The sequence below is a fragment of the Marmota flaviventris genome, chromosome 1 (assembly GCF_047511675.1).
Source record: "Marmota flaviventris isolate mMarFla1 chromosome 1, mMarFla1.hap1, whole genome shotgun sequence".
NCBI classification, from domain to species: domain Eukaryota; kingdom Metazoa; phylum Chordata; class Mammalia; order Rodentia; family Sciuridae; genus Marmota; species Marmota flaviventris.
Genome location: NC_092498.1, coordinates 93798966 through 93943144, shown reverse-complemented (window position 1 = coordinate 93943144; position 144179 = coordinate 93798966). Strand labels below are relative to the sequence as shown.

Sequence of the window (144179 nt, the reverse complement as noted above, 5' to 3'; positions counted from 1 at the left end):
TACTGTGTAAAAACCACACAAAACAATAAGAACCAACCCACATCACCTTATTTTATTTTACATATGACCTTGAATTTCAGAAAATCCCAATACTGCATGATGCCAAAAGACAAATCACTGCATTTTTTAAATCTCTATTTGTCAATATTCCAATAAAAAAAAATCTGTGTTCCAAAGCAATATTCCAAAGGACCGAGACAAGTGAAAGCTTTATTCTCTATTCTTTTATTTAGAAAAGAGAATTTGGTGATTGATTACCAATACCTATCTGAAGCAGTGTGAGAAAAGTGACCTGGAGCCCTGAAATTTTAAGGATCTTACTTTAGCTTTTTGGTCTGCTCCTCCCATTGGAGGTCTGGTCTGTGTTGCTGAGGGGATGTTCCCACTCAGAGCCTGTGTAACCTCAAAGTCTACATTCGAAGTAACCAAGACAGAGGCATTCCCAGCTCACAGGGCCTGAGGTATTTTCCTGGCTTCTTTCTGCTCATCCTCTTTTCCATCCACTTTGTTTTCTCCACATCCCCTTGACAGATGGCCACTGCTATTAGGTATCTGCATGTACATGCAGGGTTTATTTAGGCAACTACAAGGTCTTATGCAACTGCTTTTCTTACTTAACAACCTTGAAGATCTTTTCTTATCAGTTCTAAAAGAGCTTCCTTATTCCGTCTTGAGCATTGCATAGAATTATTCCATGATATGGCTATACTATATTTATTTTTTTATTAATCACTTTAATTTTTAAGAACAGTATCTTTTAGAATTTTTTTTTGTAATTGTAGATAGGCAGCATACCTTTATTTTATTTGTTTATTTTTATGTGATGCTGAGGATCTAACCCAGTGCCTCATACATGCAAAGCAAGCGCTCTGCCACTGAGATACAGCCCCAGCCCTAAAAAACAGTTTTATATTTGCAAGGAAAGTGAAGGCAGAGAATTCCCATGCTTCTTGTATCAATTCCCCTATTATGAACATCTTAGTTTAGTATGCTGTGCTTATTATAATTATTGAGCCAATATTTTTAAATATTTATTTTTTAGTTGTAGTTGGACACAATGCCTTTATTTTATTTATTTTTACGTGGTGCTGAGGATCAAACCCAGGCCCTCCCATGTGCTAGGTGAGCGCTCTACCACTGACCCACAACCCCAGCCCCTGAGCCAATATTAATATAGTATTATTAACTAAAGCCTACACATTATTCCTATGCCCTCATTACCTTTTTCTGTTCCAGGACATCATGCTAAATTTATTTATGAATCCATCTCTGGGTTAATCCATTGATGAGATCAGAACCCTCTTATCCAATCACCTTGTAAAGGCCCCACCTCTGAACAGGCTGCACTGTGAAGAAAAACTTCAACACATGACCCTTTGTGGGATGTTTAAGATCCATACTATGACAGGTTTATTCTCATGATTCAGGTCTCACCTCAAGCAAATCTTTCCCTGACTACATTAATAGTCCCTATCTATTCTCTCTTTTGCTACACATCACTCTTTTGTCTCCTTCATAGCATTAATTTTCCTGGAAGAACTCTTGTTCATTTATTTATTGACTGATTTCTACTACTTGAATGTAAGCACCCTTTCTTTTCCACTGCTATATCTCTGGTATTTACCACAGTGCCTCATGCATAGGAAGCACTCAATACATATTTGTCGAGTGAACAAATTTATATTTATTCTGAATAACCAGAAAAATATTCTTTGACTTCTGTTTGTTAAGTAATATAACCTGGTATAAAAACTAATATTTTGTGCTTTCCAGGTGTCTCAGATTTTCCTTACCATTATCTTATCTTAGGATAATAAATCCAATTTGTATTTTGATGGTAGACCATGGAAATCAGCTCCTTTTCATTGTCTTTAATGTGGATTGTAAAATTATATATGATTTCATTAGTCTCTGTGCTTTCAGGTACTGTCACATGACCATTTTGAATTGTGTCATTCTATCTTCTTTCTCAAAGCACCAATACAGAAATGTCTAAACCATCATTTTCTTTCTAGAATATAAGAGTAATCTCAAGGGTATACTCTCACGTTTCTACTTGTCATAAGTAGAACTAAGAATAGTTATTGATATTATAAAATATTTTTTAAAACATAAATCCTTAGTGAGATCAACTTTGGACTTTTATAGACAATGGAGTTTCTTTTGTTAGGAATGTCCCCTTGATTAGGAATAATTTCTCTAAGGACCAGATCAGCCCTACTGAGGTTGCCCGAAATAACACAGGCTTGTGATACATAGCTAACTTAATGAATTTTCCTTTGGAAGTTATTTCAAATCTTTATTTTTCAAATAAAGACATTTTTTCACAATTGAATCTATGCCACACATTCTCGGCTTCATCACTTAACTCGATAGCAATTCAAAAAATCTTCTAAGATTTATAAGTTTGATCTTTAGGTTAAAGATAAATATATATGCTTTTCTTCTTTCTGGCTAGGCCTAGCTTGGCAGCTAAGCAACACAGCATATGTCTTACATTAGAGACCCTTATCAGGCTCAGAAGATGTACTCCCATTTCCTGTTCATACCACGCTTACATGCTAGGGAGCTAAATTATAATCATAGCTGCTAAGCTATTTTTAAAACACAGTTACAGTTCAAGTTTCTGGCTTCCTTTTAGAACTGTGACCATACTGCCACTTTCTCCTCAAAGGTGCTATATTACTGTATTGTATGGCTAAAAAAAAAAAAAAAGAGAGAGACATCTTTATGATAACATCATTCTGGAAACAAATAAACTTTGCTACCTTGCTGGGAAGTTTATTTGGTAAATGAGGTGTACAGGAAGATTTTTTGGAAGTTGAATAAAGCAATTGAATGGTACAAATTATATTATTTTATTTAATAGAGAGATGAGAGGGAGTTAATTTGAAAGCTAATAAAAAGAATCTTGTTTTAGAATGAAATGATATAGCATTTAATTCTATATTTACATATTTAAATCAAATAAGGCAGATATTTGTCAGATAGTTTGTTACCTATTTAATCTTAAATAAAGTAGCTTGCAAAGCAGAATTTGCTTATTTTTTATTGTTGGGAGTTAGTGTTTGTTGGTTTATTGGTGGGAGTTAGTGTTTGTTGGTTTTTGTTTGCTTACTTGCAATGTCTGGCTTGGTTGTTTTTTTTATTATTAAATTAGCTAGAAAATTATCTATTGTGTAGGTATATACATATGTAATATGTTGTATATAATAGTTATTATTACATATACATTTTCATATTGTAAAAATGTTCAGAAGGGTCCTTCTCCTGATTCATAATTCATTTAGAGATAGAGTTCTCAAAGAGGAGAGGAGATTGAAGTCAGACCTTGAAAAGAGACATGGTTTTATTTATTAATATGCCCATTTGACAGAAAATTTTTATCACTTTGAAAATAAATGGGCACAGATAAAAGGGTAGGTCAGCAAGCGGTGGAATAAATCTCTTTGAACTGTTTGCCTGCAGAAGAGTTACTGAAGTTATTCTTCATAAGTTATGTTCCTCTTCAGAGCCCTAATTTTGGCATCAAGAAGTTAGATCATTTGGGTTCAAACATCTGTTGTTTCTGGATGGCTTTAAAATTCCATTGCAAGCTCAAAAATGCTCAAATTGCAAAGCATGTCCTTATGCAAAGTATCAACTTGGTGTATACTTGCCCCTCTCTCACAAATCTTCCAAGAACACTCCATATGGGCCTACAATTTGTTTTGTTTCTCTCCATATATCAATAATGTAATGTATTTCTTCCACTCAGATCCCAGTTTAAAAGACAATTTTGGTCATGGAATGCCTTTCCCTGCTAAGTTTATTCTTTATGTGTTTGGAATGCTCTGGAATGTATGTAAATACTTTTCAAAGTCAGTACTTGTGTTTTCTTTCCCCTTTTGTACTTGCCATTGCTTGACTGCTCCATACCGATTTCTGTTAGAACTTTGCAAGTTCTAGCAAGATTTTTTTGGAAAAAGATAATTGCAATCAGATAACCATTAAAGGGCAAATGTAGTACAAGTGAATTTTTTTTTTCCTTTTGAGAACTCTCCACATTTTAGTGTACAATTCCATGCAGCACATGGCTAAGAGATAAAATATGTTCTTTAGTTTGAAGATATAATCTTTGATGAATAAATATTGAAGGGGGTCAAATTCTTAGAACTCTTCCACCAAGCTACTGAACTCCCTAGTTCAGCATTCTTCCAATTTTAAAAGTTTTTCCATTTTTAAAATAATTTAAAAGTAAAGATGAATAGGCATTTATGAAAAGTAGAATTTTGGTGGAGACCACTTCATTGCCAAATTGAAGTTGGAAGTCATTTAAAAGCTGGTGGTGTTTAGACAATGATATAGTGATTCCCACCCTTCAAAAATGAGTCTTGACATTGATTTTTCCTCACACAGTCACATATCAAAAGAAAATAGTTTGGGCGATTTTTTTTTTCTTTTTGTATATAAACTTTGTGCTTTCTTTCTTAGTCCAGTGATGATCATAAATTAAGACAGCGTATACTGTCCTAAAAACTGCAGTGTATTAAGTAAATTATTTACAGCAAAACAAAAGAAACCAAGAAAAGGTCTTGGCCTTCAAGAGCCCTCCAATGCTAGTGGTTAATTCTTGGATTCCCCATGTCTGTGCGATCCTGATAGTAATAGCCACCCATCTGGTATCAGGGGTTACTGCTGGAGGATTTCTAGTCCTGCAGGTCATTAGCTCTAATCTTGCTGCGGCCCTTCTGACCCCTTTATCACCAGATGCACATACAAGTTTTAAGCTCATCCCAGCCACTGACTTTCTGGACTTTCCCCCTCAGTCTTGGCTCTGCTTTTCCACAGAGGTAATTGTGATGTTTGGGAATCTGCCTGCCTCGGACGTGTTCTGTGGTTTCCTCTTTCTAAGTTCTTTAAAAAGCATCATACACAAATTAAATGTTTTCTTTTTTAAAGAAATAATCACTATTCCTTATCTGCTGGACAGAGATAGCAGTTGCATTCTGCCTTTTGTGATTACATTTGTGACCCTTTCAAAGCATCTGCGCTACTGAGTTTCACATTCCTTGAGGGAGCCATTTCCTCTTGTCCTCTACAGGGATGGCCCAGACTTGTCACTGAGAGTAGAAAGGCTGTTAGGCCGTGACCTAAGGCCTGCTTTTACAGGATAACTGGCTCTGCCAGTGACTAGTAAGTAACAATTGGGTTGGTGTCCAATCCCTATGAGCCCTGAATAAGACAATGAATGTGAACCATTGAGTGCTGTTTTATAGTTATCACTCAAGAATGTTACAGACAGGAAATATGCTTCTCTGTGTTAAATCAAAGGACAAAAGTATAATTGCAACCTGGGTCGTGTTTGGATCTTTTTAATGTCTGGAATGTGAAGAGCATTTCTACTGAAGAACCCAAGCAAATCTCTGATGCAAATTATTCATATCAATAGCACATGTTTATACCCAAATCTAAGGGCACCCATTTCTAAATACTGCTTTTATAATTAATGATTGCCATCATCATATCCAAGTGAAACATATGAAGGACCCCAGCCCAGGCAGAGTCTGTGAGTTTGGAATGTGCCCAACAGTTGGATAATAACCTAGAGTGAACTGGTGGCCAAGATATCGAATACCCTACTTGGTGTTTGAGTCTAGGATTGGCAAGGCTCTTTGACAGTGGAAGTTTGCTGGGTCATGGAAACCTTGGAGAATGCAAAGAAAGCTATGCATAGATCAGCATGGAGAGAGAAAGAGAGGAGAATAGCAGAGGGGAAGGCTGGGTGGGAGCAGAGAGGAGAGAGAAGAGAGAAGAAAGCATGGAGAGGAAGCAAGAAGTCAGAGTAAAGAGAGAGGCAGTTAGATGCTTCTTTCTGGATTCACACTGATTTGATTTTGAGTCTTCATTTTTGAGCTATATGCTTCTGGGAAAGTTACTCAACCAAAGTCTGTTTCTTTATCTATAAAAAAGAATAAAAAGAATACTTACCTAATAAGGTTCTTTGAAGATCAAAGGAGATAGTACACTTAAAATCACTTGGCCCAATGAATGAACCGTTTTGACTTTCTCTTTTCATTACATATGGTATTTCTCCTTTCCTCATACATGGTATTTTTTAATATTTACTTGCTTATTTATACTTCGGTCTTTATTTTATTAGGAAGGGGTGTTACTAGAACCCAATGTATGTGGTCCCTTGACAATTTGGAAGGATCCTTCCTGGCATTTTTGCAGGAGCAATGACAGGTAGCTAATGCTAGCGCATCTTTTCTCTTCTAAAGGGGCTGATGGAACCATTTTAGGAAACATTGATTTAATGGTTCAAACACCAAAATGGGAGCAATATGGCCTTCATTCATTTGTTCTTGTATTTGATCTGAATTCACTTATGTTGAACCAAGTGCTGAGTTGGGTAAGACCTGGGCATGTGGTTTAGAGGTATGTTGATAGTGATGAACAAAACAGAGTCTCTGCTCTTTGCTCTGCCCCTTCTGATGGAGAGGGGAGATTTTTCTTAGTATGCCAGAGTGCAATGCTAGGGGGTTCCTAGGTTGTCATATAGTCAAAGTGGCAAAGAGATAGAAAAGGGGCTCATGGTAGATTCTTGGCAGTAATTTTGTTCCCTCTCTTCTACCTCACATCATGCTATTCTGACTGACTCATCTTAAGTTACATCTGTAAAATGAGATGATAATAATTGTCATTTCCCTTTTGTCAGGGACTATTATACCTTGGAAACATTAATGAGTTATACTAGGAGAGCATTTTACTTTCATGATTGAAAAGCAGAGAAGTAGCTCAAGGCATAGTTTATGTATTTATTGCATTTCATAATTTCCTTTCACATAATTTTCTTCAAAATGAGCATAAATGTTTTCAATCTAATAATTCAAACCAACTATATTTGTGAGCACTTATTTTTTTTAAAAAATAGGCAAATAAATAAGACTCCATCTTTGTCCCTTTCTTGGTAGATTCAACTGTTACAGATTTTACCTGGGTACCCTGAAATAACCTGTTTATTTGATAGAATATATAAATTAACATTTATATCACGATTTGATCCTTACCTATTCTCTCATATATACCTACAGATAGGTCAGAAGGAAATTTGATTTTTATTATCTAGTTTCCTATTAAAGATTTCTGAATTCAAGGCATATCCAACAAGGACAGGGATCTTAATTTGTCCTATTTGTTAGTTTTTATCTATGTAAAATGGTAGAGGAAGAAAGGAGTGGGCAGGGAGAGCTGTCTGTTGACACATGGAAAGCTACTGTTATTAGCAGGAAGAACTCAGTAATTTCTCATGTGAGATCCTTCTTCTGTGCTACAGAAGAAAGCTTTGCTGAAATTTGAAATTTTTCCTATTACTTAAAGATTGAAATCAAGATATGAGGATGGACATCAGGTTTACTTTCAACCTCAGTCTCTGTATTGGTCAGTTTTCTGTCAGGCTGACAAAATAGCTGACATAAACAACTTAAATGAGGAAAAGTTCCAGAGGTTTCAGTCCATGGGCACTTGGACCTGCAGATTTAGGTCTGTGGTGAAGCAGAACATCACGGCAGGAGTGTGTGGAACAGGAAGTCTGCTTAACCTCATGGCATCTGGGAAGCAATCAGAAAGGAAGGAACCAGGGTCCCAAATGTACCCTGCAAGAGCACACCTCCAAGGTCCTAACTTCCTCCCACTAGGTCCCACCTACTAAAAGTTCCACCACTTCCCATTAGCTCCAAGCTGAGGACCAAACCATTAACACATTCTAGATTCAAATGGAAGCAGTCTGTACTAGGGTTTAAGCCATTTAACTAGAGATAGTCTTCAATGTGACACCCTCTCAGCATTTCACTAGTATATGCCAAATCACCATACTGGATTACAGACCTATTGTAGTTGGCCCCATTTTCCTCTGGGGCAGATCAAGCTGAGATTGCAACATTAGAAGCAGTCCAACCAATCATTATGTATAAACCCCAGCCCATTTGTATAATGCAGTCTTCTGATAGTAATGGCATGAAAGAAGCAAATAGGGAAGATCACATGCCTGTCAAAGTCCCAAGTCATCTGTGTCACCAGGAACAGAGAACATTTCTCCACTAGGAAATAAAATAGCTGCCCTTGTTCAGGACAGTATTTCAAGAAGGAGGAATATATACATATTATACAAACATCTAATTCCTTTACAAGATAATCATCAATATCATGCATGGAACACACACACGAAACTGAAGTTCTGTATAGATCATGCCAGGAATCTCAAGAAAAGCAGTGAGTGTCCAGGGCCTGGAATCCTTTATCCTTGGCCATGAGATTGCACAGCCCATGTGAAGAAAGGACTGGCTGGTTTTCCAGCATGACATGGTATTTTATTTCACCATAATAGACTGCTGGGAAATCTCTGGAGGCCCCGGCAGCTGCGTCTTGTCTTTAATATGAAGCCTGGGGGAAAAGAGAGGGAGACTCATAACTCACAAGAGGCACAGGCCTAACAAGGCCATTCTGAGTATCTGAATCAGACACTGAGGGGGAGCTGTTATTCCATTCCTAAGTCAAGAATGCTTTTTGTCTTTCTTTCTTTCCTTATCATCTGTGTCCTCAATGAAAAGATCACTTATGGATGGTGGAATGAGTGCATTAGAGCCAGCTTCTGTTTCTCTCTTTTCTTCCCCAACTGCTGCTGTCCTATAAAAAGATGCTTTGTTAAAGTCTGAAATAGCAGATGCTGCTCAGATAGTATCTTAAATAATTTTGGGGGAGGGTTATCTTGAATTGGTATTACATTATTTTTGTGTTGAAAGTAGCTCTACTGCTGATCTAAATAGTCTAGAATCTTGAGAGAACCATACAGAAAAGAAGTACTTTATACAATCTCTTTAAAGTCTTGCAGGGTGTAGGAAGAAATGATAATGTCTATTGAATGAAATGGACACAACTGGGCATCATAGGCTGAGTGAGTGAGGGGAGGCCTTATGGAAGAGGTAAGAGTTATTGAAAGTGCTTGGTAAAGTATGAGTAAAGCCACAAAACTAGGAATGAGCTTAGTGGACGTGAAGGTGACACATGTTTAATTTGGTACATAGAGTTAGAAGTAGGTCACATCCTATAGAAACTAAAAACCAGGCTTTAGATTTTAAACTGGTACCAATTAGTTGATACCCACTTTCATTGTGGAAAATGTTTGAAATATAGATAACAAAGAGGAAAATAATTTACAGCTCCATCAATTACAAAATAATGATAGTGAACATTCTGGTGCATATCCTTTCACAATATTTCTTTGCAAATTTATTGTCCTAGTTTAGGTTCCCTGGAGACAGATCCTGAGAAGAGGATTTGAGTGCAACTAGTTTACTCAGGAGGTAGTTCTAGGAAACACTGAAAAGGGAGTGGGGAAGATAAGAAAAGAAATGAAGCAGAAAAAAGAAGGGGCATTCTTAAACAAAGTCATCAATAAAGACTACAAGTATGCTGGGGAACTCTGGAAGAGGAAATAGAAGAGATCTAAAAGTCATTCTAGGGACAAGAAAGCTGGAATATCTATCCACTAATTCCTGTCCATATGTATCCACTAACTCCAAATAACTCCCTGTGCCAGAAAAAGAACACCAAGCAGTGAGAAGCAGTTATTTGCAGCAGATAGTCCTCAATGTGCAGTGGGGGAAATGGCTATTATATGAACGCACACAAATTTTTTAATTTAAAAAAAAAGCTTCCTGTGCATCAGGCTTTGTACCAAGTGTTCACTTGTATTAGCTTGTATAGTCCCCACAGAAGCCCAATGAGGTAGGTGCTGTTTTTATACTCTGAGGGTTAGAAGTTGGTAAAGAAGATATGAGACTGCATCCCAGTTGGAAAAGAAGCTAACACTATCTCTATTTATGGATGTCAAGATCTCCTATATAATCCTAAGAAATCCATTAAAAGTCATTAGTGGTGATAAACAAGTTTGCAGGATATAAGAAAAAAAATAAAAGATATGTGAGCCATACACACAGAGAGATGATGCACTCTCCAAGAGTTTTGATGACAACCCATTCACCCAGATCCTCTCTTTAGCACACTTTCTCTTCTATTAACAAGGAGCTTTTCCTTTATATGTTAAATCGTCTTTGTTTTCAAGAGACTTTTGTTGGAAACCTTGAGACATAAAAGAGATCTGTAATGAACACCTGTCAATTGTGTCTGTTCAATTCTGCCCTGTCTCTTTCTTCTGATCCAATACCTTATTTCACTGGAGGGAAATGACCCGCCTTTTCTCCTTGTGGTTTTAGAGGGTTGCCAAACAAGTCTTCTATCTACAGGTTGTGTGTGAGTCCATAATCATATTCACCTGGCTACATCAAACTGGGTCAATTAGAGCATTTTCCTGGAAATTTATGTGCACATTTTGAGGAGAAGAAAATTTCTCTTCTGGCATCACTGAATGAGATGATATAACCAGGGTTTACCTCAACCACGTTCCACTTCCCATCCACAGCAAGGTGAGTAAACTCAGCTGTAGTAGGAGAAAATGTAGCCCCTGCATAGACAGAAACACACACACACATACACACAAAAACACACACATACAGAGGGAGGGGGGAGAGAGAGAGAGAGAGAGAATGAATGAGAGAATTGCTAAGGCCCTGCAGTTTCTCCCAAGATTACCCATCACTTGAGCCAAATAAAAAAAAAAAGCCATAACCTTTCTTTCTTCCTTGTCCTTCTTTTTGTCATTCTTTCTTGTTTACTTGTTTGTTTTAGCTAGTTTGACTTAAATTTGTGTTTCTTGAAACCACAGACTTGATTAATTCAGGGCCATCAAGTTAATCTGTGGACCTTAAGTTATATATTGGCAAAAGACAGCAGGGAATAGTGAGGAAAAACATGAGGCAGGACAATAGTGACTCTTTTCTGTCCTTCACAAATTTATTTGCCTCTATGCTTCCTAGGTCGATTCGTAGGTCGATTCCAACTCTCTGAGGCATGAAGAACCATGAAGGAGGCATCTGCCTTCAGGAAATACTGTATTGCAATAGCAGCATGAAGCTTAATGTCCTATTGACCTCTATCTTTTGCCTGCAGCTATGATGACATATGTCAAGCAGAAGCCAACCAATTGGGACTTGGGTTTTGCACCCATATACTTACAAGGACCTGAAGAACTCTGGTTTTAGGGACTAGAAACTGATGGTTCTGTGAGTTCTAATCTCTAGCTTAACTGGACTTTGGCTTGTATGATTCTCCAAAGTTCAGTGGATCCAAATCAACATGATTATAGCAATAAGGCTATCAACTTAATCCTGAATTCCCAAGCAAAAATTTTGAGAAAAGCCCTTTATTATTTGTCCAGTCAGTGGTCCTTAAGCTAGGGTTGGAAACCACTCTTTGATGGATTTATGTGTCAGTTCAGCTAAGCTGAAACCATGTCTTCCAGAATTCCCTTCCCTGCCTGGCTCTAGGTTAATGTGGGCTTCAAGAGATATTTTGTGTGAAATCTAGAAAGCTAAAGTAAAGCAGTGGAACAGCACCAATATTCTTTTCTTACCCAGAAGCTTGGTGCAAGTCACATGTGTGGCTCATTCCTGTTGTCATCCACCCACCAGCTGGCACTGCTGGGTGGAATAGCAGCCAGGCTTGCTGCTTCTCCAGCCTCTCTGACTCTCAGAGCAGATGCATGTTCAGCATCTTGATAATGGACAACAGCTTCTTCTACAGAGCACATGATCATGAAGTTGGTGACTTAGGGGCTGAAAAATATCAATGCCAATTCAAATTCATCCTTGATGATTCTGGTTTGCTCTTGCTTCCCCCATTTCACAGCTATCTTTCTTTTCCAAATGACTTCTTTGAGCATTTCAAGCTTTCAGCACCAGGCATAGAAGAACGGGCTATGTAACCGGCTCTCCTGATTGAGTAGATCAAATCCCTAGAATATATTCAATATGGGTTTTATTATAGGGATTTGATCTTACTTATGTGTGGGTGTTTGCTAGCATTATGCTTGTCTAATTGAATTTGGACTGGTACCTTACACTTTGGGTAGGTGAAGATCTCAAGATTTAAGGGGGGGGGGGGCTCCACAGCTAAGACTTCTCTAAGAAGTTCTCATGTTGGTGGAAATAGCCAGGCCCAGGTATACCAGCCTTGTTCACTCATTGGCAGGACCACCCCAAGAAGGGCATGCCCTGGTTCTAATGCTGGGCAGATCGAGGAATCAAAGAGCTGGAGGGTGTCAGCTAGCCACACTCCTTGAAGTATAGTGTTATGAAAAATGAATTGTTTTAAACTTGTATTTTTCCATTTTCTTACATTATTGCACTGCCTACTGCCCAAAGGACCCTTTTTAGGCATTTTTTCCTAATTATCCCTACCATGAACATACCCCCAGGTATCCTGTGCAGATGTTTATGTAATGCATGTATATCTGAGCTTTGCAGATGAAAATGGTTATTTTTTTAAAATTTTCATTTCCCAAAAACTGATTTTTCCCTCAGGGAAAATATCACCCCCACTAAGAATGCCTGTTCTAGATTAAAAGAGATTTCAGGGATATAGCAACCAGACACAATATATGGTCCAGGATTGGATTCTGGATTAATAAAACCAGCCATAAAGGGTATTTGGGGACATATGAGATATTTTAATATGGACTGGATATTTTTTTAGGTGTGACAGTGTTGTTTTCACCATTTAGAAAACAGTTTTTTATTGTTTTATAGATGGGTATTGAAGTAAAAATCAAAAAAGAAATATTGACTTGGTGAAGACACCTTTATGTATTATTAATCAAGTTGATTTATACCCATGGGGCTTCCTTTATTTGTTTGTTTTATACATGATCTGTTGAAGGGTGAAGTTGGCATTGGAGGCAAAATAATTGGCCTTTGTGCGAGAAGCTCTGATTTTGCAGTAGCTGAACCATACAAGTGAGTGATGTCAATCCTCTTAAAGTGAACTGGAATGTCTTACAGGACAAGCAAAGATTTTGAGCAACATTGGATAAAACTGGCTTATAAAATGTTTACATGATCTCAGATTTGAGATGTTTTGTTCCTTGGGAAGTTAAAACCTGTTTTATCAAATAGTGTCATGAAATATTTATCCCAATTATAGTCTATCATCACCTTATTTTGTCCTATAATGAATAATTTTAGATGTCAACTTAAAATATTGGAGGAGTTAAATGACTTTAGAAAATTATTTTGGGGGTTATGTAAGCAAAATATTTAAAGAAAGAAGGACTTTTTTTTTTTTTTTTTTTGTAGTGTTCAGGATTGAACCCTCTGGGCCTTGTGCATACTGGACAAGACCTCTATCACAGAGCTACTCTATTTTTGCCTTTCTTTAGTCTCTTTCCTTCCCAGGAGCCAACAGCTAACTATAGGTATATGATACACCTGGTTGGAATTCCAGGCAAAATGGAAGCCTTTGCTTTTTTTTTGTGTGGGATCGGCGATCAAACTGAGGGATTCATGCTAGGCAAGTGTGCTACCACTGTGCTACATTCCCCAAGGCCCAGCCCTTTGTTTTTGTCAGTAAGAACCACGTTTATACCAATAACATTTTCTTTTCTCTTTTTTCAGTGGTAGATTTTCACTGTTACAAAGCCACCAGCACATCAGTAAGGCTGAAGAATCTTACATAAAGATGCAGCTGCTTCCTGCATCTTTTCTCTCTTCAGTTTACAAATCCCACTCCTTGGTTTTGTAGCACTCCAAGATACCCCTTTGTGCTTGTAGAGGGTAAATGAGAAATCATTACAAAGTGCAAAAAGAGAATTTTGTTTCTATTTGATATATCCAATCAGTATTAGATTGAAAAGTCAAATGTGAGGGGTTGTATGTTTTTTTAGAAAGGATGAATCATTGGCATGTGGTATTTTGAAAGATGTCTAAATCATTTCATGTAGCACACTTTTAAACAAAAGCCCTCCCTTATGGCTGAAGCATCTGGCATGATATATGTTCTCATAGATTTCTCCTGAGTCCAAGCTTCCCAAGGCACGTTGTGCCCCACTTTTCAGGGTCTCTTAGCTACACAGGACTTAATTTGCTGGCGCGTCTCCCTGTCAGGTCCTGCATGCATATCATTCTCATTACTGCTGACTGTGGTTGTCTTGTTTTGGCTTAAGCTTGGAAAATTCCGAAGAGGAATGTTCTACTAGTTCTTAGGCCAGAAGTAAAATTCTAACAAGATCTCTGTTGCTTCACAGAGTCTGCAGCTTTTGGAAAAAGATTACAATCAACTGTCAGGATTCAGATGAACTATACTCTCAAATCTCAAGCCCTCTTCTCTCTTAAACTGCAGGTCTGTGTTTCCAACTGTTTGTCAAGCAGGGTATTTTTTGTTAACCTACCATGATGTCAAACTCAAGATTTCTCAAATAGAATTGCTATCCTTTCCCTTTAATACTCCCTGCATGAGCTGCTCTATCACATTAAGTTTTTTGTCACCCTGTCTTGCCCAAAAACCTTCAATGGTTCACTGTGGTTCGTAAGGTAAAATGCAGATTCTTTTCCTGAGTCCCAGCACTCCAGATAGACTAGTCCATTTAATATTGCTCATGCAAGGCTTCTTGCAAGGCTTCTACTTAATTCCATTGGGAATTTGGTAAAATGTTCTCAACACATGAGTGAGGTTTTTATTTAACATCCAAATTATTGCAAAAAGTCACCCCTGTTCTTCCCTTTATACTTTTTATACCTATTCCCTACTTTTTTTCCTTTGTAGCACTTTTTACCATATTTTTTTTTCTGTGCTAGGGATTGAACCCAGGGACTTGAGCATGCTAGGTACACACTGAGTATTTATGGATTCAATAAGGGAATAAATGTACTCTGAAAATATTTAAGGGCATTTAAAATGTGTTAAGCACTCTCCTGAGCTCTGGAGGGGTGGATATGAACAGAGTTTTTTTTTAGAAAGTTGCCATCTCTTTGGGGAAAAATCTGAAGTGTGAAAATGAAATGTTTGCCAAGTTCAAGTGGAGCATGGCAGAGGGAAGAGGAAAGAACCAATGTTATTCCTACTATGTGCCAGTTTCATTTCACCATAGTTAATATTCTTGATTTTGCAGATAAGAAAATTTTGGTGTAGGTAAGTAGTATACTCTCTTTTATGCCAGCAGTTGGTTAAAGTCAGAAAGGATGTAAGCTCAGTTCTGATGCAAAAACTAGTATGCTTTGTACCATACTAGATTATACCCCTGAAGTCGCATAATTGGAAGAAGGCATCATGGAGTGAATGATATTTGAGTGACTTATGAGAAATTCATCAAAACAAAGAAAAGATGGCAGAATAGTTACTCCCTGTATAAACTTAGCAGCCCACTACAATCCACATGGTTCTCTCCCTTTTGACCTCCTGTTTACTTCTATAGTATAAGATATTCATTTCTTCAATAAATATTTATCAAATATCTACTATATGCCAAGCAATTTCAATGCTCTGGTGCTACAGGAGTGACTAAAGCCAAGTCCTTGTTTCCATGGAGTTTTTATCCTATAAATATTTTGTGTAACACTGAGACAAAATGGTGTATTTAGAGTTAGGGCCTCATCATATTCTAGCTAAGGACATCAGAGAGGTCACTTAACCTCTCTGAATTTCAATTCTTATATTTGGAATAGGAATAACTACTAATCTCACCTGAATATGATGTTGTGGGGCTCAAACAAAATGGAAATACTTTAAACTGTGAGGCACTAGATATTGTGTTTTAGTAAATATAAGATGCCCTTGATTATAAGAAACAATAATTTTATGTTCCATTAAGAAAAAAGGTTACCAGTTATGATATACCATTGATTGTAAGTCTTATCCAAATTTCAGACATGTCAAAATGTGAAAAAAAAACCATTATGCATCTTAGAATTGTTGAAACGTGGCATAAGAAAGCTATTATTATCATTGCCTGTGGTACCCAACATATGGTACATGTTCAGAGAAGAATGAATTTAGCAGTATACCTTGGAGTAAGTAGATGAATGAGATAAGTGATAAAATCTATTTCTTAAAGATTTTCAAGGTTTTTTTCTAGCTTCTGATGTATTTTTTTTCTGGCTAAATGATTGCTGTCGTTTTATATTTTGTAGAACTTTGGAACTCCCTTCATGTTTTCTGTCATAATCTCTTGAATTGAGGCACATACTATCCAAGAGCATATCTGTTGTTCATTATGTAAGAGAAAAATAAATTTTTTGCTTGTTTAGTATACAAGGTCTCTATGTCAAACCTATACCCTAAGAAAACCACATCACAGCCTCCTCTTCATGCTTTAATTTAACATGAGATGCAAAGGGTTGGGATTGTGGCTCCTGCGAGGCCCTGGGTTTGATCCTCAGCACCACATATAAATAAATAAAGGCATTGTGTCCAACTACACCTAAAAAATAAATATTTTTTAAAATGAGGTACAAAACTGGGTGTGGAGACTGCTGCCTGTAGGCCCAGCTAATTGGGAGGTTAAAGCAAAATAATTATCTGAATTCAGGAGTTCAAGGCCAGCCTGGGCAACAGAGCAAGACCCTGTCTTTGCTGGGCACAGTGGTGCATGCCTGTAATCCCAGCAACTTGGGAGGCTGAGGCAGGAGGTCTATAAGTTCAAGGCCCAGCCTCAGCAATTTAGCAAGGCCCTAACCAATTCAGTGAGACCCTGTCTCTAAATAAAATATTTTAAAAGAACTGGGGATATAGTTCAGTGGTTAAGTGCCCCTGGGTTCAATCCCCAGTATAAAATATATATAACTTTTTTTTATAGTTAACACCCATATACTTACCATCTGGAGTCTACAATTAACTTTTTACTGTACTTGTTTTATTATATATCTATTCATATTTCTGTCACTCTATTCAGTCATGAATTCAACTTTCCTATTTTTTAAATATATTTCAATGGAAGTTGCAAACATCTCACACTTTACACATAAACACCTTGGTATGCATATAATTAACTAGAGTTGGATATTTGCTTATATACAGTTCTTTTTATTTGCTTTACTGAGGACAAACTGAAATACAGTGAAATATGTACACATTAAGTGAATTCAATGATTTTTGCCAGATAGAAATATTTGTGTAACACAAATCCTTTCCGGGATACAGAATATTCTCATCATTCTAGAAAGTTCCTTTTTGTCCCCAAAACCTCAGAAGCAACTATTATTACCATTTTTCCCTACCATATATTTATTTTGCATTTAAATGTTTTATACAAATACAATCACACAGTAGGGTTTTTTAAATATCTTCTTTCATGTTTTAAGAATTCATCCATGCTCTTATGTATATGAGATTTTGTTTTTCCCATATTGCTGAGTAGTATCCCATTGTATGAATAGTCATTAGTTTTGTTTGGCAATTAAAGCTGCTTTGAATGTTTTTGTATAAGTCTTTGTGGAAATACTTTCATAACTCTTGGCTACATACTCAGGAATGGAATTGCTGGGTTATAAGGTAGGTGTATGTTTAGTTTCTTAAGAAATTGTCAGATTTTTTTCCGAAGTGGTTGTACCACCAACTGTGTATGAGAAGTCAGGTTGTTCCATGTTCTCTCAACATTTAGTGTTGTCAGTTTTCTTTTACTTTAGTCAGTACTCCACACTCATGTGTGTTGTAGTATCACATTGTGGCTTTAATTTGCATTTCCCCCCATGATTTAATGATGCTGGGTATCTTTTAAAGGGCTTATGTTCCATTTATGTATTTTCCTTCGTGAAGTGTCTCAGTTAATCCATTTTTTTTAAAGATATAGGAACACTTTACATATTCTAGATACTAATTCTTTGTCAGATGTATATCTTTATCTCAGTCTATGGACTGTTCAAATAGTACCTATATTTTGATCTGTGTTCCCTTTGGTTTTGACCTCATTATGCATTTTCCTGCCTTACCAGGAATGGTGAAAGGCTGCCATGCATTCACTTGCCCATGATGATGATCTGTTTGTTCCTGCCTGGTCTTTTGGAAATGTAGGATGAGATGGGAAGATACTTAAGAAAATTATGTGTGGGTCCAGAGTGGTTTCAGAGAGCTTCACAGACCTCTGCAGCTGCTCTTCAGGTCATTTATGCTAGAAACTTTGAAGGTGCAGATGGTACACTGTGATGAGATCTAGAGAGCATGGAGCTGTGATGTATCTTTTGGTAAATTTAATTCTGGTTTCTCACTTCTGAACGGGTGCCAATTGCTAAAAGGAGCTTTTCCTTTATCCCCTCTAAAAAGAATAGACTTGGGAATCAGACTTTGTATGTATATAGTATTTATTTATATATTTACTTATAAATATATAAATATTTTTCAGGTTGTAAAAGTAATATAAGCTAAAAATAAAAATTAAAAATTAAAGTCATGTAAGCTAATTGCTGAAACTTTGATAATATAAAAAATTAGAGAAGAAAATGCAAGTCAGCCATATTCTAATACCCAGAAATAAGCCAAAGCCATAATAACCTTGATTTTAAACTCTGCTTGGCATCTTACCATCTTGATGGCTCTTTTAGTCTCATCTCTCATCTGGGAAATGGAGAAAATACATGGCTCATGGACAAGTTGTAAGAAGAAAAATAATATATACAAAATCTTTGACAAATGATAGATCCTTAATAAATATAAGGTCACTAAATGATGCTACTAAATGATGTCAGAAGTGAGTAGGTAGCAAGGATGGGGAGAGAATCTCAGCCCTCTGCCCATTTTAAGTTCTGTTATTTCTATGATTAAATCCACCCCCCACCCCCAGTGCTGGGGATTGAACCCAGGGCCTTGCACATGTCAGGGAACTACTCTACCAATGAGTTACCCCACAGTCCCTTAAATTCCTTTAAAACAGGCAAGACTGGAGGGACAGAAAACAGATCAGGGTTGATAGGAGCTAAGGGCAAGGGAGGGCTTGGTTACGAAGGGGCAAGAGAAAATTTTGAGATGATGAAACAGTTCTGATTTTTGGCTGTGATTGTTAAAACACAACTGTATGTTATGATGAAAACTCACAGAACTATGGGATGAAAGGGTAAATTGATTGCAATAGATTACACTTTAACAAACCTGACTTTTAAACATAGACCTTTAAAACAAAATATTGAATTTCTTCACTGGTTTTAAAATGATCCTTCCAGCTCTCTCAATTTCTCCCTCCAGTTTAATCTCTTAGATTCTTGAGGCTTTTCACCTTCTTGATGCTATTTTGAGTGCTTGTTTAGCTCTCCTGTAAATTGTCATACTAGATTCTTTGTTCCCAGTCTCCCAACTTTGCTGCATATATTATTTCCCTTTTGAATTGACACTCTGTTGAGCTAGGCTCAGCTGTGCTTAAAAAACAAAATGTATGGCTGTTCCGCGTTTGCCTTTTTGTGCCAGTAGAGGTTTGATCAAGGCAACTAATTATAGTGAATGAGATAAAAGAAAAGCTAATCCTGAGTCCTTGTGTCAGTGTTAGACAGAAGTCCTTTAAAATCTTCTAGATTGTTCCTTCTCTAGGAGGAACAAAGGAATTGGAACAATTTTTATGCACAAAAATAAGTGTAATACAAGCCCACAGTGGAACTTGTTATAGCTACTTGTTGTAGTTCCTTTTAAAAGATGTTCATTTTTTGAGAATATGTGCTGATTGTATATCCTTAACTTTCCAAGGCAGTCTGTATTTCCATACCAAGTTCTAAGACACTTATATTCTGCAGAACAGACAATATGTATTGATTTTAGTTCATAAAATATAGTTGCTAGACTCCTAAGTTAAATTCATTCATTCATTCTTTATTTATTTTTTCTATTCTCTAAGTATTTTTGAGCACCCACCATTGAGATCCAGGCTCCTCAGTAGCAGCCAAATCGAGAGCCAGGCTCCCAGTCTCCCTAGTAGCCCCTGGAGAAGCTCATAAATAAAAATTTTCTTGAGAATCTAATACCATTCAGTCTGAAGGATGGACAGGCTAACAAATGAGTTCAGTTTCTCTGGGGAATAATTATACACAGGAAAAGGCCAAATATAAGGCAACTCATGTATAATATAACTTACTGAGAAAACTTATTAACTTTATATATATATAAATAACAGAAATAATATAACCTTGTTTTCTAACACTAGTGTTAGGAAGATATCCTTAGATGGCTACGTATAAAAATATGTGGTATTTATGTATAATGCATACATATTAGAAATCTTTCTCTGACTAGCTTGACAACTTGCAATTACTTCCAATAACAGCTGGCAGGTACTAAGCTCTGCCAAATGCCAGGTAATTTACACACACCCTTTCTATTACTCATACAACTCAGTGGAGGAGGCTTTGTTCTCCCTATTTTATAGACCATAAGGAAGGTGGATGTTAGAGAGGAAAAATGACCTGCCAGGAGCCACCAGCCAACTAGAGATGGAGGGAGAACTAGTCTGTCAAGCAGTGTGCACTTCTTCAAGTCACACAGCCCCTCATTGTTGGCAAGCTTTTAGCTGTTTATCTGGCACGCATTTATTCAAATCTCTGAGGCCACCGGAAAGGAAAGTGAGAAAGGGGAAAGTAATTAGGATGCAGTTCCTGCCAAAGCAACCCTTGTAATTTAATATTTTTGCTTTAGCCAGAGTGATCAGTTTAAACGCAAGTAGGGTCCTTTTCTTTCCACTGCTCCCAACCTTTGTAGGGCTCCATCAGTTTTAGGCCACAGTAGCCCATTCCTATTGATCTGACCCCCCTGTAGCTGTATTCCTTCCTGGATCCATTCCAGCCAAACAGGTATCTTTTTATCTTTTTCTCCTTCCCATGTGCATTCTCCCCCTCCTGGGCCTTTGCTCCAGCAATTCCTTTTGCCTGGAAAACTCCAAGAAACCCTCCTGTCTCTTACCTATTCGGTTGGGTCTGTCTCTGGCGCTCAGTGCACTGTCACCCTCTTCAAATGCACCCGCATCACCCCTTAAGGAGGCCATCATCAAGTTGAAATTTATGGAAGGTTGATCTGATTCTGCCACAACATCTCCTGACTTCTCAAGACAGTTCTAGGAGCGTGGTGGTGGTGCGGGTGTGGGTGATGGACGGACACCACTCTGCAGCTCTTGCTTACCATTTTCCTGGTCCTTAGTGCCACAGTCTGGCTGGGCACAAATGCCGCAGTCTGGCTGGGCACACAATCACGAGCCACCACACAGCTTGTAGATTCAAACAGCAACTCTTTATTCCCGAACTCACACAAACACGTTCTGGGGAAATCCACGTTCTCTGCCCAAATTCACCTCCACTGGGCTTCTATCTCCCAAAAATATACTGAATCCCGTGAGAACTCAAGGGGAACTCAGGCAGCAGGATACGCCCTATTCCCAGCAGGAATAATCTTAAACCTTAAACCTGGAACCTAAACCGGGAACGCCCTAATCCGCCTTGGTCCTTGAACAAGGTCACCTACATTCAATGTCACTGCAACATGGGGTACGCTGGCAAGGAAATTGTCATACCTACTTGGCTAATGGCTCCCAGCACTTAGCACTGTGCAGACAAAGAGTAGGCATTCAAAAATAATTATTGAAGGTTGGGGGTGTAGCTCAGTGGTAGAGCACCTGCTTAGTAAGCACAAGACCCTTTATTTGATCCCTAGTACCATAAAAAGTATTGTTGAAAGAATGAATCCTTCAGAGCTCAGACTCTTTGTCATGCACGCTAGATTAGAATCTCCTGTCCTACTCTCTGTAGGACCCTGAACTTTTCCTCTCTAGTCCTATAATATTCTTGACTATTTGATTCTTTGTCTTGTTCCTCGAGAGGCCCCATGAAGACAGAGTCTGCACTGAGTTTCTTCCCCATGTGAGCTTAGCACAGTGCCCACAAAGAGTATGTCCTCAATAAATTTTTGTTGAATGATTTTGTTGAATGTTTGAGAATGAGACCTACTGATTTAAAGGGGAATGATTCAGAAGTCAGAGTGTAAAATCTACCAAAAGTGGCTTATTATGTACAAATTCAAATTTGCATTAATGTAATAAACAATCTAGTAGTGTTATTAGCAATTCTCTACTGGATAAAATATTATCACTGTGAACAATACCCAAGGAAACCCTTCACACTTGTCTGCCTCTTCTTCCTGTGATGGAATTAGTTCTCTGGCCACGAAGGTGAACTATTTCTGTCCTAGGCAGAGACTGATTTTGCATGAGAAGGTTAGGTTACAAGAGTCCTCCCTTGTAATAACCTTTACAAGCTTTTTGCAATGTGTGTACAGGGTCAAATATTTTTGTAAAATGGCAAAAAGAAGATATTTTAAATTACAATTGATTTAAATTCATTCTCTCATTCTTCTCTGACTTCCCCTTTGTTCCCTGGTTAGAATTAGAGTGGCCTTTGGTATCTTGTGTCTTGGCTAAGGGGAAATGAAACTGGGCCACACATTTAGTTTGGCTCTAGTGGGTTATATTTATGTGATTTGGACACACTTCTGTATATTCTCAAGTCATTGTTTGTAGTTCTAATGTCAGAATTGTTTCTGGGAATACCCCTCCTGTTCACTGTGACAGATCATCTGGTATTGTGACACCCAGGTGGTGGTCAGTATTAATAAGGATCCTTCTGAATCATGAGCTTTGGTGGTGTAGGAGTGGAATTCTGGGTGATGACTTCTCTGTTATCCCTGTACTTCCTGATTTCCTGAAAATGACCTTTTGATCTTTACTCTCTCAGTCCATCTGATGGTCGTGTTAGCCCATAGTCCCCTTCATTATCACCCTTCTAGGTATTACCTGAAATATAGTTATGTACCACATAATGATGTCTCCATCAGTGATGGATACGATGGTGATCCCATAAGCTTATAATGTAGCTGAAAATTGTTAGCGCCTAGTGACATCATAGCCTTCATAACATCATCTGTAGTGCAATATGTTACTCCCAGGTTTGTGATGATGCAGGTATAAGCAGAGCTACTGTTCTGTCAGTCATATAAAAACACAGTACATATAATTGTGTATAGCACATAATACTTGATAATGATAATAAACAAGTATGTTACTGGTCTACATGTATACCATACCGTTTCATTGTTTTGGTGTACTCCAACTTAAAAAAAAAAAAAAAAAGAGTTAACTGCAAACCAGCCTCAGGCAGGTCCTTCAGGAGGGATCCCAGAAGAAGGCATAGTTATAGGAGATGACAGCTGCATGTGTGTTGCTGCCCTTGAAGACCTTCTAGTGGGATAAAATGTGAGAGTGGAACACAGAGATACCGATGATCCTGACCCTGTGTAGGATTAGGCTAATGTATATATTTGTACCTTAGATTTGTTTTTGTTTTTGGTATCAGGGATTGAACTCAGGGACACTTAACCACTGAGCCACATCCTCAGCCCTATTTTGTATTTTATTTAGAGATAGGGTCTCACTGAGTTGCTCAGTGCCTTGCCTTTGCTGAGGCTGGTTTTGAACTCACGATTCTCCTGCTTCAGACTCAGAAGGTGCTGGGATTATAGACATGCACCACCGTGCCTGGCTGTACTTTAGTTTTTGACAAAAATGTTTAAAAAGTAAAAAAAAAAAAAGCAAAAAGTTAAAAAAATAGTCTATACCACATGGCCTAGGTGTGTGTGTAGTAGGCTATGCCATCTAAGTTTGTGTAAGAACACTCTATGGTGTTTGCACAATGATGAAATTGCCTCACAAAACACTTCTCAGAACCTGTCTCTGTTGTTAAGCAATGCACACTGTACGTGGAGGGGCTTCTCCTATCCTGGATAAACTCTGATAGGGAACATAGGCTCTGCCCATGGCATAAGTATGATCTCCATGGAAAGGTCTTCCCTCTGGGCACCTTCTGTGCCAGTCACCCCCCTCTGTTTCCTCATCCTTCTGATGTGCCCTGTGGAATATGACTTTTAGAGCCAATAGGCCAATAGTCTTGCTGCTCTTTCCCCCAGATAAAAGATAAATCCCTAAAGCCATTCCCTGATAAAACAGATTGTTCTTATTGTAATAAATGAAAGCCACAAAAGGAGAGAGGAAAGAGAACAAATCTGAGCTCTCCCTTTGCACGAGATGCAAAGTGAGGATGGTAAGGATGGACCAATAAGGACACCATTATCCAGAGTTGGTTGCATGTCAGGCTCTGGGGTAAGGACATTACATGCGTCATCTCTCACCCAGATCATTGCAGGCATTTCCTAACCGGTTTCCCTGCCTCCACCCTCAGCCTCCTAAGTCTCTTCTCAACCTAGCAGCCAGAGCAGGTCCTATTAAAATACAAGTTAGGTCATGCCACTCCTCTGCTCAAAATCTTCTAATCTCATACTCTCTGACCTCATTTCCCTCTGCTCACCTCCACCCTCAGTTGGTTTCAGCCAGATTTACTGTTCTTCAAACATAGTAGGCTTGCTTCTATCCCAGGCTCTATGCAGGCTGTTCCCTTTGCCTGGAAGACTGATGCCCACCTGCTGTTGACACATCATAGAGTCTCCCCACTTGGGCACTTCTTGTTCACTCCATCTACCTCACCAACTCTATCTAGCTCCTTTGCCTTCTAACATATTAATCTATTTACTTAGTTGTCTATCTTCTTCCCCTAGGACATAAACACTAGGGCAGGGTCTTTGTTAGCTCACTGCTGAATTTCCTTCTTCAAGGACAGTGACTAGCACCAAGTAGGAGTGCATTAAATATTTGTTCAGCACATGACCACTTGAGGTAGGTGCAACTGTTAAGCACATTCTATGATGATGATGAAATTTGAACTCTCAGCTATGAAGTACCTTGCTTAAGATTGTCTGTTAAAAAAAGTGAAAAAGCATATGTTGAACTGAGCCACGTGTGTGTTATAAACCTGTGCTCAGAAGCACCCACTGCAGCACGATCTTCTTCTTGCTACAAGGTGTAACATAAGAACAGTATTTTGCACATTTTCATTTCTCTATGGTTAACCAGAAGAGCTAGACCTTCAGATGGTCCTTCCTGCATGTTTGTTGGCAGAAACAGATAAAGAACAAAGCCATAATGCATGCAGTCTTTGAGGAAGTGAAAGAACAACTAAGTACATTTGGTTAAGAATAGGAATATGACTTATTGAGGTCAAACTCATCTACAGCTTTGGGTGTGGAAAAGGGTTGCTCCTTAGAGCAGGACCACCCACAGCAGCAAGGCAGGGCGACAAAAACACTCGGAATGACATTTGAGGAATAAGAGTTGGCTATTTGATATTTACAAAAACATCCAAGGCATCATTGTAGGACAAATCAGAATTTTGCTGGGCTTTCTTACAGCTATTTGATTGACATTGTTTAATATTAAATTACGTGTGGGAGCACCTTCAACTTTTTAGAGCTCAGAACCTCTGAGTTCTTAATCCATCTCTTAATCCATCCCTGCAGGTTGTGGTTGATGGGGCAGTGAACTATTTTTCTTCATCAAGAGCTGTGTATATGTGTGGCTTCTGTTAGGTAATGAGAGGTAAATTAGACAACAGTTGCTGTGCAAATCCTTGAGGAATAATAGTGGTGTTTGGGGGAGAGTTGGTCTAATCTTATTTTAATATCAGAACTGAAGATCAAAAAAGCTCCTATTCTTTTTTTAATACCTTCTCCGATGTCATCTTTGGAAGCCTTCCTCTGTCTGCCTCCTTATGCTTGCCTCTCCCAGCAACAATTCACGCCCTTTACTGTGCTACAGACACCATCATGTTTATCACATTGCATCATAATCATTTGTATTCACTTCTGATTCCCTGTGAGGCTTAAATCTCCTGGAGTATCTTATTCATCTTCGTGCCTAGCACAGTGCCTGGGAATTACTGAAGCCTCCAGAATGGTGCCAGTGGCAGTGAAAGCCAGACTCTGGAGGTTAGGGAGGTTACTAAGAAAAATATGGTCTTCAGTGAATTCCTTCATAAGACATGTCAGGTACCTAGCACTGTCTCTAAAACAGGACATTTTGAGCAACTGCTTTTAGAAATTCTCATTCCTCATGACGTCTTCTCTGCTAAGTTGCTTAGTGACTCACAACAGGAAGAGGAGGCATTGGTGATAAACTGCCCCCTAACACCTCCCCCACTACATCTCCAAAAGGCAAAAAAATAGAGGCCCTTTGGGCTACCATCATGACTCTGTGCTTTTGTTCCTCATTTTGTAGCAGTCATAAATTGAAATGGGAGACCCAAGTTTTCTTGTTTCTAAAATCTCTGAATCTTTGGTCCTATCAGCTCACCCCTGACCACTTCTTACTCTCTGAAGATCAGGTCAGGACTGGTCCCTGAGGAGCAAGTCCAGCACCCACACAGTCCCCTGAGCTGCTGTTCTGTGACATGACTTTCCTTTCACTAGGAGTGTATTTTTTCCACAAAAGCCTGCCTTCTGCTGCTTACCTCTGTGCTCTCCTGCTGTACCCTTGATTCTGTGGATCAAGCCTTCTGTCGGGGTTCTTTTAAACAGAACTTTATCTCTATAGAATGGTAAGTGATAAATTTAGAACACTGCATATGACATGATGCTATTTATGAATTTTATTTTAAACTACATATGCCAGCCTTTTGTCTGTTTCCTCTCAGATCTGTTCCAGACCATCCTCTATCCTGGGTTTTGCATCCTCAGGAACTACATTTTCCAGGCTTATTTGCAGACTTGACCAAAGAGAGCAAGAAATGGACACTAAAGATTGGGAGGAGGGCAGAAGGCAGGTTATGTCTTTTCTTCTCTCTCTTTCAGATGGTATCTGACAAGCATCTTGTTCCTGTCTCCAGCTCCTGCCAGATAGCTCTTTCTTCCCTGCTTCTCACTGTAATCTGGAAGGGCTGCTAGGTTCTAGATGTTTCCAGGTGGTCCCAGCTCCTGAGCTCTAGTAGCACTGCTTCCTCCTTCAATTCTTCCAGTCCCAGGGTGAAGTGACTTCCTGCTATTCTCTGTTTGGCCTCTCAATTCTTTAATTACCTGTGTTAAATTTCCTCTGCAGAATCTAGCATCGCTTCTGCCTCCTGATTGCATGGAGATTAAAACACTGTGAGTATATATGTTTTCAGTCCAGATATGTGCCATATATGTGAATATTTATCTGTGAATTCACATATTCATAAATATGTGAATATTTATATTTATTTATCTGCGTGAAAAACACAGAGAATAAAAATCTGGAAGCTTACATGTAAAACTGTTAAGAGTGGTTTCCTGACCAGGAAAAGGAGTGGAACATATGCTGTATGGATTTGTGATGGGGCACCATAGCTTTCTTCAAAAATAGCTTTATTGGGTCTGGGGCTGGGGCTCAGTGGCAGAGCGCTTGCCTTGCATGTGTGAGACACTGGGTTTGATTCTCAGTACCACATATAAATAAATAAAATAAAGGTCCATTAACAACCAAAAAATATTTTAAAAAATAGCTTTATTGCTAGGCACAGTGATGCATACCTGTGATCCTATCCACTAGGGAGGCTGAGGCAGGAAGACTGCAAATTCAAGGCCAGCCTTAGCAGTTTAGCGAGGCCCTAAGCAACTTAGCAAGACCCTGTCTCAAAACAAAACAAAAACAAACAACAATAACAATAACAACAAAAAAAATCACAATGGCTTGGGATCTATGGTAAAGTGCTCCTGGATTCACTCCCTAATACCACCCACAAAGAATTTTATTGCGGCAGGCATAATTTACATATACAAAACCATAACTTTGATATGTGCACACATGTGTTTGAATTTTTTTACAGTGAGCATATATTTATGTATTGCTCATATAATACTAAAAAGCAGTTAAAAAATTTAATGGCAGGAGTGGTTAACACATCAAGTGCTTTAGCCTAAACCGTAAGCTGCAGAGGGAAAGCTCTTCAAAAATGCTAATATTCATTCATTCAGTAAATTTTATAACTTACCATGTGCCAGAAACTGTGTTAGGTCCTCAGGGTACATCAGTGAACAACACAGGCATAATCCCTGCCCATATTTTTTGGAATAATTAAATGCACAATTATGTTAATATTTATTCATCATATATAAATAATTCATACTAATAATAATATGAGGAAGTAAAGAGGACAATGAAAGGCGTAGCTTAGTTAGGGAAGCCTTTTCTGAGGAAGTGGCTTACCAGCTGGAGACCCAAAGGATGAGCCAATGAATTTTTATTAGTGGAGGGAAATGGAAAGACAGAAAGGATTGTCAAGGTCACTGATTGCTTCCATGGTTCCTGGTCTCAGAGAAGCTGCTTTAACAAGAGAGAGTTTGCTAGAAAATGTTTTTCACTGGAATCCATAGTGGCATACCAGCCAGAGCTGTGAGGCATATGTCCCATGGTGCTGGACCCACTGTCTGCCTGCCAGGTGACCCTCACCAGAGGACAGCAACCCATTTTTGTTTTGTGGTACTAAGAATCAACCCCAGAGCTTCATGTATGGTAAGCCTGTTTTCTATCACTGAGCTACATCCTCAGCCCTAGTGCTGCATGTCTTATAGTCAGTCATTCACAAGGCTGATTTACAGGTGTCTCAAAAGTTAAGGATACTCTGGGATTAAAGATAGTGCCTGGGCTGGAGATATAACTCAGAGGTAAATCATTTGCCTGCCATGCACAAGGCCCTGAGTTTGATCCCTAGTATCACACACATGTCCAAAAACCCAGTGGTACCAAAGGGCTAATGTCTGTCAACCCTTCATCCTTTGATAAGGACAATTAACATTTTCTTAGTCTTGAGTAATATGCAAATGTACAAGACATTTGGTCCATCTTCCACCCTTATTTCTTTTTTTAATTAATTTATTTTTTAGTTGTAGTTGGACACAATACCTTTATTTTTATGTGGTGCTGAGGGTGGAACCCAGGGCCTCACACATGCTAGGCAAGTGCTCTACCGCTGAGCCACAAACCCAGCCCACCCTTATTTCTCTTCCTAAGCAATTCTTGAAAGAAATGCTGGAACTTGCAGTAATGAGCTACCCATGGGCAAGTTTCAGTCTTCCCAAGCTTTGTGTTTTTCTCTTTTTGCCTAACCTAATTCAAATTGTTTTTGTCTTTCAGTTTCTCCAATTCATAGACAGTTTGTCAGTGGCTACACTCTTATTTTATTGCAAATCACCAATTTCTCCATGAAATTAGGTTACTTATAAAGTAGCCTATTAATTGCAATTACAGTTTAGTTACAGCATGTCTAGGTCTCTCCAGACTACACAAAAGCAGGTTATATTTCCTTTTGATGTCCAAATTACAAAGGTAACAGCTTGCTCTTAGCTTGACCTCAGTGTCCTCCAGCTATTTCTGAGCATCCCCAACAAGGTGTGTCATTCATGTTTTCAAACCAGCAACCATAACTACAGGATCCACCTAGTCCTTTCTCTTCTGCTCTGGCTACCCCAGGTCTGCCTCCTGCAGGGCCACTTGGAAATCCTCAGTGCTCCCACTGCCTATAATGAAAGCAAGGCTGCTTGCGCCAAGGACCTGGTCCCTTCCACTGCTGCCAACCCCAACAAGCCTGCCAACCCTTGGATTGTCAGAACAGAATGGGGTTTTATGTGTAAGCAGTGGAAATGACCTCTTCTTCCCAGCTCTGATCAAGGCCTTGTCACCAGGGATCTGAAGCAAGGATGCTTAGAACTGAGTATCAAAAAGTTTTCTTGTAGATAGTTTCATCACTTTCTGGTCTTCACTTGTCTAACCACTGGGGTTTAAAATCAGGTCCAAAGATCTAGGTGGGAAGAGAATCCATACCCTTCTTCAAACCTCTCCCTTGTGGATCTTAGCCACCCTAGTAACTGCACTTGGCTCTACTTCCTAAGTCACAAACTTCCTAAGGATATCACTACAGGCACAGGCGGTCTTGTGTTGGTGGGAGTAGTAGTTGTGTTGATGAGTGTCTAAGCTAACAGTCTATAATTAGGCTCAGACAGCCAAATTATATTTTCTGTAGTACTTAATAGTTTTAATTCATTCCATTAACTGAAATGCCTAGTTTAAAATAGATTATGGGGAGAAATTCCCTACATCACAATGTCTTCTTCTAAAAAGACGGAACCTACAAACACATTTATCGTAATTCACAAGAACTGCACAGGTGAAAACGTGTTTGTTGTGGGACTCAAGCAAGAGTTCCTCCCCAGGTCCTATGTCAGGCTGGGGTATGTAGTTGTGGTTTAAAGTCAGGGCCTGCGGTCTAGCAGTGTTCTTGCCTGTGTGAGGCCCAGTGGTTTTGCCTCATAAGAGAACTTCAACTGTTTCCCAGTGATGCCAGTAATAACTGAGAATGGGTTGGGGTGTGAAACTGACTCCCTTGACACTTACCATTTTTTCTTTTGGCACTCACTGTGCCCTGTTCTGTTAGGGACTTTGGGGAATAATAATACTTTTTATTTTTTAGTATTAAAAATCTCTCTTCTGAAGTTTTCAGTATAAGGTTAGATTGAGCTCATAGCCAGGGACTATTTAATTTACACTTTATAAGAATTCTCTCACTCAATTCTCACATAAAGTATATGTTTTTAGTAACTTTATTTTACTAATGAAGAAGATGAAACTTAGGTTGAACAACTTGCTCAAGGACACAGCAGATTCAGGATTCAGACCCAGATAGCCAGATTCTAGAATCTTTGTTCTTATCCAATGCACTGTTTCCCTCGGCTCCTCCCAGTAAGAATCCTGGGACTGTTGTCAATCAATCAGATTCTCCTCTGTGCATATTTACTTTGAACATAGCCAAGTCTTCATTCACAAGCAACAGTTGTAAGAATAATATCACCAAATTACAATGCTCTCATTTACTGAGAAAAAGTTGGGTTAAAAAGCTTTAAATCATTCAAAAGTAATAGAGCCTTTAGAAAATCTATCAGTGGTTATATTTATAACCACTAGAGGTAAATATAGAAACTTGTTTTGTAAGAAACCACCAGTCTTTCAAAGTGACTATATCATCTTGTATTCCCACCATCAATGAACCAATGCAGGACCTTGTTCATGCTAAATGCTTTACCACTGAGCTACATCCCTAGTCATTATTATTATTACTTTAAATTTAAAATAGGTTTTAGGTTTTTTATTTTCTTTTGTTGAGTTATAGGAGATCATAGAAACTTAGAAATAGATGGGGTTTTATTAGCATTTTAAAAGTTAGATTGTAGTAACTACAATTTTTTTTTAATTAATAAAATAAAAATCTATTTCTAATAAAATGATAATGGTGGGGGATCATTTTCTTGTAGAAAACCTTTTAAAAATGCATGACAAATCTCTAATAATTCTATTACAGGTTTAAAGTTTGGCTAAGCATTGTAGTTGTTGGATTGCTAATATTGATGTGTTGTTAAATGATAGATCAACCTTTGTGCTAGGTAAGGAGAGAGAATACACCATAGTGGTTAAGAATATGGGTATTCAAGTTCAGATCTATTGTTGCCATTTATTAGCTAGATGACCTTGAGCAGATTACTCAACCTGTTTAGGTCTCAGTTTCTTTATCTGAAAAATAGGGGTGACAATATTACTTATTATTAAGGACTAAATCCATCCTCCAAAATTCAGAATTTGAAGCCTAACTCCCAGTGTGGCTTCATTTGGATGTGGTCTTCTCAGGAAATAATTAAGGTTAAATGAGGAACTAAGAGAAGGGCCATCACCCAATAGGATTAGTTTCCTTATGGGAAGAGAATGCACTCTCAGTTTCTCTCTGAGGAGCACAGAGGACAGGCCACCTGAGCACACAGTGAGAAGGCAGCCATCACCCACACCCTTACCAACCTCACAAGCACCTTGATCTTAACTTCCAGTGTTCAGACTGTGAGAAAACAAATGTCTGCTGTGTAAGCCTCCCAGTCTGTGGTGTTTTGTAAGGGTAGCCTGAGCTGAATAAAGCACCTACTTTGTAGGACTGTTAAATGAATCCACCCTCTTTGGTTTGTATCTTAAATATCCTCTAAAAGATCACATGTTGAAGGCTTGTTTCCCAACCCATGGTGCTTTGGGGAGGTAGTGAAACCTATAGGAGTCAGGGCCTGGTGGAAGAAATTTAGGTGACTGGAAGTGTGCCCTTGAGGGGGATATCAGGACATTGGCAACTTTCTTTCTTATTTTTTGTTTCCTGGCCACCATGAGGTAAACAACTTTACCCCATCATCTGCTCCTCACCATGATGTTCTTCCTTGCCACAGGTCCCAAAACAATAGGACCAGTCCATCATAGAGTAAAACCTCTGAAACCATGAGCCAAAATAAACCTTTCCTCTTTTTAAATTGATTTTCTCAGAGCAATGGAAATTTGATTAACACACATAAATGTACACATACTCCTGTGTGCACGCACACACACACACACACACACACATACACACAAAGTGATTCGTGCAACGCCTGGCACATGGGAAGTTCTATAAGGATTAACTAGTGGTGTTGAACTCAGATCTGGACTTAGGATATTGTACAGTGTGTCATGAATAATTTTATATGGACACACTGAGTTTTGATAAACTTTGAGAAACTATTTTAAAATTAATTAAGGGGGTATATATTTTGTTATAAAGTCAATTTGGTCAGACAAAAGCAAACATACCAACCTAGATTAGGGCCAACATCTCATGACTTCTGCCCTTTCCCTACCTCTCTTCAAATGTCTGGATTCATATTTATTTTTAAAAAGGCACCCTGTTCCCCCTGCCAAATAAAATCTTACACCAACAATAAGTTGTCATGAGTCTCAGGGGAAATAGGAGACAGAGCAGGAAATATCTGTACAGAAAAAGGAAGCCTGTAAAACATAGATGGTAGTTGTAATTTTAGTGATTCCAATATGAATGGCATCAAGTTGAACTCTAATTTTAAAATAGTGGAGGCCAGAATGAGTAAATGTTAGTTTGAAATAACTGTTTTTCCTATTAATGTATTAAACTTATACATATTTGGATTCTTGTGTCTTCTGATAATTATTATGAAAGTCAATTTAAGATGGAAGAATAGTTTTCTGAGGAGGGTCAAGAACCATGAGAAAAGAAATAATAAATATTAAATGTAAAATATATTTTTGCTTTAATACTTAAAAAATATTAAAATATATTTTTGCTTCCAAAGTATCATGTTTAGGAGGAAGAGTTGAAGAAGTAGGGAAGAAAGGAAGAAACCCAAAGAAACAGAGAAATTAGAGAAAAAGAAAGAAATAGAAATAAGTGTGGGGTGGGGGTGTAACTCAGTAGTAGAACATTTTTTCTGGTGTGAAATCCTTAGTTTGATCTCCAGTATCAAAACAAACAAACAAACAAACAGCAGAGTTGTTTAAATTTTTTTTTTTAAAAATTAGTTCTAAAGATTTTGAAGGATTTTTTTGACAAGGTCATTAATAAGATTCTTCCAAGGGAGAGGAACAATTTTCTCCACACTTTTGAAACTTAAATTGGGCTATTAATCAGTGCTTAAACCCCTTTCACTGCCCACACCCTGGAAAGAACAACCTTTGGCCTGTGACACTGATGGACCTCCAGGTTTGGAGATTTACCACTTGGTCCAGTTCTATAGTAGGACTTAACTGGTGAATAATAGTGCAGTGCCCTCTTTCCTCAAGGATAGGGAAGGCCATGTCTGAGTTGGGTGATTCCATCTTGCTCACCATTTGCAATCCACCCCTGGATTGCAGCTCTGTAAGCTACTGTCTCCACAGGGATTGATTAGGTCCTGATAGAGGCCACCCATGAGGCTGTGGCATTTAGGATCACATATGTGGGGCATGTGTCAGATAGGAATGACAGATATCTTCACCTTCTCTCCTTTGTCTTTAGGCTATCCTCCAGTAAGAGGATAGTTTTTATAGTTTGGTAGTAGAGAAGGAAAGTTTAAATTCTTCCAGCCAGTATTTTTTGAGCATGTACTATGTGACAGGCACTGGGGATACAGATAGGCACTGGGGAAGGTATTAGAGTCTCTGCCTCCTTGAGTCTGCAGTCAGGGAAGCAGTAAATATCCCACATGATACCATATTTTGTACCCCTCCGCCCTTTACCAAATTAGTCACATCTTCCAATACACAGATTGAATCTTGTCCCCTCTGGACCCTTCCACTGGGCACCAAGCTTGTATGTCAGAAAGCTGAAGCAAATAAAAAAGAAATCTTTGATAACTAGAGAATAAATTATTTGAAAGGCAGCTGTTGCGTTTTCTCATTTTAAAAAGATTTTTATTTTAGATAATTCCTAAACATTATTTCACCCTATCTTGACCCTTATTCAAGTAAAGAAAAGCAAAACAAAACCTTTGCAAATTTTCTAACCCAGAACAGAATTCTTTACAACAAGGACAACCTCTGCAGCCTCCTGGTAGAAAGTTCATTCTTTGGGTTTCCATGATGACAGCCTCTCTTCCTTGCACCCTACCTACTTCTTATTCCCCAGGCCTAATTGGAAGGCTGGTCCCATCATCTTCAATAGGGTGGAATTAGGAACAGGCTGTAAGAGTGCATTCCTTCCAGTTGTTCTGGTTATTCTAGTGTCTACTCCCTCTTTATCATCTGAGCTGGCCTGAAACCTTACTATGATCCCTTAGCAATGGAATGCCTACCCATCTTTAGATCCCCACTCTTACTCAGCAACAGAACACTATTTTTTTTCCAGGTATTACCATCCCACCTTCCCAGCTTCTAGGTCATAAGGATAGTGGCAATCCCATCCCCCTAGCTAGGAATCCTGCCGGGTTTCTGTTCTCGCGACTAAAAGACTCAGGGGTCACTCCAGTAAAACTGGGCTGACTGGGCTGCGCAAAATAACCACACAAGAGACACAAATACCTTTTTGTTTGGGGTCGCTCCTCTGACCTTAAGGGTCCGCAGGAAGAGAGAGAGGAGAAGCTATTCAAATGAGGCAAGGAGTCAGTTTCAGGGGGCTGAGTCTATCTTCATGATGTCCACTGTCAGCAGGTTGACTGACACCTGGGTAGGCCACACCCAAGGGCACAGTAAGAGAAGGGGACACACACAAGGCACTTCCATGGAAGATTCTATCCTAAACAGGGCAAGGAGTTATATTACAAAGGAACAGGTGAGCATAGCTTTACCCATGGGGCTGTAGCAAGACACACCCATGCACGAGACATGGACCCTCGGACCAAGAAGGGTGGGGAAAGCTCTGCCACATTTCTGTGACTGAGCGCCTCAGCACCCAGCCGGAGAGTGTGACTCAGTCAAGTGCAAGATTGGTCTCCCACAGAATCCATTTAGGGAGCTACTTGTGACTTGATCCTGGTCAATAAAATAAATAGGCAAAGAGAAGAGTAGAAAGACCTGTAAACATTTTCTTGCTCACAAAAGGAGACTTGTGAGAAGAGATATCGTTTGCAGCTACATGTGGAAAATGGCATGATAGCAGTCATCTACCAACTATAACCAGGCTAGCTTGAGAGCAAAACTGACTTGATGAAAAGGGTAGGCTAGAAAGTTGGAAAGAATGTTGGTCTTCAATTATGAATCTGAAGCTGCTGACTCACCTGACCCCAGGACTACCCTACCCAAGACTTCTCACTATACAATACATCACATTCTCCTTATTACTTACATCGGTTGAGTCAGCATCTTCTGTTAAACCTGAAGGGCTCCTGATACACTTCCATAAGCATGGAAGTCAAAGAATCACAACTGGGGATCCTGGGCTGGTTTTCATTCTTTCTTTCTTTTTTATTCTGTTTGGTTTTGTTACTCTGTAATTCCAGGAGGAAAAAAAAATGACAAGATAAGAAATTCATGCTGTAGATTTATTTGCTTATTTGTTTTTAGTTAGATTTTAAAATTTTGAGATAATTGTAGATTCACACATAGTTGTGAGAAATAAGATAGATCCCGTGTATCTTCACCCAGCTCTCCTCAGTGGTACCATTTAGCAAAGTTATAGTAGGCTACCCTTCATGCTCATCATCTATCATACAACAAGGTTTGTGATTTGGGATGAATTCCATGAAGTATCATGGGTTACATTAGGGGGCAATTTACAAAGCAAGAATCAACAAGAAAAGAGAAGAGATGGGCCAAGTTTCTCTGCTGGGAAGATGGTGGATGGGCATTCCAGGGGAGGAATGATTCCCCCTGATGTTCTCCTTATAGGGCATGAACGAGAACAGCCCAGTTGGAGGGAAGCTCTTTAGACTTTTTGAATAACATCCAGACTGGGGTTAGATACCAACTTTTTATAGGAGTCGTCTAGAGAAGTCAGCTGTCTAGCACATGATGACTTGGTCTTGGGAATAGTTTGGGTGCAACCTCTCCTGTGGGGAAGACAGTGGGGGCAAACCAGATAAGCCACCTAGGTCAGTTGTTGACAATCCTGATTGTGGCACTGTGAGTCTTATTCACCTTTATATTCCCAGTGCTTGGCACAGATCCTGGCATATGATTGGTATATGAGCAATGTCTGATAACTTAATGAACAAATATACTTTGTGCCAATCAAAAACAAGAGATTTTGTTATTGCTGCTGGAACAAGAGGAAGGCTAATCATGTACACTGTTGCCCACATTTCTTGAATCCATGGAAGTCCAGGCACGTTCTGCTTTTACTTTGGTGAAACCTCTCAGAAGAATCTACAATTCTATGAAAAGGCTCCCCTGTCTCAAGCGAGATCTCCTTCTATTGAATTTCAGCCATTTCCTTGCAGTTCTGGCAAATCAAGCCAGCCTCTGGGATTTGTTACAGCAGTCCTGAGGCTCTCCATAAAGTAAAGCTCTGCAGGCAACAGCAACTCTGGAATTTCCCACAGCCGCTCCTAGAACAATCTTCTAAAAGTTTCAGGAGGTTAAAATAGATAAGGAGTTTAATGGGAAGTTAGCCACTGTTTGTAAAAACATTTTTTTTTAAATGAAAACAGTTTGAAAAATAACATCCTTTACACAATTTTCTTAGGACAGATTTCTAATCTCATCACTCCTAAAAATTCCTTTCAGAAATTTTCCCCAATGGAGTCCCTGTCTTGAAAGATTTTTTTTTAAATAAACAAACAACTCTGTAAAATAATAATGAATTGATTTTCCCAAGAGGAAATCAAGGAATCAAGATACTTTTTTCCCCCTAACTAAAATTCATTCTTGATGCTGTATTTTGAGTAAGCTAACAACTACTTTTAAGTTTCCTGAGAAACTGAAAATAACTGGAGGAATTCTCATCCTCTGTCTACCCCGCCCCCTCAGACACTGGTCATTACTCTCCTCAACTGCTAGGTATTCTAGCTTTGAAACTAGTGTTCCAGGGGGTGCCAGGCAGAAACAGAATGAACTCTGCTAGGTCTTTTGCTATCTATTTGCTCTCCTTAATGGAAATGGGTGTTCCCCTGTGGCAATTATTCCTGACTTAAGTTCTCCCCACCTAGGGGCTACTAGTCCCAGCTCTGTTAAGATGACATAGAAAGATGTAACAAGTGATCCAGCATAGCCAACACCTCTCACCTAAGAAACATTCCTTTAAGGTGTGCACTAAAAGTACTTGTTTCCTGTAAATGAATATCACCACCATGGTTTTGCTTTCTTCGTGGTATAAAGTTGTCAATTTAGGATGGGGGAAAAAAATTCCCAAGCAAGAGCACAGCAAAACAATAACTTTTGATATTTTCTAAAAGAAAAAAGAATATTTTTATGACTCTTACCATTGCCACAATACTTTTTGGGGGGTAAAGATTCAAATACATGGGAGCTTGGAAATCTGACCTTGGCCAGCACAAGAATAGAGAGAATCTGGTACTTCTTAATTTCCCATTCAGGTTCTCAGTGTTCCAGGAAGCAGTTTGCTCAAGTTTCTTTTCTCCATTTAGCTCTCCTGAATGCCCAGCTTCAGTGCCCAGACATCACTGCCAAGGATCCTGCTGGCTCATTCAGCTGCCATTCAAAGAAATAGCCCTCCACATCGCCTCGCACTTGGAAGGCTGTCTTACAGCATAAAACAGGTGGAAGGACATTCTGCCTTTAGAGTTCTGCTGGCATGTCTCACTACTTCTATTTCCCAATGCCAAGAATGACAAAAATCTTTTGTGTATGTTCGGGGGTGGGAAAGACCAGATATTACTGTGAACAGCAGTTAACTTGGCTGTTCAGACAAGATTCCCAGGGCAGCTGTTATAACTCAGACAGCAATAGCTCTAACACTTGGCTCTGTTGCTAGGATAGATTGATAGAAACTTTGGAAAAATCATTTAAAAACGTAGGCTCTCATGATACTGTTGGATATGGTATGGATCAACTTATAGATAACTGAATATTTGCTAGTATTGTAACATAGAAGTACATAAGCAAAGTACTCAACTAGGATAGTGTTTACACTTCCATTTTAAACATCTGTTTTCAGTAAAGTCATTAGTTATCTGTTGGCAAAAATTTGAACTGACATATGATTTGCAATCTGTAGCTACATTTGAGACTGGGTTATCTTTTTATGTGTTGTCACAATTCTACTTAAAATAACAAATCAGTTAACTTCACAATGGAATTATACATTCCAGTTTGTGAACTTGCCAGTTGTTTGTTAGCCAAAGACTAACTCATGCTTAATTTTTAGTCTTGACACGTACATGTACACACACATAACCTTTTTTATTTTTTTTTGTTTGAAGAAAATATTATCTTAGTGTTCAAGAAGTAGTTATTTATACGAAAATAAGTTTGTACTTCAGTGGAAGATAAAAGTGCTGACTGAAATAAATTATTCCTGGAAAGTGAATTCTCAACAGTTCTATGAATCTCATGGCTTCCTAGATTTTACTAATGTTTATTAGTTTAAAAAAACAAAGTTTTATGATTTTGCTTTGAACATATCTGGACCAAATTGAAGATATGCAATTGTCCCCATTCTAGAATGAGCTTAGCACGGTCATTATTGACACAGTTAATGATTCTGTATCATTAGCAAAGCATAGAATTAAAGTTGACATTGGCTTCTGTTGACTTACATATTCATTTGGTTATTTGATTGCTGCTAGAAAATTAGACACACCAACACAGCCATCTGGCTTTCCCTGTCTGACCATTTCCTTGGCTTACTTACTGTGTCGCTTCCAGTTTCTAATAATTGCCTCCACCTTCCTGGGTCAAAGTACAACATGGCCTCTGCTGCTGTACTGCCCAATCTAGTCTACCCTGCCCAGCAGCTGCCTCTCACCTGTGCAAGTCTTTTCTGTCATTTTTGTGCCCAGATAGGCTCAGTAGTCTCTGCCAGTTCTGCCATCTACTTCCTAGCCGATTCCTCAACTCCTGTGGTATCTTCTTCCTTCACATTTTTCCTCTTCTGGGGCCCACATCTCTAATACACCTGCTTTCTGCATCTCCTGACATCTTTCAGCTTGTCTGTTGGCACTTTTCATTTGCCCACATATTGATAAAGCCAAACCACAAGTTAAACTCTTGGCCTTATCATACTAATCTTGATTTCCTTTTTCTGACCTTTTGTATATGGCACTGATACTTGATCTTACTGTGATTCCACTCTAAGCTTTCTTATCTGCATTGTTTCTGGGAGAATTTTCCCCCCTTGCCGCTTTAAGGTGGGGAGCAACCTCCCCATTCCTGCTTTTGAACCTACAGCAATAGCCATGCTTCCTGCCCACTGTTGCCTTCTTTTTACTGCCTCTGAGCCAGGCCTGCTCAGCAGGTTCCCAGGCTGGCCCAGATTCGCTTGGATGCTCTTGTTACCACCTGCTTATCTACCCTCCACAATTGCAGCACTTTTTGGACAGGTTGACAATGTTGCCTCTGCTCATTTTGCTTAGGGCTCAATGAAAAAAATGCCTACAGATCAGAATAGATGAAAGTCAACATAAGTGGAGGAAATGAAACCAACTGTGAGGAAAGAGAAATAGGAAAGGAGATGGAATTAAAGAATCTAAGTAGAATTATTAGTAGCAGTAAGAATGAATAGAACGGAAGACCGGTGGGTATGATAGGTAAGAGATTGTGTTAGGAGTCTGTACTTGACCATGAAATCCTACCAACTTATAGCCTTGATGTTTGCTGGTCACATGCCCTTCACAGTTAAAAGACACAGTTTAGTGATCCATTCTATTTAATGAATAAATGCCCTAGAAGAACTAATGAGAGAAAAAAAAAACTAATGAGAATGAATTTAAGAAAGGAAGTTCTCTAATCCCTTAAATATGATTTGTGAAGTCCATGGGGGTAAGGCTGATACATAGAACAGCAAAGGAAACCTGTAACTTTAATATGAGTTTTAAACAATTTTATCATATCTGCAAGAGAGGAATATAAAAATGTGGAGAGGCAATGTGCTAAAAGGTTACATTGTAAGGATGGTTTCCACTCTTCTGAAATAAGGCAATATAGGGCAACCCCACCTAGTAATAAATTAGGGTTGCTCTCCATGAAAAAGGAGGGGGAAAGGTTGTTAAAAGGCAAGTCATCATCACAATCTACTTTTCCATGTAAATTATTATATATTTTTTCAAATAATATTGGTGAAAAAGATAACAGATGCTCAGACAATCACCAAGATTTATTTTTGCAGCATTAGTGTCTGTGTTGTCTATATCTCCGATCACACTTTAAAATTTACTTCAAGGTAAATGAGAGTTTAGGAAGGATTCTCTGTAGTCTCTTTTGAATTTGTGGACAACAGTTGGGACTTCGGTGGGAGGATGGGGGAGGCATATCACTGTAAAGCTTCTAATGTTATAAGGAAGACTATATTTTTAATTACACTCATTAGTCTGGAAATTAGTATTTCAAGACTGCTAGTAGTTTATATCTATGATTAGCTATCCACTAAATGACTAATTTTAAATAAGTCCCCTATATGACTGATTTTTATTTTCTGAGAAAGGATTGAGGGATGCAGCTTTAATAATAGAGTCATATCCTTGCAATTGAGGGATCCAGGAATAGTAAGGGAAATGGCCAAATAATCTGCAGGTGATTCCACCATAACACTCCTACAGTGGTATTCTTTATAATTCACCTACATACAAAGTACCTACAAATGTGACAATGAACCTGTATGAAAAAGTGGATCCTAGAAGTGAATCCTTTTCCTCCACAAGAGCAATGTTATAACGAGGGAAAGGATTACCACCAAGAACTCAGAAATAAATAGATTATAGATGTGAACAAAATGTACGATAAAAGCAAAGTTACAACTATATGCCTATATAGCAATTTAAATATTTAAATATGCTTTGTACTAAAAAAAATGAGTATTCATACACTGTGCACTTTCCTTATCAAAGTATTATAATAAAAATTTATTTCACACACAAAAAATGAATTTCTGCTAAAGTACATGATGTAAAATAAATTTTTAACCTTTAAATATTTTATTCATTTCATAGATCATTGAAAATGAGCACTAAGAGGTTCAACAAATTCATTTTAGAGATAAGAAAAAAAGATCAGTTAAATTAAATAAATTGCCAAAGGTAGGAAAGTCAGGACTAGACTACGGGACCACTGAATCCTAGTGTAAGATCTGGCACTCTTATCTCACAGCCTAGCAGTTTAGTAATTCATTCATTGATCTTCATGACATGTGGAAGAAACTTTGGGGGAATTATTTCAATAGCTCAGATCATCTTTAAAAAGTGTACAACAGCTGGGTGCAATGGCTCACACCTGTAATCCCAAAGACTCTGAGGGTTGAGACAGGAGGACTGCAAGTTTGAGAGCAGCCTCAGCAACTATACAAGGCCCTAAGCAACTCAGTGAGGCCCTGCCTCAAAATAAAAAATAAAAAGGGCTGGGGATGTTGGGATGTGGCTTAGTGATAAACTGCCTCTGGGTTCAATCCCCAGTACCAAAAAAAAAAAAAAAAAAGAAGAAGAAATTTAAAAAAATAAAAAATAAAAACCATACAATAATGTCTAAAATATGTCTTTTTTTTTTCTTAACCAGTTTCTTCTTGTAGACAGATGGAATTAAAATCATAGTTGTTTCAAATAATTGTCTATAATTCTTCATTCTCTCCACTAGATGGTAGATTTTTATGTGGTCAAACTGTCCAGTGATGAACTAAAAGTAGGGAAAATTGAGCTTAAGTCAAAACAAATGAATACAGCAGATTACTTTAGTAAAATGGATGAATTTTAAAAATATTAAGTTAAAAAAGCAAATTGCAGAGTATGGTGCTGTTTTTACAAAAAACTGAACAGTGGGTTGGTATGTAGTTCAGTGGTAAAGCATGTGCTTAGCATGTGCAAGATGCTGGGTTCAATTCCAGCAAACACCTCTCAATGTTAAAATATTCATGTGCATATATTTTGTTTAGGAATGCATATATGCATTGGATGATAAACACTGAATTCGTGGAGTGGTACTTCTAGGGAAGGATATTGGAGACAGGAGCTGGGAGAGAAGATACAAGAGGTTTCATCTAAATCTGAAATATTTAAAAAGTTTTAAAAATACCCCAATAAAGAGCTTTGGGAAATATAAAAAAAAATATTGATTAGACTTGGCCTCATGATGAGTACCCAGAAGTTCATTATATTATTCTTGATGCTTTTTGGTATTTTGGAAACATTTTGTGATTAAAATAAAAAGAAATAAAGAATGGTACAATCACATTGTAACGGGAGGGAACTGCATATTTGCAGGAAAAAAATTAGATCTTTAGGAACATTTTGTGTGTGTGTGTGTGTGTGTGTGTGTGTGTGTGTGTGGTGCTGGGAGTTGAACCCAAGTCCTCAAAATGCTAAGCAAGCACTCTGCTGCTGAACAGCCTCAATTACATATTTTATTTAAAATTTTATTGACATAATTCTATTTATGGATGAAGAACATTATACATTAAGACCCATTCAAGACTTAAGTAACCCAAATGCAAGCTGATGTCCTGACATTTTTGAGGTGTAGCCACTTCACAAAACTTCATTCCAAAAAACAAATCTGATTACAGAAGCTTTTGGAGATAATGAAGCTCTGAGGTGAGTGTGGCTGTGGCCATTTGGCTCTCACACTCTGGAAATATCCTTGTTACTAGTACTGTTGACATATGTGATAGGAAAGAAATCTGATCTACCCCAAGGCTATATGACAGGGTTATGTTGGATTTATCTTTTCTTGGTAGAATGGTAGTGGAGATTCACAGTCTCTCTTTCTCCCTCTCTCTCTCTCCTTCTCTCTCTTTCTCTCTCTGATCAGCCTGACAGATTTTAAAAATCCTTATCCCTTGTCCAGAGAACTCCGTAAATTACAGAATATTAAATTATGCCCAAACCTGGTATCCAAAATTCTGTATTACTTCCTCCTCCTCATCTATTTGAATGTATTTAAAACTATGTATTCTCCAACTTGTAACTCTATCTTTCCCAACAGGGTGAACTTGATATTTAAATTCCAGTTTCTTACTTAGAGTTCTGTCATCTACACCAAATTCTGTGTTTAGTTACTCTATTTATAGTTCACAGAATCAGAAATATGTTCTCTAATTTCACTGCTGTTTGAATTCAAAGTCCTTTCATCTGATTCCACTATTCATTAGTTTCTCTGAACAGATAAGTAAACTGTTCTTAGCCTACATTAAAGTAAGTGAATATTAAACTCAAGTTTTTCATTATATTCATATTTTGAGGCCCATCAAACATTTATGTTAAATTTCTAGAATTCCTTTTTTCTGATGGAATGATTTTGGGTTAAAGTAGAAGGTTTTTTTTTTTTTTTAAACAATGACTTTCATTCAAAAATTATCAACCTAGCAAATGAGAGGGAGCAGCAAAATAAATTAATAAATAAAAATAGGGCTGGGAGATTATGAAAGAAATCAAGAACACAGATGAAAGTGATGGGTTTGGAGCATGGAAATCAAATTAAAAGAAGGTAGGATGGAGAAAAATTCATCCTAACAAATTGCAGATTTAATGGCATCCAGAAATGCAAATTGAAGCCAAATTTCTAAATTATGGTTTGTTCCAAGGTTTGATCTGTGATCCTAGAGAGAGTTAGCTTTAAATGTCCCTACCCAGGGGCCAGTTCTACATCTTTGTGGGAGATACTTTTTTTTTTTTTCTCTTACCAGACACAATGACATTCATTACTTGCTATCTGCAATGCAGTTTTCTACTTTTCTAAAGGGAGAACATACTATGTCCCTGTCTCACAGTGACTTTTTTTTCTTGAGTTATTTTATCATAGCCCTCTGAAATTGGTAGCTATGAAAATAGCCAACGTGTACGAATGAAAAAAAAAATTCTGATTTAAAATTGGCATAGGAAATGATGGGATGGTAAAGAATGGTAAAGAAACAAAGATTTCCTCTCCTCTCCTTGTCAAATCAAATGTCTTATTATCGAAGAATGCAAGACAATATTGCATACATGGGCAGAACTGTTTCTAAATAAAATGTCCGGCATGAAAAAGCTGCATCTGTTCCTAATTAAGCATTCTGTAAATAAAGCTTTGCTCTTCATGTCTTGTTTTCCTTGAAAACTTCCATCAGAGATAGTAAATGGTGTGAAGCAGTGGAGACACCCAGCGGCTAGTGCGGTTAACCACAGCAACAGCTTATTTCTTGGTGCACTGTTTCCTGTTTTGTATGTGTCCATTTCCTCTTGAAAAGATGACACCGAGTATCTCTAAACAGAAATTTAATAATTTAGTAATAAATATGAAATCCATGACTTGAATCTCACTCACAAATTAGGTCTTAGTCTAAAAGATGAAAGAATGTGTGAAAAAGCAATATTTTAAATTAGTATAAAGGAAAAACAACTTTCAATCCCGCCTAATTTATTTTTTAAAAATATAGTTTTTGTAAGACATGAAGGTAAGTTTCTTTTTTTAAGTACTAATTTCAATTTAGGAAAAATTGTATATAAAGACTGACACTTGAAACTTGAAATTAAAACTTAAAATTTGAAAATGTCTGACACCACTGAAATTTTCAACAAATAAAATACATTAACATTTTAAAATATAGGACTGTGGGACTGGGGTTGTGGCTCAGTGATAGAGTGCTTGTCTAGCATGCGTGAGGCACTGGGTTCAATTCTCAGCACCACATAAAAATTTAAAAAAGGTTATTGTTATTGTGTCCACCTACAACTAAAACAAATATTAAAAAATATATAGGACTGTGAAAAGAACTGGTATATTTTATTTAAAAAATAAAAAGAAAATAATGTTGAGAAATAATGACAAGACTTGATGCTGGGTGAAGGAATAAATGAATGTTAAACATTTTTTTGAGTCTGGTAGGGTGGCTCATGACTGTAATCCCAGTGGCTCAGGACTGAGACAGGAGGATTGTGAGTTCAAAGCCAGCCTCGGCAATTTAGCAAGGCCCTAAGCAACTTAGTGAGATCCTGACGCAAAATTTAAAAATAGAAAGGAAAGAAAAAAAATAATAAGGCCTGGGGATGTGGGTGGCTCAATAGTAAAGCACCCCAGTATCAACCCCCCCATTTTTTTTTGAAGAGCGCTTTTCTCCTTATCAAAACAGTGAAACAAGTTAATTTAAAAAATTAGACAACATAGATCAACAAAAAGAAGTAAAGGCCAGGCACAGTGGCTCAGGAGACTGAAGCATGAGGATTGCAAGTTCAAAACCAGCCTCAGCATCTTAGCAACTCAGCAAGACCATGTCTCTAAATAAAATACAAAAAAAGGCAGGGGATGTGCCTCAGTGGTAAAGTGCCCCTGGGTTCAGTCCCTGGTACAAAAAAAAAAAAAAAAAGTCAAATGCTTACTACAATTTCATTCTTAATACTTTGGTTCATATATTTCCAGAAAATTTCCTTATACATAGATAATTTTTCAAGTAAAAAGGATTTACCTGAATGGTGTTGAAAACCTTTAAGAGATGGAGGTTAGTGGGAGATTTTAGGTCATTATGGGCATGCCTATGAAGAGTATTATTCGAACCAGGGTGTGTGTGTGTGTGTGTGTGTGTGTGTGTCTGTCTTTTTTGTACATCAGGTAAATGGTCTTCCTCTATCACATCCTCCAGCTATAATATATTGCGCTGCCACAGGCCCAAAGGAATAAGGCCAATCAGTTATGGAGTGAAATCTTTAAAACTGTAAGCTGAAGCAAACCTTTTTTCTTTTCAAGTCCATTATCTCAAGTATTTTATTGTAGTAATGCAGAACTGACAAATGTAACAGTTTTTTGGCATTGCCTTTTTCTCCTTATGTTATGAACAACCTCTATATCAATATCTATTCATCTATACATAATTTAAGAATACATATAGTATTTCATTATATGGCTGTACTATACTTAATTTAACAAAATCTTTACTGTCAAATACTTCCTCTCTTCCTCACTGTCCCTTCCTTTTTTTTTTTTTTTTTTGCAGTACTGGTATTGAATCCAAGGATACTTTACTGCTGAGCAAAATCCTCAGCCCTTTTTATTTCCTTGTTTTTAAAATTTTGAGACTAGGTCTTTACTAAGGTGTTAAGTCTGTGCTCCTCCTGCCTCAGCCTTTCAAGTAGCTGGGATTATAGATATATGCCATCTTGTTTAGCACATGCCTTTTAAAGATAGCATGTGCCTTTTAAGAATAGTTTAATAATTATTAATTATGACATAACATAGAGAAAAGTACATATAATTTTACATACACTTTATTTGGGGGGAGGGAGGAATTTAGGGTAATTTATTTCCAGCTTAGCTAACTCCACATAATGCAGATCCAGTACATTGTACTCGTTACATGAAAACATCCTCTTCTCAATGAGAAACCAGCAATGTCCAAACCTTAACTTTAGCGATTTAACAAGTTATTTGTGGATTGAAACCAGAAAAACTATACAAAACCAAGGTTTCAAATTTAGTTTCCATTTTTTTCCTCATCCAGGAACACAGTGCTTTGCACACCAGATAGGTTCATCAATATTGCCAAGTTTAATTTAATTGAATAGTTGACAACCAATAATCAAGTACTTGACCTACATATATATTTTAACAAACAGTATAAAACAGTGTAACCACCATCCAGGTCATGAAATAGAACATTATAATCCCCTAGGATACATATAGCCCTTTCCTGATTGTAGTCCTCTTTTGGGGAATTTGATATCTATTACCAAATTACTTCCCAGAAATGCATTTGTTAGCACTCCTGCAAGACTATATCAGGTGTCTATCTTAGAGAATGGCTGTGAAATAACTTGCAATCAATAGTCAATACGAACAAACAACCCAACAAGTTATATGGAGTGTCACATTGGCATTGGTACAATTGTACTTTTATTTCTAAACAATATTTGAAAATATAATTCATTTTTGAATTTTAGTTTACTGTGGCTGCCTATGATATTTAGCACAGTACCAGGCATTTTTGGCTTATAATGACCTGAATAGGAAGCTCCCCCTACCAAGTCATAATCTAACGTAAGAGGGTCAAACCTAAAGGCACCCTATGGGTCTTATTAGAAAAGGAATGGAATGCATTTCACAAAGCATTCTCACAGTTACCTTGCTTTTTTCCTTAGGTTGTTCACCTCTAGGGGTCAGATTGAGGCAATGCTGGTATTTGATGTAGGTTTAAGAGGAAAAGTATCCTAGAGTCAAAGAGCAGAGCTTTTACTGGTGTGGGTCTCCAAACTGTATGCCTATAAATATCTGATGTATGTATTATGCATGTTTGAATGTATATTTAGATATATGATGTATGTGGGTCTGTACATATTTATGTCTTACACAGTTAGAATTAATTTTCCTTCCTCAAACCATATATATCAATTAAAAAAGAAGTTAGTGGGGATGTGACTCAGTGGTAGAGGGCTTGCCTAGCATGCATGAAGCCCTTAGTTCAATCACCATCACTGCAAAAGAAAAAAATGTTAGTCATATTTCTTAGAAAAAATTAGTCTGACTTATGAGCTTGGCTTGACTAACAAGGACAGTCAGAATCCTTCAATGAGATCTGATACATGAAAGCCATAAGTCTTAAAGATATAAGTTTGAGGTTAACAGTAGTTATTTTTCCCTGCTTTGGAGAAGCCCTTCAAGGAACAGTACCAGTATATCATTTGGAGATAAGCAGGTTGGGGAAAAGGAACTCCTGGATCTAGTCATGTCTTTTTGATAGTTAGCTTACTGTTTCTTGCAATGCAATGAACTAAATGATACATAATCAGCAAATTTTAAAGTTTTGGATGACCACATGTTTTATATTAACAGCTTGACTAAAGCAAGTTAAAGTAAATAATACCCATTCTTATGGTTATTTCAAGATAAATTTCAATTGATTAAAAAAATGCAATGACTAATGTATAATGAGTGATAAATGTTCATATACTTTGACTTACTAATTTTTCCTGGTAATATATTTCAAGAATAAGGGATTAAACATACCAAGATGTCTATAGGAACATTATTTTTATAATAACAGTTGTGAACCCACAAATCTAATATTTGAGAAAAAGATAAAAAATTATGGCATGTTTATTATTTTTTGAAACTCTATTTCTAACAAATATGGCTATACATAAATACAATGGAAAAAAAGAGTTTACAAATTCACTTTTAAGTGAAAAAGGAATTTCTAAAATTGTGTATGTATACTATTATTACAACATTATAAAACTATATGCATTAATTGATTACATATACACATATAATGGAAATTGGAAGACAGGAGGAAATAAGAATAGTGGTTGCCTTAGGTCAACGAGTATACAATTAGACTGAAAGTTCTACAAATTTTAAAATGTTTTAATTTAAAAGAAAATCATAGCTGATAAACAATCCCCTGAAATAATCTAAAAATGGTTTCTGTTGATCAGTCAAAATGAGATCATATCTTCATAATGGAGGTTTCTAAAGGAATTTTGAAAAAACTGGAGAACCAATATATAAATGGTGAGGATCAAAAAATATTGTATCTCACAGAAATTTGAGAAAAAAACCAATGTAAACTTAAAATTTTTCTTTCCTTTCTTTAAGCTTACTTACTGCTTTAGGTTCCTTGGGATCTTCACAAATATTATTAGGAGGAAGCTTCAAAGTTTCCCCTTCCTGAAGTAGTATGATCTGAGCTGCAATTTGGGGCAAGAGTGAAGGAAAGATGGTTATGTCAACTAAAGAATGACTTTAATAGGTACAAAAGAAGAGATATGAGCATATTATAAGAGTTTCCAGTCACATGGGTAATAACAATAACTATATTAAAATTCTGAGTTTGTCAGAGAAGGAACTGGCAGGAAAATGGCCTGTGTTATTGCCAATCACAAAATGAAAAAGTGGTTAAGAGATAAGAATTAGGTACAATACTGAATCTTATGGCTGTTTATTTTGCTGGGTGAATAACAAGCAAGTTTACAGTCAATCCGGATGTTGCTTTCAGCTTTGTGAATTTCCTAGCAGATGTCTGAAGAGTGACGTCTCTCCATTGCTTTTGAACTTTGTCCCTGTGGAATTCTGTGGTTTCATTGCTTAGCTCTTTTTTGCTAAGTCTCTTCAATATGACCCAGACTCTCCCAGACACTCTGGTATCATACCCAAGATAGAGGACATGAAATAGTTATTCAAAGCCCCTACAAAACTGTAGCTGGAAGTGAGGTTAAATAGAAATACATAGGAAAATACCATAAAATTGTAAGATTTTTATGTCAATAGCTCTACTAATTACTAACAGGGTGACCATGAGCAAATTATTTCTCTACAGCTCATTTTTCCTCTCTGTAAAGTAAGTACTGTCATTCAATCAATAATATTTGTTGTTATTATCCAAAAAAGGATTGTATGGAGGCAATAATGGTGTAAAAATAACTAAGACATAGTATTTAACCTAAGGGACCTCATGGTGTAGTGAGACGGACTTTTTTTTTTTAATATTTTTTTAGTTGTTGCTGGACCTTTATTTTATTTATTTATATGTGGTGCTGAGAATTGAACCCAGTGCCTCACACATGCTATGCAAGCGCTCTACCACTGAGCTACAACTCCAGCCAGTGAAACAGACTTAATGAAGACTTTATTAAAGAAGTAATTATCATATGTTCAATGCAATATTTGATTTTACATGAAAGCACACAGAAAGCATTTAAGGAGGGGGCAGAAGTTTTAAAGTGGCCTTCAGGATTTATCCTGAAGTGAATCAAAGAGATCATCATATAACAACACCTAATGAACTCCAAATTTGAAATAGGCATTCCACCAATGTTAAGTTGCTTTGTCTTCATTCTGGAGTGATCTTAGTTACATGTTCTTGCAACAGAATTGAGCATTTTTGCACTGGGCAATATCAAAGTTGTGAAACCTAAATCTCTTCAGGGAGATAACGTCTGCGTTCTTTAGGAATGATTGTTCCAAAGACTATGCTTGGGAGAGAAAGCTCTCCTATTACTTTGTAAACCCTGGAATGTAGCAAGTTTTCTTAGTCAAAGCTAGCTGGCTTTTTAAGAAATTTAACCTAGTTTACAAACCCTAGGGAGTCATGAAGAGCAGTATTCAGAGAAAGACCCAAGAAGGGGAAAAATTGTGAACTCAGCCAAGATTTTTTTCTCCAAGAACTTTGGCCCTTTTCTTTGACCAGTTATGTAAATTTTTAAAAAGCGTTATGTGTGTTTTTGAAAAACAATTTTTCAAGATAATAAAGAAATATAAAAATCTGTATGTGTAGATTGTTGAATGCTTGGCATGAATGGATGAAGTAGGTTTCTGGTGTATAGTCTTTGAAGCAATTTACCTGTCATTTCCCCCTTTCTCACCCACATCAGTCTCTTTCCCTACTGGATGACCTGAGTCTCAACTGGGCCTCCAGAAAGGCAGTATAGAAGGTGTTAATGAAGATATAATCTGGGGGAAATGTGAGGAAAAGTTGGAAAAGACTACGGGAAGGAAGAATCACGTCAAATTACTGTTTATCTTTTGCAAATGGGCTGAGATATCAACTTACATCATTTCTCTTATTTTCTTCTGCTTTTGGATGAGACATAAGGTAGCTGGGCATGCAGAAGGGTCTGTGACACCCCTGTTACCCTATTTTGTGTTTATAGTCACTGTGTGCTTGTCTTAATATCTCCAAAACTTCTTGAAGTCAAGTATATTTTACTATTCCTATGTCCTCTATTGTAGTTACTGGCACAACTATTAATATAAATTGGATATAATCGGATATAATTGTAGCTTATACTACATCCTATGAAACAGATCACCATCTTTTTGGGTGCTGTCTCCCAATTCTAGACATAATTAGGAGGTCTATCATAATGGCAGCATTCCTTAAGACATATCTGGTCTATAAAGGAAAGCAACCACTGAGATTTATAAGGATGTATGTGCTCCACTCGCTAATGTCCTCTTCAATGCCTTAGAGATGGGATTATCTTCTGGGCCTTCTCATGGAATAGTGGAGGGGGTGGGTGTCTATGTAGTTAACATGTGCTATAGTTTAACATTCCTGTCTCCTTAAGCCCTTGGATTCCTTTCTCCACATCATGCCAGTAAAGCTCTGGCATCTCAGATGTGGGCTACCACTGAGTCCAAACTTCAGTCAACCAATCAATAAATTGTGAGAGCCATTCTTAGCCACATGAGCAAACACATTAGACCTATAATCTCTAGCAAGTGTACCCATAAGCACAATATGGTGTTATATTTCACCCTTTTCTCTTTTTCTAATACTCTTAGAGTAGACTTCCATGCACATTCCCCAGATTTCTGACATATATTTGTTAAGTCTTGTGATTCTTTTGGTGTATGAGCTAGTTTTTCCTGGATTGTAGTGTATACCTGTCTCTGTGGAATACACTGAGATTTAACCCCAGTATTGATACAGTGGCAATAGCAGGTAGTTATGATGGGTCTTGAGAGTAAGGAACATCCCCTTTTAAAATTTTGCTCTGACGCTAGGTGTAGTGATGCATGCCTATAATCCCAGAGGCTTGGGAGACTGAAGCAGAAGTATTGCAAGTTCAAAGCCAGTCTTAGCAACATAGCAAAGCCCTGTCTTAAAATAAAAAATAAAAACAGGCTGGAGATATGGATTAGTGGTTAAGTGCAACTGGGTTAAATCCCTTGATATAGGGAGAAAAAAAAAGAATACTGAATGAGGTTATCACTGAGTTTTTGAAGAAAAGAGGCTTATTTCCAGAGGGTAAGCTACATTCATCAATAGGGAATGCTTAAGGTGATGTAGAGTTTAAAGATTTTTATTTTCATTGGGTCCAAGTAGATGTCCCTATTCTAATTTTCAGAATCCTGCCCTAACTGTCACATGAAAACTTTTATAGGATTATGAATTCAATTGTTTCTATAATTCAGCAATATTTAAAATAAAATTTTGCAGCTCGCGCATTGCGAATGCTTATAGTCCCAGCATTTGTCGGGCTGAGGCAGTAGAATCACTTGAGCCTAGAAGTTTGAAACTAGCCTGGGCAACATAGTTAGAACTCATCTCAACACAAACAAAAAAACGACACACAAAATAAAATTTTATGTTTGATTTTCAATGAAAACACCCTGATGTCTTTAAGTACTAAAAGATCCTTTTACACTTATCATGGAAGCCTTCTGTTCTTAGATTGTGACTTGAGCTGAGAGCTGAAAGATGCGAGTTTGGCATCTTATTTTTATAAAGGCTCGAGATCATTCACAAGAATCTATCCCATGCCACTGTCCCTGTAGTCATATTGATTGACATTATGATAAAGTGCAGCAAACATTTGCTTTAGTTGGTACATAATCATAATCAGAAAGTAACACCCCCATAAGCCATCATTTTCTAGCATCTCATTTGTTACTGGTTGGGGTTAGGGAAGGAAGCTTAGTTGAAACCAATTTTCAAATTCTATCTTTGTGTGTCTATTTCCTGGGACCACTCTTGATACCAATTCTGTATCAGTTGAGGTCCAGTCAAGAGACAGAAACCACACAATGTTTTAAACATGCAAGGTTAAGTATAAAGAATCATTACTTAGAATTAGAGTAATAAGGGGATAACTAGAAAGGAACAAAGAATATTCTAAAGAATTAAAGAATAACAGAGAGATCAGCCACAACCCTTAGGGTTAAGATAGGCAGTTACTGCTGAAGTCCAGTGAGTGTGGCTCACTGGATGTCAGAGAAATTGTGTTAGGGTTCAAAGCCACCTAAAGAGTGTGAAGAGATGCTGTTTATGGAGGTTGTATTCAGGGTATTCTGCTGCAAAGCCATTTGAGGGGGTTTTAGAGGAAACTGTTCATAGGCTTTGCTTGCAAATTTGCACAAGAGGGTTGCTGGTTAAGTTGTTCATGAAGTGGTGCTACACACAACTGGTCATTGGGCACTGGTGGAACTGGGTTCTGCAGAAGCAAGGAATGCTATTAGAACTGAATTCACATTCATTGTAGGGGCCTGCCTAAATTATCCAGGTAATATCCCAGTCTCCTCTTCTTCCAGTGTCTCTCTACTGCCCTCTACTGATGAAGCTTAATGTCACACCAGCTGGAAAATGTCACACTCATGCTGCAGTGAAAACTTTATAGGACTTAACTCTACAAAGCAAGCAAATAAGGGTATATTTGGAACATTGAAAAAATAATTTTATAATTGGCTCAATGAAAGGCCCATTACCTTTAACTGGAAAAAAATCTCAAAATGATTACTGATTTTCATTGTGGGCTCTGAAAGTCCTTTTAAAAAATATTTTTTAGTTGTAGTTGGACACAATATCTTTACTTTACTTATTTATTTTTATGTGGTGCTGAGAATCAAACCCAGGGTCTCGCATGTGCAAGGTGAGTGCTCTACTGCTGAGCAGCAACCCCAGCCCCTGGACACAATATCTTTATTTTATTTATTTTTATGTGGTGCTAGGCAAGCACTCTACCACTGAGCCACAATCCCAGCCCTACAAATAGCCTTTTTGAAGAGCTGATAAAAGCCATGGACACTTCCTCTGGATAAATACATTTAGATCAGTGAGATTATAGAAATTGATGGCACACAGGGGTGTTATGATTATGATTATGGGCCAACTAAAGCAAATATTTGCTGCACTTGACCATACATACACACACAGTCCTATAGACAATTCAGGGGTATGCATATTCTGGATGTCTGTCTCTGAAGCTAGATTAAGAATTCCCTGGATTAGGGCAGCAACTCTTCCTAAAATTTGTTTCAATTTAGTGACATATTCTTAACTGTATTTGAAAGTAGGGTAGGAAATGTAAGATCTACAAATTCTACTAAACTGTGTTTGCTTTTTAGCAACAAAGACAGCAAACATTTGAAAAATATAGCCAATATTTCTAAATTTGGAGGTAGAAAATTGATGAAAAGTCTTTGGGAGAAGAGAGGCTGAATGCCAGTGGAAGGGCAGGCAGTTGTGAAATAATTGCAATATTGGCATTGGGATTAGGACAAGGATAGTCATAAACAGAAGGCAAGAGTTACCTATTATCACCTGCCATGCTTTGGTAAGATATATGGTAGCTTGCTTCCAATATGGGACCAGTGGCCCTTAATTCCTGTTATTCATACATATTTTCTTCCCACATTGACTCAGGGCTGATCTGTGTGACCCAAAGAGCACATTATAGATGACAATATGTGATTTATGAAATTATATTAAGGTCTCTTAGATCTCTTGTCCTGGGTGAATCTAGATGCTATGTTGTGAGGACCCTCAAGCAGTCCCATAAAGAGGCCATGTGGGGAGGAACTGAGGCATCACATCAAAAATTAGCACTAATTTGCCATTGTTATGAGTGAGCCACCTGGAGGGTAGATTTCTAGTACTAATTCAGTCTTGAAGATGACCCAATATTAGCTGGAATTTTGATTGCATGCCATGAGAGATTCAAACTAGAACTACAGTTCAGCTGCTTCCCAAGTTTCTGACCCACAATTTTTTTGAGGTAATTTATTTTGCAACCAATACATTCTTTTAGGTCAAAATTCTCAAAAGGTGAAAAATAGAAAGGATTTGTGTGTTTTATTGCACACACATACACACACACTTGCCTCCAGCCACATTTCTGGTCAGTGAGATGCTATTTTGCTACAATATTCTCTAAGCATTATAAATCACTGGATTGAAATCGCCAGAGAAATTAGAAGCTTCTGTCTTAATCAAATGATCACTGTAAATACTGACTAGAAATACAGTTCCTGAGAAGCAGTAAATCCAACTGTCAAACCAGCTTATTCATGTTTCTATTAATATAGAAACTGATTGAAATGTAGATGCATCATTATGGAAGCTATTCTAGGGAAATCACAAAATGTCTGAACTACTATATGTACCAAAATTTATGAGTTATTATAAACTAGTGTGTCCAAAGGTGTCACTATTCTGAGAGATCTGGAAATCATTCTCAAGGCTGGTTGAAGGATTCAGGGCTGTTTTGTCTGAAAAAGGCATGCAAGGCACTTAATGTTTATTTGAAGGGAATAAGGGGAGACATATTTTGGACTGGTCAAGAGAGGAAGGGTAGACCTAAATACAAATGATTGGAATACAGATTTCAACTCATAATGATTATGGCTGTTTAACAATTGATCATGCTGCAGTGAAAACTAGGGTGCTTCTTCTTCCTGGAAAGGTTTAAACAAAGATTGGCTCATGGTCCTTCAGATAAATGGGAAGAGAGATTCTGGTAGTATTTGAAAGAGTGATCTAGATGGCCTCTAAGGTTATTCTTGAAAGTCTTTTCATCTTGAATGTTTCATATTATCCATGAATATTTTTAAATGAGAAAGTTCAGTGTAATGGAAAGACTGAGTATTACAATAGAATCAAAACTATATTTAAAAATTAATAGTTGTGTGACTTTGTGTAACAGACACCCTTTCTGAGCTTCAGTATCCTAACTACTGTTTTGAAACAGGGTTGTTTTGAAAATTCATTAAATGACATATCACTCAAAACACATATTTGGCATTTAAGGCATGCACAGTATGCTTCTTCTCCCTTCTTCTTTTTTTTAAGGAGATGTGGTCTTTCTATGTTGCTCGGGCTGGTCTTAAGTTTCTGAGTTCAAGTGATTCCCTGGTTTTAGCCTCATGAATAGCTAAAACTCCAGGCATAGCCACTCCATGTGGCTCTTCCTTCCATTTTCTATAAGATGGTTTAAATCAAACATCTGGGACCAATTAAGATTTTTAAAGTACAGTGTTGAAATAAACTAGTTTTCATAGGGTTCCACTGTTGGTTTTCATTTTTTAAAAACAATACACTTGATTGAGATTTGATTAGATGCTTCGTGGCACAGCATCTTAAGAAATGAAAAGAAGGGAGAAAGTGGAAATGGAAGGAATCAGAAGCCAGATGGCCAACATCACCTCTGAAATCTGCAACTGCAAGATCATCACTTGATTAAAGCCTTTTATCCCAAGACAGCAGTCAAACAAACAAATGAAGAAACTCAAATATATCAACACCAAAAGAGCATTTAGCTTCCTGGAAGGTACTCCAAATTTTAGTAAGAAAATTTCACTAACAAACACTTGATTTTCTTTGAATTTTTAAAAGAATCTGGAATCTCATAGAATGAATCACTACGTGCTTTTCTAGCCATTGTCTTTCTTACCTTGATGATTAAAAGAATTAGAAATAAACACTCCACAAACACTGGAAATCACGTTTTATTATTTATAAGTAATTTTCTTCAAATTTCTCATTTACCTTGTTAACGAAGACAGCTACCCAAATGGGCAGAAATTACCCTGAGTTAATAAAATAGTTTCCATGAATTGCATAGTTAATACTATTTAGGTACATTTATTACTATCACAATTTTTTTTTTGTTGTTGTTCTTAACATTCAAAAACACAGTTGCACAAAAGTATTAATCTCAAAGTTTAAGGAGAGATTCTTAAAGAACTTAACGCACTATATACATACTGCAATACAAAAAGCATTAAAATAGGACCCCAAACTTCTACAAAATATAACCCCTCCCTTACTTATTTGCATGAAAATACCACCCACAAAGCTAAATAAGTTCTTAAAAGTTATCTGGAGGTTCATGTGTTGTTTTCAAACCAAAGAACTCTAATTTTGATCACACAATAAGATGATTGATAAGAAAGTCAATATATAGATTCCATTTTAAAAAAGTATTTTATAATCTGGGCATAGTATGTAATGAAAATTCTTAGAAAAGCAGGGCATATCAATTGCTAAAAATTAGGAGAAAAAAAGTTAATCTTTTGTACTTTCTGATTCCCCTACTAAATTTATTCCAAGCGTTTTATTTCAGTCAGTTGTGCAACTGTTTTAGTTTCTCCACAAATAACCTTTAAAACGCCAAGTCATACATTTTAAACTAAAAAAAACAAGCAGCAGCAGTACTATACTCATAATTTAGATGTGTCCCAACAGAGAAGAATAGCTTCAATTAGTTTCCTGAAACCAACTTTTAAAAACTTTACAAATATTCAAAACAAAGAAAAAATGTTTAGATAGTCAAGAAGAACAAAGCAATTACCATGAACATGGAAGCTCCATGACAAAAATAGAGATGTACTTGTCTATTCACTATATTTTATTTAGTAACCATGTAAGTAAGCACATACTCATACTTATCCCAAATATTCTTCTATTTTAATGGACATTCACTTGAAAATAAGTCTTAATTTTAATATTTAATCCCAAATATTTTTCCAACTGCCTACAATATTCCAATTAAATGCTAAATCTGGTAATGCTTTAAAACTATAGGAAAACTAAAAGGCCTACCCAGAAAAATTTTAAAAACTGTGCAGGGGTGGTATCCAAATAATTTGGGATGCTAACTTAAAAATTGACTTAAATGTCTCATTAATTATCAACAGGCAATGAACACTGATGCTAATTCAAAAACCCTACCCTGTCCTTTACTTTCTTCATCCTACTTATATGGTCTTAAGTGTTATCAGTCAAGAAAGATTTACAATAAGCAGAACTTGCTGCCTAAAATTGTATCAATAACAATATTTGTATCTCATAAAATTCTCAGTTTCTTCCACTCTGTTTAAAACCCAGAGAGATCTGAAAAGGTGGTTGAAGTATAAGGCTTTTATAAGGTTTTCTGGGTATACAGAAGTTCCCAGCTTTCTTCTGGGATATAGAGAGGGGAGTCAACAAGAAGGGAAGGTGATCATAAAGAAATCGAAGAGAGGAAAAAAATGCACATCTAAAACAAAACAAAATAAACAACCATTGGCATGTCATGATCTGCAGCCTAAAGAGCGGGCTCACCTGTGTGTCTCACTTAGGATAGGCAATTTTTCCTTCAGAAATAAAATCTTATCAATCACCACAAAATCCATGAATTATATTACTGATTAGAACCTCCCCCAAATCCACAAACTACATTGCTGAATAGAACCTTTATTATTCTGCTTCTACTTTCCAACTTAATTCATGTGACAAAAAAAAACCACCCGAATATCCTTAGCTATTTAAAAAAAAAAAAAAAAAGTCAATGCCTTCAAAATAAAGATCCCTGGATCATCTCTAAAAAAAATAATCAACTTATTCAAGAGACTACTGTCATTTCATATTACAGATGACTATAATTTCAGTTAATTTATAAATAACTTTAAAATCTTATGAATGAAATGCACCAAACTTCACCTGTGTAAAAGCAATCATGTTTTAATCATGGATTAAAAATTACTAATACAATGAACTTGAACTTGAATTAGAAAAATTAAGCTTCTAAATATAATTGCTAGAGAATATCTTAATGGGGGAGTGTCAATGAAATTTTTTCTCTACATACAATGATCATTAATAGACTAGTAAATCTTAACTGGAATGATAAGGCAAAACTATTAAGAGCACACTTTTCTATAAAAAGTTACACATTATCTTATGTTGGGATAGCTATTGTACATGAAAAAATAAAGATGTAATCACTCTATTGCACACCCAGAAATGCTGGGGAACCTGGTCTTAGAATGATCTAGTCATCTTCTTCTTCTCCCATCATCTTCAGCATGTTGTTTGCTCCCCCTACCCTGCAGACCTTCTTCTTCCTCTTCCTCCTCCTCTTCCCCATCTTCAACATCATCATCATTATCTTCTTCATCCTGAATTTCTTCTTTCATCAAGTAAGAAAGGCCCACTTCTTCTTCTCCCTCTCCCAATTCTGATCCTGCTTCATCTTCATCCTCCTCCTCCTCCTCCTCCTCTTCCTCATATACTTCAGGTGGACCAGCTTCATCTCCATCATCTTCATCTCCATCCTCCTCCTCCTCCTCTTCGGAGTCAGGTGCTTCATTATCCTCCTAATCAAATCCATCTAAGTGGACATTTGTGATCTCACATTTAAACAAGTCAATAAAATAAGTCTTAATTTTAATAGCAATCGTTCTTTCACATTTCACATTTCCAATCTGCAACATGTACATGATTTTTCTTTTTTGGTCTGGTTACTAGGGACTGAACCCAGGGGTTCTCTGCCAATGAGCTACATCACCAGCCCTTTTTTATGTTTTATTTTGAGACTGATTATCCTTGATAAGTTGTTAAAGCAGGCCTCAAACTTTTGATCCTCCTGCCTCAACCCTCAAGTCGTTGGGATTATAGCTGTATGCCACCATACCTAGCATATTAATTAGTTTATAGCAGTCTCTCATCAACTGTTACTATCTTGTATCCCCTCAATAGTGATTATTTCTATCCCAAATTCCAAGTCAAACACTATCAATATTCTGGTGACCACCCTTTCATACATTGTTATAAACACATATATACATATTTTGACAAAAATGGTACATTTATTTTTTATTGTGGCCCATTTCAACAGCATCAGAACATTTTTTAGGTACTTACTCAAGTAGTTATAAAGTTAAAATCATTTTTGTCTGATACTACATGTTCATATATTTCAAATTATTCCACTTTTTTTTTTTTGTATTAGGGATTGAACCCAGAGGCACTTTACCACTGAGCCATATCCCCAGCCCTTTTTATTTTTTATTTTGCGTCAGGGCCTCACTGAATTGCTTAGGGCCTTGTTTAATTGCTGAGGCTGACTTTGAACTTGTGATCCTCCTGCTTTAGTCTCCTGAGTTGCCAGGATTATAGGTTTGTACCATAGAGCCTGGCATTCATTATAATTTTAGTTTTTGTTCACACTAATGAATCTTTGATGGACTCTGCTTTAAATTGTGCCTAACATTGTGAAATGCACTTTCTGTCTTAATAATTGTTTTTATTTATTCATTCATTTATTTATACCACCATATTCTTTGTTATTACTGGAGCAAAGAATTCCTTTTTAAATAATTGCTAGTATACATTTCAATAGCAATGTACATTTTCTCGTGCCAAGTTAAGATGGTCACATCATGTTTAAAGGATTCCTGGAAGTCTGAGTCACAAGCATAAGTGACAGGAGCTGTAGGGATGGAAGAATGATGGTGGTTGAGACTTCTTGGCTTAATAGGAATTTGAGATAAAAAGTTTTAGAAAGGACAGTCAAGGGTTTATATGATGACATGATGTTGCCACTAAGGACCTAGCTTCTGCCATGCTTGGCATGCAGACTTTCTATTCTTCTGCTTGTTATTTCATGCATGGTTGCTGCACCTCTAGCATAACATACCTTCAAAAGACAAATGTAGGATAAGGATGAGTTCTGCTCTATGGAGCTTATCCTAAAAACTTTCCTGGGAACCCCGGTAGTAACTTCAAATTTCATTTCCTTTGCTTGACCTGTGTCATATGGTTGCTCCTAGCTGCAAGGAAATGTGAAAAAGTTAAAAAAAAATTTTTTTTTATTAACCTAGAATGTTAAAGTTCTGTTTGGGTGACAGAGTAAACAAAGAGCAGAGTTTGCTATAGAAAACCCGATCACAGAAAGCTGTGGTCATTCCATGATTGGCAACAAAGGGGATTTCACTTTTATTTCAGAACAGCACTTGGGAGGGTACCGCTAAGATAGGTAAAATGTCCTACCATAAAAAGGTGGTGTGTAATGGGGGAGGAGGATGGAAGGGATCCTGCTGCATTAGCTGCTGACTGGAAATTCTTCCACTTGGTCACTAATCCAGTGGTAGTTTGAAGTCCTTTTTGTATTGAGAAAGAAAAAGACCAACTTCCCCAAATTCCCTGTATTATCAGTTTGCATTCTCCTGTAAGTTGAAGTCTGAAGTAGTGAAAATGCACATTAAACAAACTTAAATTTACTGACTCCTAAACCCATGCAAACAATGCAGAATAAACCAGCAATAAATTGTGGACTCAATCTCTGTTCCTATATCAAACCTATCCTAGTTGCAAGGAATGTGAAAAAGTTTAAATCAACCTCTGTTCCTATATCAAACCTGTAAAACGGAAAAATAATACTATTATCCCTCTTCAAGCCCCATTGTACTGAACACACAGTAGTGGGTATTTGATAAGCACTTGTCAACGTTTGTTAAGAGAACCAAGACGAATTGACGTTTGAGAGACGGCCATACTCCCTAATTATACCTCGCTTTACATGGATAGTTCATTTCCTTTATCAGCATGCAGTTGGGTAGGCAGGACTGTTCCCTAAATGGAGACTCAGAAAGGTTAGCTAGGTTCCCACAAAGCAGAGTGCTCCTTACACGATGTACCCATGGCCTCCCCTCCTGGCACCGTGCTTTGCAGATAGACGACATTTAAAAAATTTTGAGCAGTTTGAGTCAGCATTAGGGAGGGTATTAACTTTAGCAGAGACAACCCATGGGATGAAGAAGCACTTCCTGCACCTCCAGGGTGTGGTCAACAAGATATGCTAACGTCACCTAAATTGGTGTTGGGGGCCAGGGTTGCACCAAGAGCCACCGCATTCAGGCCTCAGCCTACCGCGATGCGCAGCTAGGTTCAGGACGTCCAGTTACCCGCAGTGCAAACACCGCGGGAGGCGGCGGGGCTGACCCGGCCTCGCGCAGGGGCGTTCCGCGCGTGACGCACTTCCGTTCTGCGCCTTCCGGCTTAAAGAGGAGCTGGACCCCGTACACAACAACAACAAAATCTGCGCGCTCGGGGCTGGCGCCGCGGCCGTCGTCCCGCCCTCCTGCCACCTGCCGCCGCCTCCGCCCGAGGGGTCAGTTGGAGAGCCGGGCCGCGCCCTTCGGCCAACTTCTCTGACTGCTACCCGCTCCGCCTCGCGAGACCCGGGGTGGGCCGTGCCGGCCGCCGCGGAGCAGCAAGAAGGGAGCGGCCGCCGCCGAGAACGCCCGCCCAGACTGTGCTGCTGGCCGCCCTGTTGGGCGCGGAGGGCGGCGGTGGCGGGCCCCGCTGCCGTGTCTCAGGTACCCCATTCCCGACTAGCCGCCCTGCGCAGCCCAGCTACTTCCCCAGCCTGCGCGGCGGGGCAGTCGCGTAGGGGCCTTATTGCGTTTCAGGTTGGGGGTCGCTGTAGGGGCGGGGCGGTGACCCTGGTGGTCGCGCCCCCACCCTTCCCATCCTGCTTTCTCATCGCTTTCTCTTTCCCCCCCGCCTCCCTCCACAGTCCGGAGCCAGGCGGAGCCCGGACCTGGCGGGGAGAGCTGCACCCACGGCCGGGCACCCAGACCCCGCCGCCACCACCGCCACCACCGTCTCTGTCCATCCTTGGTACTGGCAATGGCCTTCGTATCGCCCGATGCACTTGTGACTGAATTGAACACAGAATACTAAGAACTCACTTCCGTCCCCATCCTAGCCGCGCCGGCGGTAAACACTTCGGCTCATTAGGGCTCATTGCTGCTCCTCTTTGACCGTCCGACTTTGGGGCACCATGGACCAAAGTGGGATGGAGATTCCTGTGACCCTCATCATTAAAGCACCGAATCAGAAATACAGTGACCAGACTATTAGCTGCTTCTTGAACTGGACCGTGGGGAAACTAAAAACGCATCTATCTAACGTGTACCCTAGCAAACCAGTAAGTGTGCAAAGCCGGGCACAACTGCTCTGACCTGCTATGTTTTTGCCATGTACCTTCCTTCTCCTGGTTCATCCCGTCTCTTCTTGAATAGGTCTCTTTAGTTTTGAGGCTGTGGTTGTCTCCTGAGTGTTCAACCATTATTAATATCTTCCTGATGAAGACCAGTTAATTAGTAAGAGGGTGCAGAAATATCAAGAGACATAAAATTGGCAGATATGGAAAGGGACCGTTTTCCGTAGTCATCAGCCCAAAAGGAGAATGACATGCATTCTTTTTTTTTTTTTAAAGATAAAGAAGTGCTACAGCCCTTCTACACTAGAATTCCATTTTACTCTAAGTACCTCATCCAGAAATTCGTTCATTGTGAAGATAATTTTTTTTTCTTGGAAATAAGTATATGATTCCAAAATTATACTTTAAAGCCTGGGTTTCAAGGAGCAAGTTGTATATTAATTTTCTTCCACCAGCACTCCTTTCTCGTTTTTCTCCTGAAGAGGAAGGACACAGAAATCTCTTTAATTTAGAATAGTCCTTCCAACCCTCTGTCCACCTCCCAACCATTTAGTATCTTTTTATTCCTTTCATAGGGAGTTCATATCACCTGTTTCCCCAAGATCAGTGTGACTTTATTTCCCATTCTGAAGCATATGTGGAGATTGCAAAGATAAATACAGATGGACAGTGTAGATCCATTTGTTTCTAAAGTCGGATTTGAAAGAACCTAATTGGTAGTTAAGAAGTCCTGAAATAGTTAATGAAAGAAGGTTAGTCTCATGTAGAGTGAGGTTTCCATATTCTTTGTTGTATAAAATTTTCATTATTGAACAGTGTTCATTTACTTAAACTTTTGTTTAAATATGGAAAAGGTGTGTATTTTAGGGTGGGAACTATTTTTGCATCAGACAGATATACACATGGGTTTACTAAATGCCTTCTAGTCTTGTTTTACAGCCTAAGTTAGGAAGACACTTAAGATATTTATGAATTAGGACTCTTTCAATGTTACAGTATTAAGTTTGGTTAGGCTTTTAGATTTCTAGAATAATCAGGGAATTAGGACAATTATTGTGAAAACAGGAGGGTTAGAAAAATAACTCATTGGCATTAGCTGTGTGTGTCAGTATTTTATGATATAAATAATTTTAGTAGAGGGCAAAAACCCCCCTGAGGTATGTAAGTACTTGGAACAGAATAGCTGGAACTCTGGTTTATTCAGAACTTTTGTTTAAAAGTTTCACATGGTAGCAATTTGTTAAAAAATTTCTGCTTTACAAAAAATTTTCTATTGCATATGATTAATTTTACACAATTTTGAAATGAAAAGTAGCTTTTCAGAGTAGTCAGAATTGAAAGTCATAGTGCTGTTCACAACAGCCAAAATATCATTTAATATCATAATATTAATATAGCCCAAGTACATTCTTGATCATATATGTACTTATGTGAGATCTTCATGTTGTACTGTTAAAGCAAAAGGGACTTGGTCTGCAGTCTGATAGAACGAATTATTACTGTTCTGTAACTTTTTTTTTTTTTTTAGAGAAGGGAATATGAAACCTTTTTACCTTATCTGCCTTGGAGAAACCTGTTTTTGGCAGTTTTCCCCATGTAGTGCTAATCACTAGTGGAGGACTGTAAGTGCCGTCGTTTATTAGCTGCTTGAGGATATCAGTTGCAAAACTTCTTTCTCAACCCTTCTGCCTTTTGTAGACACACAGAGATGCTTTTTGAGGCTTTACCAAATAATATGCATCCTATTCATGACTCAGCCTTGTGGTAAACCTAACTTTTTTATCCTCCAGCAAGTTTTCTCCAAGTAGATTGTAATATCAAGTAATAGACTGTCATTTCCAGGTTAATGAGATTTGGACAGGGATGCATGTGTTTACTATTACAAATTTCACTAAAAACTGTATGGTTATTATTAGATTTGGCAGGTTTATGTTATGATCATTAGAGATTAATTTGAAGTATCACAGTCATTGAGCAGATCAACTGTTCAGTGGTATCCCATAGCTATGGTAGTCATCAACGTGGAACCTGGGGTCCTAAAAATTTATTTTTTGATGTTATTTTCACAATTAAGCAATAATATAGCAGAAATTATGTTTTTTATGTCCACCCACAATGACAGCTTTTCAAGTGCTCTTTGGTGGTTTTTAAATTTTATTTATTTATTTATTTAGATAGGGTCTTGCTGTGTTGCCCAGGCTGTTATGCAATTTGTGGGCTCAAGAAGTCCTCCCACTTCAGCCCCCAAGAAGCTGGGACTACAGGCATGTGCCACCACTCTTGGCTGCTTTTTTTTTTTTTTTTTTTTTTTTTAATATTTTTTATATCTATGGACCTTTATTTTATTCATTTGTTTATATGTGGTGCTGAGAATCGAACCAAGTGCCTCACCCATGCTAGGCAAGCGCTCTACCACACAGCCACAGCCTCAGCCCTGCTGTTTGGTTTTTAAGAGATCATTTGTTGTGCCTCTTCCTTAATATCTGCCTGGTGGAGGTAGGTGGACTTGGAAGCAGGGGTTCCAGTGCCTTGTAGGAGTAGGAGTTCCCCCAGTAAGAAGGAGAAAAGTTGATGGCTTTGGATGATACCATTCTATTTGGATCTGATGGGCCTTGGTTCCTGTGGCAGTGGCTTCTGGGAAAGTAAATGGGATCTGCTGGGGGAGGAGGAAGAATAGAGATTTGAAGTTGTCTTTTTTAGGATTCCTGTAAGGACAGGTCACATGTTTACATGCTGTTAATGGAATTCTTGCTAAACTCTAAAAGTGTAATCCTGAAGTCTTAAGATCTCAGCTTTATGGTCAGATATTGATTTGACTTAATCATAGGTGAATATTTAATCTCCATATGAATATTTAAAATTCAACTCCCCCTCCCCCTGTAAACTTACCATACATGTACCCCGCTCCTCAAAAAGCACATTTCTTGAGCTTCATCTATTTATTTAACTAGGATTTTATTGACTTGGCATTCAAATATCTATGCAGTGTGAAGATGATGATGACTGTCCTTTGCTCTTATGAAGCTCAGGTCTAGTGGGGGATACAGACATATAAATAAGTAACTATACCACTATGGTGACTAGTGTTATACAGGAGGGGTGTAGTATGTTGTAGGAGCACAAGGGAATGGTTAGCTTTTGTGTTGGGGGTGTTAAGGGAATGTAGCTATTCACAGGGTTCACAGGGACATTTACATTTTTCTTAAAGAGTTGATAACAGTTTTAAGGAAGGAGAGAAGTCAGAGTCTAATAATTTCCTTTTTTAAGTATTCTTTCATAGTTAATGTTGAATTGATGACTAGATGCTTTCTATTACTTTATCACATAGTAATACAGTCCTTAGTAAAAAGATGATAGATCTTTAGTAGGCTATGGAGGGGAAGGTACTTTCTAGGTAAGAATTCAGGAAGTTGCCATATTTATGAAAATATTTCCAAATCATTAAAATCTTCAGATGTGGAATTGAGCTCTTTTGCAGTTTAGTTAACTTTGAATGGTATTGATAATTGGTTTAAGCTTTAGTTTAGGAACTGGAAAGTGTACCAGTTCATATTGATGAGAGTATGAATAGTTAGTTGTGGATCCTATTCTAATATGACTTTTTTTTTTTTTTAACTTGATGACTTTAGTTTTTTAGGTCCTGAAATTGGACTGTAGTGTGAAATCTGAAATTTAGGTAATTGCTACTAGATGGTGAAGATACTTGTCAAGAAAGGCCACTTTCACTTGAGTTTGGGACCTTGATCTGAGTTTAGACTTAATTATCAGAGAAATAGATACCTAAATGGTTGAACTTAATGTTGTTCAGTTAGAATGGACTAAGAAAACTTAAAAAATACAAATTTCTAAGTTCAATTATTTACTTTTTTCTTTATCTCTTTTTACTATCTGTTTTTATAGGCAAACTGTAACTAAGATGGACCTGACTCACCTTGAATTCAGTGTTAAAGGCAAAACTTTTTTTGCGCTTGCATTCCCTGTTTCCCATTTTCCAGTTCTGGGATCAAAGTGCTTCTTGATTGTCTCCTCTCTGGGTACATTCCCTCTGTCTTTGCTGTTCTTGCTGTTACACTAAAGCAGTGACTTTGAATATTTAGGTCTTTTAGCTTTGCTGATGAGCCGATCTGGTCTGTGCTACTTTTTCAAATTTTTCTTTTATTCTGAGATTGTGTTAGAATTAAAGCAAGAATAGAACCAGGCATATAGGTTCTATTCTGAGAATATATTCTGAGTCTTTAATAACATTCCATAACCAAAGTGCCTACAATCCAGAAGGAAGTCTTCCATTCATTTTTCAGAGGAAGTAGCTTGTATTATATCATTTGAAATTTGTATCTGTTATTTTTGTAATTCCCTGTTACCTTACATAGGTAATTTTAAAAATCGGTCAGCGTAACCACTTCAGAACTCTTGATTTCAAGGGGCTATGATAATCCATACACATAGATATAAGACTGTTGTCTTATAAGTCACCGCAGTATAGTTCAAATTTTTAAAACCATTTGTGAACAAAAGTACTATCAAATTGAATGTGAAGGATGATGAGAAATAGACTTAAGTTGAAAACTTTAATGACTGCTGACTAAAATTTCAGTCATTTAAAGCCTTTTTCTAATATCTTTTTGGAAAAATAGAAGTACTCTGAAGGTAATGTTTGTTTTAATCGTGCATTAATGCTTTTTTAAAAAAGATTTTTTAAGAATTTGTAGTTTAAGTTTCCCTTCTTTACAGCCTACTGATTTGATTGTCTATAATCCTTTTATTGTCTATTATCCTTTTATTCAGCTGCTCTGATTTTTAGGCTACCATTTGCTAAATAGTTACTATTGTGTAATTCTACTTGCTATGCTTTATCACATTTATTTCTTATAGACACCTTATGGCATAAGGTTTATAGATGAGAAAACTTAAGTTTGGTGATTTTTTTCCCAAGGTCATAGAACTCTCAATAGAATTGGAATTTGAGTCCAGTTTGGTTTGACCTAGGCCCTTAACCATTTTATTCACATTAGATATGAGGACTGTAGAGTAGATGAAGAAAGGCATTTAGGGTCTTGGCTATGTCAGTTATATCTATAAACTATAAAGAACCAATTCAACTATAAAAAGAGGCAGGTTTGGATGGTTTGTTGTCTAATGGCTGTGATGAATGAGTAACGTAGCCTTGCTATTATGCTAACACTTAGCAGTCTAGTATGTAGTTATTTATGTTTATCCTGATAAATTTATAGGGAAGCTATGGGCATATAATCTTAACTCTGCAAACTACATTGTTGTGGCCTATATTTTCATAGTTTCTATGTTTGGGTATTCTCTATTGTACATACATCTGATATGTGAATGGCCAGTGAATGGAAACTGCTAAGCAGGAAATATCCCTTTGGAACTCTAGAATATTACTCTTTTTTGTGGGGTGGGGGTGGGTACTGGGGATTGAACTCAGGGGCACTAGACCACTGAGCCACATCCCCAGCCCTATTTTGTATTTTATTTAGAGTCAGGGTCTCACTGAGTTGCTTAGCCGCTCACCATTGTTGAGGCTGGCTTTGAACTCATGATCTTCCTGCCTCAGCCTCCTGAGCTTCTGGGATTATAGATGTGTGCCACTGCACCTGGCTCAGAATATTTGTGTTTAGTCTTTGTACCATTTGTTGCTGCAACGACTGGACAAGGCTGTTTGGGTAACCATGCTTGCATTCATAGTGTTTCTGAATTTCCTGGGGCTTTAGATTGGGTGAATTTAATTGTAAATGGAAGGGAGATGTATTCCAGTACAAATTCACACAATTTATTTTCCACAGAAATTTTGTGCATTTCCTTGTACTTAGTGCTTTAAAGCTGTTTGACACTTTTGACTGAACTATATGTAAATACTGAAATGTTAAAAGTTATTACTTTCAAAGGATTTGAATTATAGTTATTTAAATTATTTTGTTAGGTAGAGATTACTCTTACTGATCCAGTACAGACTAGATATTTTACATTTTAAAAATTAAGATTTTAAAATTTCCAGGTGGATGGGCTGGGGATGTGGCTCAAGTGGTAGCGCACTCCACTAGCATGCGTGAGGCACTGGGTTTGATTCTCAGCACCACATAAAAAAAATAAAGATATTGTGTCCACCTAAAACTAAAAAAAAAAAAAATATTAAAAAAAAATTTCCAGGTGGAATTTGATTATACTAAAGTCAAATGTAGTAGGAATGTGATTTTTAAGGCATACATAATTATGACATACATTTAATCTTTCACATAAAAAATTTAATCTTCTAATACTGTGAATTTTTTGAAATATAAAAATATTGTTTGTTTTTTAAACTCAGTTCTCAGATTTTTGTATTAAGTGTATTTGAGTTGGATAATATTTTAAAATTTGAAAATATTTTGTATTGATGCATTATAATTATAAATAATAGTGGGATTCATTATTTTCATTTTTTTAAAAATATTTTTTAATTGTTGATGTACTTTATTTTTATTTATTTATATGTGGTGCTGAGGATCAAACCCAGTGCCTCACATATGTGAGGCAGGTGCTCGGCCACTGAGCCACAACCCCAGCTCCTTCATTTGTTTTTGATGTCTAGTTAGACATTAAAGTATATATATTAATATGTAAGTATATATATTAATGGTATATATGTAAATGTTTTAAAAAGAAAAAATATTCATATTTGGACTTATTTTTGAATAATATACGAGTAGGTGAGCTTTCCTTGCTTTGTTATTTTGCAACATCTGTTAAGTGAGTACCAGAACTTTTTTGACCCACTGTTTATTAAGGTTAAGCAGTCATTTATTTTGAATGGAACATTTCTGTGTCTGGGCTACTCAGAGTACCATTAGGATGTTTCCATCTTGATCTTGATCTTGTTTGGCTGAACTCTGCTGTACCATATATGACCAGGTTTTTCTAAGGTAGGATAGTGGAAGTGATAAAAGGTGTGTATCTGATAAGAGTTGCTATTTGTTATAGGAGTGAGTGCTGGGAAGAATAGTGGTGGTGTTAACAGAAATAGTTTTAATTATGTTACTCTGTGGAGCCAGTAGTTTTATCAGTAGAATCTTTTAATTGAAAATTTAGTTAGTACTTTTTGATTTGCTAATCCTGAGTTTCCTGGATTCTTATAAAAGGGATACCTGTATTTTTTTTTTTAATTCAGAGAAAAATGATCTTTATCATGTTAAGCTACTGAGATCTTGGGGTTTGTTATAACAGCCAGCATCACTTATGCAAACTAATAAAGAAAGGGATTTTTTTTTTTTTCGTGAGTGGTTCATTAAATTTATGGATAGCATTTTCTTTATTTCTTTTTATTTATTTATTTTTAAAATACACAACAGCAGTGGAGAGCATTACAATTCTTATTACACATATAGGGCACAATTTTTCATATTTCTCTATATAAAGTATTTTCACCTCAATTTATGCCTTTATACATGTACTTTGTTGCTATTTTTTTTTTTTGCATTACAATTCTTAATACTCATACATACCACAATTTTTCGTATCTCTGTATATAAAATATGTTGATACTCAATTCAGGTCTTCATACATGTACTTTGTATAATGATGTCCATCACATTCCACCATTCTTGCTAATCTCCTGCCCCCTCTCTTTCCCTCCCACCCCTCTTCCCTATCTAGAATTCATATTCCTCCCATGCTCTCCCTCCCTATCCCACTATGAGTCAACCTCCTTATATCAGAGAAAACATTCAGCATTTGTTTTTTGGGGATTGGCTGACTTCACTTAGCATTATCTTCTCCAAGGCCATCCATTTACCTGCAAATGCCATGATTTTGTTCTTTTTTAATGCTGAGTAAAATTCTGATGTGTATATATGCCACATTTTTTCATCCATTCAAAGGACATCTAGGTTGGCCCCACAGTTTAGCTATTGTGAATTCTGCGATAAACATTGATGTGTCTGTGTCCCTGTAGTATGCTGTTTTTGGGTATAGTCCCAGGAGAGGAATAGCTGGGTCAAATGGTGGTTCCATTCCCATATTTCCAAGGAATCTCCATATTGCTTTTCAAATTGGCTGCACCAATTTGCAGTCCCACCAGCAATGTATGAGTGTATCTTTTCCCCCATATCCTTGCCAACACTTATTGTTGTTTGTCTTCATAATAGCTGCCATTCTGACTGGAGTGAGATGATATATCTTAGAGTAGTTTTGATTTGCATTTCTCTGATTGCTAGAGATAATGAGTATTTTTTCATATATTTGTTGATTGATTGTATATCCTCTTCTGAGAAGTGTCTGTTCAGGTCCTTGGCCCATTTGTTAATTGGGTTATTTGTTTTTCAGTGCTTAGCTTTTTGAGTTCTTTATTTACCCTAGAGATTAGTGCTTTATCTGATGTGTGAGGGGTAAAAGTTTGCTCCCACGATGTAGGCTCACAGATTGTTTCTTTTGCTGAGAAGAAATTTTTTAATTGATTCCATCCCATTTATTGATTCTTGGTTTTAATTCTTGCATTGTAAGAGTCTTATTAAGGAAGTTGGGGCCTAATCCCACATGTTGAAGATTAGGGCCTACTTTTTCTTCTATTAGACGAAGAGTCACTGGTTTAATTCCTAGGTCCTTGATCCATTTTGAGTTAAGTTCTGTGCATGGTGAGAGATAGGGGTTTAATTTCATTTTGTTGCATGTGGATTTCCAGTTTTCCCAGCACCATTTGTTGAAGATGCTGTCTTTTCTCCAGTGCATGTTTTTGGCACCTTTGTCTAATATAAGATAATTGTAATTTTGTGAGTTAGTCTCTGTGTCCTCTATTCTGTACCATTGGTAAGAAAGAGATTTTTCAATCAAGGAAAAAGTGTTACAAGAAAGTTTGTAGAAATAAAGTCATATCAGTTTTGCAAGTTGAATTGAAAAATTTTTCCACATTTTTATTGGTGGGTGCATTAGTTATACATTTTGATGTGATTTGTTGTTACATATTTGTACATGCACACGATATAACAGTATAATTTAAAGTTAGATTTAATTTTGATTGAGATCTCAAAATCTGTACCTTGCTTAATGCTATAGCTTATAATAACAAAATAACTGGTTGAAAATTCAGTTAACTGTCATCTGTTATGTCTGACAAGTATTTTACCTGATATTTACATTTAATTAAACTGAAGAGGCAATATTTTTAGTGACAGAAAAATTTTCAAGTCTAATTTTTTTGCCTAATTTAGGCACATAAAGAACTTATTTTTCTGTTTTCAGTCATAGTAAAATGAAAGATTTTCTTTTCCTTTTATAACTTCAGATAATCTGAAGGCATTTGAATATGCAGATGAGATTAACAATATTTTTCTTACTGAGTTATAATTTACATACTATAAAATTTGCTCTCTCAAGGTACAAACATAATGGTTTTTACTATTTTCAGTAAAAGGGATATAGACCTTTTTGTTCTTGACATTTACGTTCCACTTAGTACGGGTACACATGTGAACGCGATCACAGAATGTGATTTGTTTCAAAGGAAATAAGCAGAGTGTGCGAAAGGGAATAAGTACTGTACTAAGTTTGTAAGTCAGGGAGACCTGGTTGAGGACATTGTTAAAGCTAACATCCAAAAGATGATTAAGAGCCAGTTATATAGGAGCTGGAAGAGAGTAGTGCAGGAAAGGTGTGTGAGTTGGGAAAGAACTTGGGGATCTAAGTGAATTCCAGTTCTCTTCTCTAGTAAGGAGGAAAGAATACTATCATAAGAGGTTGGAGAGAGACAGAAGCCAGGTCTGGCCATAGTTAGGAAATTAGAATTAAATTCAGTATAGTGGTGATCCATCAGAGAGTGACAGGAGTGATTTTTGTTCTTAAAAGATCACACCAACTACTGACTTTAGAATGGAAGCAAGGAAATCAATTAAGAAGCTATTGCAGAAGCCCAGGGTAAGTAAGTAATAACGTTTTAGATTAGGAGATGGTGATGGAAGAATGTAGATATATCTGTGAAGGACTTGTAGAAATGATCTGTAGGATTTACTTCCAGCCAGATATGGGAGGCAAGATAAAAGAAAGAAGAATGGAGAATTATGCTTAGGTATTCTGCTTAAACAACTAATGGCAAGTTGTTTTAGGATAGGGAAGAAACAAGGAAAGTTTTGAGAATTGAGATCCATTGTAGATGTTTTGGCTTTGAGTTGCCTGTTAAGACATCTGAAAGTGTCATGTGTTGTTGCAGTTGGATATGAGTCTGGGTCTGAGAGGGAGAGAGAGGACTTGGATAGAGAGACAAATTTGTAAAACATATGAAGAAATCTAGCTTTTAGAATTGGAGAGACTTTAGCGAAGGACTCTGTAAGGGCAAAGAAGAGTCATTTGAAGAAGTGTATAAATGCTTCATAATGTTTTTTTCTGTGCCTTGATCCTTCTTCCAGAGGTGCCAGTGGGGAAAGCTGGGGTGTCTTTTCTTCTTGCAAATGTCAGGATCTTTTGCCGGGTGCTATTGAGTCTTTCCCTTGTCCTGGGACTTAGCCATTGCCCAGTCTTTCTGTTCAGTAGGTATAGGCTTTAAGAAGAATTTGGGGATAAGGGATTACCACTCTTTCTCTGGGTACTAGTAATACTAATTCAGTCAACTATATTTTGGGTCAAATAAGATTTGTGTTAGGTCTTAAAATTTAATTGTTTGTATATGTTTTCAAACTGGGACCCACAGTTTTCAAACTAGGAGTACTCAAAATCTTTGATAGTCTGGATGATCACTTTATAGCTATCAAGAGATTCTATGTTTTTAGCTAAATAATCTTCCTAAGTATGTTTGACTGGATTGTAGATTTTTTTTTTTTTGTACCAGGGATTGAACTCAGGTGTGCTTAACCACTGAGCAACATCCACAGCTCTTTAATTGCTGAGACTGGCCTTGAACTTGTGATCCTCTTGCTTCAGCCTCCCAAGCTGTTCATATTATAGACCTGTGGTACTGTGTCCAGCAATTGTAGATTTTTCAAGCTTGGGCTTTTGGTGTCTGTAAAGTCTCTTGAGTTTTTGTTTCTGGAACCAATTGGTCTAAAACCTATCTACTTGTGAATTATGAAAGTAAACTTTTAAAATTAGATAGTCAATATACTTAATATATGTATTTTTATCCAGTGATTACAAATATAAATTTTTCTAGCATTTTTGTTTCTTATTTGGAAATGACACTTTTGATAAAGCATCTAATTAATGATAGCTTAATAGGAAAATGGAGATTATCCATATAGAAAGCAGATAATATATAGATCATTTACATTTACAAGTAGTTGGTAAACTGCATTTTTCAATAAAAATCTGAAGCAAACTGACTCATGTTTTGGACATGAACTTCTTTTAATAAATTTTAAATTTTTTCTCTGTGTAGAGAAGATAAAATGAATTAAGACTTCCTTTTGTTATTTACAAATGTCATTTTATTTTATTTTTTTAAAGAGAGAGAGAAGAGAGAGAATTTTTTAATATTTATTTTTCAGTTTTCGGTGGACACAACATCTTTATTTTATTTTTATGTGGTGCTGAGGATCGAACCCAGCGCCCCGTGCATGCCAGGTGAGCTCGTTACCTCTTGAGCCACATCCCCAGCCCACAAATGTCATTTTAATATGAGACTTGGAAGTTGTTCTAATATTGATTGGAACTGTCCTTTTTAATTAATAAAAGATAATCGTTGTAGTTTTAAACCTATTTTTGTGGTGTCTTAATCATGTTCTTAGGCATAATGAACATATGCAGTCTGATGTTACACATAACTTTTCAATACTTTCACATAATCACATTGGATATTGATGAAACTGCAAAATGCATATACTAGAATTTAGTACCTAATGTTCATTGAATGCTTACTAGGCATTGTGCTCAAAGAGATTGATGTGCATTTTATTGTTAATGAAAATTTAATTCTGTGAGTTAGATATTATTATTGTCCTCATTTTATAGATGAGGAGAAAAGGAGAGGAGGATAGTAAGAAATAGTAAATATATACAACTAAATATATATAATATATACAAGGAGTTTTGCATGAAAGGAAAGGAAAGAAATAGAACAATAGCTGGAAGGAAAGTGGCATCAAGAGAGGGTCTGGAATTCTGTTTTATTCTTCTTTGGTGTTGAGAGTATTTTTAACATGGAAGTTAAGTATAGTGTACAACCCTTTATGTAAGAAAGGAGGAGAAATAGAAGAATGTGTGTCCAGGTTTGTTATATCGTTAAAAAGAAATGATGGAAAGTAATCTAAAATTATAAGGGGTATAGGGGACAAATTAAATTTCTCTGTACCTTTTTCTAAAGTTTTAACGTTATTCCCATGTATGTCATATACAATTTTTTAAAAAACCCCAATTAAATAGAAAATCCTTCCTAAAAAGTAATTTAAGAACTTAACAGTATGATGATGGTCAAAGCAGTGAGAAGAATTATTTCAACTTACTTTGAAATGCAGTATTTTGGTTGCATATTTCTAGTGGCATATATCTGAAGGATAGAAAAATTCTACAAGAAATCTTTGATTTCATATAATACTGATAGTAACAGTTTCTTTATTGTGGGCTTATATATGGTAGGAGAAAACAAGTACACTTGCTAATGGCACATTTTTTAATGTCATTAGCAAGCAAGATTTTCAAGAAGATAAAATAAGAAAAAATGTTTAATTTAAATGGAAAATAAAAATATGAACTCAGGATTTAAGTTTATCTTTCTAAAAAATACTTTTTTAGCTTTGCTCATTGAAGAATCCCAGAAGTGATGACAAGTAAAAATAAGCACTTGTTATCTCTCAGATTTTGGTCTTCAGATATCATTTCCTGTTAAAAGGAATCAAAGCTCCTGGAGCAATGACTGATTCCAGGTCTATAAGTACAGAGGATGAACCTAGGATTTTGTATCTGAAAAAAGGAAGCTATTAGAGTAGACACAGGTCATGCCATACTAGAACCAACTTAAAGGATCTTCTGGCCAAAGATGGAACAAGTTGAGTATAAAAAAGGGGGGGGGGGGAAAGAAGATATCTTTATACTGAAAAACATAAAATTCTGCAAGCTTATAATGATACTAAAAAAAAAAAAAGCTCGTTGGTCACTGTAGAGGTGGTTTGCACAATCACCTTGAAAAGTGATAAAGGGAAAGAGTTATTTGTACATCTTTGCTGCTTATATGGACTGGGTAACTGAATAGTTTATAGATAAAGTTCTTTCAGAAGAATTGTATCTAATAAATACAGAAGGACTCATAGGATTTAAAAAAAATAACAGTTCTCTACCCTAATGAAATAATAGAAATAATAGGCAAGTGAATGTAAGTAATCAGTAAGGTTAATGGGATCTTTATAAGGGATGGATTAGGCTGACAGTATCTGAACTAATTGATTGATCACAGCTTTATTAAAAGTAGATCATCTAATCCAAATGTGCTGATAATGATGTAATGCAGGAAGCACATAGCACTGTTATATATAAGTACTCTTGTCCAAGAAAAAGGAATCTGAATATAATCAACCCTGTACAGCTAACCACCACAGTGTATAGTATCAGGAGGATATAGTCAGCCAGAACAGATTGGGAAATTCTCTAAGACAGATTTCATGATTCCTTCAACAAATAACATGGGAAAAATGAAAAGGAAGTGGAACTGTTAAAAGATTAAAAGAAATTATAACAACCCAAACCTGTGTGTGAACCTCGTTTGAATTCTGATTCAGATAAACCATCTCTAAAAAATATTTTTGAGTAGGTGGGAAAGATTGAGCTGTATTGTATTACATAATAAGGATTTTTTTGTTGTTGTTGAATGTGGTAACATTGGTTATTTTAAGAAAATGGGTTACAGATACACTAAATCTTTACAGGTAGAAAGAGATGATATGTGTTGTTTGCTTTAAAATACTTTGGGTGGAGGAGAGAGAAAGGGGAAATGGAATAGATAAAATAAGAATAGAAGAATGTTTGTAGTGGTTGAAGCTGAGTAGTCTGTGAGTTCTTGAAGATGGTACCTGGGGGTTCATTTTATTTCCTCCACTTTGTGTATGTTTGAGAATTTTTATAGTAAGGTACAAAAACTCATAAAAAAAGACAGGTGTCCTTTATGCAGAATAATGATATGACATAGAAGTATCTGTTGATAACTTCTTGAAGTTCCAGTGTAATTTCTGGAGTTCTAGGGTGCAGGCCCTGGCTCTGGGGATCTCAGTAGACCAAACGTGGCTACCTGTCCCAATATGCCAATCAAAGAGATGAACAATGGTAAAGGGCACTAACAGAGCTTTAATCAGTGTGACCACACAGGGAAGATTAGATTAGGAATTCATTGATCAACAATCTTTCAACAATTCTTTCAGGGTCTGACAGAAAATGTGAGGTTTTATAATAAAAGAAAAAGTTGGGGACTTAGGTGGGTGGGGTGTTTGCATAGCTGGCAGGCCATCTTGGTAAGGCCGTGGTCTGGTTGATCATTATTTCAGAACTGGTTCTGTGAAACTGTGGGAAGGCTATCATCACCTGAGGGGGGACAATTTAATTCCTAGGTGAGATGATTCCTTCTGTGTAGGTGGGAAGCCTTCCTTCAGTCATGGGGTGCTTCTGTCATGGGGATGAAATGCCTCATAGGAATACGGTGTTTCTGTCATGGGATAATTGTTCCTGCTTAGTGGGGCAGTCTTATCATGGGATGATCTGTTCTGGGAGGCTTGCCATTGCTTGGGGACAATTTTATTTCCCTATCGTAAAGATGCTTATCAATCAGACCTCTGGTCCTGGAATCTAAGATATCTGCAGAAGAAAGTGGCTCTGGGGGCTGGAGTTGTAGCTCAGTGGTAGAGTGCTTACCTAGCACATGTGAGGCACTGGGTTCGATCCTCAGCACCATATATAAAAATAAATAAAGTTATTGTGTCCATTTACAACTAAAATTTTTTTAATAAAACATGTGGCTCAGAAGGAAAACAAATTAAAAGAGGTAAATGGAATTAGAAAGGGATAAAATGAAGTTGGTTAAGTCTGTGACTTGACTGTCCTTCAATAATCATGTTATAGAAATTTATAAAGAATTAGATAATTCATTTTTGCCAGGGGTTTACATCATTCATTATCTACTTAGCTTTTAACTTATATGTAATTTACACTTCACTGATGGTAAGGGTATGGGGGAAAAACAAAAAAATAAATTCAGTTTCTCCTACCATCCACAATACAGATACTTCTGTGACCTCGGCTGAAAAAAATGTGAGAATTTCTCCCTACCAGCAAGCAAGCAACTCTGCAGATAATTCTCCAGGAGACAGTAGCCGGGTGTCCTCTAATTCAGTTGAGTTCTGACACTATCTGGAGATGGGCTCAGTCCTTCTCCCCACTATAGATTCTTAGTATGAGAACAATTTGTATTTCTGACCAACCTGCTATAAATGAGGTTTCTTTAGACTCCCTTTTTGGTTTGGTTAATTTTCTAGAGCAGGTCACAGAACCCAAGAGAAACATTGACTTATGTTTACTTATATACTCTAAAGGATATTACAAAGGATCAGATGAACGACCAGATGGAAGAGATACATATGGGAAGATATGGAGAAGCGGTGTTGGAGAGCTTCTGTGTCCTTTCTGACATACCACCTTCTAGTGGAACTACTGCTACTACTAACATATTCTGCTGAGGAATTTCTCAGAACTTAGTCTTTTATGGGTGCTTTATTACATAGGCATGATTGATTAAATCATTGGCCATTGATTTGTTATTTCAAAATTTGGCCTCTTTTTTTGGAATTTGGAGGGTGAGACTGAAAGTTTTAACTCTTTAATTACATGAGCTCTTTAGGGACCCCTAGCCACCAGTCATTCCTTAGCATGCAAGAGATACACTTATCATTGCAGAGTCTAGGGATTTCAGGAGCGGTATTGGAAGGAAATAGAATGAAGACCAAATACATATTTCACAACATTGTGGTACCCCACTCAGACTTTATATGAATTAATAAGAACTTTGGAGACTTGTGATATTTATCCAAAAAACCTCTTATGTTGTATTTGGTTGTTTTCATATGGAGTGTCTATTTACCTATTTTAGAAATGGCTACTTAAAGGAGAAACTGTACTTAACAGTTAAGTATCTTGGCAAACAGTGCCTTTCCCTTCATCTTTGGAGTATAAGGATACCTGAACCTCAGACCTTAGTCAGTAGGATAATTTCTGTTATGACTGTTTATAGTATATATAACTATATATATAGTAACTACTCATATAGTCTTTTATAATAGCCATGTTGAACATATAGTCTGTTTAAAAATTGTTATAGATTTTTATTTTTGGATTTAACAGTTGATATAGCTGATATTGTCTTAATAGGCTTATTTGCAGGTGAATGTTCAAGGCAAGTAAATCTAATGAAGATGCTTTAATGTTAAGTATGCAAGCAGTATAGACATTAGCAGATTTATCATTAAGAATAAAATATGACAGAACTAACCAGTATATATTTTGTATCCTGGTTGCATATACAGATGACAACTGAATCTCCAAGTATTTGTGTTAAAGTTTTTCAAGTCTTGTGATTCTGAAAATGTATAAAGCTATTTGTGCACAGTGTCAGAGATAATAAAAACTAGAATAGTTACCCAAATTGTAATTAAATTCAAGTGGCTCTTGAATTAAAACCAATAAATTGTTCTGCATTATGTTAGTAAAGAAGAAAATAAGTCTTATGTATATATTTTAGATTAAAAGCACTGATAAAACAATGCAAAATAATTCTGGTGACCTTGAAATTTTATCCTGCTATTGACTACTTAAATATTCTTGTGTATGTGCTGGGAATTGCACCCACAAAGCCACATTCCAGCCCTTTTAATTTTTTGAGACAGTGTCTTACTAAGTTGTCCAGGCTGACCATGAACTTGTGATCCTCTGCCTCATCTCCTAGAGTCTCTGAGATTATAGGTGTGCATCACCATACCTGGCCTACTGTTAATAGGCCAACCATTTTTCTCATTTATGTAATATTGGAGGTTTTTAATGATAGTCATGCATGCATTATAGTTGAAAAGACAGATTCCCAATTTTTCCTTTCTTTGGCCACAATTTAAAAATATGATAATTATTTGTATTATTATAGGTTTGCTGCCAGTTGCTGAGTACTTTAATTATCTTAAGTAGAAATTAGAAAAACAAATTATTAATTATGTCAGTTTTTTTGCTGAATTATCCCTAAAGGGGGTTTTATATTACCTATATTTAGTCATATTTTTCCCAACTTAAAATTTGTATAATTAGTAAAGTGATTTCTTTTCTTTATCCTATAGTTGACGAAGGATCAGAGATTGGTTTATTCTGGCAGACTGCTTCCTGATCATCTGCAGCTGAAAGACATTCTCAGAAAAGTAAGCTTTTCTTCCACTTTTTGAAACCAAATATATTCATTTTGTGAGAGATGTTTCTGCAGTTTTATCCAACTAGTTCAATTTTTATTTAAATTAACCCCTATGGTTTAGCCTAACTGGTAAAATAAATTAGAAAGTAAACAGTGTGATAGGTTCAGATTAGTTTGAGTAACAGTGTTATATTTTCATCTGATAGCTAAATTTGAGGAAGGATTATATATTTGTGTTGTTATTTGTCATCTTTTGGAAGAAAACACTAATGACTTATATAAGTGGTATAGGAATAGAGTGCTCAGTAGGTAGTGAAAGACTAGTACCAGTTTTTCCTCTAATACCCTTTACTGCATGACAGTTTAATAGATTGTTTGGGTTGGAAGTTTCATTTCAGGATAGGAAGTAGAATGAAGTTCTACTTTTGTTCCCATCATCAAGCTCTGAATGCTAATCCTCATCACTAAAATATGTTTATTTCAGTGTATCTTTTTGACAATGAGCTTGGATACTAGTTATTTTAATGGCAGCTTTTAGCTCATACTTATTTGTAGGATTTATACTTTGAAATTTTACTTTTTTGTGATTATAGCAGAGTTGAATAGCTTTATATTTTGTTTTTGATCTTTGAATAATAATTAATATTGTTGTGGATAGACCTGATCTGATTTAGAAGATCTGCATTTTATTCTGATATTTATTGTGATGTTTATGTATACGGTTGTTTTTTCTGCTTAGTTGACATTTTAGCTTTGCCAGTGTGATTTGGTACAGTCATTTTCATTATGTAGTTTCAAATAGCTAAAGTGGTTTAATATTTGCCCCCTCAAAAATAGTGGAATTTTGTGGCAGATTCCCTTTTCTCTTTTTACAGTAGACTTTATTTTGGCGGGGTGGGGGGGGGCAAAATAGGTTTATAGCAAAATTGAATGGAAGGTACAGAGATTTCCTTTCACATGCTGAACCCATCTCAGTGCCAACATCCTGCACAAGAGTAGTACACTTGTTATTATCAATGCACCTATATTGACACATTATCACTTAAAGTCCATAGTTTACATTCGAATTCACTCTTGTTGGTGTACATTCATTCTGTGGGTTTTGGCAAATGAATAATGACATGACTCCATTATAGCATCATGCTGAATAGTCCAGAAAACCTCTGTGTCTGCATGGTTGTTTTTTTTTTTTTTTCCCTGTTTATAGGCATTTCTGCTGTCTGCTTTGAAATGCAGATATCTTTACTATTTTATCTAAAGGATAGCTTGGACCTACACATGAATACTCTTTAAAAGGCTTTTGCTGGGCTGGGGTTGTGGCTCAGCGGTAGAGCACTCGCCTAGCACATGCGAAGCCCTGGGTTCGATCCTCAGCACCACATAAAAATAAATAAATAAAATAAAGATATTGTGTCACCTACAACTAAAGAAATACTTAAAAAAATTTTTTTTTAAAAAAGGCTTTTGCTGCCAGAAATAGTTTTAGAGAAGAAGATTTAAAAATTAAACTGCTTTAGTGAAAAAACTGTTAGATCAAGCATTTTGAGCAGTATGTTTACATTTTGAGTAGACCATTGAACTGGTTTTGTTAAAGGCATTGTTAAATTTTGCCATTAGCTTTACTTGTTTAGTTATAAAATATTTTATAGAAATGTTCCCCAAAAGTGAATGAACACTGAGTTATGATTAGTATGAAAAATTTGAACCTAGGTTTCTAAGGGTAAACATTCTATACTTGAATACTTTTTTTTTTTTTTTTTGGTACCGAGGATTGAACTCGGGGGCATTGAACCACTGACTATGTTCCCAGCCCTGTTTTGTATTTTATTTAGAGACAGGGTCTCACTGAGTTGCTTAGCTCCTCGCTTTTGCTGAGGCTGGCTTTGAACTCAAAATCCTCCTGCCTTAGCCTTCTGAGCTATTGGGATTAATAGGCATGTACCACAGCGCCCAAACTATACTTAAATACTTTTTGATATTCATACTCAGAAGCTGAGAGAACATTGTAAATTAGTAGCACCTTCAAGCATATTTTATGTCACACACTGTCTGTGATGTCTTTTCTTAGCATTTTAATTCCATTAACTTCTTCCCCTGAATTCCTAAATCAGTTAGAGTTTGTGCTTCTCAAGTTTTATGCAAGAGACTCTTTTATATGTTTTTCTAACTATGCTCTAATGTACTTGTTGTCTGATCTCTTAACAAATGTCTTGAGACTTTTTAAGGGGCTGAGCTTATCTTTCTTGGGTTCATCTCATCATTAAGCATGATTCTAGGTTCATGGTAGGCAGTTGATAATCAGTTCTTAGTTTCTAGTAGTTTTGCTTCCCTTTCTCACCACTAAAAATCTCTTGTTTTCTTTCTGCCTCTTTTTATCATTCTGTTGTTGTTGTTCTTCATCTTCTTCTTTTTAAATTGCTAATGCATCATTCTTCTTTGACCTTTATTTTTTCCTCATCTTGTACTAGCTTTGTCTGAGTGTAAAATATGCATGAACTAAGCTTAAATGCCATGCTTAATCATTGTTTAGCATATTTTCCTTCAGTTGTAGGTTTGTGGAAACACATGGAATGTTTATAGAACAGAGTTTAAACATACGTATAATTGTTCCAGATAAAAAATGTTTGACTTAAAAATTGGGCACATTTCAACAACAGCTAAAATTAAGACAAATGAAACTACGATGAAGTTATTTGAGTTTCTTTTATGGGTGCTAACTCTAAGTAGTTGAAATAATTTCACTATTGAAAGTTGGTAGGTCTAAGCTTCATGGTGACTCTTAACAGTTCTGATATTAAGGTGCTATTTCTTTTATATATTGAAATAATAGATTCCGCTCTCCCAACTTTACAGCATTGTTTGCTTCAAGACTGCTTGGAATGCAAAATAATAATTTTTTAATATAGCACATACTTAGATTATTTTTCAAACATGGAGGGAAAATATTGAATTCAATATTTGAATTATATAATTAATTCAAATATTAAAATGGCAAAGTTACCTTCAAATGACAACAGTTTATTACTAATAACTGGCTAGACTAGAAAGGAATGTAAGTTTTAAGTATTTTAGGTTAGGTACTAACATTTTTGAATTATATTTTCTAGGACTCCCTTTTAAATATGTAATCTTCTTTAATTTTAGCAAGATGAGTATCATATGGTTCATCTAGTTTGTACTTCTCGGACTCCTCCCAGTTCTCCAAAATCCAGTACCAATAGAGAAAGTCGGGAAGCGTTGGCATCCAGCAGCAATTCTGTGAGTTGTTTTAGGAGGAGTAAACATTGAAGTTTTCTGATTCTTCTTCTTCTTTGCCTCTCAAAATCTAAATGGAAAACAGAAGAGTTGTAACCTGTGGGTTTTGAGATTGTTTTTTGAATGATTGGAATATGGCATTTAAAATTTGTTTTTAGAATCCTATTTACTATGGGTTATAATTTACTGAATGGCAGGCATTAATAGAGCCTATCTTCACAGTTTAATTAATGACTGAAATACTCAGAAAACAGAATTATGAAATGGTTATATTATATAGATTTTCAGGCCAGTGAAATTTCAACAAAATAATGTATCTAATGTAGTTATTCAAGGTAGGTTAAATTGTTTAAATTTGCAAATACCTTAAATCTTCTTGAAATAGTAATTGATCAAGGATTTTGTATGTATTTTTATTTTAAATCACTGGATTTGGGCATACATTCAGACTACAGGGGAAGAAGTATTTAATGTACTTACCTATTTTACCTATTTCAGACTTGGTTTATTTATATCTCTGTTTTTCCATCTGTCTAAAATTGTTTTGAAAATTTTTGTAATATTTGAACTTTTCAATTTAACAGTCTCTACAAATTTTAAAGACATTGATACTGATATCTTTTTTTAAATTATTTTTTATTTTTCCATTGAAGTTTAAACGATAGATTTGGAGTGAGAGGATTGGGATTAGTGGAAGCTTGCTTTAAACTTCAGGCAGGTAGCTATGATTTGGATAAGTATACTTTCCTTTTTATCAAGAATCTAGCCAAAACTTTTAAGGAAGGGATGAGTGGTAGGAGTGATAACTAGTTGAAATATCTTCCAATACATGCTAGTAAACTGCTTCTTTATGAAACTAGGTTTCTAGTTGTTCTACTTAATAATATAGCATGGTAAGTTCTAGTAACAACTATAGGAATTTAGCTTATATCAAATGGAAATATGCTTTATCTGAACACCCAAGACTCTTTATATGCTTCCTACCTTGATTATGACCAAGGGTCAAATATTGGCATTGGCATGAAGTTTTGTCTGTAGTCTTAGACACAGTTGTATTGCTTCAGATTTTTGTTAGGAAAGAACCTTCTGATTTAATTGACTTGTCTAGTGGTTCCTAAGCTATGACTTCATGTCATTAGTATGTATATTTTTTTTCAGAGTGTTAAGAAAAATTTAAAGAATATCAAAGGAATGTTAAATTGAATCGCCCTAAATATTTTGTGGCTCAAAACCTTCAGAGGGATTTAAAGAAAAAGAAAAAGTGTTAAAAATCTAATCACTAAAGAATTACCTAAAAGGTCAGAAGTCATTAGGTCTAGTGAAATTAGGCTATGTTGATGAATGACTAGGTTTTTCTTCTATTAACTATATTAATGAATATTATATCAAGATGTTCCTTTAGTGAGAAATCTTGCCAAGAAAAGCCTTTCCAAGTTTATGTCCCAAATAATTGGAGTCTTTATTTGGTATCTAGTTTGTGTGAAGTAGCATAATTTTTTTTTTAATCTTAAAAAAGATTAGTGCATTATAGTTATATATAATAGTGGAATTTATTTTGACATTCATAAATGCCTATATTGTAGTTTTCTCCATTTTTATCCCCAGTACTCCCTTCTTCTCTACCTATCCCTATTGCTTTAAATTTTAGTGCATTATAGTTATACATAACAGCGGAACTCATTTTAACATTCATAAATGCATATAATGTAGTTTTCTCCAGTACTCCCTTCTTCCTCTCCTCCCTCCCCCTATTGCCTTCCTCTACTCTGTTGATCTTCCATTTAATTTACTCAGTGCATTATAGTTATATATAAAATTGGAATGCATTGTGATATATTCATACATGCACATAGCATAATTTGGTCAACTTCATTCCCCAGTTCTCTCCTTTTCCTTCTCCTCCTCCCCGAATTAACATCTTAAAGCTTTTGTTAGTTTTGCAAGAGACCTATGGGCTTGGGACCAAGACTTCTGTCAATTGGAAGGCAGTACAGGTAAAATACAATTTCACCAAAGTTGAAAGGATGTTAAAACAATGTTATACCCAACTTTTACAAAAGTGAAAAAACTGTAATTTATATAAAATGAAATTATGTTTTAAATTTACATAAGACACTTGGATAAACTACTTTCAACAAACAGAGGTGATATTTTAGGCACTATATTGGTTAAGGTTATTGAATCAGTGAACATGAGAATTAAAAAGTCCTGTTTGGTATCTTACTCATTTTGTAAAAAATCAATATTTGTTTGCGGCATCTGTGAACTTATAGACTTTTAGAACTGAAGGGAATCTTGAAAATCTGGTTCAGTCTCATTTTCTATAAGAAAATAGAGATTCTTGAGAGATTAAGTGAATCTTTAAGGTTGTTGTCTTTGTTAATATCAGAGGTAGCATCAGATTGTAGATCATGTATTCCTTCTTGTTCCTCATCATGTTAAGCTAGTGTGTTACCAAGAGCATGTTACACAGTACCTGGTGCATAGTATCTATTTAAATGACCTAGTAGTTAGTTTTATTGAGCATTTTCTGTGTGTAGGCATCATGAAAGGAACTTTGCATTCATTAGTTTAATCCAAAAATGTCGTATGCAGTTTTTGTTTATTGTTCTTCTACTCAGCTTTATGTAGTTGATAAATGCATTTATGTATATTGTTTAGTTAAGCAGTTTTAACTTTCTGACTTCTTTAATTTTATTAAGATTGAATCATATTGGGTCATTTCTAAAATTCAGTTACTTTGCGGAGGGTATTTATGAGTACATTTTTTTAGCATGCCTGTAATCTCGTGAGTGTAATAAATTAAGTTTCCTTGAAAAAAATAATTCCATTTTTGTTTTAGAGTTCAGATCATTCAGGATCAACAACTCCATCATCCAGTCAAGAAACTTTGTCGTTAGCTGCCGCGTCTTCCTCTGAAGGATTGAGGCAGCGTACCCTTCCACAAGCACAAACTGACCCAGCACAGTTTCCATATGTAATGCAAGGGTAAGTGAAATTAGGGTGCTTGGATCATACTTTTGAGTAGGTAGGCGCCTAGGAAACTAATTTTTTTTTTCCTTCATTCAGTTTCACTATTGAGTTACTCAATTTACTCTTCTGGAGAGTAGGTGGGTGAGGGAGGGTATGCTTGTGAGAGTAGGAATTGCAATCTGTTTTTCAGATCCTCCAGGCTTAGGAACAACTGAGATAGAGTAAAAAACCACCCTGGCTTACAAAGATACATGACCCTTCTATATTATCTAGAATCACTGAATTGAGTGTTCTATAGAGGAGGCTTTTAAAGAAGCTTACTGTGCCTACCTTATGTTTAACAACTACAACAGGCCTCTTTAGTTTGGCAATTCTGTAGGAAATACAGCTAGCAGCCACAGGGTAAAAGCACATTTTTCAGAAATCAGAGAGGATCTTAGAAAATATAGTTTGGACCTCAGTTGTTGTGTGAAGGCAGATGCTTTATTGGGATACTTTCATTTATTTATATTTTGAAGTAAAGGAAATGTAAGTAACAGGTAGTGATGATTGCTTTGCATTGTACATGAAACCCTGGGGCTGTAGTGTGTGGCACTGTTCCCGGTGTATGTTGGTGAGCTAGAAATGGCTAGGACCCAGAATGGTAAAGGAGGTGATGTAACCGAGGACTGCTATACTAAATAGGATAGCATGAACATTCAGGTTCACACCTTTTACTTAGAACTTTTATCTTAGTTCATTTTTTAATATAGAAGAATAACACTGAATATACAGCAAAATATAAGAAGCCTCATTTGTCTCATATTTCTTTAGTATAAAGACTTTTGTGTCAAAGTAAGCATTTAAGATGAAGCTGGTTATAGACTTTTATAAGGCCCTATGAAAATATTTTTATTTTTAGAATATGATAAGTATAAGCCAAAACTTAGTTATTTGTAACAGGCAGAGTTCTTAGAATTTTCATTGTGGAACAGTAGCTTATAATACTTTGTGTCTTATGACAGTGATTCATTTCCTTTCTTTTTGTCAGAGTAAGACAGTACAGTGCCTCTTCTACAGATAATTTTACTTATTTTATTTAGTATAGTGGCGGAAGGTGGGAGTTTTAAAAATAAGCCTAGAAGAATATAATATGATATATTAATAGTGGTTATCTCTGGATGATTTTAAACTTTTCCATACTTATTTATTTTGTAATAAACAAAATAAAGCTTGTAAGATAGCAGGTCTTCAGAATAAGACATATCAGTAAAAGATTAGTAATTTTTCTAAACTAGGTTATAGGGGAAATCAGTCAACAAGAGAGAAAAAGAATTAGCTATATTGGCACCAAAGTAGACATGTAGACCAATGATACAGAATAGAAGACACAGAAACAAACCACAAAAATATGATTATCTCTTACTAGACAAAGGCGCCCAAAACATACATTGGAGAAATGATAGCCTATTCAACAGATGATTCTGGGAAAACTAGAAATCCATATGCAGAAAAATGAATTTAAATCTGTATCTCTCATCCTGCACAAAAATCAACTCAAATTGGATTATAGACGTAGGCCCTAGAACAGAGACCTTGCGCCTAATAGAAGAAAACGTAGGACCAAATGTCCACCACATTGGCTTATGAACTTCCTTAACCAGCCTCCTAAAGTGCAAGAAGTAAAATCAATAAATCAGATAGACTCAAACTAAAAAAGTTTCTTCTCAGCAAAGGAAACAATAATGTGAAGAGAGAGCCTACAGAATGGGAGAAAATCTTTACCACATGTACCTCAGATAGAGCATTTATCTCCAGGATATATAAAGAACTAAAAAAAAAAAAAACCCCAAATAATCTAATCGATAAATGGGCTAAGGAACTGAATAGACACCTCACAGAAGAAGAAATACAGTCGAACAACAAACATGAAAAAATGTTCATCATCTCTAGTGATTAGAGAAATGCAAATCAAAAATAAGATTTCATTTCACTTAAGTCAGAATGGCAATTATCAAGAATATAAGTACGATAAGTGTTGATAAGAATATGGGAAAAAGGTACACTCATACATTGCTGGTGGGACTGCCAGTTGGTGCAATCACTATGGAAACCAGGATGGAGATTCCTCAGAAAACTTGGAATGGAACCACCATTTTACTCAGCTATCCCACTCCTTGGTGTATACCCAAAAGACTCAAAATCAACCTAGTACAGTGATGCAGCCACATCAATGTTTATAGCAGCTCAATTCATAATAGCTAAGCTATGGAACCTACCTAGGTACCCTTAAAAATATGAATGGATAAAGAAAATGTGGTACATATACACAATGGAATATTACTCAGCCTTAAAAAGAAGGACTTTATGACATTTGCCCATGAGTAGATGGAGCTGGAGAATATTATGCTAAGTGAAATAAGCCAAGCCCAAAAGAATGTTTTGGCTGAATGTTTTCTCTGATAAGTAGATGTGGATCCATAATGGGGGGCGAGGCAGGGAGAATGTACAATGATTGTGCAGAGGGGAGTGAGGGGAAGGGAAGGGGTATGGGGATGGGAAGGCCAGTGGAAGGAGATGGACATTATTACCCTATATACATGTATGATTGTACTACTGGTGTGATTGCACCATGTTCAGCAGGAGGAAGGAGAAGTTGTGCTCCATTTGTGTACCATATGTCAAAATGCATTCTACTATTATGTATAACTAATTAAGACAAATTAAAAAATTTTTAAAAAGCCAGCTAATTAAGGTATTATTACTATTTTTTACCTTTATAATGAAATTTATTTTTATTTTTCAAATTTCTAAAATTTAAAAAATGTGTTCTTTTTAGCTATACATGTCAGCAGAGTGGTTTTTTGTTGTTGTTGTTTTTTGGGTTTTTTTGATAGTACCAGGAATTGAACTCAGGGGCACTGGACCACTGAGCCACATCCCCAGCCCTATTTTGTATTTTATTTAGATACAGGGGCTCACTGAGTTGCTTAGTGCCCTACTGTTGCTGAGGTTGGCTTTGAACTTGTGATCCTCCTGCCTCAGCCTCCCAAGCCGCTAGGATTATAGGTATGCAACCCCAAGCCCAGCTAGTAGAGTGTATTTTGACATATTATACATATGTAGAATCTAACTTATCGTAATTAGGATCCCATTCTTGTGGTTGTACATGATGTGGAATTTCAGTGATTGCATATACATATATGAACATAGGAAAGTTATGTCAAATTCATTCTACTGTCATTGCTAATCCCATCCTCCCTCCATTCCTTTCATTCTCCTTTGTCTAATCTAGTGAACTTCTGTTCCTCACCCCCACCTTCCATTGTATGTTAGCATCCACATATCAGAACATTTGGCCTTTTCATTTTTTGGGACTGGCTTCTTTCACTTAGCGGGATAGTCTCCAGTTCTGTCCATTTACTGGCAAATGTGACAATTTCTTCTTCTTTATGGCTGAGTAATATTTCATTGTGTGTATATACCATATTTACTCTATTCATTTATCTGTTAAAGGGCACCTAGCTTTGCTGTTGTGAATTGTGTCACTGTAGTATGCTGATTTAAGTCATTTGAGTATATACACCAAGGAGTGGGATAACTGGGTCAAATGATGATTCCATTACAGATATTCTGAGGAATCTCCATATTGCTTTCCAGAATGGTTACACCAATTTGCAGTCCCACCAGCAATGTATGAATGTACCTTTTCCCCTACATCTTCACCAACATTTATTGTTACTTGTATTATTGATAATTGCCACTCTGACCAGAGTGAGATGGAATCTAAGTCTAGTTTTAATTTATATTTTTGTAATTGCTAGAGATGTTGAACATTTTTTTGTATGTTAACCATTAAATAAACCTTAAATTATATAATTGATCTTAAATTATAATACAGAGCTATAGTAACAAAAATGGCATGGCATTGCATAAAAACAGACATGAAGACCAGTGGAACAGAATAGAAGACTCAGAGACAAACCCACATATATACAATTATCTCATACTGGACAAAGTGCTATAAACATACATTGGAGAAAACATAATCTCTTTAACAAATGGTACTGGAAATCTATATGTAGTAGATTGAAATTTAACCCCTATCTCTCACCCTGTACAAAACTAAAAGTGGCTCAGGGACCTAGGCCGACCAGAGACCCTTCACCTACTAGAAGAAAATGTAGACCCAATTATCCATCCAGTCAGCCTAGGAACCAAATTCCTCACAAGACTCCTGAAGTGCAAGACGTCAAATCAAGAATTGATAAATGGGATGGTTATCAAACTAAAAAGCTTCATAGCAAAGGAAACAAGAACATGAATGGAGAGCCTATAGAAAGGGAGAAAATCTTTGCCACCTGCATCTTATATGGATCATTAATCTCCAGGATATACAGAGAACTCAAAAAACATACCATCAAAAAACCCCAAATAACCCAATCAATAAATGGGCAAAGGAACTGAATAGGTACTTCACAGAGGAAGAAATTGAATGATCATAAAGGTATTATTAAATGGATTAGAAAAATCTGAAATAGTATTTATTTTGCCAGAAGTGAGGGGGAAAATAGTAACAAAACTGTTCACTTAGGGAATCTATTTGAGCTTCACTTAGGGAGTCTATTGCTAGATAATATGGATTTTTAGTCAGCAGGGCAGTATAGTTTAGTGTTTACACAGATGCTGAAGCCAGCCTGCTTGGGTTTAAATCCAGAATTTATTCATTCACTGCTTAAGCAAGTCTCTTCCCTACTATGCTTTATTTAGTTTGTTCATTACTTGGAGGGCAATAGTACTTATTGGATTTCTATATGGATTAAAAGAATTAGTGGATGTCAAGTGGTTAAAACAGTAATAATAGGTGCATAGTGATGTGTTAGCAATTATTTTTAAATTCATTCATCCTTATGAGTGAATATTGGACATCCATTCAGCAGACAATTTATAGGCATTTTGTGTGCCTGGTACACTAAAGCATTCAAATGAATGAATGCCAGTACATAGTGCTAGAAAATAAGACTTTATATTTGGAGAGAATACTTTATGATTTATAAAACAATTGATAAGATAGTTCAATAAATACATTATTTAGTTCAACAATGAATATGTTTTGACTATATAGTTGTTATATTTTACAAATGAAGGCTTTATATCTTTAAATTTTATTTAACACAGTCTTAAATATACTAAAGCAGTAATATGGTGACCTGAAATAATTCATCATCAAAATAAAAGCTCTGCTCCTCATTTTTAAATTCCAGTAAAATTTACATTTAATTAGTTAGGCTTGTGTTTTCTATCATGTAGGTTAGTATTCTCAATCTTTAGTGATTTTATTAAAATTTCTGATTCCTCTTTCCTTCTCCCTGAGATTTTCAATCACTAGTTTTGGGGTGGTTTTTAGAAATCTGCCAACCTAACAAGACCTGGGAACTTCACTTTGAGAAGTCCTTATGTAGAGGATTAGTTGTCTAACCAGCTCATGAGGAAACATGAGAAGGGCATAGCAGAACTGCACATCACCACACTGTCTGTCCCTTTACAAAGTCACATTTATAAATCTTACTGTTTTTTGGCTCATTATGTTGTGCTGTCACATTTATTTATCTTAACTCTAAAAATTGATGACTGGTTTATAGAATAACCAGTTTTTTATATATTCAGTTTTTCTCTCTGAAATAGTAATAGCCCTTGTTTTATAATAAAATTGAAATCCTACTCATTATACTGTTATGGTTTAAATATGAGGTGTCCCCCAAAATTCATGTGTGTGACAATGCAGGAATGTTTGGAGGTAAGATATAATGTAATTGGTGAATTAATCAATTTTAATCGGTTAATAATTTGAATGGATGAATGGTGTTAACTGGCAGGTAGGGTGTGTTGTGGAAGTAGGTCACTGGGCTTGCTTTGGGGGATTATGTTACCTCTACATTCAGCTTAAGCTCTCTCTCCTTGTTGGCTGTCATGAACTGAGCATTTTTCCTCTTCCATGCCCTTCTGCCATGTTCTGCCTTGTCTCAGTCTTAGAACTAAGGAATCAGCTAACCATGGATTGAACCTCTGAAGCCATGAGCCAGAATAACCTTTCCTCTTCTAAGTTGTTCTGTCAGGTGTTTTGGTCACAGTGATAAAAAGCTGACTAATATATACCTTCCTATGTTGTCTGTTTTTTAAAGTAAAAATTGCTTGAAGCCATCACTCAAAAATAGTTGCTACTTACATTTTTATAAATATGTTTTAAACACTTTTCTCTGTCTACTTTTTCAATGGAAATATCATACTTTTTATTTTATTTTATAAATGCTTTTAAAATAACATAGCTTGGATATATTTTCAGATAAATATAAATCTTCAGCATTTAAAGTCTGTTTTTTAATTATCTGGATATACTAATTGTTTACTCTTCTATCAATGGAAAGTATATTTATTGGTTTTGAAAATCTCAGTCGCATACAATAAAACTCTTGTTTTTCTTGCTCCCGGGTTTGTAAGTCACCCAGGATAGCTCTGCTTCAGGCTGTAGGTTGAGTTCAGTTCTGTTTCATGTTGTTCCTTCTCTGTGGATCAGTAATTCCCTAGGACATGTTCTTCTCATGGTAAATGACAAACACAAGAAGGCAAGCTAACCCCTGAGCATATTTAAAACCTTATATGTGTTACATTTATTAATATTGATTGTCCAAAGCAAGTCACAAGGATACTCATTATCATTGGCATGGGGGAGATATTACAAAGTTACAGGTAGTGCTGTGCTAGAAAAGCTTAACAGCTGGCGTTTCTGCAGGAAAAAAAATAAGCCCTGGATTTCCTGATTTCTGTGGTGTAAATACTCTCACCGTGGCCAATTTTAAGACACCAAGGTTTGACTCACAAAATTCCTGAACTTTAGCCATCAGCTCTTGTAAGCCAGTATGCATCAGCACTTGCCACCTTTGCCACTGTATGGCAGAGGTTTACATATGATTCTGTTATCAAAGAGTGAATAATTTGAGACAATTGTCTAACATAAATATTTGGGTTAACTTTTTCCTACTAAACTTCACTGAAACCAACATTCTTAAGTATGGTCATAATTTTAGGATACATTGTGAGAAGCGAAATTCCTGAGTCAAAGTGTTCTTAAGACTTTTTGAGGCTCTTAAAGATTATTGTAAAATTCCAGTAAAGAAAAGTTGTATGCTATGTTATTCTGCCAATAACAGTTGTTAAAGAGCATGTGTCCCCATATCTGTGCACATACTTGCCATTGTGATAAATTGGAATGTCCTTGTTTTAATTTGATACAGGATAAAGTGACATTCTATTTTGTTTTATGAATTGCATACTTATTGGTTCATTGATAATGTTGAGAAATTTGTGACAGTTCTAAAAGGATATTAATAATACTGAGTATCAGCACAGGCTAGGCATTGTATTAATAAACATTTATACATGCCTTTCTTCATTAAACTTTATACCAACCCTGTTGGTCTACGTACAATATTCTCCCATTTTATGGATGGGGAGAATAAAGCTTAAAGGCTAATATAATAATATAGCTTATTGAAATTCATAAACATGGTCAATGTTAGGACTAGAATTCAAATCCATATCTGAATTATAAGTCTTTGTTCTTAACAATCTTACTGAAGTGGCTATTTTGTCTATCATTTGATTAAGTATTTTTTCTAAAAAATACTGTCTATCATTAGTATTTTGACTTTATAAATACAAATGAAAAGATAGTAAAGAATATTGAAATAGATGATGGACATTGTAACTCATTAAGTTCTGTTGTTTAGGGAATGAGGACAAGTAAGAAAGTCTGTCTACATGTGCACTAGAGATGCAACTTTTTTTTTTTCCAAATATTTTCCATCTATGGTCGGTTGAATTCTTAGATGGAGAATCCATGGATACAGAGGACTGATTGTATCAGCAGTTTCCTTGTTGTGAATTTTCTTGGGCCATGAGAGACCAAGTTATTCTCTTACTTTGTTTTCCTTGCATAAAGAATAAAACATTTTCTATGGAGACAGACATATTATACATCCCCAAGTGTTACATTTCTCCTATGTTTCTGCTATTTTATTTGACTCTTTGCCCAAAAGAGAAACTATTTTCAGTTGCAAAAGCAATATGTGTATATTAAAGAGTAAAAACAGTAAACGAAGGGGAGAAATTACCCTATCCACTCATCTAGAGACAACTACAGATTAAACATCTCTAATCTGAAAGTCTAAAATCCAGAGTGCTCCAAAATCTAAAACTTCTTAAGCACCACCATGGTTCCGTGAGTGAAAAATTCATGTGACCAATTGCAGTGAAAATGCAGTCACACTAAATGTATAAAGTTACCTTTAGGCTCTGGGTATTAGGTGTATATGAAAGGTAAATGAATTTCATATTTAGACTTGTCTCCCATTCCATGGTATCTGATTATGTATATGCAAATATTCCCAAATACAAAAACAGCTGAAATATGAAACACTTCTGTTCTCAGGATTTTAGATAAGCAATACTCAGGTTGTATTTAACAGTTAACATTCCCTTTTAGTGTCTTTTTCTTTTCAAATGATTTTCTTTAATATAGCTGTAATTCTTTACTGTGTTGTTTACCTTACATGTTTTCATTCAGCGTTGAAAAATAAACTAAGTGAAATTTACAATTTACAAGTTTAAGTAATTGCTTACTATCAGTACTGTATTTTTAGTGTTTTCTTGCTGTTCACATAAAGTTGTTCAGTACACATTTATTGTGCTAAATTAATTCTACAGATATAATAATGAATAAAGCCCTTTCTGTATTCTTGGGAACACATACTTTGGTTAGAAAGGAGAATAAACAGGCAGTTTCTTCCTTTTTGCTGTTTCTTAACAGCTTATACATGTGCATGGTACCATAAAAAACAAACAAAAAAGTATACAAGAGTTTCATTACTATGTGTTCTAGTTACCCAATTGCCCTCCTCAGAGGCAACCAATCTTAGCTATTTCCTCTGTATTATTCCAGGGATATAATGTGCTTACATGGCATACATACACATGCATGTATTTTAACATAAATTATAGCATTCTTTTATACATACTACATTCTTTTATACATACTAGACTACATCTTGCCTTTTCACTAAATATGTCGATAATTGTTTTATATTAATGCAAAATAGCTGCCCCATCTTTTATAGTTGCAGAGTATTCCATAATGTGAATTATTATAATTGAATGGACTGATTCCTGTTGATGTATATTAAGGTTAAACAGTGTTTTTATCCATTGCATTATTTTTAACTTTTAAAGACTTAAACTTCTTAAAATACTTTTTAAAATTTTTTTATTATTATTAGTTGTTCAAAAGTCACAAAGCTCTTGGCATATCATATTTCATACATTTGATTCAAGTGGATTATGAACTCCCATATTTACCCCATATACAGATTGTTACACATCCACGTTTTTACATACTGCCATGCTAGTGTATGTTGTATTCTGCTGCCCTTCCTATCCTCTACTATCCCCCCTCCCCTCCCCTCCCCTGCCATCTTCTCTCTCTACCCCATCTACTGTAATTCATTTCTCTTCCTTGTTTTTTTCTCTTTCCTCTCACTTCCTCTTATATGTAATTTTGTATAACAATGAGGGTCTCCTTCCATTTCCATGCAATTTCCCTTTTCTCTCCCTTTCCCTCCCACCTCTCGTCCCTGTTTAATGGTAATCTTCTTCTCATGCTCTTCCTCCCTGATCTGTTCTTAGTTGCCCTCCTTATATCAAAGAAGACATTTGGCATTTGTTTTTTAGGGATTGGCTAGCTTCACTTAGCATAATCTGGTCTAATGCCATCCATTTGCCTGCATATGCCACGATTTTGTCATTTTTTAGTGCTGAGTAATACTCCATTGTGTATAAATGCCACATTTTTTTTATCCATTCATCTATTGAAGGGCATCTAGGTTGGTTCCACAGTCTAGCTATTGTGAATTGTGCTGCTATGAACATCAATGTAGCTGTATCCCTATAATACGCTCTTTTAAGGTCTTTGGGGAATAGTCCGAGAAGGGGAATAGCTGGGTCAAATGGTGGTTCCATTCCCAGCTTTCCCAGGAATCTCCATACTGCTTTCCAAATTGGCCGCACCAATTTGCAATCCCACCAGCAATGTACAAGTGTACCCTTTTACCCACATCCTCTCCAGCACTTGTTGTTGTTTGACTTCATAATGGCTGCAATTCTTACTGGAGTGAAATGGTATCTTAGGGTGGTTTTAATTTGCATTTCTCTGACTGCTAGAGATGGTGAGCATTTTTTCATGTACTTGTTGATTGATTGTATGTCCTCTTCTGAGAAGTGTCTGTTCAGGTCCTTGGCCCATTTGTTGATTGGGTTATTTGTTTTCTTATTGTTTAATTTTTTTGTGTTCTTTATATACTCTGGGTATTAGGGCTCTATCTGAAGTGTGAGGAGTAAAAATTTGTTCCCAGGATGTAGGTTAAAATATTTTTAAAAACCCAGAAAATATTATAATGACCACTAGTGTACCTAATACCAGCCTTAGCAAGTATTAACAAACTACCATGTTCCATCTATTTTCCTCTGGTTTTTCTTTGTTTTTTTTATTCTTGACTCAGAGTTTAAAGCAAAACCTGGATATATCATTTCATCTGCAAATACTTTACTGTTCTTTATAACAGATTTGGTAGATGTAAACTTCAAAAACTTAATCACAACACCATTGGAAAACTATTATTAGGGCTGAGAATAGTTTTATGAGTGGGTCCTGAGAGTTAGTATGTACAAAGACTAAAAAGGTAGAGGTGTGAATTTTTTCCATATTTCATATTTCTGTGAGCTAATTTTCAAAAACGAGATTACTAGGACAAATAGGTATAAGAGAACATTTTTATCCGTCCTTAATTTTGTACACTTGTTTTTAAAAGGCTTCTTCCAGTTTATACTGTCACTAGCACTGAAAGAATTGGATTTTACTTTAATCTTTTTAACTTTCAAATAATCAAAAAACCTCTCTTTGTTTTAATTTGCATTTGTTGTTCTAATGATTGCCAAGTGTTTTTTAAAGTTCTCTGTAAATTTTGATGTCCAATATGTTGCTTTTTGTGTGTCTATGCTGTTTGTTCCTATTGCTTTTTAAATTAGGAAAGCTCTTCGTCCAAAATTTTGGTAAATAATTCTCATTTTCTTTTAGATTATCTCTTTATTACTTTATTTTAGTCTACTTGAAATTTATCTAAACAAATGGAAAAAAGTGAAGCATTTAAATTTCCCTTTCCCTACCACCAACTTTGGTGATCACTTTTTCTAGCACCAGATAATTTCCTTCTTGTTTAATGATGCATCCTCCAAAATATATTAAATTCTTATATGTTTCATTGATTTCTTTTTATATACTTTAATATTAACTTGTAATTTAATATCCAATCATTTAATTCTTGTTTTTATGGAGGGTGATAAATGTGTATCATGTTATCTGAAGGGTAATAAGCACAATTGAAAATTATAGTATGCCAGCTTGAGCCTGGAATGTATTTTAGCAATTCTATATAGTTCAGTAGTTTTTTTTTTTTTTTTTTTGTACTGGGCATTGAACCTAGAGACTCTTTGCCACTGAACCACATCTTTAGCCCTTTTTATTTTTTATTTTGAGTCAGAGTCTTACTGAGTTGTTTAGGGCCTTGTTTAACAGTAGATGAGACTGGCTTCGAACTTCGGGGATCCTGTTACCTCAGCCTCCTGAGTTTCTGGGATCATAGGCCTGCCCCACCTTGCCCAGCTAGTAGTTTTTAACTTATTGGAATAAAAGGAAGAAAGCATGTAAGAATCATCTAGGGGAGTTCATTTAGTTTGGCAACATGTGTTCAATAATTGCCTTGTGTTTTGGACTGTAATAGGGTGAGGTGGGAAGCTATAGAAAAATTTTTGAGTGATTATTTGTGGCTTTTCTTCTGTCTACTTTAAAAAACAATGACCAAGTTCAGTCTCCCCATTTTTAAACTTCAAGTAACAGATTTGTTTGAGGTTGTGTTTCTTATTTATAGTAGAGATTGGTGGAGCTATGCTTTCAGAGGAAGGGGGTGGTTTTTCCTCATTGGAAACCATCTTACTGGTAGTACTTGCTTTAGATAGTTTTCAGAGAAGTATCAGCTTCCTGTGTTATAAATGCTGAGATCTTTGTAGAAATTTTTTTATAATATTTCTCTTCCCTGGTTTTCTTTCTAGGTTTGTTCAACAATTCACATCTTTTTAAGGGAAGAGCTGTGTTAAGGTTTTATTTTCCCTTCTTATACAGGACTTGTCAATTGCCCGGAGCCACTTTAAGAAAGCTTCTCTGCTTTTCCATCTTAATTGAGTATTCAGGAAAGCTTAGGAAGTAGGGGGAAAACTGTTATCAGGAGACTCATATTGGCTCCCATTACTCCTTCAAGGATAAGGAAAGTTTCAGTAATACATAGGGAACATTGAAGAATATGGAAATGAGTATTTGTGTCTCATTTAGCACCAGGTTTCCTAAAGTACAGCCTCTTGGTAAGTTTTAGCCCTTACCCCCAGCTGTTCTAAATTAGATCTCTATTATCAACTATTACCAATTGTATGTGTAAATGGTTTTTAGAATATATAATTATCATTAATTACTCATCACACACTGGGTAAACAAACTACTATCAGTCCAAGATAAAATTCAAGTAATAGGGTTGTGACTCAGTGATGGAACTCTTGCCTAGTACATGTGAGGCACTGATTTCGATCTTTGGCACCACATAAAAATAAGTAAATAAGATAAAGGTATTGTGTCAGTGTACAACTAAAATTTTTTTTAAAAAATTCAAGTAATATGAAGGAGAGTTAGCAAATTCATAAATTCTGTGCTTACTTATATGTGTATCCTCATAGTTGTCTGGATATATATGAATTTCTACAGATCTCACATTACACACTTTGGAGACATGTTCTGAGATAGGGATTGTGGGGAATTAAAAACAAAACTAGGCTGACATTTATGGAATGTTGGTAACAACCCTCTGTGGAAGATTCTGTTATTAGCTTCATTTTAGAAATGGAGAAACTGAGCTGGGGCTGTAGCTTAGTGGCAGAGCACTTACTTGCCTTGCATGTGTGAGACACTGGGTTCAATCCTCAGCACCACATAAAAATAAATAAAGGTATGCTGTCCATCTACAACTACAAAAAAAAAAAAAAGAAATGGAGAAACTTTGGCATAATGAAATAATGAATTTTTTTTTAATTTTTTTATTGTTGGTTGTTCAAAACATTACATAGTTCTTGATATATCATATTTCACACTTTGATTCAAGTGGGTTATGAACTCCCATTTTTACCCCGTATACAGATTGCAGAATCACATCAGTTACACATCCATTGATTTACATATTGCCATACTAGTGTCTGTTGTATTCTTCTGCCTTTCCTATCCTCTACTATCCCCCCTCCCCTCCCCTCCCGAAATAATGAATTTAAATGAGTTTCTCCACAAGCTTACTGAATTAATAGAATTTTAAGCTTTAAAAATATATGCATAGCCAAGTGTGGTACATCTCTATAATCCCAGTGACTTAGGAGGGTTAGGCAGGTGGATTGCAAGTTTGAGGTTAGCCTCAGCAACTTTTTGAGGCCCTAAGCAACTTAGACCCTGTCTTAAAAAGTAAAAAGGGGTAGGTGGGAATGTGGTTCAGTGTTTGAGCACCCACCACAGGAACCTCTCCCCAATTACGTATAGATTTAAAGATACGTATGTGTACACACACTTTCTATATGCGCACAACATTTAGGCCACTCTTGGCTCTTTAAATGTATTTCACAGATTTTTGTCCTCTTCATTTTTATTTTGCAACTAATTAGCTCATGTGTGTGTGTGTGTGTGTGTATGTATATATGTGTGTGTGATATATATGTACTAGGGATTAACTCATGGGCACTTAACCACTGAGTCACATCCCTAGCCCTTTTTATATTATTTACAGATGGTCTCGCCAAGTTTCTTAAAGCCTCACTAAGTTGCTGAGACTGGCTTTGAACTCCTGCCTCATCCTCTTGAGCCGCTGGGATTACAGGCATGCACCATTGCATCCGGCTGACATTTTTAATAATATTTTAAGCTAATATAAAATTTCATTTGGCTCATTTTCTCATTCCTCAAGACATTTTGTCATGAAATTTATTTTAGGACTTTGGTTCTTAAGGAGAATGTACATAAAGTACTTTTTGGCTTTATGGGCTGAGATGAGAAGATAGGAAATGTTCAGGCTTGCTACACACATTGTGAATGACTTGCTTTATCTATATACTTGGTCCTAGGTTGCATGGTCTTATTTGAAGAATGTTGAAAATTTTTCTTTCCAGTATGATTTGAAACATTTTGATAATGGTTGACTTGAATTCAGAAATAAAAATTGAGAAGAAGTGCTTTTAACTCTTGAAGCATTGAAATACTGTATTTTTTCATTTCTTTATTGCAGAAACATAGACAACCAGTTTCCTGGACAAGCTGTAGCACCTGCAATCCCAGTGTATCCTGCTTTCAGCCCACTGCAGATGCTGTGGTGGCAACAGATGTATGCTCATCAGTATTATATGCAATAGTAAGTTAATCTGAGTTCATTTTTTTTTTCAGTTATTCACTGTTACTTGCTTTATTTTGTATTTTATCCTAAGTAAGTTGATTTGGGATTTTATCTGCTTATGTATTTAATCAGTTATTCAAAATTATGAGAAAGAATTCACAAACATCTCAGCAGATACTTTATTTTAAATTTACTTGTCTAAAGGAAAAAGGGTTCACCTCTAGTTCACATGAGGTAAACCTGGCCTTGGCTCCTCCCCTTATTACATTTATTAGTATTCAGATGCTTTTGCTAGTAAAACATTTTATAAATTCAAGAGGAGAAGACATAGGAGAGTTTCACTGGATGGCAGCAGGTCTACATGAAGAGATAGCTTATAATTAGTTTATAAGGTAATTTAATGAAAAAGAAGAGTGGTGAATGTGGCTATTCTTATTTCTTCCACCTCTCCCTTGTCATCTTTGACTACTAGACTGAGAGAGCATCTTTTCCTTAGCTGCACATGGATCAATCTTGGCTCCAATTTTCCACTGGAATTTGTACTTACCTAAAAAATATGGTACAGGAGTTGTGATACTCCATATTAGGTTTATGAAGAATATCTTAATTCCATAGGAAGTCTTTAAAAAATATAGTATGGTAAAGCTTTTTGTTCATTAATTTTTTTTTTTTTTTGGTGAATATTTCAGTCAAGCTGCAGTTTCAGCTCAGGCCACATCAACTGCTAACCCAGCCCAGCCTGCTGTATCACAGCCTCTAAATTTGCCACATGTTCCTGGAGAAGAACCCCCACCACCCCCAAACCTTGTGGCCCAAGAAAATCGACCCATGAATGAGAATGTTCAAATGAATGCACAGGGAGGTCCAGTGCTAAATGAAGAAGACTTCAATCGTGACTGGCTAGACTGGATGTACACATTCTCACGTGCTGCCATTCTCCTTAGCATTGTTTACTTCTATTCTTCTTTTAGTCGGTTTATCATGGTAATGGGAGCCATGCTACTGGTTTATTTGTGAGTGATGTTCATGAACTTGTGGGTTATTTTAATTAATTTCTAAAATTGTTCAGCACAGAACCTGACGTAGGATATTTGTTGTAAATGTTGAGTTCAGGGTTATGGATATTATGCTTTGAATACCTGAAATATTTTTATACCAAAAGCAGGGACAGGCTATGTTGAGAAGAATGTTTATCAGAATTTTAGAATCAGTTTTTGTTTATTGTATTTTATTAAAATTATGAATTCAATGCGATATAGCCTTTTAATTAGAACTTGAAGAAATGTATGATGTACTCCTGCCTAAACATGTTTGTTTTAATTATAGTTACCAATAGGATGTCCTATAAATACAGGTCATGTATTTTCACAAGTAGACTGATTTTTCCCTTGTCCCTCCTCTACAACAAACCAACAAATATCTAGTTATATTTCATTTTGAAAAATGCCAAAAAAGGTTTGTGACTCCCGATCTCTCTTAATATCTCACATAGAGTCATTTAAGCCCATGGTAGATTTAGATTTAAATTGATTTTTGTTTTGCTGTCATTGCTTTGAGAAGGGTAGTTCCTGACCTGAAGTGGGAGATTTGTTTTTTTTTTTTTTTTCATTTGTAATAGTTTCATCATTTTTCTTTTGTAGGATATTAATGTTTTATAATGTTACAAATAAAAACAATTTCAACCTATTTTCTCTTTCCTGTATTATACTGAACAGACACCAAGCTGGATGGTTTCCTTTTAGGCAAGAAGGAGGTCAGCAACAGGCTCCCAACAACATTGATGTTAACAATGATGGGCAAAATGCAAACAACTTAGAACTTGAAGAAATGGTATGTTATAGAAGTTTTGTTAAACTTTAAATACAGATATTTCCTTAGCATTGTGTGGGACCAACATATTCTGTAAATATTTTTGGAATGGCACGTGAAGAAAAGCGAACATAAATTTTGGTGGTTTTATTGGTGAGAATTTAGAATATAATACCAGATTAGTCATGTATTAAAATTAAGTGGGAAGGACTAACATTCTTCCTGAAAAAGGCCTAAAAAGGAAATTATGCACAAGATGAGACTTTATTGCATTACATTGGTGGGTTCCCCTTTAAACTTGACCACCAAATTCAAGAATATGTAAGTTCAAATTTATTAGTTTTGACCTTCCCCAAAATTTCTAATGGCAGCTTGGGAGGTTGAGGCAGGAGGACTGCAAGTTCAAAGCCAGCCTCAACAAAAGCAAGGTGCTAAGCAACTCAGTGAGAACTTGTCTCTAAATAAAATTCAAAATAGGGCTAGGGATGTGGGTCTGTGGCTGAGTGCCCCTGAATATGCCCCAATTATCCCAACTCCCCAAAAAAGATTTCTAGTGACCATGTATTAACCATTTCTGATTAAATGCACATATTCTTCCTTTCCAAAAAGAACTTAACTCTCTTTTTCTTTTGTGAGTTGATACCAGTGGTTCACATCACTCAGGAGTATGTTTCTTGTTTTGTTTAAAAGGAGCGCCTTATGGATGATGGGTTTGATGATGAGAGTGGAGAAGATGGAGGTGAAGATGTCGGTGCAATTCAAAGGCCTGGATTAATAGCTTCAGCTTGGTCTTTTATCACCACCTTCTTTACGTCACTAATACCAGAGGGGCCTCCCCAGGTTGCCAATTAGACCTGAAAAACTGTGCCTGCAGCAAAGGAGGGTCTGACTTTAGGAAAGTGGTTTAAATAACAGTGCAATTTCAAAAAAAAATTTATAACTTTCTTTTGATCATCATGTACAGAGGTGTTCTTTTCTTTAAGCTCCTCATATGAATATTTTAAGCACAAATGGACTACTAAATGTGTGATTTTTTTTTTTTTTTTTTAAGATCCTAACAGAACATAGCATAACAATATTGGTCTTCCAGGTTTTTTTTTTTTTTTTTTTTCATTTCAATTATGTGTAGTGTATCAAGACAGACTTACTTGGGCATATTATTTCTTTAAAGAGCTGCTTCAACTATAAATGTCTATAGCTAGTAGCCCAGCCCTTCAATGTGTAATTTGAATAAATATATCTATTTTCTGTGAATTATCCTGAAAGTTTTAAACAGAATGACCTCATAGTTTTTAATAAAGAATATTATTTACCTAAAATGTGCTAGTAGCATCTTGCCCAGCCATAAGCAATAAACTTGTCAATAATCTTAATTTTGACATTTGAATAAATGATGGAAACTTTCTATTTTAAGGGCATGTATTCCCATCTGTTGGAATTAGTACTTTAAAAAGAAAAAAAGGCAGCTCTTCAGTGGAATTAACAGTGATATAAAATGTTTGATACAGGCAGTACTTTTATAAAAAAAATGCCAGAAATTGCTCCCTGTAATTTTTTAAATAAAAAGTCAATTATGAATTATGGTAAATGGTCTTATGGGATATTTGTTCAAACTTTCAGTAACTAACCTATTTACCTGCACAAATCTATGTAAACTTCAGCTGTTGTTTAGAAGGGTTGCTGAAGTCTTTAAGGTCATGTTTACCTTTTTTTCCTGTCTGATGGATATTTCCTAATTCTTAGGTAATCTGGAGCCTTTGCAGTTTATTTAAAAATCTCTGTAAAAGCCAATGTAATATTTCATAAGAAAGGAGCAAAGTTTTATAAGATAGCCAATTAAAATCAAACAAATGTGGATGGGAGAACTTATGTCATGTGAAATGCATTGTAAAATTATGAAGGTACTACTGGCATAGGAATGTGTAGTTAGGTAACAGAACAGAGTGGGAGATTTAGAAAATACCTATGAATTATTATCTAAGTTGTTTACTTATAATGTTAAAGGTGACATTTCAAGGGGTAACTGGTTTACCCTTTGAAAAGTAAAATTAGGCTTCTATCTGTATGTGTCAATGAAGACATCATGACTCAGAATCAAACCATGGAAATATGAGTAGAAAATATAGGAAAATAATATTGGGGTAAGAAACTATCTTTATAGCAGAATTCCTAAAAGAAAAGATTGCTGTGTATGTAATATTTTAGCATATATAATTTAAAGGCAAATAGGTGAAAAAAAAGATTGAAAATATAATAAATGGAGTCTCTACCCGGTAGAAAAAAAAAATTGAGGTCCAGTTTAAAAAAAAAAAAAGACACCCAATTAAGAAGTGGGTGATAAACACTGGGGTGGTGGGGGTGGAGCAAAGTACTATAGTATCTAGAAGTTACTATCAACTTTGTAAGATGATACTTGGTATTGAAGCTATAGGGGAATGTGAAGTAGCAAAATTGTGTGCCAAATCATTCATTGTCATCCTGTTATTCTTAGAATAAAGATAAAACTAACATGATTTACAAAATCCTGAAAGATCTGGTAACCCTTGCCTCCTTTCAGTCTGAGCTCCCTCTTAATTTCTGGTCTTCTAATTCCAGCACTCTCCCCTTCCAGGACTTTTGAAATTGCTGTATTTTTTGCTCAGAACATAGTCCCTTCCTTTGTTTCATTAATATTAATCATGAATGGACATCAGCACAATTGCCAGTTCCCTTACGGAAGCCATTCCTTGGAAGTACAATTTCCTTCTTTGCATTTAATGATGATGTTGTTTACATTTGTTTCTTTATTTGACTTACCACAACATATGAGGGATTTGAGGTTGGGGAGTATTTGTGCTCATTTATTATATCCCTAGCCCTAGAAGAGTGCCTGGTATTTAACTCAACACTGAGTGAGTGCATACGTTTCAATCAGCAAAAGTTTGAAAAGATATCCTGCATGTGAGATTTAGCTTTCAAGATATTCATGGCATTTTTTTTTTTTTTTGTAATTGGAAGAAATTAGAACTAACAGTTATTCAACAGAGGAGTATGTTTGAATGCTGTTTGAGTCCATGACTAGGGATGGCTTTTCAGGGCTGATGGAATCCTTGCATCTAGAAAGAGGGTCTGAATTTTAATCTGGGAGTTAATTGTTAATGCTGGCAGAAATGTTCCATGGGTCAGATCCTAAGGCAGGGTCAGGGTGGGGAGAGAAGATGGAGTTCTGTCTCTTCTGTTGGGAACTAGAGGGAGGAGAATTGGAACTGTGGAATTTGTGGGGGACTGGCATTGTGGGGGACACTACTCTGGAAGAAATGAGCAGGTCACTGCACTGCAGCCTCAGGCTGAGGTTTAAGGAGAAAGTTCCTAGTCATAGATCCCCCTTAAAGGGGTGTGGCCAGGGGTTCCCTACGTTTTTAATTCCCTTATATTAGCCTCACTCTTAGTAAATCCTCATCAAAAAATACAGTCCAGGGGCTGAGGCTGTAGCTCAGTGGTGAAGTGCTTGCCTCGCATGTGTGAGGCATTTAGTTCAATCCTCAGCACCACATAAAAATAAAGATACTGTGTGTTCATCTACAACTAAATAAATATTTAAAAAAAAAAAAAAACTACAGTCCAGTGTTAGCTGTGTATTGGATGATTCAGGGAGGGGCTCTGTCCATACTGGGGCCAGATGGTGTCAAAATGGCTGTGGTAGCTTAGAGATCATTTCCAGATGGCAGGAGAGCAGCACAGAGAAGCCTAGACTCTGGTCTTAGACCAAGTGATGGCTGGTGACAGCCAGGATATATGTTTCTGGAACATGTTAATATTTGCATATTTACAAGTCCTTACCTAAGAACTTCTCACAATTACTTACATATCACATTAAAAGCTAGACTTTCTGCAGTGAGAGGTGGGTAAAAGAAAAGTGATTCTGTGGACTGGAGAGTTGGACCTTTGCATTGTAGTTTGGTGACATTTGATGCCACAACCCGTCAGGATTTTGACTGGTTTCTTTGGCTCTTTTCATCATCACTACTAAAATTTGGCTTTTCAAATTAGTGGGAGAAAAGGCCCTGTTTGCAGCCTCAGTTGTACAGTCCCACTGGCAGTTTTGCCTCATGGTACTGCAGTGTGGTGACTCACACATCAGCTTTTAGTTCTGAGTAAGAGCTTGGGGCCTGTTGTGTGGAATAGTGGTGCGGGATCTGCAAAACTGGCCCAGGCTCTGGCATGTAGTTACCTCAACTACCAAGTTGTTTGGAAGGCCCAGTGTGGCCAGAGGGCTCCCTTTTGTGGGTGGAAATGCCAGCATCACAAGCTTGAACTGCAGCCTGGGAAAGTCATGGAAACCTGCTGCAGAGTGTGTAGAAAGCATGTTTATTGGATCTTACATCTCACACATTAATGAATTATGAATTATTCCAACACTTTGGATGTTTGAATGTTCAGACATTTAAGAAGAATTAAAGCATTTAAAACCAAAGATATCAGTGGTAATGCTGTTGATGTCAAGTTCTGTGGAGTGACGCAAGTCTTATTAAAAAATACTGTGGAGTACTTGACAAAAAGTTGTTTCTTATAGAGGGAGCCCATAGTAACTACTCAGCTTTCCTGTTTCAGAGCCCTCAGGTTTCTTTACTGGTTAAGATGCTTATTAGTAAATGGGAAGAAGCCCAAGCACCATGAGGCCTCAGCCATGGTGAGGATTGGACACAGAAGCTCTGACTCTTCTTTCCAGAGCAAATCCCTGTGGTTACATTTGGGGGGTACACCCTAGGGGCCCCAGTCTAGGGGATCAACTTCATGAGTTATGTTGTCAAAGCTCACTTCCTGATCCTACTGCTAAATTCTCTCTTCCCCCAATGGATCTACTTTCCAAAATAAACCTTCCAGTGTCTGCATACATTGCCATATGGGGTGGCAAGCCATTGCACACAAGAATCTTAAAACCACAGGATGAACAAATGGGAAGATTATGACCTGTGTAGGGTCCTTACCTGTTACCACCTCTCAAGGAGGAAATGCAGGGGAGAGGCTGGTTTTGTGCCATCCTTTCCAGCTACATAATAATAAGATGATGAACTAGAATGCTCAAACTATTATTGATATTTGAATATTGGTTGTATTCGTGCTCTGTGCTAAGCATTATACCTGCAATTTAAAAAGTCCTTACAACAACACATATGAGAACACCAAGATTTACATAGCTTGCCAAAGTCACACAGTAAGTGCATAACAGATTTGAACTGGTGTCTGTTCTACTCCAGATTTTGCACTCTTTAAAAAGTAACTAATTATACACAAATAAGGCTTGTGGAGACCTGGCTTTAGGCAGACTGAAGAGCTTGTCTTACACCAACCCTTCTGCTGAGAAAATTGGAAAAGCCAGAATATGCATACTTATTAAGGCACTGGAGGGTTGTTGAGAAAGTAAGAGCCAATATTCCAGAGTTGAAACCTACAATTGGTGTCATTTTTTCCCCCTCAAAGCACTTGCTAATTCAAGGACAGTGGCTGAGAAACTGAATAATTCTTGTAAGACTTTTTGGTAACAAAGCCCAGGATCCGAGTTACTCTGAGGTTCTTGAATTGTCTGGAAAATGATGAAGACACTAAAATAGCAATCAATAAAGCAAGGGGCACATTTCAGTTTCTGTGATATTTCCTAAAACAATGTAAGAGTAACAAGATAATAGCTGGGGAATTTGAAATAGCAAAGTAATCCAAAAGAAGTCAAGTAAGGAGTAAAAGCGTCATAGAACCAATGGGAGCAAGAGAAAACATTAAGAAGGTTGATTTAAACCCAGATGTATCAGTATGTATATCAAGCACATGTGGATTAAACATTCCATTTTAAAGACCATATTGTCAGCCTGGATAAAGAACAAAACTGAACAACCTGAGACTTAAAAACAACACAGCTTAAATATCAGGATACAAAAGAATTGAAGGGACAAAGATGAGAAGAAACCTATCATGTAAGTGAAGCAAAAAGAAGTAGGTAGGTGGTGCCTGCCTGAAATCCCAGTGGCTCAGTAGGATGAGGCAGGAGGATCACAATGTTCAAAGCCAGCCTCAGCAACTTAGTGAGACCCTAAGAAACTCAGACCCTATCTCAAAATACAAAATAAAAAGGGCTGGGGATATGGCTCAGTGGTTGAGCGCCCCTAGATTCAATCCCCACTACCCCCGCCCCCCCCCCAAAAAAAGCAGGTGTGTTCTAGATAGTAGGGGATTAGGGGATCAGATAAGAGACACTTTCTAGGGCCAGGGGAGTATTTTATAATGATAAAAGGTTCATTTTTAGCAGAGTATCCAGCTTGCAGAGGTAATTGAGCTGCCTGTGAGGTTCACAAAGGTCCCCATAGCCCTGCCTCACCTTGGAGCTGGTCAGAGAGGAACTAGATTAAAAAGTATACAGGGAGACAGGAGGAAGCAAGAGAGAGATTAGAGAAAAACACAAGGGTGGAGCATACTATTAAAAGGCCAAGAAATGCAACATTTTTTTTTTTTTTTTTGGTAAATATGATGTGAGTCCTATGCATGCCCCCTGCCCTAATTTTGGGGGTCAGAATCACTAATAAATGTTAATGTTAGCTCAAAATTATCAAATGCTTCCTGATATAAGGGCTTTGCATGTGTTCATTTAGTATATCCTCACAGCAGCCCTGGAGGTTTCCATTTCACAGATGGGAAAACCCGCACTGTTAGAGCGTGCAAAGCAAGTCAATGTGGTGCCAGAGTCCCTGCTCTTGGTCATGGAGCAGACTCCAGATTTTATAATCTGACTCTGGATAAATGTTATCATTTTAAAAAATTAGTGTTTTGTGGCTATTCATGATAGATTCACTGTGGTATATTCATATACATACATAGGAAGGTTAGGTTCATTCCATTATTCTCTTATTCCATCCCTCCACCTTCCCCTCAGTTCCCTTCATCTAGTACACCAATCTGTCTTCTATTTTGATGGAATTCCCTCTCCCTTTTTTTTTTCTTTCTCTTTTTCTCTTTTATTTTGTACTAATTTCCAAATAACAAAGAAAATATTTGACCTTTGACTTGGGGACTGGCTTATTTCACTCAGAACGATAATCTCCAGTTTCATTCATTTACCAACAAATGCCATAATTTTATTCTTATTTATGGCTGAGTAGTATTCCATTGTGTATATATATCACACTTTCTTTATTCATTCATCTGTTGATGGGTTCCTGGATTGGGTCCATAGTTGTGAATTGTGCTGCTATAAACACTGATGTGAACGCATCCCTATAATATACTGATTTTAGATCTTTTGGTCCCAAGGAGTGGGATAGCTGGATCATATGGTGGTTCTATTCCTAGGTTTTTAGGTGTTTTGATGCTGCTTTCCAGAGTGGTTGCACCAATTCTCACTTCCACCAACAATGTATGACTATACCTTTTCACCCACATCCTCACTAGCATTATTATTTGTATTCTTGATAATTGCCATTCTGACAGGAGTAAGATGAAATCTGGATATAGTATTGATTTGCATTTCCCTGATTGCTAGAGATGTTGAACATATTTTGTATATTTGTTGGCCAATTGTAGTTCTTCTTTTGTTTAGTTCTTTTGCCTATGTATTAACTGGGGTTTTTTTGTTGTCAAATTTTTGAGGTTTTTATATATTCTGTGTATTAATGTCCTATCTGAGGAGCAGGTGGCAAAGATCTCCCATTCTATAGGCTCTGTCTTCATGCTCTTCATTGTTTCCTTTGCTATGCAGAAGCTTTTTAATTTGATATCATCCCACTTATTGATTTTTGGTTTTATTTCTTGATTTTTAGGAATATTATTAAAGAAGTCAGTTTCTGTGCCATATGTTGAGATGTTTGGCTTAAATTTTCTTCTAGCTATTGTAGAATTTTCTGGTCTAATTCTTAGGTCTTTGATCCACTTTGAGTTGACTTTTGGGCAGAATGAGAGATAGACATATGGATTTCCAGTTTTTCCAGCACCTTTTGTTGAAAAAGACTATCTTTTCTCCATTGAATGTTTTTGGCACCTTTGTCTAGTATCAGATAATCGTATTTATATGGGTATGTCTTTGTGTCTTCTATTCTGTTCCATTTACTGGTACCATGCTGTTTTTGTTACTGTAGCTCTGTAGTGTATTTTGAGGTCTGGTATTGTTATGCCTCCAGCATCAATCACTCTTTTTGCTCAGGATTGCTTTGGCTACTCTGAGTCTGTTTTTTTTTTCCAAGTGAATTTTAGAATTGCTTTTTGTAGTTCTGTGAAGAATGGTATTGGTGTGTTCTTTCCATCTTCTAAAGTATTTTACAATTTCTACCTTCAGTGTTCTTTAGTTTTCATTGTAGAGGTCCTTGACATCCTTCATTAGATTGATTCCCAAGTATTTTATTTTGTTTATGTTATTGTGAAAGGAAAATGTTCCCAATTTCTTTTTCAGGAGATTCATTATTGTAGCAACATGATTGATTTATGTATGTTGATCTTATATCTTGATACTTTACTAAATTGTTTTTTTATCAGCTCTAGAAACTTCTGGTGGAGTTTTTTGGGTCTTCTAAATATAGGATCATCAGCAAACAAATAATTTGAGGAGTTCTTAGCCTATTTGTATCCCGTTAGTTCCTTTCTCTTGCCTGATTGCTCTGGCTAGAGTTTCAATGTTGAATGGAGTGATGGGACTGGGCATCCTTGTTTTTAGAGGAAATGCTTTTAGTTTTTTTTTATTCAGAATAATGTTGGCCTTGGATTTGTCCTATATAACCAGTGCAATGTTGAGATAAGTTTCTTCTATCCCTAGTTTCTCTAGTGTTTTAAACATGAATGGGTGTTGTGCTGTACTTTGTCAAAGGCTTTCTCTGCATCTATTGAGATAGTCATGTGATTCTTGTCCTTAAATCTACTTACATGGTGAATTACATTTATTGATTTGCATTATGTTGAACCAACCTTGCATTCCTGGGATTTTTTAAATGTGTTTTGCATACAGTTTGCCAATATTTTATTAAGAATTTTTGCATCTATATTCACCAAGTATATCTGCCTGAAGTTTTCTTTCCTTGATGTGTTTTTGTCTGGTTTTGGTATCAGGGTGATACTGAATTCATAGAATGAATTTGGCAGTGATTCCTCTTTTTTCCTTTCATGGAATTATTGAGGAGGATTGGTATAGTTCTTTTTTAAAGGTATGGCAGAACACAGCTGAGAATACATCCAGTCCTGGGCTTATCTTAAAGTTTGAAGGCTTTTTTTTTAAATGTGTTTTTTTAGTTGTAGATGGATACAATACCTTTTTTATTTATTTATTTTTGTGTGGTGCTGAAGATCGAACCCAGTGCCTCACACATGCTAGGTGGGTGCTCTAACACTGAGCCACAACCTCCAGCCCCTAATTTGAAGGCTTTTTTTTGATAGCTGCTTCAATTTCATTATTTGATATTGATCTGTTTAGATTTTTTTATACACTCATGGTTCAATTTGGGTAGGTTATATATCTCTAGGAATTTGTTAATATCTTCATGATATTCTAGTTTATTGAGAGTTAACTTTCAAAATAGTTTTTGATGATCCTCTGGATTTCATCTATGGTGACGTTCCCTTTTTCATCTTTAATTTTGTTAATTTTAATCTTCTTTCTCTTTATTTTGACTAGTTTGATTAAGGGTTTATCGATTTTGCTTATTCATTCAAAAAACAACTCTTTGCTTCATCAATCCTTTGTATTTTTTTTATTTTCAATTTTATTAATTTCAGCTCTGATACTAATTATTTTCTGTCTTCTACTGATTTTTGCATTGATTTATTCTTTTTCTAGGCCCTTCAGGTATAAGGTTAGATTATTTATTTAGTATCTTTTTTTTTAATGTATGAACTCAGTGCTATAAACTTTCTTTTTAGAACTGCCTTCATACTGTCCCAGAAATTTTGATGTTGTATCACTATTCTCGCTTGTTTGTAATAATTTTTTTATTTCTCTCCTCATTTCTTCAGATATATATTCATCATTCAAAGTGTACTTTTTAATATCTAGATATTAGAGTGGTTTCTGTTTTTTATCTTGCTGATTTTTTTTTATCTTACTGATTTCACTCCATTATGATCTGATAGGATGCAAGGAATTTTCTCTATTTTTTGTATTTGCTAAGATTTGCTTTTTGGCCTAAAATATGATCTATTTTATAAACTGTTCCATGTGCTGCTAAGAAGAAAGAAAATTCAGTCGTTGATGGATGAAATATTCTATAGATGTCTATTAGGTCCATCTGATTAATAGTATTTTTCAGTTCTGAAGAATCTTTATTTAGTTTCTGTCTGGATGATCTATCTAGTGGTGGGAGAGGTGTGTTGAAGTCACCCAATATTATTGTATTGTGGTCTATTTGATTCTAAATATTAAGAAAAGTTTGTTTTATGTATGTAGATGTGTCATTATTTGGGGGCACAAATATTTACAATTATTATATATTGCTGGGTGATTCATTTAACCAGTATGAAGTGACCTTCTATGTCTCTTTTGATTAATTTAGCTTGATGTCTATTTTGCCTGATATAAGAGTACCCCTGCTTGTTTATGGGTAATATTTGTATGATATATATTTTCCCATTCTTTCACCTTCAGTCTGTGGATGTCTTTGCCTATGAGGTTTGTCTCTTACAGAAAACATATTGTTGGATCTTGTTAATTAATATGACAATCTTTGTCTTTTTTTGTTTTTTTGGTGGTGTTTGTCATTGAACCCAGGACCTTGTGCATGCAAAGCAAGCATTCTACCAATGGAGTTATATCCCTAGGCCAATTTTTGTCTTTTGATTGAAGAGTTTAGACCATTTATATTCAAATTTACTATAGAGAGATGCTCTTTATTTAGTGCTATTTTGATGTACTTCTAATGTTTAATTCAGACTGGAGTCTCCTCTAATTGATTATTTTTCTAGTGCAATTCATATCTATGTTGGTTTTCATTTTTATTTTTTATTGCTTCTTCATGAAATAATTGAGTATGTTTTGTAGTATAGGTTTTGTTATGATGAATTCTTTTAGGTTTTGCTTATCATGGAAGGTTTTTATTTCATCTTCAATTCTGAAGGATTATGTTTCTAGGTTTGGTAATCTTGATTGGTACCTATTTTCTTTCAGAGTTTGTTATGTATTATTCCCTCCTGGCTTTTAGGATATGGGTTGAGAAATCAGTTAAAATCTGAATTGGTTTACCTCTAAATATAACCTGCCATTTTTCTCTTGCAGTTTTGAGAATTGTATCCTTATTCAGCATATTAGGCATTTTCATTATAATGTGTCTTAGAGAAAATCTATTCTGACTCTATTTGGATTTTTACATGCTATTTGAATTTCCATCTCATTTCTAAGATTTGGAAATTTTTCTAATATTATTTTATTGAAAACATTGTGCATTCCTTTAGTTTGTATCTCAGAGCCTTCATGTATCCTAATGATTTTTAAATTTGGTCTCTTGACATTATCCTAGATTTCTTGATTATTCTCATCATGCTCTCTTTAACATCTTTTTTCCTTGTGGTCAACTTTATTTTCCAATATTATATACTTTGTCTTCAAGGCCTGAAAACCTATCTTCAAAATGATCTAATCTATTGGTAATGCTTTCCATTGGATTTTAAATTTAGTTTATTGAGTCTTTTATTTCTAGGATTTCTGTTTGTTATCTCTTGTCTTTTTATTGAAGTTGTCTTTCACTTCCTATATTTTCCAATTTCACTACTTATGTCTCCTTTTAGGTCACTGAATATTTTAACTAGGTACTTAAGTTTTTTCTCTGACATTTCCTACACTGTGGTGTTGATGAAGTCAGTGGTTGAAGTATTTGTTGTGGGCTGTTTGGGTGTGGTTTCTTCCTTTGCTTTTCCATATTGTTTATATGTATGTCCATCTATTGGGTTGGTTATTGCTTCTCCTTTTGAGCAAGGAACTTCTTCATGAGCTTCTTTCTCTTAAGAGCCAGGGTTAGGTGAACATCCAGGTATTGGTACTTTAACTTCATGTGTGGCCTCTGCTGTTGCCAGCATCAGCACCACTTTGAGAAAAGCCACTGAACTCTATTGACTTTCAGAGCCAAGCCACATACTATTCAATCTTATGAAAAGTGAAAAACTTGTTGATACTGTTCTCCATAATCCCTCTAATCCAGGTATAAACTTGTAGTCAAGCTCTCTCAGATCAGTTTTTCCTTCACTGCCTTCTTTCTGTGTTGTGGGAGATTGGAAATCACTACCTAGCTCTGTTCTGCCATCTTCAGGACCCCCTGACCCCCACTTTTTTTTTTTTTTTGGTACCAGGGATTAAACTCAGGGGCACTTGTCCACTGAGCCAAATAATCCCTAGTTCTGTTTTGTCTTTTATTTAGAGACAGGGTCTCACTGGGTTGCTTAGTGCCTCACTTTTGCTGAGGCTGGCTTTGAACTCACGATCCTCCTGCCTCGGGCTCCTGAGCCACTGGGATTACAGGTGTGCACCACTGCACCTGGCCCTAGCCACATTTTAAATAGGGAAAGAACTCCAGGAACAGTTCTTAACTCCAAGTATTGTGAGTTAAGAGTAGAGCAGAGACTCATCTGATTCCAGTGATTTTTCTTTTTTGCTTCTTCTTAAGTTACTCTGTTTGTCGCACCAGGAAATTAGAGTGAATTTATTAAATCATGGTGTGTTGCTTTTTCAAGGTGGTGAACCTTTGTTCAATTGCTGGTTACCTTCCCATGGCTGTGACTGGAATTGTGGCATAGATGACTCAACTTCTCTAATTTTGGCACTAGATGGTGCTATAACACCACACACCTCTACTGCTGTGGGTCTTGGACAAAGTTTCTTCAGCATTTGGGGCACTGGTGAGGAGGATGCTACCTTACTTCAGTATGAAAAAGCATGGAAGAGAGGAAACTTTCTTGGCCCCAATAATCTAGTCTTTGATGCTAAATTCTGGGAATGCTGAAGAATTTCAGCTCTGGGACTTGCAGCCAAGCCTTTTTGTGAATTGAGTTCTTTGTTTTACCCAGTCCTGGGGAATAGACTTGGACACACACATATCCACCTCAGAGGCTCCTGTGGGGGATGTGGGATGTCTAAGCAGCAAAGAGCTTGGCACTGTGTTAGATACTCAAGAGACTACAGATATACAAACTCCGTTCTTCTGTAATCCCAGTGGGCTACAGTCCTGGCTCTCCCAGCCACTTTCTCACCGCCTTTCGGTTGCTTGGGGGTGGGGGGGGAGGGACTTGCTGGAGGCTGAGGAGCCTTTTGGTGCAAGAACCTGCATCAGACTCTGCTCTCACATCCTGGTGAATAATTGTTGAGCACCCTCTAATAATACTGTTTTGGAGACCTTGTCCTAAAGTCAGTGAGTTTCCATGATTTACTTGGATTCTCCAAAAAGGTCAGGGTTATGAAAGACTGAAGAACTGCCACAGTCAAGGAGGGGGACTGGAAGAGAAAAAAGATAAGGCAACAAAGTGCAATATAGGCTTCTAGTCCAGAAAAAGGACATTAGTGGGGCAGTGACGAGAGTTGGGTGTAGTCTACAGCTTAGTTAATAATATTGCTCTTTTATTTCTTGATTTTGGTCATTGAACCATGGCTATGTCAAATGTTAATATATGGGGAAGTTGGGTGAATGGTGTATGAGAATTTTTGTATTAATTTTAAAATATTTTGGGGGTCAATTCTGAGGTTATTTCAAACTTGAAAGTTAAATAAAAAATATACATTTTTAAAATTTACATGTTTTATATATCACCATCATAGAATATTTCAAACCTACAGAAAGATATAGAGAATAGGGACATCTCCTTGTACAACTTACTCAGAAGTGTTGGTGGGAGGCACTAGAGTGAGGAATGGAGTGGTTTTTGCAGAAACTAACTGTTACTCACTGTTGTCCTGTGATTTTTCTATGTCCAGACTCCACTTGATGGTTAAGTTGGACCATTATTTTTCAGGCAAAGGCCATTTAAAATTTGACAGCTTCCACATAAGGACAAATCCTCCTATCACTCTGCTTTGTGCACCTGTTCTGCTGTCCTCTCACTACTGGCTTAGTATGTTTTTTCTTTCTGCATAGCTTCCTCACAACCTCTGCTGGCCATGGCCCCTCGCTGTCCTGATTCTGCCTCTCAGTTAGGCTCTAGGTAACCTTGCAATTTTAGTCCCTGTTGTTGACTGCAGGATCCTTACTATGTTTCCCAGTCCAAATTCCTGAGAGTGAGAAACTGATTGACTTGACACAAAGTCTTTGACAGACTGCATCCCATTTTGGGAGCTGGCACAGATACTGGCTTCCCAGGGTTAGTGCTAACCTGGTTCTGTCACTTGCAGCCTGACAGTGAGGGGAGCTGGGTGGGAGGGCTCACTTAGTGTGGCCCCTTGAACAGCAGCTTCAATGTCAAATCTGCTTCTAAGGGATCTGGGCACCGAGGCTCTCCTGTTTCCTGGGTTGTTCTCCTGGAGAAGCAGGAGAGATAGAGATAGAGGACTAAGAGATCTCTGAGTGGGATCACGAGGGTCTAGTACTTTGTTATTATACAACCAAACATTTGTACACCACTCAGAAGTTTGGTAACTCCACTGTATAATCATGATCTAATTTTGTGCACATTTTGGTAACACTTATATGACTGTATTGCAATTGCTTTTTTTTCTGTTTCCTCTTATAGGCAAACAACAGGCAACATGAAGGCAGAGACTATGTCCCCTTATCAATATCTTTAGTACTGATCCTACAGCTAATATTCTAGAGAAATTTTAAAAATATTTTTATTTCATTTTTATGTGGTGCGAAGGATCGAAGCCAGTACCTCACATGTGTTAGGTGAGCGCTCTACCACTTGAGCCACCATCCCAGCCTAGAGATATTTATTACATGTAAGAATCAAATAATTGAGACCACATTTTTTGAAGCTGACAGCTGCTCTTACTGTATTACTACTGAGGAAGTGGAGACATAGTTAAGCAGTGTGAAGGCATATGATTAAATGACTGGGCTCTTTGTGGCCCAGTCCTACAGATCTGCATTCAGAGAACACCCAGTGTGATTCTCTTCCCAACATATGGTATCTCTCTCCATTCTTCTTCCCATACCAGAAATAAGCATCAGAAGTTGATGCTGGGGCTTCTGGGCTCTCTGGGTATTCTGAGCCCCTCTAGAATGGTGAAGGGTGCTCCTTTGTTTTTCTTAAAGTCAATGTGTGGAAGTCCATTGGAAGCATATTTCTTTCTTTTTTTTTCCTCCACATTTTTTATTGGTTCATTATAGTTGATGGGACTTGTTGTTTCACAGTCATACCTGCACATACCATAACAATATAATTGGCTAATATCACTCCCCAGCACTTCCTCCCTGCTCCCTCCCTCCTACCTCTTGCTCCCTTTAGTCTACTTGATCTCCTTTTGATTTTCATGAGATTCTTCTCCATCTTTCTTTTCCTTTTTCCTCTCTAGCTTCTTCATATGAGAGAAAACATGTAACCCTTGACCTTTTGAGTTGGACTTATTTTGCTTAACGTAATGGTCTCTAGTTCCATCTGTTTTCTGCAAATGACATAATTTCATTCTTCTTTATGTCTGAAGAAGACTCCATTGTGTATATCTACCACATTTTCTTTGTCCATTCATCCATTGCTGGACACCTAGGCTGGTTTCATAGGTTTGGCTATTGTGTATTATGTTGCTATAAATATGGGGATGCGTGTATCACTGTAGTAAGATGACTTTAATTCTTAGGATAAATGCTGAGGAGTGGGATAGCTGGGTCACATGGTGGTTCCATGCCTAGCTTTTTGAGGAAATTCCATATTGACTCATTGGAAGCATATTTTAGTATCTTTATGGATTTTCTTGTGAGATAACTACAGAGCATGAAAGTATTGACTTCATTAAATCAGCTGGTACCTGTAATGTTTATCTTGAGACTCTGGATAGCATAAGGATTAGGGACACATTGGAAATGGGGAATGGGGATTTTGGGACAGGTCTGGATGTGGGGAGTTAGAGGTAGAAGGAAGAAGAGCAGAAGATAGACTTCAGGTGGAAGGATGCTGTGGTTTGGATATGGCTAGAGTGTGTCTCCAAGGATCTGTGTGTTAGGAGCTTGGTTCCTAGTGTGGTGGTACTGACAGGAGGTTCGATTTTTAAGAAGCAGGGCTTAGTGGAAGTTCCTTATGTCACTGGGGTATTGTCCTCAGAAAGGACTGTAGAACCCCAACTTCTCAGGCTTCCTGTTTTTCAGATGTGATTTCTTTCCTCATGTATTTCTGCCATTGTGACTCCATCCCCCGTGAGTCCCCATGTAGGAACCATGCACTTGAATCTCCATAGCCAAGCTAACTAGACTTCTTTATAATGTTAGCCTGCCCGAAGCATTTCGTTATAATAATGCAAAATGGACCAGCAGACTGGTTTGAATACAGGATTGAAAGGTGAGAAATGAATTGTACAGAATGTGAATGTGGAGGAATTCTGAGAAATGGCAGCCAATGCTGGTGACACAGATGAGACAACTGGTAATTTAGGAGATTATTGTTAATGTCAAAACCATCATATACAATTATAGGTTAAAATGAAAAATTTGTATGTGCAATTAAGTTACAGTAAAGACCTCAGAGAAACTTAGCTTTTGTATTAGGTTATTTTGTAACACCCCAATTTCTTAGGGAAGCAATCAGTTAATTCTCAGTTTGTGTGTGTGTGTGCATCTCCACTGACTGCATTTGGCTTTTTTCTCTAGTGCCCACCAGGGTACCTGGTCCACACTGGCCATCTATATGAAGAAAGATGTTCATTGTACTATTACTAGTAGTATAAAAAAATGGAAAACAACAATATAAGTATCTAAAAAAGGGCATGGTTTGATAAAAGAGTGTATATCTACTGGATGGAATGTCATGTATCCTTTATATGATGGTTGTAAAAACTATGTTGCAAAATAAAAAAAAAAATGCATTTACATTTTCTCAAAAAATTTCCCTCTTGTGTATCCTTTCTTAAGAAGCTGCTAGATGTTGGTTGGGTTTCAGCAGAAACAAACAGATGACAGAAAAGGCCCTCCCAATTGCAGACACTGGAGTCATGAGTTACAGACTTTAAAATAGCTATCGTGACTATGTTCAAGAAATAACAAAAATCAAAAATCAAGAGTAAACAAAAAAAAAAAAAAAAGAAAAAGAAAAAAGAAGAGCTCTGGGATCCTGGAATCAGGAAGTTCAACACAGGGGAGAGGTGCAGAGAATCCCCAGGGTGATGATGAAGGAAAGCCCTGGGATGATCACTGATGGCAGAGAGAGAAGGCAGCCAGTGCATACTGAATCCCATGCATTCCAAGATCCCGCAGCCTTAGTACTGTCCTTCTACTCTGAGGAATAAATGCCTGGGTGAGAATGGCCCAGGTTCTCCTCAGCATTGGACCCCATTCTTGTTCCCTCTTAATGCTTGGGTTAGCTTTTAACAGCCTCTGAGAGCTGATGGAAGACCACTGTGAATTTAAAGAATAAAATTCAGAGTAACTTCCTCCCTCTGAAGCTATTTCTGATGGACATGCAGTAGTTGGTCCAAATTTTAGTTCTATTAGACGTCCCACCCGTGTCAACTCCTGTGATTTCCAAGGGTCACCCATGACCTTGCCTGCTGGCATTCCCAGAAAGGACTCTTGTAAATTCTTAGGGAAGCTGAAGTCAGACTATGACTCAGGCAATTTGTCATCTTTTTTCAGGAGCCTTTGTATAATAGTGTCGATATTATCCTTTTCTCTCACAGATTTGTGCTTCCTGGCTACTTACAATTTTTTTTTTCTTTTTTTCTAATTATTAAGAAAAGCAAAGGAATGGTTCCCACAAGAGACAGGAATGAGAAAGGGCAATGTGGCCGAGGCAATGTGTGATGGCCAATCCTGTTAGGGTATAAAAGATAGTCACATTTGTCAGCCTCCTTTATAGTAGAGTGGAGGCCCCGCGGCAGTTCCAAAGAAAGTAAAATGTGTCACTTCTAGAGAAAGGCATTTAAAAGCAGATGTAAGTTCTCCATGGTCTCTCATATTTGTCTTACCTGACTAGAAGTTAAAAAAAAAAAAAGGACCCAAGATGGTAGAATTATGTATTGGAAGCAACCCAGAATCTTCAGTTACTGTTGGAAGTGTCTAGCAGAGCTCCTCAGCCAATATGGACTAGGATGTGAAGAATAGCTACATGAGTTGCCCCTTGTTATGGGTTGGATATGAGGGGTCCCCCCAAAGCTGTGTTCATTCAGGGATGTTTGGAGATGAAATGATTAAGACTGAGAGCTGTGATCTAATCTGTCCAAACTAGTTTAAATGGACTGGGTGGTGACTGTAGGCAGGTAGGCTTTGGCTGAAGAAGGTGGGTCATTGGGGGGGTCTTTCCTGGAAGGGTGCATCTTCCCTGAGGTTCTTTGCTTCCTCCCTCTCTTTGCTTTCTGGCTGTCATGAATATAGCAGCACTCCTCCACCATGGCCTTCTGCCATGATGTTCTGCCTTACCGTGGGCCCAGAGCAATGGAGTTGGCCCACCATGGACTAAACCTTTGAACCAGAAGCCCAAATAAACTTCTCCCCCTCTAAGTTTTCTTGTCAGGTATTTGGGTCAGAGGGATGCAAAGCTGACTAACATATCTCTTATCCATGGTTTCAGTTTCTGTAGTTTCAATTACTGTAGTCTGAAAATATTGCATGGAAAATTCCAGAAGTAAACAGTTCATAAATTTTAAATGGTTTGCCATTCTGAGCGGCATGATAAAATATCATCCCACTCAGTATTGGTATTGTAGTGCTCATCTTTGAATAACTCTTGTGTAATAACCTAAGGCTACACCACAATGCCTGTGTCACTCACCTCACTTCATCTCATCCTGTAGCTATTGTGTTATTTTGCATCATCATAATAAGATGAATACAATGCAGTAACATATTTTGAGAGAGACCACATTCATACAATTTTTATTGCAATATACTGTTAGGGTTTGGTACTATCTGTAGTTTCAGGCATTCATTGAGGGGTCTTGGAATACATTTCCCGCAGATAAGGGGGACTCCTATAAATGTATGTGTCAATACATTTATATGTGTCAATACTATAAATGTAAGGTCAATGAGATTTGAGATTTTGAGATCTGTCTGTAGCTGCTTTAATATACTAATACAAGTTCACAGGAGTCTTCTAAGAGCACTAAAAATAATCTAGTTTTTAAACTGGGTGCTGAGTACATGGGTATTAATTTTATTATTATTTTTGAACCAGCAGATATTTTTTATACTTTCCATATGTAACATAAATCTCACAATGAACAATATCACACTCTCCTGTACATTTTGACCCCCTAATATTGAGAGTTAATTGATCTTTTTCACTTTGGTCCAGCCAATAGAATGTGAGGGAACATAAATTGGAACAGATTTGGGAAAGCTGTTTCATAATCTTTTTCAAGAACCTAATTGCTATCTTTTGATTCAGTAGTTCCACTTCTAAGAGTTAAAGCTAAGGAAATAATCCTAAATATCGGGAGAAGTTTCATGCAGAAAGATGCACATTGCAATGTTATCAATAGCAGTGAAAAATGGAAAAAGAAGAGCATGGTTTGTTAAAGTTCTATAATGACTCAGCGGGATGTCATGCAGTTTTTCTACAGGATGGTTGTAGAGATTATGTTGTAATCTCAAAAATGTAGAGGATAAAAGATGAAAAAGAGCAGGATACAAAATTGTGTCTATTGGATGATTATAGCTACGTAAAAAAAGAAGCCAGTGAAGCAGAAATCTCTATGCCTGACATCTGCCATATCCCTCTTATACATAACTGGTTTTTAGACCATGACTTCGAAGAACAACAATAATTCGGGTATAAGCATAATGTCTATAAATAAGGTCTATGATTTATAACTTCTCATGAAGTTTTACATGGGAAGCTTTCTTCTTTTAGAATAGTTTCAAAATTCAAATACAGATTTAATACATTTGATTCAATTCAACAATACAGGGGAATACTTCCACACATTTGCGTCTGAGGATGGCAGAGGGAAGAATGGATAGGAGGGATCACAAGGTGGGAAGGGCCAAGCTTCCTTTGTCCATGATGGGACTTTCTGTCTAATGACCTCTAGAGTTTTTCCCATTGTGTCTACGACCTTTCATCTCATCATCTGAGAAGAAATCACAAAGTCTATTATTATAGTATTCCCTTTTCCTCAGGGACTTCTGATCATCCAAAAAAAAAAAAAAAAAAAAAAGACGTGAAGACAGGAGACTGATGGATGAAGAAGTCAGTTTCTAAGAAGGTAGGTTTATCTTCCCTAGACTCCCCTCTCTCCCAGGAAGGACCAAACCAAACTCCTTTACACCTTCACCCTCCATTGTTTAAATCTCTTTGGTTAAACTGCCCATGTTTTAAAGCAGGAAGACCCATAGTGTCATAGTCTTACTGCCTGCTTATCTTAAAGGCAAACATTGGAAATTGTTGTCAGGTTGAGGATTTTAGTATGGGATTGATTCCAAACATAGAGATGTCATGTGGGGTGGGGCATTAAAGGTCTCAAAGGCCTTTAAGTGCCCTAAGATAGTTTCTCTTTGGAGGGCTGTCAGGCTGATGGAATCTCAGATCACAGGCACAGATAAGGACAAAGAGGGAAAGATACCAACAAAGATGCAAAGATGTCCATAATGAACTCATGTATCTTGAGGAAACCTCTAATCTAATGATAATGGATTTTGTTGAGAAGATTGTACCCGAACAATTAATTATTCATGGCAGAGACATCATTAAGATTTCATTTTGTTTAAAGGCCTCTAAGTGACTTGGGAAATTGGGTTAAGCTGGAGAAGAATTTCAAGAAAGAGACAAGGGAAAGCTTTTCATTATATTGACTTTTTAAAATATTTTCAAGATAGATATTACGGATTGGCACATAAATTATATCCCAACTGAAAACCTTCAATGATTTTCCTGGGCAAGAGTCTGCACATGGTGGCTGGTGGCCTGGTGTGGTCAAATGGAGCAGATTGATGGAGATTTAGGAAAACGTTTGGTAGATTTATTCCAGAATTTTACAATAATTTGCACAGGCTTTTTGGTTTCTCCAGAAATCAGAGGAACCTCCTTGAAAAGACAAGATTTGTGCAACCTGTGGAATTTGCACTCCATGATCATCTCCCAGGGCCCTGTGGAAGGTAAGTGCCTATTTGCTGACAATGTTAGGAAGGACAGTTTTATAAAGCTCTTAGGTACCCATAGTGTCATAGTCGTACTGCCTGCTTATCTCAAAGGCAAACATTGGAAATTGTTGTCAGGTTGAGATTTTAGTATGGGATTGATTCCAAACATAGGGATGTAGTATGAATTTTCAGGGGGGCATTAAGTCTTAGGTCTATGGAAACTTAAGAAATGTCTGTTGAATTTATTCAGAAATTTGGTCTATGTTTGTACACTGAGATTCCAGGAGAATGTCTGGCACTTAGAAGGTGCTCAGTTAAGTATTTGTTGAGCAACATCAAGGTTGAAATAGTAAATCAGGGCATGCCTGTGTGGACAGTATCATACCATCCAGGAATCACAGTGGGAGGGGTGGTGAAGAGACGCCTCTTGTTGCCTTTTCTTGTAACACCTTCAGGATCATAAAGTAGTAGGGTTGGCACCTTAGTGCCATAGGGATAGAGTGGCAGAGATGAAAGACATGCTGATAAGGAACCAGGAAAACATGAGCTAAGTTTTAAGCTGTCCTTGGCCAATGACAGAAGCAGCAGCAGCAGCAGCAGCAGCAGCAGCATCCGCCATAGACCATGAATTCTGTCTCAAAAGAACTGCACATTGTAGGAGGAGGGAAAGGGCCAAAGAACAATCCAAGCAAAAAAGGGTAAATTGTCAAGGTAGGAGGTGATCCTTCCAGTAAAGAAATAAGGGTGTGCCGAACGAGATTTTTGTTTACAAAACTCTGCTTTAGCAGTTTTCAGAAAACTGTCTCATGGACATAAAATAAGATAGTTCCTTATCTTTATGAATTTCTAGGGATCAAATTTTATAAGTGTTGCTTCCAGTCAAAATTTACATGGTTCTTATGCAACAGTGTCTCTGATTTTCAGCAGCAGTGAGATTCTTCCTGCAGCTCCCTTATTTTGATACCGTAGTTAAGGACACATTTATGTGTTTCTCTCTCTCAGCCTCTCTGAGCTGCTGTTATCCACAGCGGCGAGATGGCCTGTTGTCTTCTAGCCTGACATACCACAGCCAGAATTCCATGGCGTGGTTTACACATCTTACAGCTGAAGGTTTAGGGTTGGGGCTCTGGCCTACCTCTGTTGAAATCAAATCCTGTTTTCAACACTGCTTTCTTCAAGCTGAGATGGGGAGGGAAAATCTTGCCCCTGAGGTTGGCTCCAGGGCCCTGGACTCACTGAAACCTAAGCTCTGGGACAAGGCAGAGGCCAGTCAGAAGGACATGTTTTTTTTCCAGGCGCTTAGCTTGGGGCCACATGGAGAGAATTTATTTTTATGACACACAGGCACATTTGCGGGTGTGGGAAAGGAGACTGGTGTTTGCGATGAGGCTTGGGATGTTTCTATCCTGACCTGTTTTTTTTCAGCTGATTAGTAAGTTGTGGCTTCTTGCCTCTTAAGTCTTAAGAATTTTAGGATTCCAGTCCCCAGCAATGGTTTACAGTAAAGCTTTAAGCTCTGCTGTCTGGTTTCTTCACTAGAAACAACAGAATTTTCTGAGGTGCCTTTCTTTCTTGACCTTATCGCAGGCCTCCCCAACTCCCTCACCCATCCTCAAATGGGGTTTTGGCTTCTGCTGGCCACACAGCTGGGGACTGTAACTAGTCCTCAGGAACGCAGAGTCTTGGCAATCCCTTAAAGGAGTGCTCAGATTTGAATAGGAAAGGATTGTTCCAGAAAACTCATGATGTAAGGAATGTTCCAGTTCTCTATTAAAGGATTACAAATGGTGAGAGTGCTAACATCAGTCATGAAATTCCAAAATCCTCGCAGGCATTCCTGAAGTCTGCCTTTATCTCTCGCCCTTCTTGTCTAGGATCAGATGACTGTATCTATGTGGATTTGTCTCTGTGTCTTCTATTCTGTTCCATTGGTTTTCATGCCAATACCCTGCTGTTTTTGTTACTCCAACTCTGGAGTCTAATTTGAGGTCCGATATTGTGGGAACACCTACATTGCTAGGAGATAGAATCTTAACAGCTCAGGAAAATGGCAGAGAGAGGCCTGCGGTCATTAGATTTTTCTGGAAACCGTCTTTGCCATTATCCTCTGGGGTAGAACCCAGGTACTGGACCTGTTTCTGGGCACTCTTGGCCAGCACAGTAAGTTAATTGTAGGACGTTCCCTAACCACTGCTGGCCTTGATGATGTTCTCAAGGTCAGGGGCTCATGTTTTAGCTTTCCGACTTCCATACAGCTATGGCCATCTGGGCTCTGGCCACCTCTGGATTTTTCCTGAGGAAACCTACAATGTGGAGAAGACCCTTCCCCTGGGGGCAGAGGAGCTCCTGCCTCACACTCAGCCTGGCTGTTGTGAAAATGCCCAGTGGGTGAGAAAAATACCTTGCCTGGGCCCCACCCCAGTCCAATGAAATTGGAATCTTTAGCAATAGAGGCCAGGTGATGGGTATATTTTAAAACTTTCTGGATGATTCTAAATGCAGCCAAGGTTAACCACAAGTGCCCTAGGATACAGGTCTGACAATTTCTTCCTAGGGGAAAGAGATAAAAGTCTTTTCTCCCTCCAGATAATCCAAAGCAGCCAGAAAAAACAGACGAATAAGCAAGTTGTACACTTATTTCTGAGTCTCTGTCTTTTGTTGTCAAAAAGGTGCAGAAGCTAGCTGGATGAGGTGGCGCACACCTGCAACCCCAGCAGCTCAGGAGGCTGAGGCAGAGGATCTTGAGTTCAAAGCCAGCCTCAGCAAAAGTGAGGAGCTAAGCAACTCAGTGAGACCCTGTTTCTAAATAAAATACAAAATAGGGCTGGGGATGTATCAAAAACAAACAAACAAACAAACAAACAAACAAAAAAAAAAAAACTGCAGAAAGTAGAATTGCTTATTTTTAATTAAATCCTTAGGTTGAAATTTTACATATGAAATTACTAGATATCTTTGAAACTTTTGAGACTTTTTAAAATAAAATTTACAATTTCTCTAAAAGCGAGAAAAGTGCTTATATGAACCCTTTCCATTCTAGTAATTTTCAGTTTGAAATAGTTGTCAATTTGGTACACAAAAATGTCTCTAATGTCTTCAATAAATATTTATGTTCATTATAGGTTAATTACTGTATTGAACAATGTTACTTTCATTTGAAAATGTTTATTCCTTATTGATATGGATCATTTTTCATACATCCAGCAGCTAATTATATCGCCTTTTTATAAAGCTCATGCTGGCTGTGGTGAGATGGACCCTGGAGAGGGCTGGGGGCCAGAATGCAGGACAGGAGATGGGCCAGGAGCTGTCACAGGAGTGCAGGTGTGAGAAGGGGAGATGATAAGTGACCAGATTTGGGATATACTATAGAGGTGGAGCCATTAGGATATGCTGAGGGATTATATCTTGGCTGTGAGAAAAGGAGGGAATCAAGAGGTTTTCAGGCTTAGCAATGGAGCAGATGGAGCATCAGTTTCTGAGATAAGGAGGGCAGGGGACTGAGATGTAGCGATTTAGAGGAAGGGTGAGGTGGCTTGTTTTGCTTCCAGCTGGAAGATCAGGAGAGTTGGGAAAGATTCCAGGGTTCATCATTTTAGGGGTTATTCTCAATTGAATATGCTCCCCCCAAATTCATGTGTGGAAATTTAAATCCAAATTTGCATGATAATAGTATTTGGAAGTGTTCTTGTGCTTTGGGAGGCAAAAAGGATTAGATGAGGTCATGGGGGTTGCCGCCTCTCCCCCAATGTCATGTCCAGCTTTATAAGAAGAGAGAGAGAGAGAGAGAGAGAGAGAGAGAGAGAGAGAGAGAGAGAGAGACCTGATAGAGCACGCTTGGCTCTGCCCTGCTATGTTCTGATGCAGTAAGAAGGTTCTCACCATGTTCTTGGACTTCCCAGCCTTCAAACCGTGAGCCAAATAAACCTCTACTCTTTATAAGCTTCCCAGTCTGTGGTAAGCTGTCTTTCACAATTTTTTTTTTTAATAATCTTTTCCTAGATTTTCTGATTTTTAAAAACTCAATCTTTTAAGCATTTTTTTCTATATTTAAATATTATACTTTTAAAATATGACTGCAAAAATATAAAAATTTGCTGATTTATTTCTATATTGTTAGGCTTATATGTTTCCAAATCTTTAGAAATATGTGACACCATGAGCATTTTGTGTATGTTCGAGTGTTTATGTATTATTTCTAAATTATTCCTTAGGATACATTTCCAGGATTTCAGCTGTTGCCTCTGTATACAGATGGTCCATGACTTAGTTTGACTTAGAATTTTGGGACTTTACTATGAGTGCAGAAATGTACCCACACAACAATTCTGATTTTCACTTTTATTATAGTAGCCAATAAACCGTGTGAACTATTCAACACTTCACTATTCAACGGGCTCTATGTTAGATGATTGTGCCCAACTGTTGGCTAGTGTAAGTGCTCTGAGTACTTGAAGGTAGTCTGGCCTAAGCTATGATGTTTGGTAGGTTATCTGTATTACATGTATTTTCAGCTTATTGTATTTCAAACGTATGGTAGGCTTATTGGGATACAACCTCATTGAAAGTCCAGGAGTCTGTATATGTAGGGCTTGAGGTCATTTCCATGATCATTTTGCTTTAGTCTTTGATACATCATCTAATCCAGGACCACGTTCAATTATTCTTCTATTGCTCCAGACTAGCCTGCTTCTCCTTGTCCCACCAGGACTCCTAGCCTCCCTCAAACCATACTTCCTTCACCTCCAGCCTATCCCTACCCTTCTACAAGTCCACAAGTAATTTTGAAATGTATCATATTTGTGCTGAATACACCACTAAGGACGTTCAGTATTTTGCTTGTGGAATCTGTTTGGACAAATGATAGCATAAAAATAATCTGGAGGTATTATGTCATAGAGGAAAAGATATGAGGGTTCAGAGAGCACAAAGTGTCAGTTTTAGCTTTATTATTTTCTAGCTAATGTCAAGGATTCTTAAGCATGTAGTTATGTGCTTTGAAAATTGACTAAGGCCAGTCATTTATATTCTGAGTGAGTCTTAGCTACTCAATTGAAATGGTTAGAATAATAATAACTACACCACTGTTGTGATACGCTCTATAAAAAAAGCAGATGAAATACATCCAGACTCAGATCTGGTGTGCAATTACATTGCTTTCTCTCTGTTTGTTTTTCTTCCATTCTATTTTCTTTCTCTTACACATCTTTAGAAATTTTGGTAAATACCAGAGCCCTTTGTGGACCCAATTTAAAAAAAAGAAAGAATGAAATTAGATAACATGTGGCCTAGATCCAGCTGTAGTTTTTCCCTCCTTTATTCATTCAGTCCAGGAGGCACTTCTGTTAGAAAGCTCTTTCTGTGAGATGCAGTGGAATAAACTAGAGGTTTCCATGCACCACTGTGCTAGTATCCTGTTTCCTTCACCAGTGAAATTCCGTTGTTACAAGAAAGAAAGTGCCTGATGATACCTGGATGGAAGGGGTATTGGTGATGTGCATTAAGATGCTAGTTTCCATTTCATTATCTCAGCTCTTAAGCATTCCAGTAGGCACCTGCAAAGATGCTGGGGTGGGTGAAAAGTGGACCCCAGCCAGCATTTCCTAACGTTACTGGGATTACTAGTGTGGGGCCAAAGTTTCATCCTTGTCTACTGAGATTCTTCATTTTGTCGGAGAAAACAAAAATGGATCAAAACAGTGATGCTGTTTTAATTTCATCCGAGGAAAATGATGCCAGGTGAAGCCTGTGCCTTTAAGACAGGCTGACCTGCCCAAACACCAAGAGGGTGATTGGCAAATAGATACACAGTGGTGCTTTTGCTCAGTGGACTCCAGTTTTGGATACTAGTCACCATCTCACGTTGGTCTCACGGTGACAACGCTACTTTTGCTGCATGGATTTGGTTTGTACATTGTTTCCCCAGCTTTGATTCTCATGTGGCTTAAGAATTCCAGATCTGGCCTTCCACCTCTTGGTTGCTTTGAGAAGGTGACTCAGATCTACTTTTGGTCCAAGTAGCAAAATACCTTACTGGGTTCTGATCATGTTACCTTATCTGTATATTTGGATTAATAAAAAATAGCAATACTGATTTCCATCAACCTGGCTGAGGAGTCTTCTCCTGGTCTGCAACTGAGGCTTCAGCCTCAGACCTTCTTCTGAAGTTTGATGACCCGGGTGAAGGTCATCATTTGCTTAGCAGTGAGACCAAAAGTTTGCGTTAACTTCCACCACCATCACCACCACCATGAAGACAAAATAAAGTTCCTCCATGACAGTCTAGAACATGAGGTAATAAATTTGTGTTGTTGTAAGCCACTAAGTTTGGGAGAGATTGTCACAGCTGCAAGAGGAAATTAATATATGTTCTATAAGGAAAAGTCCCCTATTTTCCATGATGAATTTTTTAAGCAAAAAAACACATGAACATATTAGTTTAAATTGTTACTTAAAATGCTTGAATTACAGAATATAAATTAGTTGCTTTTCTAGCCAAAACATGGATGTTTGGAAACCAAAGAGAATCAACTGTTCCTCCCTTATTAAGCTAGATAAATAGTGAGCCCCTTAGCTTTAGGCAGAGGATCTAGATAGATCCAAGAGCTTTTTGCCTTGGTGTGTATCTGAGCTTGGCTCTGGCAGTCTGATATCAAAGAAAGGCTAACCCAGAGCCTGCCTGCCATCCAGAAGCCAGAGTGCCTCGATGCCTAACATGCCTGGCCTGTCTGCAGTCTTTAGAGCCTAGGATAGCCCCCTGGAGCTAACTCCTACCATCTCAGTAACTCAAAGAACAGTGAATGACTACAAACAGAGATGCTTTTCCTAATTCAGGGTCTGCTCTTCCTCCCTGCTCTTGTCCTTGACCCTGACCTGTGTATGGGGAAGAAGTGCTGGTGTAGGGAGTGGGCAGAGGAAGCAGAAAGAGGAGCTTACTCTGGATGCCCATCCTGCCATCCACCCAGCAAGGTCTTTAGAGAGTACTAAGGCCCCTGCTTGCATCTTATCAGGGGAAGGGGTTCAGGCTATAAAACATGCAGGATATGGAAAGTATGTGGAAAAGGATGAGAGGGGAATAAAGAAGAAACTATGTTGTTTGATTGGTCCTCTTAATCTCTTAATTCTAGCCTGAAAAATTTTATTGGTCAATCTGGATAGGGGACTTTGCAATTTGTTACCTCATTTTAGTTTCCATTCATTATATAGAAAAGGAAACTGAACACTTGTTTTGTGTCTTAGGCCACTATAATAAATGTACCATAGATTGGGTGGTTTAAACTACATTTTTTCTCACAGTGCTGGAAGTCGTGAAGTTCAAGAATGTGATGCCAGCAGATTTAGTGTCTGGTAGCTGCCTGTGTCCTGGTTTCTAAATGGCAATCTTCTGACTGTGTCCTCAGATAGAGCAAAGAGATCAAGAGAGTTCTCCAGGGTCTCTTTTGTAAGGACATTAATCCTATTCTTTGGGGTTTCACCTTTAGGCCTGGCCACCTCTCAAAGGCTCATCTCCTTATACTATCACATCCAGAGCAGGATTTCAACATATGATTTTTTTTTTTTGGCCAGGGGAGGAGGTACTCATCAGTTCATAACATCACAGTATGAGCAATATTCTAAAATTTTCACAGAAACCCTTAATTCATTCAGAACCTACATTTGGAATGTTAAGACAATTGGGACTGAGTGTGAAAAAAGTTTCCCTTTACCCTCTTTTCAATACTGTTCTGTGGCAAAGAGGATGATTATCTACATTCAGAGTTCACGGAGCTTTCCTTTAATGATGGTTGGCCTGGCCACAGGAGCTCTGGTAGCTCAGGAGCTTAGGAGGCAGCCCCCTCTGAGTCCCAGGAAGCCACACCAATGGCAGTCTGTGCCACTTGGGGGCTCCTCTGAGCCACTTTCAGAAAACAGCAGTGCTGAGAATGTCCTTCCTGCGGGGTGGGGAAATACAGGCTGATCCTTCTTAGCCTTCTACTCTGTGGACTCTAAGGAGAGCTTTAAAAATTTCCTTGCAGGAGGGGCTGGGGTTGTGGCTCGCAGTAGGGTGCTCACCTAGCATGTGGGGGGCCCTGGGTTCGATCCTTAGCACCACATAAAAATAAATAAATAAAGGTATTGTGTCCAATTACAACTAAAAAATAAATTTAAAAAAATTTCCTTGGAGGAATTCAGGAGTGCTGCAGGGAGGAGGAACACCTTCTATGTTGTGTAGTTGAGCAGGATAACTAAAGTTGACAATGATTAGTTATAAATTTCAAAATAGTTAGTAGTCAGCAGTTTGAGTGTTCCCAACACAAAGAAAGAATAAATTTTTGAGGTGATGTCTATGTCAATAACCCTGATCTGATCCTTGCATGTGAATATAGGTATTTAACTCTCCCACTATACCTCATATAGATGTATGATTATGTGTCAGTTAAAAAACACGTTAAAAATATTCTTCTGGGGACCCACCTGAGACCAATGAACTCAAGTCAAGGTTGTGAATCAATTGGCTTTTCTTAGGACCAAGACCTGGTTAACCTCTCTGTGTGACATGACCAAAACCCTTCTTTTAAATTTCCTGCTCCAATCTTGAGCTGTGGAAAAAAAAATGAATGAACATATGAAGATGCCAACTAGTTTCTGAAGATCCATCTGGTTGCATCAAAGATGCAGAAGCTACCACTGTGAACATCCTTAGTTAAACCATTAGATTAAAAATTTAAGTATGAAACTGGACATTTCAGAGACCATGGAGACAAATTTCCTGATAACGTGCATAATCTTTCCTGAAGAATAGGGAGTGCCATTTCCATGAGCCTTTGCCAATACTGTGAATTTATATTTAAAAAGTTTTTGCCCATTGGTAGATGAGATATTGCTTTCCATCTATGCAATAAATATTCATTGAGTAGTCATTTTGTGCCAAGCATTATATTGAACAATCTATTATTTTAATTTAAAAATGTTTAGTTGCTTGCTGGGATTAAATAGCTTTTCAGAAACTCATTATTACATATACATATGTATTTCCTATTTGAAAAGCTCCCTGTGGCTGTGGTGAGACAGATAGTGAAAGGGGACTGGGGAGACCAAATGGAGGATGGGAGATTCATCCAGAGTTATCTCAGGAGTGTAGGTGGCAACTGAGAATGGTCGGGCTGGGTGTGAGAAGTGGAAAATGATGAGAGGTGGTCATATTTGGGAAATGTTGTGGAAGCAGAACAAATAAAGCTAGTGGACAGCACATGGACCGTGATGGAAAAAGAAGAATTGAGGATGACCTGGAGGCTCTGCAACTGAGTGGGTGGGGGAAGAAGATGCAGAGCAGGTGGAGTGGAGGAGGTGTGCCAGGATTTCTCTTTTTTCTTTAATTGTAATTTTTTCTTTCATTTTTAAATTTTAATTTGCTATATATGACAGTAGAATGCATTACAATTCATAGTATAATATAGAGCACAATTTTTCATATCTCTGGTTGTACACAAGTAGAGTCACACTATTCGTGTCTTCACGCATATACTTAGGGTAATGATGTCCATCTCATTCCACCATCTTTCCTACCCCCAAGCCTCCTCCCTTCTCCTCCCTCCCCTGTACCCTTTTCCCTATCTTTAGAATTCATCTAATCCTCCCATGCTCCCCCTCCCAACCGGTCTACGAATCAGCCTCCTTATATCAGAGAAAACACTTTGCTTTTGTTTTGGGGGGATTGGCTTACTTCACTTAGATTTATATTCTCCAACTCCATCCATTATCTGCAAATGCCATGATTTTATTCTCTTTTAATGCTGAATAATATTCCACTATGTATATATACCACAGTTTTTTATCCATTCATCTACTGGAGGGCATCTGGTTTGGTTCTACAGTTTAGCTATTGTGAATTGTGCTACTATAAATAGTGATGTGGCTGTGTCCCTGTAGTATGCTGTTTTTAAATCTTTTGGGTACCGACGGTGAAGTGGTATATCTGGGTCAAGTGGTGGTTCCATTCCCAGTTTTCCAAGGACTCTCCATACTGCTTGCCATATTGGCTGCACCAATCTGCAGTCCCACCAGCAATGTATGAGTGTGCCTTTTCCCCACATCCTCGCCAACATTTAGTGTCAGACACCTATCACACAAGTATAAGGAGATGAGCCTTTGCTGAGTCAGAAGTTGGGTTCACAAAACAGGAAATTGGGAGGGATTAGGTTTGAGATACTGATTTGGGAGTCAGGTTATAGAGAGCATTTAAAACAGCTGGGTTGATGGAATTGCCTAGGGAGAAAGAGTGTAGAGAACCAAAGACTGAAGACCAAGACTCAGAGTGTGTAACTCTAAAATTCTGGGAGAGGGGAGTTCAGCAAAGGGGAGAAAATGAATGACTGAGGAAATAGGAGGAGGGTTGGCTTGTTGTCAAATAAAACTAAAGGAGAAATATTTCTTTTTTATTTGTTCTTTTTAGTGATATATGACAATAGAGTATATTTGACATATTTATTCAGAGTAAATATCTTATTCCAATTAGGATCCCAGTGTTGTGGTTGTACATGATGGTGAGGTTCACTGTGGTATATTCATATTTGTACATAGGGAAGTTGAGTTAGATTCATTTCACTTTCTTTCCTATTCTGTTCCTCCTCCCTTCCCTTCCTTCTCCTTTGTCTGATCCACTGAACTTCTATTCTTTCCCTTCTTCCCTTGTTGTGTATTAGCATCCACATAGTAGAAAGAACATTCTACCTTTGATTTTTTTTGAGATTGGCTTATATCACTTAGCATGATAGTCTCCAGATCCATCCATTACCAGCAAAAGTCATAATGTCTTTCTTTTTTATGGCTGAGTAATATTTCATTGTGTATATATAACACATTTTCTTTTTCCACTCACCTGTTGAAGGGCACCTAGGTGGGTTCCTCACATCCTCATTGACATTTATTGTTATTTGTAGTTACTTGTAGTCTCAATAATTGCCATTCTGACTGGAGGGAGATGGAATCTCAGTGTAGTTTTAATTTGCAGTTCTCTAATTGCTAGAGATGTTGATCATTTTTTTCATATATTTGTTGATCATTTGTATTTCTTTTTCTGTGAAGTGTCTGTTCAGCTCCTTTGCCCCCCCCCTTTTTTTCATTGGGTTATTTGGTGTTAAATTTTTTGAATTCTTTGTATATCCTGGAGATTAATATTCTATCTAAGGTGCAGGTGGCAAAGATTTTCTCCTATTCCATAGACACTCAAGGAGAACTATTTCAAGAAACCTTAATGGTGTTGTTCATTGACGAGGTAGGAAGTGTGTCAGGGACAAAATGTGGATCTTAGCTTTGGCTCTATGTTTTTTGAGAACTCTTTTCTTGGTGCTGTGGGGACAGAATCATAATTATGGTAACTAAAGAGGAAGTGAAGATGGAAATAATTCTGGAGGAATTTTTTTGAAGGAAAGAGGTAAATGGAATAAAGTTTGTATTTGGAATATAGGAAAGATTTAAAAACTGTAGGTCCAGAGGCTAATAGAGATGTTCTTCCCTGTGGGAGAAATGAATAAAGCCAGAGGAAAATGGGAGAAATGCAGAAACTTTCACTTCTCCATGAAAAGTCAAGAGAGAAGTTTCCTGACTGTGAGCTGAAGTGACCTTAACTATCTTATTTTGGGGTTCAGAGTACAGGTAGTGTATACACAGAGGAATGCTGTAAAGGGGCACAGGGTCTATTTTATTACAATCATTTTTATAGGAAAAAAACTTTCCACTTCCTTCTAATTTCATATATTTCCTTTATAACATTTTGCAGTAAAGGATTTATTCAAAACCCTTAATGGCTGTATTTAGACATATATAGATATGTAAATACAAAAATAAGTAAGTATAAGTACTTTAATAATAACTTTAAAACATAATTAACCTATTATATTTCAAAAACATATATATTACACTAGATTTATCATCTTAATACATTGTAATGATTTTAACCATCAAGCAATCAAATCATATCAATTATATAGTATACATGTTAATTTACTCTGTAATTATTATAACTAATGTAGCCAACCACTTGTATTATCATAATTAACCAAAATAACATGCTTTTGTCCCCAAACACAAGGGAACTGCTCTTGGTATCCAAAGATTAGTTATTAACTCAATTTGATACCTGCCTGAGGTATTAAAGTTGCTGAAGGTTATGGTTTTAGTTAATGCAATAGCTGTTTATGTTTTGTTTGTAATAGTTAAAGAAATTTTATAAGGTTAAACACCTTACATAATACCCATTGTTACAATTCTATTTAGTTCTCATACCATGGCTCCACAAGAGGCTCCCATTTGTATCTTCTTTTTACAGATAAGGTATTTATAAAATACTTGGTACTGTCAGGCACTTTTTAAAAAACTTCACAGCTTTATTTTCTTAATTTGTTCTAATTAGTTATACATGACAGTAGAATGCATTTTGACACATCATACATAAATGTAGTAGAGCTTCTCATTCTTCTTGTTGTACATGGTGTAGAGCTACACCGGTCACATAATCGTATATGCACATAGGGTAATAATGTCCAGTTCATTCTACTATCCTTCCTCCCCCTATACCCACTCCCATCCTTTCACTCCCCTCTGTCTAATCCAAAGTACCTCTATTCTTCCCTAGCCACCCTATCCTTGTTGTGAATTAGTTTCTGCATATTAGAGAAAACATTTGGCCTTTAGTTCTTTGGGATTGGCTTATTTTGCTTTGTTTTGATACAGTTTTAAAAATTGTGAGCCAGACATGGTGGCGCATGCCTGTAATTCCAGCGGCTTGGGAGGCTGAAGCAGGAGGACTGCGAGTTCAAAGCCAGCCTCAGCAAAAGCAAGGCACTGAGCAACTCAGTGAGACCCTATCTCTAAATCAAAAAATCCTAAACGGGCTGGGGATGTAGCTCATTGGTCGAGTGCCCCTGAGTTCAATCCCCAGCACCAAAATAAATAAATAAATAAATAAATATTGTGGTAATTTGGTTTGGGTCTGGACAAAAATTCCCCTTAGTAATTTCTAGGTGTGCTGTTTATACTAAAAGATAAGTGAACAGTTTTTAGGCATTTTAGAAAGTTTTGTTTTATAGTAAAGAATTCAGAAAAGTACTGCTATAGTTTGGGTCTTAAACATTCTGCTAAAGCTTAGGTGTTAAAGACTTGGGTCCCAAGATGATGCTACTGGAGGTGGTGGCACCTTTAGGGACAGGTAGGGCCTAATGGGAGGTCCTTAGGTCATGAGGGGCGTGCCCTTGAGGGAGAGTGTGGGATTCCATTCTTGTCTTCTTCTCCTTGCTCCCTGATTTGTGATGAAGTGAGTTGTTCTGGCTTCACCAAATGCTCCTGCAATGATCTGCTGCCTTACCGTGGGCTCAAAACAATGAGTCTAATCAATCACGGACTGGAACCTCCAAAAATGTGAGCCAAAATAAAATTTTTTTTCTTTATAATTTGATTATCTTAGGTATTCATGACAAGGATGGAAATTTGACTAACACAAGTACCTGTCTATTTTTAAAGATAGTCAATATTTATATAGGTATAAAAACAACTTTATATTTGCCTTTTAACTACAATACAGCATTTGGCAAACAAAGACAACATTTAAAATGAAAAATATCTTTTATAGCTGACACTCATAAGCTATCCATACTGTTGTTAGTGGACTGGTAATTAAAATTAAAATATAGTTTTTAGACTTCCTAAAGGGCAAAATAAAAAGTAATGGCATATAAAATTATGACTTTGTAAATAATGTACCCATCATTTATAAAACTCTAAAAATGACAGTTCCATCTAGGAAAAATATATCTCCTAAGCATCCGCAGTTGCATAAACCAGTAAGAAAAGAGGCATAATTAAAAATTTCTTTCTATACAAGACAAAAGAAAGGTCCATGTTTCCTGGTATAGTTTTAGAAAGCCAATATTGGGTTTGTTTGAAGATTGAATTGATTTTAAAGGCACTCATTTCTCTTTTCAGGTTGTGAAGTTGGAAGAAATTTTGATGGTGGTGGCAATAGTGGGATCCATACATGGTTTCTAGTAGGGGGAGAGGAGACAGAGGAGGGGGAAAGAAAGAATTATGAATTCAGGTCAGAGACCTCAGATACTCTGCATGTTTTTTTCCCAGATGGGAGGAGGAGGTGGGTCAACCTAACCTGGCAGCTTAGGAGAGAGCCAAGTGGGGGGAGAGGGCGGGTCCCCCTTCACGTGAGGGAGGCCCACTTGCTGGAGAGGGACTAGCTCTGCACCAAGTGCTCCATTGGAAAAGTTACTGTGGTGAGGTGACTCATTGTCCATCTTTTCACTACTGAACTTTTCTTATAACTTCAGCTGTCTCTTGCTCTTGTTCTGGGCCTGGGCTTGTCTTTCCTGTGTTTCCTTCTCAGGAATTAAGTTGTTTCCCGTTAGTACTTATGATTTTCTTGCAGGTTCTGGGTTCTTGCTGACAATCCTAAAGGACAATGTTCTTTAAGGAAGATTCTAGCTCCTCACACACACATTGATCAGAACTGAGGTGGTGAGTGATTTTATATTTCTCTTGAATCACTGGGAAGTATTTTTTTTTGGTGCTAGATGTATCTCTTTTAATATAAAGTTGGCTTTGAGATAATCAATATTTGTGGGGGAAAAATAGATGTATAAAAAAAATTCAAACAAGACCGTAGATGTCACTGACTCACTCCCGTAAGAGGCCAGGGAAGTCAAGGTCAGACTTCAGGCCAGGTGGGATCATGCAGTCTTTCTGTTTCTCCAAGGGCATCCAAGAAGAGCTAAGCAGAAGGCTATGGCCTAGCATGGCCCTGAAGCCCAGCTCTGAGAAACTCCCCATAGCGAGGGCTCTATCAGGACACTCCACAGTACACCATGGAGTGGCCCCATGTGCTCAGCTTGGAACTCATGCCAGCACCTGGGAAGTGGTACAGGGTTTGGGGGCACTAAGACAGGGTGGGACAGGTTCAATGAAGAAGTCCCTGAGATTGGCCAGCACTTCCTTCTCCCTCCCCCCTCTCATTCTCTCTTCCATAATTAACTTTGTGTTATGAAAAATTTCATGCATAAAAACATAAGGAAAAATTAAAAGACTAGTAAACCGATGCTACATTGAACGGTTGCGAACATTTTCCTCTGGTTACTTCTATCCATTTATCTTTTCTTCTGAAACATTTCTAAGTAATGAACATTTCAGCATGCATTTGAAAATAATTTACACATTGTACTGTATTTCCTTTGTGTCATTCTGGTATGTAGTTAACCTCATTTCCCAGATTTAGAAAGAAATTGAAGCACAGAGAAGACAGCGAACTTGCCCAAAGTTACAAAGTTAGAAAATTGCAGAACCATAATTTATATTCAGTTGTGGCTAGCCCCAAAGCCTGGGGAGGATCCTACAGTGATCTTTCTGACCATTTAGGGGAGAAGTGGCCAGGCAGTGCCCCTGGTCTCTCAGCTCTCCAACACCTTTTTCTTTTTTGAGATGGATCTTGCTGTGTTTCCCAGGCTGGCGTTGAACTCTTGGGCTCAGGTGGACCCTCCTGCCTCAGCTCCCTAGTGGCTGGGGCTGTAGGCATGTTCCACCACATCTGGCTCTCTCTAGTACTTTTGAATCTCTTTTTAGCTGATAGAGTATGGGCCCAGGCTCACGGTGTTTGCAGACAACAAGAGCTCTCTCAAACTCAATGGCATTTTATTGTCTTTATATTTAATTTCACACATCTATAATTTGTAGCTAAAGTTTTATTTATGCCTATGTTTTACATTTTAAAATACAAGATAGTAGATATAAACTATCCATCTTATACAATGTTACTTAAGAAAAAAAATATGCATCATCTCTCCCAAAAGCTATTAAACAAGTAAGAATATTGGTAGTACGTGGCCAAAATGATAGCAAAATTTGTGACTTTAATATGTGAATGGGTGAAATTTTAAGAATATTGTTATAAACAATATGATGTGGCTGCTGTGGGAATAAACCACCCTTTCTCCTGCCAGGTCTGAACCCTTAGGATGTATTTCTGATCCTTACTCCTGTACCTTTGTGGTCTTGGCCATGGCTTATTTCTTCCTGCTCCCGTTTCCCACCTTCTGGACACCTTCCACCTCTCTTGTGTTCTCAGCAGCAGATCCTTTTTGTGGGGATGTCAACCATGAGATAGGCACCTTTCCATGAACAGATTAAAAGGTGGGATATATACCCATCCTTAAACCTTGGTCATTTCCTCAGACACTTTCTAAATAGCTAAGCAGTCTTCCCTAATGATAACCACATTGACAATGTCACTAATAAAAAGAGTGGACATCTGAGTACATACATTGTGCCTGGCCCTTTGATTCACCATGCTGAGTAATAAAATAACAAGAGGTAGACTTAATCCTTGATTATACTAGTTGTAAAATGTCTAATAAAATTTTAGAAAAATATATCCAGAGAGAAAATAGACTCAAACAAGAAATAGCAAGAGAGTGGGTAAAAAGGTAATTTTAAAAACACCTGGTTTCTATGAAGTGGTACAGGGTTCGGGGGCACTAAGATAGGGTGGGACAGGTTCAGTGAAGAAGTAGCATTAGAATGATACCAAGGAAACCCAAAGTCCCTAAGTGACGCAGCTGAGAACTCTAAACTATAGTCCAAAACACAGTGACATGGTGACACACGCAGCTGAGTATAGAAGTCTCACGTGAGCTTAGAAGGGACAGCACTACAGAGAGCCCAGAGTACCCACCCTTCCAAGAGACTAAACAAAGAAAAGAATTTTGGTCTTGTAAATGTATGGAAAGTCAAGTGTAATTATGGAGTGGTTTATTGGGACCCCACAATGAGTCACACCTCTTGATGATTTTGCTCAACTCATTGTAGGTAGAGACTCATGTAACTCAAATCCTGCCTTTCCACCATGGCTACATGGTGGAGACAGACTGTGAACTGGTAGAATGGTACTCACTCCCTAGTTCCCTGGGTGGGCTGATCTTGCTAAGACTGCAGCCTGCTTAGATCACACGCTTTGCCTCTATAATATCCCCATATAGTTGACCCACACTGAGGCCATTTTATTCTCATAGCAACCTTTGTTCTGGACCCTATTTATCTTCCCAGTTGACAGCAGAAGCCTGAAGATGAGAGCAGTTCTACCCTGTGCACAATCACTAGGCTGTCCAGTGAACTAGCTATAGTCAACCCAGGAAGTTGATTCTCAAGTCTATACTCATAACCTCCATGCTATCATGGCCCCTTCTGTTCTCAATCTTGCACCTAAACTATAGTCCTTTTGCAAATATCCTATAGGAGAGGGCCTGGTGGAACCCTGACAACAGGGGAACTCTCGGGGCTAGGTTTGGCCCCATGCTGGCCTATCCTTAAAGGTAGTCCTTGGAAAGATGAACAGAGAGGTGGCTACGATATCTGATGACCTGAGGTCAGGCTCTGACTTTCTTTGTTTCTTTGGGTCATGGTCAGATTTTTCATAGATCTCTTACTTTTTTTTTTTTTTTTTTGGGAAATCATTCAGAAAAGCTACAAGTTGGCTTTATGTTAAGTGGGAAACACAATTAGCATAAAATTGGTTCACCCATTCTGTATAAATATAAATCCACAGACAACCTCAGCTGTGGCTGGAGTCTCATTGAGAAAGCACTGGCCTCTAAAATCAGTTACTGGGAGCCATATGCAGGCAGGAAAGCCGTACTGAGTTGATGAAGAACCACTGACAGGTGCCACTGGGCCTCTGGTCACCTCTCCAGGGTAGAGGGAGCAGGCACAATGTTTGTAGTTCTTTGTACTGGGGGATTTCCCTTTACACCATCTTTCAGGACTGTCTCAGAGGGGAGCTATAGTGTCTTAGTCCCCTTAGATAGCAGGACCACAAGCTTGAGTCTCTTCCAAGTCAGTTCTGGTCATGGGGAACTCTCCATGAGGCCACATAAGAGGTTGAGAGAGAGAAGGTTGTGCAGCAGGATCAGGGACATCTGGGCCACTCACTCCTCATGCAACCCACCAGAGCATTCAGGACTTGGTGGAGCTCCATCTCAGGTATACCACTCCCACCTGATGACGAAGCTCTGTCTTATGTTTTCAATTTATTGCTTGCTGGTTCAAAAAGTGTGTAGCACATGTTAGGCAGCTCAGGCCACATGTTGATTTGGTGGTACATTTGGTGGACCAACTCTTATCTCTCCTGGGTCCCAGGAGAAATCAAAATGCTGTTTCACCAAAAGAGAATAGTTATCAGCAGAGATTTCACAGGATTGTTTCCAAGTTCTTAGAATCTGTGCTGTGATTTACATATAGTGGTTTGCCAGACTATCCTCACAGAATCCCACTGAGTCTTCAAGCACCACCTGTTTTTATGGGCTCTATGGCCCAAACAAGCAACCTGAACAGCAGCCTGCACCTATTGCAGAGTCTCCTTTTGTTCTGGATTCCACTTAAAACCAGAAGCCTTTTGGAACATTAGGTAAATGTAACAAGCTCAAATTAGGTATATTTGACTTCAAAATCCTAAGGCTTACAATGAATTGTGCTTCTTTCTTAGTGGTATGAGGGGCCAACAAAGAGCTCTTTGACAACAAAGAAAGAATATGTTGACAAGTCCTGGATCATTGAATCCCTCCATTTTTTTTTTTACAGAGATAGAAAGCCCATGATTTTTTATGAAATCCTCCCCCACCCCACCCACCGTCTGTCATGCAATTACCTTACCCATGGGTCTAGAATCATTACTTCTTCCTGCATACCAGATCCAGTCAATGGAATATCATCCATGCAATGGGTGTTACCATGGAAAATGTGATTAAAATTCTTGTAAAGCAGGGCTGGAGAATTGATGTACCCCTGGAGCAGGCACTGAAAAAAAATTGCTAGTCTTCTCAGATGAGAGCAAATTGTGTTTTACGGTTTTTGCTATTACATGTAGAGAACTGAGCATTTGCCAGAACAATAGCAGCATGTCAGGTGCAAAGGGATGTGTTGGTGTGCTTCAGTGATGAAATTATAACTGGTTAAATTTGTGACAATTTACTGTCACTCTATCTACTGCACAAGCCAAATCAGCAAATTGAATGAGGATGTGATAGGAATCCTCACCTCTGCATCTTTCAAGGTTGCTTCAGTGATGCTAATCTCTGCAATGCCTCTAGGAACGCTTCAGGTTTACTGTTTACTATTTTTGTGGGTGTAAACAATTGAGTAGCTTTTCCTATAACAATACTCTGAGCATAAAAATCAAATGGCTGCTGCTTCATTTTGCTCTCTAAATCTCATGCCTTAGACTCAGAGCCTTGCAGATTTTACACACATGCACACACATGCACACACACATACATGCACACACCACACAAACACAATTTATTTTTGTGTTAAGGGGTTTGCAATTCCTTTTAAAGCAAACTAACATAACTAATATGTAGGAAAAAAAGGAGACAACATTTCCTGAAGGAAATCAACCAGTTCATTAATTGTATCACAGTGTAAGAAAAAATTATAGATGAAATTCTGAATTCCATATGGGAATTTTTTTCAGGGCACTTTTCTCAACAATGTTTCTGTTCACTGAGCAAGATCACTTTCCTTGAGAAAACATGTTTTATCCATAGCTTCAGTGAGTGAGGAACACTAATATATTAATTAATTTTTGAGTATTCTTAAATATAACTGAATCAGCTTCAATTTGCCTAGATAGATAGACATTTTAGTGGTTCATAGCAAAATGTAATAAACTGGATAACTGTAGGCTTTAATGTAATATCACACAATCCTATTACATCTCAATTACTTTTTTGACCTTTTTAGGATAGTTCTTGCTTTAAAAACACACATTATCTGCAGTTATAGATGTCTTCTTCCTGTGTTATGCCAAGGAAATCAATAGATCAGAAAGAATTAACATCTTGCTGTGTCTTCCATTTGTAATATATAATGTCCCAGGAAGGGTGTAATGCACACCGCCTAGACATAATAAATGTTTACTGAGCATTGTTTGTGGAAAGCTCCTCATTTTTTCATTCCCATGATGTCAGGACCTTAATAACATCTCTTATTTCCTTTAAATTAATAATAAATTCAGAATCAATTCTATGGTTGTTTACATGAATCAGGAAAAGTGAGAGGGTAGCTAAGCTCAACATAGATTTTCTGCTGAAAATTTTCTATTGTGTTTTCAGATAAATAATAGTGTCAGTCACATAGCCTATATAGAACTATTCACAGTGATAGTACTGTCATGTATAACTAAAAAGAACAAATAAGAACATAAATTACCGTCACTAATACTACTGAAAACTCAGAGGTTCAAAATATCATTTTATGTACAAATAACAATTTCAAAAGTACCTATAGAGCCAGGTGTGGTGGCACACACAGCTGGGGAGGCTGAGACAGAAGGATCACCAGTTCAAAGCAGCCTCAGCAAAAGTGAGGTGCTAAGCGACTCAGTGAAACCCTGTCTCTAAATAAAATATAAAGTAGGGCTGGGGATGTGGCTCAATGGTTGGGTGCCCCTGAGTT

At 37.1% G+C, this 144179-nt stretch overlaps 2 protein-coding genes, 1 long non-coding RNA gene and 1 pseudogene across 3 annotated transcripts; 2 read left to right on the top strand and 2 right to left on the bottom strand.

Annotated features, from left to right (window-relative positions):
• Positions 1–44137: 44137 nt before the first annotated feature.
• Positions 44138–62804, bottom strand: LOC139706353 (uncharacterized). Its single transcript, XR_011707918.1, has 4 exons — positions 62664–62804; positions 48740–48822; positions 47572–47607; positions 44138–44409 (listed from the first exon to the last, which is right to left on the bottom strand). It is a non-coding gene; the product is annotated as an uncharacterized lncRNA (long non-coding RNA).
• Positions 57507–59113, bottom strand: LOC114096151 (acidic leucine-rich nuclear phosphoprotein 32 family member E pseudogene; annotated as a pseudogene).
• Positions 61307–62524, top strand: LOC139702801 (uncharacterized). The gene is made up of 4 exons (XM_071605114.1): positions 61307–61396; positions 61506–61648; positions 61680–61993; positions 62194–62524. Exons 1-4 carry the CDS (start codon positions 61307–61309, stop codon positions 62358–62360), a joined length of 714 nt encoding a protein of 237 aa, XP_071461215.1. The 3' UTR covers positions 62361–62524.
• Positions 62450–104140, top strand: Herpud2 (HERPUD family member 2). The gene is made up of 8 exons (XM_027939635.2): positions 62450–62607; positions 79893–79970; positions 83105–83218; positions 86058–86203; positions 100639–100761; positions 101433–101756; positions 102459–102573; positions 103243–104140. Exons 1-8 carry the CDS (start codon positions 62461–62463, stop codon positions 103402–103404), a joined length of 1209 nt encoding a protein of 402 aa, XP_027795436.1. The 5' UTR covers positions 62450–62460; the 3' UTR covers positions 103405–104140.
• The last annotated feature ends 40039 nt before the right edge of the window (positions 104141–144179 follow it).

Excerpts from the sequence above, each read along its gene's own strand:
- Herpud2 (XM_027939635.2), top strand. The coding sequence starts at position 62,461 with ATGGACCAAAGTGGGATGGAGATTCCTGTGACCCTCATCATTAAAGCA. Across the intron at positions 101,757-102,458 it reads GCCATGCTACTGGTTTATTT|ACACCAAGCTGGATGGTTTC; the intron begins GTGAGTGATGTT and ends TATACTGAACAG. Across the intron at positions 102,574-103,242 it reads ACTTAGAACTTGAAGAAATG|GAGCGCCTTATGGATGATGG; the intron begins GTATGTTATAGA and ends TTTGTTTAAAAG.
- LOC139702801 (XM_071605114.1), top strand. The coding sequence starts at position 61,307 with ATGTACCCATGGCCTCCCCTCCTGGCACCGTGCTTTGCAGATAGACGA. Across the intron at positions 61,397-61,505 it reads TTGAGTCAGCATTAGGGAGG|GGTTGCACCAAGAGCCACCG; the intron begins GTATTAACTTTA and ends GTTGGGGGCCAG. Across the intron at positions 61,994-62,193 it reads GCCCCGCTGCCGTGTCTCAG|TCCGGAGCCAGGCGGAGCCC; the intron begins GTACCCCATTCC and ends CTCCCTCCACAG.